General features: G+C 32.5%; 5 protein-coding genes across 5 annotated transcripts in view; 3 read left to right on the plus strand and 2 right to left on the minus strand.

Moving 5' to 3' along the window:
• Nucleotides 1–19,589: 19,589 nt before the first annotated feature.
• Nucleotides 19,590–20,723, minus strand: LOC139481092 (uncharacterized). The gene is made up of 2 exons (XM_071264183.1): nucleotides 20,642–20,723; nucleotides 19,590–20,371 (listed from the first exon to the last, which is right to left on the minus strand). The coding sequence occupies exons 1-2, from the start codon at nucleotides 20,709–20,711 to the stop codon at nucleotides 19,668–19,670; spliced, it is 774 nt and encodes a 257-aa protein (XP_071120284.1). The 5' UTR covers nucleotides 20,712–20,723; the 3' UTR covers nucleotides 19,590–19,667.
• A 6,388-nt stretch (nucleotides 20,724–27,111) lies between these two features.
• On the plus strand, nucleotides 27,112–43,041 carry LOC139483027 (mucin-21-like). The gene is made up of 3 exons (XM_071267056.1): nucleotides 27,112–27,125; nucleotides 27,492–27,615; nucleotides 41,305–43,041. The coding sequence occupies exons 1-3, from the start codon at nucleotides 27,112–27,114 to the stop codon at nucleotides 43,039–43,041; spliced, it is 1,875 nt and encodes a 624-aa protein (XP_071123157.1).
• Nucleotides 43,042–45,509: 2,468 nt separating this feature from the next.
• On the plus strand, nucleotides 45,510–91,391 carry LOC139483028 (uncharacterized). The gene is made up of 6 exons (XM_071267057.1): nucleotides 45,510–45,611; nucleotides 55,176–55,457; nucleotides 57,649–57,764; nucleotides 64,276–64,465; nucleotides 71,550–71,696; nucleotides 91,312–91,391. Exons 2-6 carry the CDS (start codon nucleotides 55,181–55,183, stop codon nucleotides 91,389–91,391), a joined length of 810 nt encoding a protein of 269 aa, XP_071123158.1. The 5' UTR covers nucleotides 45,510–45,611; nucleotides 55,176–55,180.
• Nucleotides 91,392–104,269: 12,878 nt separating this feature from the next.
• Nucleotides 104,270–107,217, minus strand: LOC139482820 (uncharacterized). Its single transcript, XM_071266866.1, has 4 exons — nucleotides 106,891–107,217; nucleotides 105,721–105,852; nucleotides 104,936–105,036; nucleotides 104,270–104,444 (listed from the first exon to the last, which is right to left on the minus strand). The coding sequence occupies exons 1-4, from the start codon at nucleotides 107,159–107,161 to the stop codon at nucleotides 104,406–104,408; spliced, it is 543 nt and encodes a 180-aa protein (XP_071122967.1). The 5' UTR covers nucleotides 107,162–107,217; the 3' UTR covers nucleotides 104,270–104,405.
• Nucleotides 107,218–137,273: 30,056 nt separating this feature from the next.
• Nucleotides 137,274–144,179, plus strand: part of LOC139483030 (uncharacterized) — a 12,761-nt gene continuing 5,855 nt past the window's right edge. The window contains exon 1 of the mRNA XM_071267058.1: nucleotides 137,274–137,377. Coding sequence (XP_071123159.1) covers nucleotides 137,335–137,377 — 43 coding nt within the window. The 5' untranslated portion in view covers nucleotides 137,274–137,334. The remainder of the gene's footprint in view (nucleotides 137,378–144,179) is intronic.

Genomic DNA, 144,179 nt, shown 5'->3' on the forward strand with positions numbered 1-144,179 from the left:
CAAAAAACAAAATCGGGGTAACAAACTAAAACCGAGGGAAACGCATTAAATATAAGAGGAGAGCAACGACATAACACCGAAACGTAACACACACAGAAACTGACCAAGCATCAGACAAAACACCACGAGAATAACAAATATAACATGAAAACCAAATACATGAATTTGGGATAGACAAGTACCGTGCCACGTCTTATCTCAATATCTCAAAAATAAGAGAAAACACAAACGACTCAACGTTAAAATGCAACACACACAGAAACGAACAATAATATAACAATGGCCATCTTCCTGACTTGGTACAGGACACTTTTAAAGGGGAATAAAAGTGGTGGGTTGAACCTGGTTTTGTGGCATGCCAAACCTCGCACTTTGGTGTGTAGGCTGCTATAAAAGTATTTAAGTCTATTAATTGTATGTGTTTGCTCGCCCTCTACCATATATATTCAGGATTATCATTCAGTTTTCAGCCGCGTAAAAAATGCACAGCCATTATGTAAAGGTAGGTATAATAAAGCACCTTTCGCCAAACACTATTAGTTGTCAATTGCGTACAATGGGAGGCAACTCTCATTGTACATATTGATAACACCTTGTAAGAATTGCTTCCCTTTGATACTTCATCCGGGTTTATATTACCATGTGGTTTTAAGCAAAAGAGCATGTTCAAGGCCACTTTTATTATGTAATTGATATAAAACATTTTTTTTTCTTTTTCTTTTTATTGTTAATTTTTTCTAATTACTTTTATTATTACCCACATTGGGGTTCAGGTGCTTCATATTCACATTTTGTTCATTGTAGCTTATTGATACCATGCTTGGTATAACTATATATGAGGGGGGGTAGGAGGGGTCTTGATCCCGAAATCCCGAGGTCCCGAATTTAAATAAAGCAAATCCCGACATCCCGAAATCCGAAAAAAAGGATTCCCGGATCCCGAAAGGGTCAATGCCGAAATCCCGAGCTTAAAAAACACCCGATCCCGGAGTCCCGATAAAGGTCCTATCCCCCTCATATATGCATTACTATAATAAAGCACCTTTCGCCAAACACTATTAGTTGTCAATTTCTCTCCTTTTAAATTTTTTTCTAATATTTCAAGAAAAAATATCTCAAAAGGAGATGTTTTATTCTAATGAGAGAAAGGATAACGGGGGTAGGAGAAAGGAGAAGAGGGGTGGGAGAAGGGAGAAGGGTACCCCCTGTCCTCCCCCTCATAAGTAACAGGCTAACAGTCGAGCGCTAAAATGGGAACATATACGCGCTGATATAAATAGGGTTAAATCACCCCTTAGAACCCAAATTTACCACCAGTGACAAGACTCCTGTCCTGCCTATTTTTTTCAAATTTCACCCTAGCCCCCCCCCCCCCCCCCCCCTAAAAATCAAATAGTAGCTCCCTAAGCATGTGACATAAACTACGTCAAATCATTGAGAAAAGCAGAAAATAATAGGGGCGATAAGGTACCAGTCTTGTATTACAACTCCAGTTTCCGGTGCATGTCAAAACATGGAGGGAAACAAAATAGTGCATTTTTTTCTGAATTTTTTTCTGAACTCAATTTTTTCTGTTTGATTATAGGTTTATGCTGAATTGAAACATATATATAAACTTTAAAAAAAATCTTGCATCTTTTGGGGATATCAATCCAGGAAAGTGGAAGGATATCATGTTTACTGGAAGTGGTGCGGCCTAGTAAAAATAGCAAACAGAAAGTAGAAAAAAAATGTTTTGACTTCAGGATTGTGTAACTTTTTATTCTTCGTGGCAAGATCCCCTTTTTTTCGATTAAATCACAATTTCACATAAGTACATACATGATATGAACATGAAATTTTTTTTCTATGTAGCATTTTTTATATTTCTATTTTCAAAGATCAGCTGTTTAGCATGTAAGCCTATGGAGCAGTCAATAATTTACAAGACTGCAACCATAACGGAATCTTGAAACAACAGAAGTTGTCGTTCTTTTGATGACTAAGGCTCTAGAGGAAAGGAAGTAGACTGGTAGGTTGAAACACCATATAAATTAAAACGAAATTTCTGATTAAGATAGGTTATACGATGTCCTGTTTAGATTTACATTGATAAGCTGTCTGCATTAGGGTAATCTGTTGTAAGTGAAGTGAATGTCTAAAATACGGAAGTGATTGCGGAAAATTAAGTTTTAATATCAATTTATGTCAACAGGTTCTTCCTCCAAAAGTTATACTGCCCACACTCAACATGATGAGTATTCTGGCAAGGTTGGGGCAAACCCACGAAATGGGAAACTAATTAACTATTCCACAAAAGAGTCACAAATTTCCCCTCATTCATGTCATTTGAGTACACAGGCACTTGTCTCAGAAATCCTTTTTTTCTGAGACAAGTGCATGTGTTTGAGTTATCACAGTTGTCTGAAGATTTCATAATTATAGCGAAAAAATGGTGGAAATAAGATATTTTTAATTCTACATAATACTACTAAAAATATTTTATTTCCCCCATTTTTCCCCTATAATTATGAAATCTTCAGGCGACTGTGGAGTAATCAATTCATTTGATAGTGCTAAAAAAATGTAAAATTGAGAAAGGAAATGGGAAATGTGTCAAAGCGACAACAACCCGACCATAGAGCAGACAACAGCCGAAGGCCACCAATGGTTCTTCAATGTAGCGAGAATTCCGGCACCCGCAGGTGTCCTTCAGTTGGCCCCTAAAAACATGTATACTAGTACAGTGATAATGGACGTCATACTAAACTCCGAATTATACACAAGAAACTAAAATTACAAATCATACAAGACTAACAAAGGCCAGAGGCTCCTGACCTTGGACAGGCGCAAAATTGCGGCGGGGTTAAACATGTTTATGAGATCTCAACCATCTTTTTACTTTAAGGCGCTGGCCAAGGTTACATGGAAAATTGTAACAATATTAAAAAAAATAGGTATCAGGTTTGTTCACACCCAATACACATGATACACTTCAACACACAAATAAAAATTTTGCCAGAATCTCTTTATTATGTTTTTTTATGAAAACAGAAACACCATTTTAAGCATCTTTTCTCATGTTATTTATGCTTAAATTAAGAAAAGATTGTTTATTACGCACTTTGCATGCTAAGAACCCTTGCAACAACTCTTTGATGGGTCTGTAGGTGGCCTGTTGCAAGCCAAAATTTCTGTCCCTATCCAATATACCCCCATTTTCCAGTGGACAAATGGTGGAAGTCCAAATTTTCCTGACGACCATCCTGAATGGCCTTTATTATGACAAGACCTACCTATTGTATTTATTGTTAAGCTTGTTCTCGTCCTGAACATGCATGAATTATTTGCCACTGGACATTAAGCAACCAACCATCATCATTAACCTTTTAATTTAGATATACATTTGCATATCGTTCCTTTGTAAATCAAAATTTATAATGATTTACAATTGATGAATTAATTTAATAAAGTATTTGTACATCAATTGAATCAGTGGAATTTTGAAAGTATTATATTTGAATCTTATGCATGTGTAAGTTTTTATTCAATGAAATTTAGGTCAACATGTGTATTAATATGTATGATATATCTTGGTTGATTCCCACATTTTTATATTACTGTGAAAATTTTGCAGTTGTATATTGGTATCAAGTCGTCATCTTAGTTGTAGTTGGTTTTCAATTTCCGTATGCAGTAAAATCAGTGTGATCTTTCCCGTAAAAATATGGTGATAACAATATGTATGGATCTGTCATTGAAATAAACTATTATCTTATCATGCTTATTTTACATGTTATGCACTTGCTCACTAGCCTTGCTTCTTTGTTCATTTTTTTCTAAGGTGACAATCGGTAAACTATGGCTTTAAAACAGGACTATTGGTTAGCTGCCATATATTCACATCATAACAGACTGAGAGAATTTATTTTTGGACAAAGTTATGATATTGACTAAAAATTACAAAATTGTGCACAGAAGATTAAGTTTATGCAATGATTTGTATAGTCTTACTATACAAATCCTTGGTTAATGATACATGTTTATACATGTATGAATTGGTTCAAGAAATGGATAAACATTATTTTTTAACAGTCACTCATTTCATATGACTTTAATTAGGTTAGTGTAGTGTAAATGGGCAATGTCACAGATTTTGGAACATTTTGTATATATCTTTGGGGCGCTGAACTATAAAGTTTGAAAATCAAAAATAATTCATTAAAAAGCTATGTTGGTGGGAAATAAAATTGATGAATTTCTGTTTTAAAGATGTAAAATAAATCATTTGGTAAGTGACTTTATTTTTATACGACCGCAAAAATTGAAAATTTTATTGGTCGTATATTGGTATGACGTTGGCGTTGTCGTCTGTCGTCGTCGTCCGAAGACATTTGGTTTTCACACTCTAACTTTAGTAAAAGTAAATAGAAATCTATGAAATTTAAATGCAAGGTTAATGACCATAAAAGAAAGGTTGGGATTGTTTTTGGGTGTTTTGGTTCCAACAGTTTAGGAATTAGGGATCAAAAAGGGCCCAAATAAGCATTTTTCTTGGTTTTCGCACAATAACTTTAGTATGAGTAAACAGAAATCTATGAAATTTTAACATAAGGTCTATGACCACAAAAGGAAGGTTGGGATTGATTTTGGGAGTTTTGGTCCCAACGAATTAGGGGCCAAAAGGGTCCAAAATTAAACTTTGTTTGATTTCATCAAAAAATTAATTATTGGGGTTCTTTGATATGCCAAATCTAACTGTGTTTTCAGATTCTTAATTTTTGGTCCTGTTTTCAAATTGGTCTACATTAAGGTCCAAAGGGTCCAAAATTAAACTTAGCTTGATCTTAACAAAAATTGAATTCTAGGGGTTCTTTGATATGCTGAATCTTAACATGTACTTAGATTTTTGATTATGGGCCAAGTTTTCAAGTTGGTCGAAATCGGGGTCCAACATTATTATATTAAGTATTGTGCAATAGCAAGAGATTTTCAATTGCACAGTATTGCGAATAGCAAGAAATCTTCAATTGCACAGTATTGTGCAATAGCAAGAATTTTTCAATTGCACAGTATTGCCCAATAGCAAGAAATCTTCAATTGTACAGTATTGTGCAATAGCAAGAAATCTTCAATTGCACAATAGCAAGAAATATCTAATTGCACAATATTGCGCAATAGCAAGAAATTTTCATTTGCTCAGTTTTTATGAAATATTCTTTGAATATTGGAGTTATCTTTCTTTGTCCAGAATAGTAATTGAATCAACTGAAATCATTGTTTTATACAATATACAATGTATATTCACTTTTACTACCAACTAATAAATTAAAACAATCTTTACCATTCAGTGACTACAAGCACTTTTTTTTACATTTTAATATTTTATGATGTATTTAAAAGAAAAAACAAATTTTTAAGTTCATTAGACCACATTCATTCTGTATCAGAAACCTATGCTGTGTCAATTTCTTAATCGCAATCCAAATTCAGAGCTGTATCCAGCTTGAATGTTGTGTCCATACTTGTCCCAACCGTCCAGGGTTTCGACCTCTGCGGTCGTATAAAGCTGTGCCATGCGGAGCATCTAGTTGGTTATTATCTTGAATATTATTGAAGATAAAGATAAATTGTAAATAACAAAATGTTCAGCAAAGTAAGATCTACAAAAAGTTTATATGACCAACATTGTCAATTGACACCTTAAGGATTTATTGCCCTTTAAGGACAATTTTTCATTTTGGTTATGTTTTTTAACTTTAAAAATCTTCTCAAATGACTTTAGTATTTTATTTCTTTGTACATCAAGAAACATAGACACTTTAGCTGAAATGGAACACATGGTTAAAATGCATTCATTTGCTCTTGAAGAAAATATGACAGATACAATGAACATTTAAATGGCATTTTTAAGCCACTCATTATTATATATTGAAAACCAAAAGTAATCATTGATGAAAGATTTAAGCCATAAAATAACAGGTGAGCCATTCAGGCTCTTGAGAGCCTCTACTTGTTAGATTCCTTATTTATTATTTTTGTGCATTTTTTTTTATATCATTTATATATATGTCATTGAAGTCACCATCAATCAATACATGTAACTTTTACTTAAAATTAATTTACCTTTGATTTTATTTTAGATTTTATTCTAAGGTACATCAATTAGCATGATTAGTAAAATGAGTATAAATGTTATACATTACATTTTTGTTAATTAGCCCATGAAATTATTCTGCTTCTTTTTTCAGAGTTTTGTAAACCATTGGTATTTACAGTGCAGACATGGATGCAGTTTTCATGTATCATATTTTACAAATTTTAAGAAGGTGAGCTAATATTAATCAAGGATTGAAAATTTAAATGTTCCTGTTTTTTAAAATGAATATTGTGTAAATTTTACAATTCATACACTATGCTCATGTCTAGTTTGATGTTTTGGATTTCAAAGAATGTATATTTAAAAATGGAAACAGGGTGTGTGTCAAATCGACAACAACTCAACCAAAAGTGCAGAAAACAGCATAGGGCAACTAATGTGTCTTCAACAGCGAGACAATTCTGCACCCTGAGGTGGGCTTCAACCTGATCCTTAAGAAAATGTTAAATATGTTTTGTTAGATCTCAACCCTTCCTGCTATACCTATATCCAATGTGAGAAAAAAATATACAGCAATACACACAGTAAAACTAAGTTCAAAAGAAGTCAAAGGGTATGTAAGAGAAAGTGACTGAAGAAAGTAAGCAAAATAACAATGATGAACAAAGGACTACTAGCAGTTGCTGTTATCTATGTATTACTGGTTAATTATTAAGTAAGGAACTTCGATACCACAAATTTCTTCAAGCCTTTACTTAATTTTACAAAAATACAAAGATTTGGTTTGAAAGTTTGGTTCTACCTGTAGAATACTTATTTCAAAACGGATAGCACATCCTAATTTTTAATTGTTTACAGTGCCCTGAAATTTAGATACGAACTGGGTAAACTAATCAATATTTTGAAGAAAAAAACTTTTCTGAAAGTTCACCAATTCAACATTGTAATTATTATATATATATAGGTAAAAACTTAATTTTTTTTAATCAGTAATTGACAACCAAACCAAATACTATTAATATATAATATGCACATTCATCAGGGTTCTACAATATTCAATACTTTGTTTTTAGCATTTCACAAGGTCATGGGTCATGGTTTTTATCTGACTTGTAATGACATATAAATGTATTTAATCTAAATCCATTGGATGTTGGATATGTACTGTATTAATAATTTAGCCTTAGATTCATGTTTGTTTTATTTTTTTTGGCTTTGAACTAGCTGTTAGTAATAATGAGTAATTGCAGATCTGTATTTTAAGTGTCTTTTTTGTTGCGGGGATGTACATGATGTACAAATTCCTTGCCATGTTCATGTCCTGTAGGTGCTTTAAATATAATTTGTTACTTGTTTTTCTGCTTTGTATCAGTATAAAGAGTTAAGGGCATCCGATACAGTTTCTCGATATAATGTCATTTTTATAATTTTGAAATATGTTGTAGGCCTTGGCGAGTTATAAAATAGTCCAATTTTGTAAAAAAAGTTAGGCAATGTTATAAAAGATTTGGAGCAGATATTCTTCGTCGTAAATTATTAAGATTGGGTTCAATCTGAAGCTGTGATAAGTGACAATAAGGAAAAAATAAATTCCTACACGAATGACTATGCAATTATTCAATCCTTGCTTGACATTGCGGACCAGATGCTCAAAGTGGTATTTTTATAACCTAAAAATATGGAAATAAAGTGTTTTTGAAAATGTAATTTTTATCATTTTTATACGACCGCAAAATTTGAAAAATTTTTCGTCGTATATTGCTATCACGTTGGCGTCGTTGTCGTCGTCATCGTCCGAATACTTTTAGTTTTCGCACTCTAACTTTAGTAAAAGTGAATGGAAATCTATGAAATTTTAACACAAGGTTTATGACCACAAAAGAAAGGTTGGTATTGATTTTGGGAGTTTTGGTCCCAACATTTTAGGAATTAGGGGCCAAAAAGGGCCCAAATAAGCATTTTCTTGGTTTTCGCACTATAACTTTAGTTTAAGTTAATAGAAATCTATGAAATTTTGACACAAGGTTTATGACCACAAAAAAACAGTTGGGATTGATTTTGGGAGTTTTGGTTTCAACAGTTTAGGAATTAGGGGCCAAAAAAGGGTCCAAATAAGTATTATTCTTGGTTTTCGCACAATAACTTTAGTTTAAGTAAATAGAAATCAATGAAATTTAAACACAATGTTAATGACTACAAAAGGAAGGTTGGTATTGATTTTGGGAGTTTAGGTCCCAACAGTTTAGGAATTAGGGGCCAAAAAGGGACTCAAATAAGCATTTTTCTTGGTTTTTGCACCATTACGTTAGTATAAGTAAATAGAAATCTATGAAATTTAAACACAAGGTTTATGACCATAAAAGGAAGGTTGGTATTGATTTTGGGAGTTTTGGTCCCAACAGAATAAGGGGCCCAAAGGGTCCAAAATTAAACTTCGTTTGATTTCATCAAAATTGAATAATTGGGGTTCTTTGATATGCCGAATCTAACTGTCATGACTTTGTATGTAGATTCTTAACTTTTGGTCCCGTTTTCAAATTGGTCTACATTAAGGTCCAAAGGGTCCAAAATTAAACTTAGTTTGATTTTGACAAAAAATGAATCAGTTAGGTTCTTTGATATGCTGAATCTAAAAATGTACTTAGATTCTTGATTATTGGCCCAGTTTTCAAGTTGGTCCAAATCGGGGTCCAAAATTAAACTTTGTTTGATTTCATCAAAAATTGAATAAATGGGGTTCTTTGATATACCAAATCTAACTGTGTATGTAGATTCTTCATTTTTGGTCCTGTTTTCAAATTGGTCTACACTAAACACTGGTTCTCCGTTAAAGCGCCCAACGTCAGAGTAAAAAATGATAAAAATATAAATTGCAGCAAAACTTTTTAATAAGATACATATAACATCCTCATAGTGTATTCTACCAACCCTATAAATTTCAGCATGTAATATTTTACCGTTAATTTGTAATGATCGAGACAGTATTGATGACAGAAAATTAAAAAAAGATATATTTAACGTCATTTTATTTCCTTTGACGTCGTGATTTTCAATACCAAAATGCTTAACAATTTGTTTTTAGCTCACCTGGCCCGAAGGGCCAAGTGAGCTTTTCTCATCACTTTGCGTCCGGCGTCTGTCGTCGTACGTCGTCGTCGTCGTCCGTCGTCGTCCTGCGTTAACTTTTACAAAAATCTTCTCCTCTGAAACTACTAGGCCAAATTAAACCAAACTTGGCCACAATCATCATTGGGGTATCTAGTTTAAAAATTGTGTCCGGTGACCCGGTCAACCAACCAAGATGGCCGCCATGGCTAAAAATAGAACATAGGGGTAAAATGCAGTTTTTGGCTTATAACTCAAAAACCAAAGCATTTAGAGCAATTCTGACATGCGGTAAAATTGTTTATCAGGTCAAGATCTATCTGCCCTGAAAATTTCAGATGAATCGAACAACCTGTTGTAGGGTTGCTACCCCTAAATTGGTAATTTTAAGGAAATTTTGCTGTTTTTGGTTATTGTCTTGAAAAATATTATAGATAGAGATAAACTGTAAACAGCAATAATGTTCAGCAAAATAAGATTTACAAATAAGTCAACATTACCGAAATGGTCAAATGACCCCTTTAGGAGTTATTGCCCTTTATAGTCAATTTTTAACCATTTTTCGTAAATCTTAGTTATCTTTTACAAAAATCTTCTCCTCTGAAACTACTGCGCCATATTAAACCAAACTTGGCCACAATCATCATTGGGGTATCTAGTTTAAAAATTGTGTCCGTCGACCTGGTCAACCTACCAAGATGGCTGCCATGGCTAAAAATAGAACATGGGATAAAATGCAGTTTTTGGCTTATAACTCAAAAACAAAAGCATTAAGAGCAAAACTGGCATGGGTTAAATAGTTTATCAGGTCAAGATCTATCTGCCCTGAAAATTTCAGACGAATCGATAGTCAATTTTTAACAATTTTCATAAAATTTGTAAATTTTTACTAACACTTTTAACTGAAACTACTGGGACAATCATTATAGATGGGGATATATGTACGCAGCAAGAATGTTCAGTAAAGTTAGATCTACAAACATATCACCATCACCAAAACACAATTTTGTCACGAATCCATCTGTGTCCTTTGTTGAATATTCACATATACAAATGTACCAAGGTGAGCGACACAGGCTCTTTAGAGCCTCTAGTTATTAGTTCACGTAAACTTTTATTTCTTGTTTTTCGTTTTTCTTGTTAGCTTAAATTAAGATTAATATTCAGTCATGTCGGCATTATTATATAAGTCCTTTTTATCTCTATTACACAAATTTAGGTGATAAATCTGCCTTTCGGCTTTTTCCGTGTGAACAAGTATGCTAAACAATCCAGTCAGGATGTCCGATCTGTACAAGCAGGATAAATATTGATATCGTATTAACATGCTTTCAACCCGAATATGTATATAATTCGCCAATGAATCCTCCTCTTTTTCATCATTTATATCTTATTTTCCAATCTGTGTTACCATGACTTATCACTGATGTTGTCATAGTTATACCATAAACAAATATATAACTTTTAAACTGTTTCAATTTCAGAATGCACAAGAATGGCGTATAACGCTTGAATCCCTTGCTCTGGTCTAGTACTGTTTTGAAAATTTCTTTCGAAGCCAAAATTCAACTCTTGTATCTTTGATGGGTTCAATGTGTCGGAAATTAAAAAAAAAATAAGAAGAGAGACAAGAAGTGTCTATTAGTTTTTTGTGCAGACCAATGGGAGTATGTCCTTAGAATTGAACACTCTAATATAACAATTAGAAGATGTGGTATGATTTTAAATGAGACAACTCCAGTGTACATTTAACAAATCAAGATAGTCGGTAGGGTAAATTCGTTACATGGTGTTTTAGTGACCTAAAACGATATATACAGGGTCAGTAAATTCCATATGAGGTCTTTTTATTGGCTCAAACTCCATTATGGAATTTACTGACCCCGTATATATCGTATTACATGTAGGTCACTAACACACTATGTTACTGACAATATCTGACCAGAGTTTAAACGAATCACTTATTTGATAATGTTTATAGTTTTTATAATTCTACAATTTACAAATATAGGATATAAGATTTATTGGTATATGTTTTTCTGAACGCTCAGTGGCAAATATTCCATGTAGATTTATGACCGTGAGAAGAATATTTTAAAAAATTCAAAAAGGTTCAATATAAATATATAAAAAAAAAACAATGAGAGAGACACGACAAAAAATAATCCAGCAAAATATGAAAATATAAAATCATTTTCATAGATTATTTGTAAACCATCTCATATATCTTGAAGTATTTTTAAATAATTCAAGATATATGAGATGGTTTACAAATTAAAAAATAAAGACAACATCCCCCCCCATCCCAACCCCTAAAAAAGGAATAAAGAAAACGGCAATAAAGAATAAAAATAACATTATTTGGTTGAAAGGTAAAAAACACAGGAAAATTGAAAAAAAGGTAAAATAAAAATAACAGAAATAAATGATTGGAAGAATAATGAAACTTTGCGTCTTCTGCATATTAAATTCACTATTGACAAGATTCTAGTAGATCATTCTGGATGAAATATTTTACTTTCAAATTGGTAGTAAACGCACCTGTTCAAATACAATTACGATGCATATTTCATACATTCATAGGCATCGGTGTTTTCCGCTAAACTCCCAATCTTGCACGATTTAACGTATCAATTCGTCTCCTATTGCAGGCAAATTTAACCTTACATCCTCCTCCTACATTGTGTCAACAATTATTTTTATAATTTTACACACTTTGAAAAAATAGTTTGTGACAGATGTCAGACCACGATAAGCATAAGCAACAAAAAGATCTGCAATAGTTGGTGAAAAACAAGATATAAATTCCATGCGTCCTAAGCGTTTTTTAATTTATCTTCATCATTTACGTCCAGCGACGAGTATTTGAAATATAAGGATGTCAAAGAAATGAATGAGTTGATGAGCTATATGACAAGAAGGACTGTGACAAAAAATAGTCAAATCAGTCGATTGTAACATTGATTGATTGAGGTTAAACCTTATGTATCTTTATAATTCTAAAACATATTAATGGACAATTGACTGGAATTGTAAGGATTTGCAAAATCAAAACATTATCATAATTATTGCGTCCTCAGTTTCATACTGATGCTTGAGGACGGATGACATTGTCTTCGATTTTTTTTGGGGGTATACTATTTTATTTAGTACCAAAAAACATTAGATAAATTTTAATATGCTCCAGAAACAATTGATTGATAAGCAATGTTTCTTTCTATATTGTGTTGGACAGATAAGTAATTAAGGATAACATTTATTTTTGATGATCAAATTGTTATTCTCTCCGATTTCAGGTATCTTTCATGTCGGTTAACTACAACGGTACTGTCTCTGAACGTTCATCTCCACATTACATTTTGTACTAGTAACTCAGATTACAAGGAAAATATGATCAAATATATCTCATGTCATCTTTACTTTTGTAATAAAATTAACGGTACCAATTATCTCAGCTTTCCAAATTATTTGAAATACTTGGTGTTTTTGTTCCCCAAGTTTTATTTTAATTCTAATTGATATATGGTATCATTTAAGCAGTACAGCGACAGAATAAAAAGGGGGTTATATGAAGTAGTGTCGTCATACGTGTGTTATTGATATCAAAATTTTATCGTATACAGAAGTTTTCAAATGTAGGAACTGAACATAAGAATTTTACTGAAAAGTGCATATATTTCTTACTGACTAGAGAAAAATGGCCAAACGAAGTTCAGAAATGTAGACCCCCTCATGATCACCTTTAACAGACCGTTACATATAAATAGTGTATCATTGTAACGGGTAGTTTTATTTAATGTATTTTCGAAAAGAATGTACAAGGTTTTGTTAATAATATATATAATGCCCTTTAGGCCGACGTCGTAATTTCATTTTATTAATGAAAGAAAGTACACTACAGCTCAGGTGGATTTTGCTTTGTCCACCCGTTCACAGTGGGGGTGGGCACCGGGTTGACAAAATGTCTAGCTTGCCCACTCTGCCCAACCATATGTACAGCAATGTCTGTTGTTTAATTAAAAGACTGGCAAGTACAGTCAATTGAAAAAAAACAGATAATATAAAAAAAAGATGTGGTATTATTGCCAATGAGACAACTGTCCACAAGAGACCAAAATGACACAGACATTAACAACTATAGGTCACCGTACGGCCTTCAACAATGAGCACAGCCTATACCGCATAGTCAGCTATAAAAGGCCCCGATAAAATATTTGTAATCACTATTTTTACAAAATATGATATTATAGCTAGGGTAGGCTGCCCACGGTGGGTCGGTGGAAAAAGCAAAATCCGACCGGGATGTTGTGTAATTTAAAGCTTCCCTCCTAGTGCAATAGGGAAACACTCATAAGAAAGAGCAATTTGTATGGCTACTTGCAGTTGCATAATTGCTAAATCTTGTTAAATTCAAAATCAAATTTACATTATTCATAGAAGTTTCATATCTTGAATATTGATAACCGGTTCCAATTATTTACTTGCTATAAAAACGTCCGGTTTTTTCTTCTGCTTCTAGATTTGAGAAATAAGCAACTATGGTTCACTCAAACAATTGATTAATAAAAATTGGTACATGGTATCTTCGTTTGTCTTTTGGTAACAATATATTATTGATATTTAAGTGATATATCCACCATCCGTTATAAATATCTAATATGTTTATTTGGCATTCCATACTCGATAAAAAGTGCGGACGTGATAGAAAGCATCCTTTACCAATACGTCAACGGAGATTACATTCCACGGAGGTTACATTTCGACGATTTCGTCATTTATGAACCATAATATGAGTATCTGAAGATAAAAGTTGTTCTAAATTAAATGTTGACACCGTTATCGATCTGTTGGATGTGGAGTTTATTTACAAAATTGGTGTTTGTTAAGAATTGACCATTCCACGGAGATTACATGCTTAACAAATCTCTGCAGTTTTCAACTTTGTTTAGTTTTTTAGACTGATGCAATTTGGAATAAATGACCATTGTTATAAATAAAACTATTTATGGTAACCTTATGATCAAATTTTTCTTATATCACACTCTGTATTGTACTAAATATTTTGTCCTGCTTGGTCTTTTATCCACCTACGGAAATTTCAGGTTTACGAAGAAAACATTATGGACGGCCGATACGATCATTATCGCTGTGAAAACTATACTAAACTTTATATAAATTAAAAATATAGATAATAAAGAAATCTAAAATTCTCAGATATAAGTATAACAAGCTACGGGTATATTACTCGAAGTCGTTAGGTTTTCTTTCTAATATGGTGGGACAAAATAACGTCATAAAATGGGCGCTTTAACGGAGAACCAAAGTAAAGTCCAAAGGGTCCAAAATTAAACTTAGTCTGATTTTAACAAAAATTGAAATCTTGGGGTTCTTTGATATGCTGAATCCAAAAATGTACTTAGATTTTTTATTATGGGCCCAGTTTTCAAGTTGGTCCAAATCAGGATCTAAAATTATTATATTAAGTATTGTGCAATAGCAAGTCTTTTCAATTGCACAGTATTGCGCAATGGCAAGAAATATCTAATTGCACAATATTGTGAAATAGCAAACTTTTTTTTAATTAGAGTTATCTTTCTTTGTCCAGAATAGTAAGCAAGAAATATCTAATTGCAAAATATTGTGCAATAGCAAGATTTTTTTTTAATTGGAGTTATCTTTTTTTGTCCAGAATCAACTTAAATCTTTGTTATATACAATATACAATGTATATTCACTTTTTACTACCAACTGATAAATTAAAATAATCTTTACCATTCAGTGATAACAAGCAGTTTTTTTACATCTTAATATTTTATGATGTATTTAAATGAGTAGTTATTGTTGCAAACTCCATAAGAAATTTTAATTGAGATTAGTTTTGGAATAAGGGAAAGGGGGATGTGATTAAAAAAATTGGGTTCAATTTTTCTCATTTGAAATTTCATAAATAAAAAAGAAAATTTCTTCAAACATTTTTTTGAGAGGATTAATATTCAACAGCATAGTGAATTGCTCTAAGAGAAAACAAAAATTTTAAGTTCATTAGAACACATTCATTCTATGTCAGAAACCTATGCTGTGTCAACCATTTAATCACAATCCAAATTTAGAGCTGAATCCAGCTTGAATGTTGTGTCCATACTTGCCCCAACCGTTCAGGGTTCAACCTCTGCGGTCGTATAAAGCTACGCCCTGTGGAGCATCTGGTTGTCCTTGTGGTTGAAATGTTGATATTTTTAGGTCTGACCTTTGACCTCAATTTCACAAAATTGTGACCACTCTGGATTTTTACGACCCAACTTTTCTCATTATACACATTTTCCTCTTTCCGTCGGTATATAATATAGGTGTGTGTTCTTCCGGACCATTAAAGTTTTAAAAAATGAACTCTGGTTGCAGTACTAATAGTTTGACCATCATAAAAAACAACTATGCTAAGTTGAAATTTGGATAATATACTGTACCATGTTTACGATAGACAGACGGACGCCGGGCATTTGTATACCATAATATGTCCCATCACAATTTTTACCAGCATATAGAAATATTGTTGGCTATTGCCTTTTGTTAGATAAAATACATGCAACGTGGAGGAAATAGGAACTTTGTTCTTTAATTAAGATTGTATCATTGTTAATATTATAGCGGTCTACCATTATAAATTTAACTTAAATAAATTGAATAAATTGTTCAGTTAGGAAATTTACTTTATTGTGTACCTAAATTTTTCGGTATTAGTTTTAAAATATCATTCAATTTGGTTTTTTGTGCTGTAATAATAACATTAGATGTATGTTTCATTATAATACGTGATTGGCTTTTCTGCAATCTAGCATTATTCCTTAAGCAACTTCATTACACAATAAAATTTACCATTTATGATGACACAAGGTACTAAAATAAAGTGTACAGGTAAATTGAATAAAAACTTGATAAAATTCATGTTTTCATGATCCTTGCTAAAAAATGTAGTTATAGGGTTGTAAAAGCGTTGACCGTGTGCACATTTTAGAATGAATTGCGGAATACAAAATGTACTTCAATCATGGCTTTTACACCCCAATGAAGTTACAAAAAGAAGCATTCAATTCTTAAATAAAATCAAAATCATGGATGATTCCCCATTTCCATTCTCAATTTTATGATGAAATGATAATTGACATGCATTATATTAGTAACACCAAAAGAGTCAGTCGTCTTGAGATTGCTCACTATACGATATTTTGTTGAAGATATCACAGAAACAGTAATGTGTTTTATTTCTTATGATTTTATGCCCCACCTACGATAGTAGAGGGGCATTATGTTTTCTGGTCTGTTATTAGACTGTTATCCTGTTAGAATCAAATACACCAATATAATTGGCGTAGAAGTTAGCATAAGGGAGAAACAGAAATTGGAGCATCAAAAATCCACATTACATTTCTTATTGAGGAAAATTACACTCATTACGTCCCGCAAAAAGTGACGTTTTGAAGGAATTCAAACGCTTAACATCGCGCCAAGAGTTAACTCCCTTGAAACTGTATCGGATGCCATTAAACCATTTATGCCCTTTTGAGCTGGTTTTTATAGTTTGTTCATTTATTATGCTATAACACCAATGTTGGAGTTAAGGGGGAAAGATTGGGTGCCCCAACTATGTTTAACCCTGGTTTTGCTCATTGTTGAAGGCTGTACGGTGACCAATAGATGTTTTAAAATTTTATGTCATCTGGTCCTTGGTGGAGAGTTGTTTCATATGTTCATTGGTAATCAAACCACATTCTTTTGATTTAATATGAACCTGTAAATCCACTAGATTTTAAATATAAGATGTTATCTTTATTTATCTTTAATTGTTTTAATAATTAGTTGCTTTCTAGCTCACCTGGCCCAAACTCATTTGTCAAGTAACAAAATATCTAGTTTTGACCCCTGGATATAGGTCATTGTTTTCGTCAACGATGTGACTTGAAATACCAACTCAACAATGTAAAAAAAAATAATCTATACACCAAAAAAATAATGGAAAAAATTACAGGATTGGGGACAACAAGATAAACAATAAAATAAATGTTTAACTGTGTACTGTGAAAACACATACAGAAGTACTTTTTACATGATATTTACAGTCGGCCAGTTTGTTCATGACAGGGCCTTATAAGTTTGACAAATATCTTACAGCATGCAGCCAGACAGATCAACACCTATGATATGAACCAATCCTCACTGAATTAAGTGACTAGTTATTACCTAACTTTGGTACAATTTTATCAGGAATCTAGTATTTAAACAGGATAGGGCTGTAATTGAAGAGAGCATTTTGTTTGTGATCCATTTGTTATAACAAATGATTATATCTTTCATGTCTTTATTTACAGTCAATCAGACTTTGATTTCACTGCTATATATAGATGCCTTTTGGTGGTTGCTCAGATTTATAGATATGCATCAGTTTCAGCATTCATTGATTGTGCTGCTGATATCACATCTGCATCAGATTCAACAGGCAGAAAAAGGTATGATATCATTGTTAACATGATTCAAGAGGCCTTATACAAAATATCATCTTTTATAAGCCATTTTTTGAATATGTATTTTCTTCATTTTCAGTATTTTTCTGATAAATGGACTTAGTTTTTAATAGTTAACATTTACAGACAAATTGAATTTTGTTCACATGATAAATGTCTAAACCTTTATGGGTTGTTATGAAACTTGAATAGATGTTACTTTTCAAGATAAAAGTGAAGAATAACCATAAGCTGGAAATTTTTCATTCATGTGATGTCATTTTTTAATTGCCATGGTTGAGGTTGATGCACCATGATCATTCATGAAATATTGCAAAATTTTGTTTTGAATTAAGTTTATACATTTATCATTTTTGTTGTGCATTAGAAAAGGAAATTCTTTCATTTTCTTTGTTTAATATTTTTTTGTTAAATATTATTTTTTTGAAACCGTTATCCCTAATATCTTATGAATGCTTATCACACAGGAATATATAACACTGAAATTGACAAAGTGTTCACATAGGTCACAAATGTAGTTTTCGCAACATGGTCTTTCAAAGTGTAAACCAAAGGGTGAACAGATTTATAATATTCAAGTACATGTAGTTGCATATATGCAAAAATCATATGATAATTATTTCTTAACAACTGTCAGAATAGTTATTAATCTGTTTGACTTCAGTTATAAAGCCAGTGAAAAAAGACTATTAGTGAATGTATACTCACCCATTTGATCATAGCTATGATGAGTTTATTCACAACCACTGGGTCGATGCCACTGCTTGGAGAGTTTTAATTCCACGAGGGTATCACCTGCCCAGTAGTCAGCACTTCTGTGCTGACATGATATATCATTGATATGGTCATATTTATAAATGAACTGTTTACAAATCTTTTGAATTTTTGAAATACTAAGGCTTTTCTACTTCAGGAATAGATTACTTTAGCTGTATTTGGCAAAACTTTTAGGAATTTTGGTCCTCAGTGCTCTTCAACTTCGTACTTTATTGGGCCTTTTAAACTTTTTTGGATCTAGCATCACTGATGAGTCTTTTGTAGACGAAATGCGCATCTGGCGTAAATACAAAATTTAATCCTGGTATCTATGATGAGTTTATTGTTAGTTGGTCATAAATCTCTCAAATCCCACTACTAATCATTATTATGATTGGCAGTGTCACAAATAAAATAAGTTCTACGACAATATATATGTTGATCTTTACATTAAAACATTTAAGTTCATGTTCATGTACACCCATGGAATCCATGAAAATTGGTATGCCATGAATAATAATTAATGAATCCACAAGAACAAAAAGCACAATGAGTTCAAACATCATATATCAGATATAGGAAGATGTAGTATGAGAACTAGTGCCAATAGGACAACTTTCCATCCAAGTCACAATGTGTAAAAAGTAAACCATGCATTTTTCTCTTAAAATTTATATTTTATAAAGGATCAGCTGTGTGAGACATAATGATAAATGGTGAAATTTTCAGTTTTTGTAAAAATGGATAATTACCACGTGAATCACTGTTTACATTTACTCGGAAGAAATTGTTCTGAGTTTTCCTTATTTTGATTGGTTAATTTGTTACCTGGATACAGGACGCTCTTATATATTTCTTTGTTTCAGGATTTGTGGTACATTTGAAATTTTCTGTTGAAATTATTTACCCTCCCACCCGCCGCATACAACTGTGTTAATTAGTATAGATTATAACATGCCCTTTTCCATATTGAAAAAATTTAAATGATGCATATGATTTAAAATTATGCAACAATGTGCTTCGAGCCTCGAGGCCGATATGGGAGTCTCGGGGTGATACCAGGGCCAATATGGAAAAGGGCATGTTATAATCTATTTATCACATATTTAAGTATTGCAGGAAAGAGGAAAAAGGTTCAATTATAACAATTTAATGAAACAAACAGGTAAATCTTTAAAAAATATCACAAAAGTTTTATCACATTTTCAAATTTAGTTTTTATCATTTACTCCATCGAAATTTATTGTCACATTTCCACTTATTTTAGAATATGGCAATACACAAACGCGTGAATTTGGCATAATTGGGGCTAAATCTATAACTGTTGGTTGTGCACTGTTGCTAGTTGCCATTGTAGCAGAATTCTCCTCATAACTTTCAATACAAGCAACCATTGCATCGACATCGACATTTGTTAAATCATCATCTGTTAATTGTTCAATATTGTGAGTGGATGTACTTGGCTGATTAGAGACATTTCCAGGTTTATTAGCTATAGATCCTCGGTTACCAGAAGAGATGTCACTCAAAATGTTTGACATTTTTTCTTGCTGCTCTAGAGAAGAAGAGCTATATTGGTTTATAGATTGAACATTACGGTGTCCAGTCAACTGCATTATCTGGGTAGCTTCAACGTTAGAATGTAATAATGAAGTAACTGTTGTTTTTCTGGCACTGTGGTTAACTTTACGGCCTGTGAGACCAGCTTTAAGAGACATAGTTTTTGCCAGGTCACCAAGCTTGTTCTTTCCAAGTGGTTGTTTACTAAACCACAGTGCTCTAATAGGTGGAAAAGTGCTGTCAGGGGTAATATTGTGGAGTGTTGACAGATACATCCTACTGTCTGGTGTCAAAGTATCAACAGGCCGTCTTTTCATGAACTCTTTAAATGCATTTACAGGACATCTTGGGTCACCTACAAAGAAGACCAATGATTAAACTTACAAAATAAAGAAGAACCTTTTTTTTCAAAACAAACAACACTTTTTATAAATATTCTTAAATGTAAATCGCAGAGAATATATGTTATGTTGTGTTATGTATTAAGAATTCGATTTCGGCTTTTTTGTGTTCTGTTCCTATTGCTGCAAAGTAGTTTTATTGTGAGTTTATATATGAATTGATATTACAAATATGTGTTTTTGTAAGATTAAAATGTCACGATATAATTCTATACGGTATTTACCTGGGTTTTCAAACATTTTAGGTGCAAACGACCTTGTATTTCCAGACTCCCCTTGTCTTGTTTTTGTCATTCTTTCTGAATATTCATGATAGTGCTTTCCTTCAGATGTTGCTTTCATTGTTACATCACCAAATAACATATCTGTATGCTCTTGTCTACTTCTCATTCCAAAATGGAGACTGTTATTTAACCATACTGTGTTTGTTAAGGCTTCAGGGTTACCTAAAATAACATAAATTGAATATGAAACAATGCAAAATTACATGTATATTATATACGAATACAAATGCAACTACCTTTTTTATACGACCGCAAAATTTGAAAAATTTTTCGTCGTATATTGCTATCACGTTGGCGTCGTCGTCTGCGTCGTCGTCCGAATACTTTTAGTTTTCGCACTCTAACTTTAGTAAAAGTGAATGGAAATCTATGAAATTTTAACACAAGGTTTATGACCACAAAAGGAAGGTTGGTATTGATTTTGGGAGTTTTGGTCCCATGATTTTAGGAATAAGGGGCCAAAAAGGGCCCAAATAAGCATTTTCTTGGTTTTCGCACTATAACTTTAGTTTAAGTTAATAGAAATCTATGAAATTTTGACACAAGGTTTATGACCACAAAAGAACGGTTGGGATTGATTTTGGTAGTTTTGGTTTCAACAGTTTAGGAATTAGGGGCCAAAAAAGGGCCCAAATAAGCATTATTCTTGGTTTTCGCACAATAACTTTAGTTTAAGTAAATATAAATCAATGAAATTTAAACACAATGTTAATGACTACAAAAGGAAGGTTGGTATTGATTTTGGGAGTTTAGGTCCCAACAGTTTAGGAATTAGGGGCCAAAAAGGGACCCAAATAAGCATTTTTCTTGGTTTTCGCACCATAACGTTAGTATAAGTAAATAGAAATCTATGAAATTTAAACACAAGGTTTATGACCATAAAAGGAAGGTTAGTATTGATTTTGGGAGTTTTGGTCCCAACATAATAAGGGGCCCAAAGGGTCCAAAATTATACTTTGTTTGATTTCATCAAAATTGAATAATTGGGGTTCTTTGATATGCCGAATCTAACTGTCATGACTGTGTATGTAGATTCTTAACTTTTGGTCCCGTTTTCAAATAGGTCTACATTAAGGTCCAAAGGGTCCAAAATTAAACTTAGTTTGATTTTGACAAAAAATGAATCAGTTAGGTTCTTTGATATGCTGAATCTAAAAATGTACTTAGATTCTTGATTATTGGCCCAGTTTTCAAGTTGGTCCAAACCGGGGTCCAAAATTAAACTTTGTTTGATTTCATCAAAAATTGAATAAATGGGGTTCTTTGATATACCAAATCTAACTGTGTATGTAGATTCTTCATTTTTATAAGACCGCAAATTTTGAAAAAATTTTCGTCGTATATTGCTATCACGTTGGCGTCGACGTCGTCGTCGTCGTCGTCGTCGTCGTCCGGCGTCCGAATACTTTTAGTTTTCGCACTCTAACTTTAGTAAAAGTGAATGGAAATCTATGAAATTTTAACACAAGGTTTATGACCACAAAAGGAAGGTTGGTATTGATTTTGGGAGTTTTGGTCCCAACATTTCAGGAATTAGGGGCCAAAAAGGGCCCAAATAAGCATTTTCTTGGTTTTCGCACTATAACTTTAGTTTAAGTTAATAGAAATCTATGAAATTTTGACACAAGGTTTATGACCACAAAAGAACGGTTGGGATTGATTTTGGGAGTTTTGGTCTCAACAGTTTAGGAATTAGGGGCCAAAAAAGGGCCCAAATAAGCATTATTCTTGGTTTTCGCACAATAACATTAGTTTAAGTAAATAGAAATCTATGAAATTTAAACACAAGGTTTATGACCATAAAAGAAAGGTTGGGTTTGATTTTGGGAGTTTTGGTCCCAACATAATAAGGGGCCCAAAGGGTCCAAAATTAAACTTTTGTTTGATTTCATCAAAATTGAATAATTGGGGTTCTTTGATATGCTGAATCTAACTGTCATGACTGTGTATGTAGATTCTTAACTTTTGGTCCCGTTTTCAAATTGGTCTACATTAAGGTCCAAAGGGTCCAAAATTAAACTTAGTTTGATTTTGACAAAAAATGAATCAGTTAGGTTCTTTGATATGCTGAATCTAAAAATGTACTTAGATTCTTGATTATTGGCCCAGTTTTCAAGTTGGTCCAAATAGGGGTCCAAAATTAAACTTTGTTTGATTTCATCAAAAATTGAATAAATGGGGGGGGTTCTTTGATATACCAAATCTAACTGTGTATGTAGATTCTTCATTTTTGGTCCTGTTTTCAAATTGGTCTACACTAAAGTCCAAAGGGTCCAAAATTAAACTTAGTCTGATTTTAACAAAAATTGAAATCTTGAAGTTCTTTGATATGCTGAATCCAAAAATGTACTTAGATTTTTTATTATGGGCCCAGTTTTCAAGTTGGTCCAAATCAGGATCTAAAATTATTATATTAAGTATTGTGCAATAGCAAGTCTTTTCAATTGCACAGTATTGCGCAATGGCAAGAAATATCTAATAGCACAATATTGTGAAATAGCAAATTTTTTTTTAATTAGAGTTATCTTTCTTTGTCCAGAATAGTAAGCAAGAAATATCTAATTGCAAAATATTGTGCAATAGCAAGATTTTTTTTTAATTGGAGTTATCTTTCTTTGTCCAGAATCAACTTAAATCTTTGTTATATACAATATACAATGTATATTCACTTTTTACTACCAACTGATAAATTAAAATAATCTTTACCATTCAGTGATAACAAGCAGTTTTTTTTACATCTTAATATTTTATGATGTATTTAAATGAGTAGTTATTGTTGCAAACTACATTAGAAATTTTAATTGAGATTAGTTTTGGAATAAGGGAAAGGGGGATGTGATTAAAAAAAATGGGTTCAATTTTTCTCATTTGAAATTTCATAAATAAAAATGAAAATTTCTTCAAACATTTTTTTGAGAGGATTAATATTCAACAGCATAGTGAATTGCTCTAAGAGAAACAAAAATTTTAAGTTCATTAGAACACATTCATTCTGTGTCAGAAACCTATGCTGTGTCAACTATTTAATCACAATCCAAATTTAGAGCTGAATCCAGCTTGAATGTTGTGTCCATACTTGCCCTAACCGTTCAGGGTTCAACCTCTGCGGTCGTATAAAGCTACGCCCTGCGGAGCATCTGGTTGGTCCTGTTTTCAAATTGGTCTACACTAAAGTCCAAAGGGTCCAAAATTAAACTTAGTCTGATTTTAACAAAAATTTAAATCTCGGGGTTCTTTGATATGCTGAATCCAAAAATGTACTTAGATTTTTTATTATGGGCCCAGTTTTCAAGTTGGTCCAAATCAGGATCTAAAATTATTATATTAAGTATTGTGCAATAGCAAGTCTTTTCAATTGCACAGTATTGCTCAATGGCAAGAAATATCTAATTGCTTTTTTGGTCCCATGATTTTAGGAATTAGGGGCCAAAAAGGGCCCAAATAAGCATTTTCTTGGTTTTCGCACTATAACTTTAGTTTAAGTTAATAGAAATCTATGAAATTTTGACACAAGGTTTATGACCACAAAAGAACGGTTGGGATTGATTTTGGGAGTTTTGGTTTCAACAGTTTAGGAATTAGGGGCCAAAAAAGGGCCCAAATAAGCATTATTCTTGGTTTTCGCACAATAACTTTAGTTTAAGTAAATATAAATCAATGAAATTTAAACACAATGTTAATGACTACAAAAGGAAGGTTGGTATTGATTTTGGGAGTTTAGGTCCCAACAGTTTAGGAATTAGGGGCCAAAAAGGGACCCAAATAAGCATTTTTCTTGGTTTTCGCACCATAACGTTAGTATAAGTAAATAGAAATCTATGAAATTTAAACACAAGGTTTATGACCACAAAAGAACGGTTGGGATTGATTTTGGGAGTTTTGGTTTCAACAGTTTAGGAATTAGGGGCCAAAAAAGGGCCCAAATAAGCATTATTCTTGGTTTTCGCACAATAACTTTAGTTTAAGTAAATAGAAATCAATGAAATTTAAACACAATGTTAATGACTACAAAAGGAAGGTTGGTATTGATTTTGGGAGTTTAGGTCCCAACAGTTTAGGAATTAGGGGCCAAAAAGGGACCCAAATAAGCATTTTTCTTGGTTTTCGCACCATAACGTTAGTATAAGTAAATAGAAATCTATGAAATTTAAACACAAGGTTTATGACCATAAAAGGAAGGTTGGTATTGATTTTGGGAGTTTTGGTCCCAACAGAATAAGGGGCCCAAAGGGTCCAAAATTAAACTTTGTTTGATTTCATCAAAATTGAATAATTGGGGTTCTTTGATATGCCGAATCTAACTGTCATGACTGTGTATGTAGATTCTTAACTTTTGGTCCCGTTTTCAAATTGGTCTACATTAAGGTCCAAAGGGTCCAAAATTAAACTTAGTTTGATTTTGACAAAAAATGAATCAGTTAGGTTCTTTGATATGCTGAATCTAAAAATGTACTTAGATTCTTGATTATTGGCCCAGTTTTCAAGTTGGTCCAAATCGGGTTCCAAAATTAAACTTTGTTTGATTTCATCAAAAATTGAATAAATGGGGTTCTTTGATATACCAAATCTAACTGTGTATGTAGATTCTTCATTTTTGGTCCTGTTTTCAAATTGGTCTACACTAAAGTCCAAAGGGTCCAAAATTAAACTTAGTCTGATTTTAACAAAAATTGAAATTTCGGGGTTTTTTGATATGCTGAATTCAAAAATGTACTTAGATTTTTTATTATGGGCCCAGTTTTCAAGTTGGTCCAAATCAGGATCTAAAATTATTATATTAAGTATTGTGCAATAGAAAGTCTTTTCAATTGCACAGTATTGCGCAATGGCAAGAAATATCTAATTGCACAATATTGTGAAATAGCAATTTTTTTTTTAATTAGAGTTATCTTTCTTTGTCCAGAATAGTAAGCAAGAAATATCTAATTGCAAAATATTGTGCAATAGCAAGATTTTTTTTTAATTGGAGTTATCTTTCTTTGTCCAGAATCAACTTAAATCTTTGTTATATACAATATACAATGTATATTCACTTTTTACTACCAACTGATAAATTAAAATAATCTTTACCATTCAGTGATAACAAGCAGTTTTTTTACATCTTAATATTTTATGATGTATTTAAATGAGTAGTTATTGTTGCAAACTCCATTAGAAATTTTAATTGAGATTAGTTTTGGAATAAGGGAAAGGGGGATGTGATTAAAAAAATTGGGTTCAATTTTTCTCATTTGAAATTTCATAAATAAAAAAGAAAATTTCTTCAAACATTTTTTTGAGAGGATTAATATTCAACAGCATAGTGAATTGCTCTAAGAGAAAACAAAAATTTTAAGTTCATTAGAACATATTCATTCTGTGTCAGAAACCTATGCTGTGTCAACTATTTAATCACAATCCAAATTTAGAGCTGAATCCAGCTTGAATGTTGTGTCCATACTTGCCCCAACCGTTCAGGGTTCAACCTCTGCGGTCGTATAAAGCTACGCCCTGCGGAGCATCTGGTTTTACATCTTAATATTTTATGATGTATTTAAATGAGTAGTTATTGTTGCAAACTCCATTAGAAATTTTAATTGAGATTAGTTTTGGAATAAGGAAAAGGGGGATGTGATTAAAAAAATTGGGTTCAATTTTTCTCATTTGAAATTTCATAAATAAAAAAGAAAATTTCTTCAAACATTTTTTTGAGAGGATTAATATTCAACAGCATAGTGAATTGCTCTAAGAGAAAACAAAAATTTTAAGTTCATTAGAACACATTCATTCTGTGTCAGAAACCTATGCTGTGTCAACTATTTAATCACAATCCAAATTTAGAGCTGAATCCAGCTTGAATGTTGTGTCCATACTTGCCCCAACCGTTCAGGGTTCAACCTCTGCGGTCGTATAAACCTACGCCCTGCAGAGCATCTGGTTTCTTTTATTGAAAGAAATTCTATAAATTGAGAGGAGAGTCTCTCGAAATTAGTTTTTTAGTTATAGAAAAAAAAAATACAACCATAGTTTATTGTATAACTGAAACTTTTGACGAATTTTAATTACTATCCTATTAATAAACGGGAACTGTGTTTTAACTATAAAATAAATTTTGATTAAAACTTACTTATTCCTAGCAGATTTTTGTTGAACAAGGAATCAATTTCATCAGAAGTGAAGGGGTCTGCACGTCTTTTTTTGTTTCCAAGTCCTTTCCCTTTTAATGCTTTACGCTTCGCTCCTAGAACAGTATTGGCGTTTTTCATTAGTTCCACAAAGTCTCCCGTTTCGCCATCTCCCACTGCGACGAAAAGAGCACCGTCACCGTCATTGTTCGCCATTGCCGTTAAGGACGCAATGACGTCACGTCATTTAGAGGGCACAATATGAATATCTCTTTTTTGCCCTGGGCAATTTTAAGGTTATTGCATATGCAAAACCTAAGGTATTCATAACAAATATGTGATAATGAATTTTATTGTATTTTATGTACTTATTTATAAGATGTGCTTGTGTATACTGTGGCTAGCTCATATGTTTATTTGATCTGTTTGGATGATTATATTTATTATTTCTAATGGCTAGATGCTATATTTGCTCATTAACATTAACTTTACATGTGACTGTCAATGGTATAGTCAAGTGTTTATCCTGTGCTGTAAAATATATTTGTTTGTCATGTGTATATATTGTGCCGTAATAAAATTGAGTAACTTTGATTTCTTTTGTGAGAAGCCAGGTAATTTTCTAGTAATTTTACTCTTATTGAAATAGTTTTAATTTAGAATGTCTTAAATAAATGTAATTACAGAAAATTATCCAGTCCAAACACTAGGCTTAGTGAAGACCAATGTATTAGTAAAGAGGATTTATTAGAGACTGCAGACTCAGAACCAGCTACAGACTCTTGTATTTGTCATATAAGTAGATTAGAGGTAATTTATATCTCTTGTTCATAATTTAACACATTTTAGTTACTTTATTACACAATTATTGCACAATAATAACTGGGGACTTGGTGACCAAGTTGTGAAACTACTGGATCACTAGCCTATCAACACTATTAAAGGTTTTGAGTGCAAATCTCGCACATGGAATCTTTATGGTCTAGGATTGTCAGTCTTCCTGACAAAGGTCATGGTTCGCCATCGACAACCAATTCAACATCCCTATCTATTCAATCAAATTTAGCAATTTTTACAGCTTCCTTAAGTTTAACTTCATAAAAACCAGGTACATATATATCCTGAATTGTACATGTATCACCTTTTTTGTAACATACCAATTTTCAACCCATGTTTAAAGACTTCCAAGAAAGAACTGCCTTTTTTAAGAGAAGTACTACTAAAAATAACCCCTGGATTACTGGAAATCTTAAATTAGTATAATATGGAGCGCATTAGTCCTCAATTTTTGGGATACGATTGCTTTCAAGCGATCTGTAGACTTATACCGGTGGCTCAGAGCATTGCCCTCACGTCAATCGTTTTATTCTAAACATTAAGGAACATCTCAGATTCTTATGATTGTCTTGCTTTAAAAGGTAAAAACAAACAAAGGGATTGAACTTTAACAACTTTCCTATAATGTTCTTTTCATAATCTTCATGTTTGATAATTCCCTTGACTTATATGCATGTTTTTAACAACACGGAAAATAAGAATTAAGCAGTATATCACAAACTAGTCAAAACATTTACTAAATTTTATCATCGATATAAAGACATCATTCGTAAATATAGCTCAACATGCAGACTTCTAATACGTTCAGGTATTTCACATCCAATTTTTTATGAAAATATTCTTTATAAAGCACAAAGGTGTAAGTATTCACCTCAGAAACTTACAAAACCTTTGAATAGACTTATTAAGAAGGGATATAATTACGATACTGTTGTCAAGTCATTAAAGATTGCATATTTTGGCGTTAATATTGAGTCACTGATAAGGTCTTTGCATCGGTACTAAACACATTTATTCTAAAAACAGTTATTGGCATGACACGGGTTATGTTCTTCTCATATATGTTATGATGGTATGATACTAAATCCCTAATGGGAAGAATTGTGCCTGATGTTCATATGATGAAATCATAATCTTTTAGTCAGTTAAATTGAAGTCTGGAGCTGGCATGTCAGTTAACTGCTAGTAGTCTGTTGTTATTTATGTATTATTGTCATTTTGTTTATTTTCTTTGGTTACATCTTCTGACATCAGACTCAGACTTCTCTTGAACTGAATTTTAATGTGCGTATTGTTATGCGTTTACTTTTCTACATTGGTTAGAGGTATAGGGGGAGGGTTGAGATCTCACAAACATGTTTAACCCCGCCGCATTTTTGCGCCTGTCCCAAGTCAGGAGCCTCTGGCCTTTGTTAGTCTTGTATTATTTTAATTTTAGTTTCTTGTGTACAATTTGGAAATTAGTATGGCGTTCATTATCACTGGACTAGTATATATTTGTTTAGGGGCCAGCTGAGGGACGCCTCCGGGTGTGGGAATTTCTCGCTACATTGAAGACCTGTTGGTGACCCTCTGCTGTTGTTTTTTTATTTGGTTGGGTTGTTGTCTCTTTGACACATTCCCCATTTCCATTCTCAATTTTATTTATATTTAGTGTTTTTATAAATTTAGAAACACATCAGAGGGAATTCCCAGTTTTGATAAAATGCAAGAGTTCTCTGAATTCCGATAAATCTATTTCTGTCATATAAGAACTGAAGTGGAGTTTTTCTTATATTTTACCGTTATGAAACTGATATTTGAGATTGTACTTCCATAAAGAAATAGAGAACCATGTAGGTCGTTTAATAAACATTTAATATACGTTCTTGCTCCAGGGTTTGTTTTGGAAATTATGCGCATGCGTATAGTTTTCTTAACTTCAAGGGGTTTTTGATTGAATGGTTGCTCAGGATTCCCCACTCAATTAATTAATTTTTAACTCCTGGGATCTTTTCTATGTATGTCTGCTATTGAAGGTTATTGTTGTTGCATAATTTTAAATCATATGCATCATTTAAATTAAAATAAATATAGTCCACATCGTAGAACACCCCTTCAGGCAAAATGGAGTCTTCCATATTATCGTTTTGAGTTGTCTCCCTTCGGGAAGTAACTTCCGTGAATTCTGAATCAAAACAAAATGTCGAGTATTAGCTCGTTCTGGCAATAAAGTGTATTATATTAAAAACTATCGCAATTTAAACGGATAAATGTGTACGGAAAGGAGTCATGATCACTGACCCGAAGGAAATTAAATATTTAAAGAGTTAGGAATGGGGTTCTGCCTAGAATTAACGTAGGAAAATAGGTGATAAGATACGAAGTGAAATACCTTCTCTCACTCTGAGTCTCAGTGACTGCTGTGGAAAGTAAACTTGGAATTGATAGTACAAAAATAAAACACAATAGGCCTAATTGCATTGTTCATACACTTTTATCCAGGATTGGCTATTTTGTAACTATTTTACATGTGAAGTTGAATTAGTTTTGAAAATAATATTATCCAGCTACATGTTTACATGTGTCAATGAAACAACGGCAATCGTATCCCTCAGAGCAATCTGCTCTTTGATTTTGAAATGCCAACTTATAGACAAGTAAAATTTGACTCGAAATGTTCTAAGTATATCTATCTTTAACAAAAGTTTCATTTCTGCAAATTTGTTGATTAGTTGAGGTAAACAATGACACTATTTTGTGTCAGAGTAGGGCTACTTTTACATATGTTTTAAAGTGGAGGGAGTGAATTGGTGGTCTGACACCTTCTCTTCAGTCTCTCTGGCTTTCTCCAGCAATAAAAAAAATGATAAAGAATCATTAAGATTTTTTTTCAAAAGAGAAAAGAGAAATTTCAAGCAGGGTCCATTTAATTTGTAAAATTAGTGTCATAATCAGGGCTTTCAAAAGAGTCATATTTTCCAGACAAGTCCGTTGAATTATATAAATGACTTGTTGTAACATGGCTGAAACATTTACTTATTTTAATATAGCTCAGAAAAAAAGCTGACATCAAAACAAACCCTACTATAATAGCCTCTCATTACCAACAACATTAATTAATTCTCTCGGTCTGACAGCTGATTTTACCTGTTCAGTCGACAGGTAAACTATTTTGTACCTGATGTTGATCTGTCAAGTTATAAAAGTTATTTTCTTAAATTTCAGCAGTTTGCATCTAATCATACCCCACGCAAAGAAGTTGCGGAGGGTATAATGTTTTTGACCCGTCCGTCCGTCCGTCAGTCCTCTTTCTTGTCATCCCAACTCCTCTCAAACCACACAACAGAATTTCACGAAACCTTTTCAGATAATAAGTACATACTATGTAGTTGTGCATATCGACGGGAAATTGCGATTCAATTTTTTTTCTAGGAGTTACGCCCCTTTGAACTTATTTACTTTAATGTACCACTGCAACAGTTTGTCATCACAACTCCTCTCAAACCACACAACAGAATTTCACGAAACCTTTTCAGATAATAAGGACATACTATGTAGTTGTGCATATCGACGGGAAATTACGATTCAATTTTTGGGATACGATTGCTGTCAAGCAATCTGTAGACTTTTACCATTGACCCTATGATACACTCCCTCACGTCATTCGTTTTATTCTAAACATTCAGCAACATCTCAGATTCTTATGATTGTCTTGCTTTAAAAGGTAAAAACAAGCAAAACAATTGAACATAAACAACTTTCCTGTAATGTTTTACTCATAATCTTCATGTGTGATATTTTCCTTGACTTATATGCGTGTTTTTAACAATACGGAAAATCAGAATTAAACAGTATTTATATTTAGTGTTTTTATAAATTTAGAAACACGTCAGAGGGAATTCCCAAATTTTGATAACTTGCGAGAGTTCTCTGAAAGCCGATCGATAATTCTATTTCTGTCACAAGAACTGAAGTGGAGTATTTCTATATTTTACCGTTATGAAACTGATATTTGATACTGTACTCTCATAAAGAAATGGAGAACCATTCATCATATCATTTAATAAACGTTCTTGTTCCAAATCGCAAGTCGCGGTTTGTTTATGTATTAATGCCCATGCGTGGTCTCACTAATTAGAGACAAAAAGAATTGTAGAGACAAAAAGCGTCAAGAAGCGACAAGAAGAATAATATTAGCAACAAGAAACTATTTAGCGACAAGAAAACATTTTTTTATTTATATTTATACTTATTCGAAATAAATATTAAAAAGATATGCAAAAGAAAACAATTTCAACGACAGGAAAATTAATTTTGATAGGGAAAAAATTAAACTTGTAAATCTAATTCAGTTGCTACATTTATTTACATGATATTTTATATAAGGTATCACAGGAAGTATTACCTTTACCCTGTCGTTTTATGGTATTACTTTTACTTGTGTTTTAGAACAATAATATATTTTGATTTTTATTTGTTTTTAAAACTATTTTTGTACAATATATAATTAACTTGCAAAATGCATTATTTGTGCATAATTGTCCAGAAAATACATACACAAATTGTGAAATACAAATTAAGAACTGAAATCAAACAAGAGGAAAACATAACTAAAACGTGAATATTTTTCATCATTTTATTTAGTGTATTGTCTCATTTAACGATATTTATCATGTTTATGCAAATAGATTGAAGATTAAAGGAAACTGATGACAATCTTGAGTTTTCAACAGTCAGGTGTTCACTATTCGGTACAATAATTGTATATTCTGGTGCATGTAATAGATGAAGGTGTTAATGGATGTTATTGTAGCAATTATACAAAGGACACGCACCTAGTTAATCTCATTTGATGCTCTGAATTGTGTATTACTTTAGAGTGAAGCCACAGCTAATGTTGGTCCTATCAGGAAAAATTAATTGTACAGTTAGGAAGGAAATAATATTTCATGTTTTTTTTTTTTATTAAATCCGTCAAAAGGAAGGTGACAAATCTTTGTTTTTATTTTCATTTTATAGCGTTTACATTTCCTTTGCTCTTACACATGTTTAATTTCTTCATATAAAAAGTACACAATCTCTTCCTCGAAATTTTTTTATTTCTTCATCTTTCAATATAATCCTAAAAAAATATTTTGATGTATGTGATAACAAAATGTATTCTTGTCGCTAAATAGCTTCTTGTTGCTTTTTGTCACTAATTTTTTTTCTTCTTGTCGCTTCTTGACGATTTTTGTCGCTAATTAGTGAGACCCCACATGCGTGTAGTTTTCCTGATTTCAAGGGGTATCAGATTGAGTGATTCCCCGCTTCATTGATTAATTTGAAACTCATGGGATTCTTTCTATGTCTGTCTGCATATGGAGGGTTATTGTTGTTGCACAATTTTAAATCATATGCATAATTTAAATTAAAATAAATGTTTCATCGTAAAAATTTCCTATAACACCCCTTCAGCAGAAATGGAATCTTCCATATTATCGTTTCGAGTTGTCTCCCTTTTCGAAGTATTGGTCAAGAAGAATTAACTCGTTAATGCCGATAAACGTCGTATTATATTAAGAACGATCTCAATGTAAACAGAGGAGTGTATACGGAAAGGAGTCATGCCATCTGACCCAAAGGAACTTCAATAACTAAAGAGTAAGAAATGGGGTTCCTCCTAAACTGGTCCGCCGTTCTATATATAGCTTCGCACCGAAGGTCAGTGTAACGATAAGTGAACACAACAGGGGTCCAGTTTAGGGTTCCTCCTAGAATTACGGTGATAAGATACGGAAGCAAGTTAACTCGTACCGCGGCATTGGAACCAAAAAAGTTAACTTGTACTACTGGGAAGTCGTACCATTCAGAAAAATATATTAAAAAATATGTTTTATGGGTTTCTGTTTGTAAACTTAATAGAAATAAAGTTGAATTACTTGAATTTTACACAGGAGTTAAATGAAAACTTAGACAAAAATAAAGAATGTGTTAAAGCATTAATGTTTTAACTGATCTTTCAAACTGGAACATAGGCGGATCCAGGCCCCCCCCCCCTTTTTTCGTGGAAAAAAATTGGTTGATTATAAAGGGAATCATTGAAGCATGACTGGAGCGAGCCCCCTCTTAGGTCAGTCAGCGGGCTCCCCCTTAGGAAAAGTTCTGGATCCGCCACTGTAGAACTTAATCCAGAGGAAAGTTAAAACATTGCTTTAACTGTACTTTATTAAAATTGAACATGTTGAATATATATATATCCAATTTAAGTTAATTAAAGCTGTAATCCATGATCACAAATTGAATGCTATGTTTACAATTGTTGAAAGCCATGTGCTTTTTTTGCGGGGAAAATACGGACCCCCTTAACAGGAATCAGTTACATTTCATTGTTATTTATAGACAGTAAAAATAATTTTGGCAATCATTTTGACTAACTGCTAAGATTTAATTATTCATGAAAAATTTTCTTCGGGTGAAACTGTTAATACTTTAATTATCTACATCTGCCACAGTATTTTCTATCCAATAAAAAAGGAACATTAGCTACAAATTGGTCATTGTACTTTCAAATTATATACATTTTACAGACTTAAGAGGTATTGGGTGAAAGTAACGTATATTATGTATATTCATCATTTAACACCATTTGAATGCATTTAAATAAGTTGGTACGAGTTAGCAATGGTACGAGTTTGCATTGGTACAAGTTTTTTTTTTAGTGGTACGAGTTTACAATGGTACAGGATAACTATAATTCGATAAAACACAATAAGTACATGGCTCATACACTTGTAACGGGGATTGGCTATTCTTTAAGTTGAGTGACTATTCAGATTGTTACATTTTGCATGTGCAGTTGAATTAGTTTAGAGATTAATACTATCTAGCTGTACCAGGGTTACTGGCCAAAAATGCTTGAGACTCCCGCATGTTCATATTATTGATCTATTTTTTTCCTCTTTGATCTTTTCAATTTTGGCCAAATCTCATGCATTTGTTTAATGAAAATTTGGCAGAACTGCTATACATGTGTCAATGAAAACTATGGCAATCGTATCCCTCAGAGCATTCTGCTCTTTGATTTTTCTAGGAGTTACGCCCCTTTGAACTTATTTACTTTAATGTACTACTGCAACAGTTTGTCATCTCAACTCCTCTGAAAACACACAACAGAATTTCATGAAATTTTGTAGATAATAAGGACATACTATGTAGATGTGTATATTGACAGGAAATTATTATTCAGTATTTTTTCTTATACAATTTTTTTTTCTTATACTTGTTTAATTTCTCCAATGACAATGTGGTGACGTGGGGTATGTGAGCATGCTCACTAAGGTTCTTTAATTAATTTAGTCAACAAAATTCAGATTACTAGGAAATGTATTTAAATTTGATGAAAATTTAAAAAGGTAGTAATAAAGTTTTTCAGTGATAAATTGTCAGAACCACGTTGGTTGAACTAATACACTCGTACGCATGTGCTCAGGTGTAAGATGAAATAGGCATCTGTATTTTTCAAAAAGGCTAAAAATATCATTGATACCTATAACTTATGTTCTTGTTGAGTCTTTTCCTGTAGAAAAAAACGTGGAAAGTGCTATTTAAACTAAATCGTGCTTTGTAAACGTACACTGATTTTATGTATCTGTCTCTGGTGCGTGTTATACCATTGTCAAATCAAAATCTTGTTATAGGAAAAGTACTTTTAAAAATGAAAGTGTATTTATTGAGAGCGTAATTTTGCACAAATAAAGAGTCTGTGACAGATATTAAAATGCTGATGTTGCACACTGCGAATGGTGCACTCTCAATTTAACAGTTAGCGCCAGAACATTAAATAATTTTAAAAATCAAGTCAAATACTATTTTTGTATCAATCATATTTCATATGATGCCCAACTGATTACTATGGTTGCCTTTTGTTACTAAGTCTTATGGGACTAAAATCAGGATAAGACAAAAATGTCTGGCTGGCTCAAATATTTTTTGGAAACCCTGGTCATAATCATCTGATATTAGTCAATAACATAGGTTAATTTTAGTTACAGTTATTAGTACAGTTGAAACTCATTGTATCGAAGTCAAAGCTAGAGACCGGACCAAATAATTTTACGCATCCGAGGTTTCGACTCTTCTGAGGTCGAGTGTGTCGTCATAAATTGAGAGTGCATAAATTTTGGTATGAGATATACGTCAACTTGATAATTTGAACAGTGTGCCTTCTCTCTATATGACACTATATGATCATGATGATTGCATAATCAGTCTCCATTTCTTGCCCTTTATTATAATTAAACACACAAGTACAGATGCACAAATATAATCAATATTCTACATAAATATTTAGTCACTATAAATTATGAAATTACTTGCGAAACTAAATAAGTTCTGAACAGTCTCTGATGAGGTTGTCTGCTTTACAATAAAGTATCATTAAATTGATAATAATTGCTTTCATAGATATAGGAAGATGTGGTGTGAGTGCCAATGAGACAACTCTCCATCCAAATAACAATTTATAAAAGTAAACAATTAAAAGTCAATGTACGGCCTTCAACACAGAGCCTTGGCTCACACCGAACAAAAAGCTATAAAGGGCCTCAAAATTATTAGTGTAAAACCATTCAAACGAGAAAACCAACGGTCTAATCTATATAAAAAACGAGAAACGAGAAACACGTATAAATTACATAAACAAAAGACAACTACTGTACATCAGATTCCTGACTTAGGAGTCAGGACAGGTTCAAACATTTGCAGCGGGATTAAACGTTTTAATGGTACCAAACCTTCTCCCTTTTTCTGAAACAATAGCATAACATCACAACATAGAAAACCACACAATAAAATATCAATTGGAAGGCTTAACTCAATCAAAAAACATAAAATTAACACACTATGAACGAATAAATTTGATCTGCAATACCTGAATGCAAATGCACTGTGACAGTTAATAAAATATTAGGGACAAACATTAAAGGCCAAAAAGCAAACAAAAAGGTCCAAACAAAGCCATGGCAAGACACCACCGCGAAATATTTAACCCTTCGAAAATAGCATGGTTTTAATAATATCTACAGGTAAATGAAAAATAACTTTGTCGTTTAAGGTATACTACATATGTGTATAAAATTCTTCCAATAATTAGGAATACCAAGAAAATTCTGTCACATAAATACATAATTTAACACTATATACAAATTTGGGTGAATATCAACAATAAATCTATACAATTAGAGCTAGTTAAAACTTCCCTTTACAGATTTAAGGAGAATAATCTTGATGTTCATACAAATGTAGTACGAAGAAGTGAAAATTAGTAGATATTCCAAATAATCAAAGCTGGTATATAGACAAGATCCATATTAATATAAAATAACAAAAAAACCATTATAAACAATATCAACAGGTCGAATTAACAAGAAAATACGATTTGAGAGTACTCACAGTTACTGACAGCTAGTTAAAAGCCAAAAACAATTTATAATAAAAAATCATGCATCAGAGACTAAAATCAACTAAAACACATCCCAGGGATTTAGTATTTTAACGTCATGAACAGTCAGAGAAGACATGACTTGTGCAATGCCAAAAATAAATGTATCAACAGGTAGTAGGATAGCGAGGAGCGACTTCTTTAGAGATAAAAATTAACGTGTGTGTGTCTCTATATATCCCGCCTCAAAAGATACAATTTAGTTATGTTTTTATTACTTTTATTTATTGTAATTAATGTGTTTTTATTTAAACGATTCATTTAAGATCATTTAATCTTGGCTTGTGTCATTTAAATTTGTTTTGTTTTTATCTCATGTGAAATATGTTCAACACACTAAAGTAATGCTCAAACGATCAACATTCAACAAAGGTGCTATTATTAGCAGCCACCATAAACATGTCACTACTTTTTATACGAACGCAAAAATTGAAAATTTTTGGTCGTATATTGGTATCACGCTGGCGTCCTCGTCTGCGTCGTCGTCCTCCTCATCGTCCGAATACTTTTAGTTTTCGCACTCTAACTTTAGTAAAAGTGAATAGACATCTATGAAATTTTAACGCAAGGTTTATGACCACAAAAGGCAGGTTGGGATTGATTTTGGAAGTTTTGGTCCCAATATTTTAGAAATTAGGGGCCAAAAAGAGCCCAAATAAGCATTTTCTTGGTTTTCGCACTATAACTTTAGTTTTAGTAAATAGAAATCTATGAAATTTTAACACAAGGTTTATGACCACAAATGAAAGGTTGGGATTGATTTTGGGAGTTTTGGTTATAACAGTTTAGGAATTAGGGGCCAAAAAAGGGCCCAAATAAGCATTATTCTTGGTTTTTGCACAATAACTTTAGTATAAATCTAGAGAAATCAATGAAATTTAAACACAAGGTTTATGACCACAAAAGGAAGGTTGGGATTGATTTTGGGAGTTGAGATCCAAACAGTTTAGGAATTAGGGGCCAAAAAGGGCCCAAATAAGGATTTTTCTTGGTTTTCGCACCATACATTAGTATAAGTAAATAGAAATCTATGAAATTTAAACACAAGGTTTATGACCATAAAAGGAAGGTTGGAATTGATTTTGGAAGTTTTGGTCCCAACAGTTAAGAAATAAGGGGCCCAAAGGGTTCAAAATTAAACTTTGTTTGATTTCATTAAAAATTGAATAATTGGGGTTCTTTGATATGCCAAATCTAACTGTGTATGTAGATCCTTAAATTTTGGTCCCGTTTTCAAATTGGTCTACATTAAGGTCCAAAGGGTCCAAAATTAAACTTAGTTTGATTTTAACAAAAATTGAAAACTTGGGGTTCTTTGATATGCTGAATCTAAAAATGTACTTAGATTTTTGATTATTGGCCCAGTTTTCAAGTTGGTCCAAATCGGTGTCCAAAATTAAACTTTATTTGATTTCATCAAAAATTGAATAATTGGGGTTCTTTGATATGCCAAATCTAACTGTGTATTCTTAATTTTTGGTCCCGTTTTCAAATTGGTTGACATTAAAGTCCAAAGGGTCCAAAATTAAACTTAGTTTGATTTTAACCAAAAATTGAATCCTTGGGGTTCTTTGATATGCTGAATCTAAAAATGTACTTAGATTTTTAATTATTGGCCCAGTTTTCAAGTTGGTCCAAATCAGGATCCAAAATTATTATATTAAGTATTGTGCAATACAATAAATTTTCAATTGCACAGTATTCAGCAATAGCAAGAAATCTTCAATTGCACAGGATTGTGCAATAGCAAGAAATTTTCTTGCACAGTATTGCGCAATAGCAAAAAATCTTCAATTGCACAGTATTGTGCAATAGCAAATATTTTCAATTGCACAGTATTGCACAATAGCAAGAAATATCTAATTGCACAATATTGTGCAATAGCAAGAAATTTTCAATTGGAGTTATCTTTCTTTGTCCAGAATAGTAGTTGAATCAACTTAAATCATTGTTTTATACAATATACAATGTATATTCACTTTTACTGCCAACTGATAAATTAAAACAATCTTTACCATTCAGTGATAACAAGCACTTTTTTACATTTTAATATGTATTTAAATGAGAAGTTATTGTTGCAAACTCCAATAGAAATTTGAATTGAGATCAGTTTTGGAATAAGGGAAAGGGGGATGTGAAAAAAAAATTAGTGGGCTGGGGGGGGGGGGGGGGGGTCAATTTTTTTTCATTTCAGATTTCATAAATAAAAAGAAATTTCTTCAAACATTTTTTGAGAGGATTAATATTCAACAGCATAGTGAATTGCTCAAAAACACATTCATTCTGTGTCAGAAACCTATGCTGTGTCAACTATTTAATCACAATCCAAATTTAGAGCTGAATCCAGCTTGAATGTTGTGTCCATACTTGCCCCAACCGTTCAGGGTTCAACCTCTGCAGTCGTATATAGCTGCGCCCTGCGGAGCATCTGGTTTCTTTTATTGAAAGAAATTCTATAAATTGAGAGGAGAGTCTCTCGAAATTAGTTTTTTAGTTATAGAAAAAAAAAATACAACCATAGTTTATTGTATAACTGAAACTTTTGACGAATTTTAATTACTATCCTATTATTAAACGGGAACTGTGTTTTAACTATAAAATAAATTTTGATCAAAACTTACTTATTCCTAGCAGATTTTTGTTGAACAAGGAATCAATTTCATCAGAAGTGAAGGGGTCTGCACGTCTTTTTTTGTTTCCAAGTCCTTTCCCTTTTAATGCTTTACGCTTCGCTCCTAGAACAGTAATTGAGTTAAGGTATTCCAATTGACATTTTATGGTGTGATTTTCTATGTTTGATGTTATAGTATTGTTTCAGAAAAGGGAGAAGGTTTGGTACCATTAAAACGTTTTTAAATCCCTCTGCAATTGTTTGAACCTATCCTAAGTCAGGAATCTGATGTTCATGCAGTGGTTGTCTTCTGTTTATGTGGTTCATCGTATTTTGTTTTTATATAGATTAGACCATTGGTTTTCCCGTTTGAATGGTTTTACACTAGTAATTTTTGGGGCCATTTATAGCTTGCTGTTCGGTGTGAGCCAAAGCTCTGTGTTGAAGGCTGTACCTTGACCTATAATGGTTTACTTTTATACATTGTTACTTGGATGGAGAGTTGTCTCATTGACACTCATACCACATCTTCCTATATCTATTTTAACTGTTATACAAACAAGTATGTTTACTCAGCTTTAATCTCTTTTGAAAATAAATAGCTATAGGTTACATAAGAAGTACATCTGATTTGAACTCAAATTCATTAGGTCTTCATCTTTTAAAGATCATCGCTTTCTAGCTTCGATACATCAGGGTCAAGTTTCATGAAATTTATATTGACAAGACTATAAAATTACTCGACTTAACAGAGTATTGGTATCAAACGAGTTCAACTCATCAGTGGAAGTTATGCATTGATCATACAGGAATTGTACTTGGACCGGGAAATTAATTCGACTCATTGTGGTTTTCGACAACTTAGTTCGACAAAACAGGGTTCGATTGTAATTTGCTAAAACAATATATATACAATGACGAATGTGCATATATTGCTTTTATCCTGAAATTTACACCCTACACTTAAAACTTTCATTGTTAAAATTAATTCATTGTCTCTAATTTTCAATGAAATCTACAGTTTAAACGGGGACCGCGGAGAGTACCCCAAAAATGAACTGGTTTGCAAAAAGAAAAATCAACACTACCTCATGCTCAACATGGAAGCGGGGGTAGCAGGAGACTTTATTCGTACATGTACAAATAAAGCAAAAAATTATTTGTAGACCTGTTATTTGTACAATAGATGGCTGATTGCAGGATAAACAAAATTGCATCACTCCAACCTGAGAATTTTCTGCAATAGAATTTATTTTTTTATTGTCCTTCATGCAAACTGTTATGGAAATCATACAACAATTGCTGCTTTTAAGACATTGTCATTGATGTTGCATCAAAAAAAATTGACAATGTGTTATCAAAGTATAGTTCCTTGTATTTGTTACTTCATTTCAATTAAAATGTCCATTGTCAATTTCATAAAAAGAATAACTAACTAAAGAATTCATATATCAAAAAACAAATAACACTGGCAAATATACATGGGCACCACACATTTCTGAATTAATGTGTTGTTTGGTTAATCTTTGAATTTTTTTCTACGTTTGAATTCTTCTACTAGTTATTCAATGATAATTATCTTTTATAGGCAATACTACCAAGAGGATCAAAAGAAGAGAATAAAGAAAGTGAACCAACAGTGGATTTACTGGAAGCCAGAAAAAAAGTGAACAGCAAAATTGAAATGAAATCACTGATTTGTTCTGATTCTCCTGGCAGATATTTCAAGTCTGGGTTGAAAGATATCAAAAGTAGCACTACTAATTATTCAGTCAAGAGTGATGATACAAATTCCACATCATCCGAGTTCATTGATATCAAAGATCACACTGTTATCTATTCAGCCCAGAGTGTTGGTAAATATTCCACATCAGAGTTCATAGAGATCAGAAGAGGCAGTACTGCTATCAATTCAGACCAAAGTGAAGACACAAATTCTACATCAGAGTTGAAAGATATAGCTATAGAAAATAACACTGCTATTTTCTCAGCCCAGAGTTTTGGCACAAATTCAACATTAGAGTTCAAAGATATAAAAAATAACACTGCTGTCTGCTCAGAACAAAGTGTTGACACAAATTCTGTATCAAAGTTTTGCTCAGACCATAGTGTTGACACAAATTCTGTATCAAAGTTTTGTTCAAACCAGAGTGTTGACACAAATTCTGTATCAAAGTTTTACTCAGACCAGTGTGTTGACACAAATTCAGAATCAAAATTTTGCTCAGACCAGAGTGTTGGCACAAATTCCACATCAGAGCTCTGCTCAGCCCAGAGTGTTGACTCAAATTCCACATCAGGGTTGAAAGATAGCACTGTTATTTGCTCGCGTGAGAGTGTTGACATGAATTCCACATCAGAGTTCAACGTTGAAGAACGTAACATTGCTATCTGCTCAGTCCAGAGTGTTGGCACTTTTTCCAATTCAGACTTCATAGAGATTAGAAGTAGCCCTGTTGGTTGCTCACCAAAGAGTGATGGCACAAATTCCACATCAGAGTTCTGCACAGACAAGAGTATTGACACACATTCCACATCAGAATTCAAAGACTCAGAAAGTAACACTGCTATCTCAGCCCAGAGTATTGGCACTTTTTCCAATTCAGACTTCATAGAGATTAGAAGTAGCCCTGTTGGTTGCTCACCAAAGAGTGATGGCACAAATTCCACATTAGAATTCAAAGACTCAGAGAGTGACACTGCTATCTCAGCCCAGAGTATTGGCACTATTTCAAATTCAGACTTCATAGAGATTGGAGATAGCACTGCTGGTTGCTCACCAGAGAGTGATGGCACAAATTCCACATCAGAGTTCTGCACAGACAAGAGTATTGACACACATTCCACATCAGAATTCAAAGACTCAGAAAGTAACACTGCTATCTCAGCCCAGAGTATTGGCACTTTTTCCAATTCAGACTTCATAGAGATCAGAGATAGCATTGCTGTCTGTTCAGCCCAGTGTGTTGACACAAATTCCACATCAGAGTTTTCCTTGGCCCTGAGTGTTCATGGTGTTGACACAAACTCCACATCAGGGTTCAAAGATAATGAAAGTTGCATTGTTATTTGCTCATCTGAGAGTGTTGGCACAAATTCCACATCAGAGCTCTGTTCAGCCCAAGGTGTTGATTCACATCCCACATCAGGGTTGAAAGATGTTGAAAGGAATGCTGCTATCAAAATTATCACCCCCAGCAGTTCAGGCCTTAATTTGAAACTTGACACTGATGTCAGTGTTAGGCTTAATAGCATTTTGACTAATCCAGGAAAAGAAGTGGAAGACACCAAAATGAAAAACTCTTCACATCCAGTTAAATGGTAAGCTGCAGCTGGTTACTGTAAATTCAGAAATTATTGTGATGTATATATTATAAATGTGAACAACGATCGGAATAAGTTACGCAATCATAAGAATTAGCATTCTAATAACTGATACATATACCTGCATGCTGATGTTTTTGAAATCTCAACAATAAAACTTGCATTTCAGTCCATTTGTCTAGAATTGAACAATAAATGCACACAATAATTTCTGGTCATTAAATAGTTGCTGTAAACATGGTAAATGTTTTATGTAATATATATGTTAAGCATATACATGATATATACATGCATGTATTCTCTCAATATGACACACAGAGATATAGGCTATATTTTTTAAATTTCAAAATGACCACATTTTGTTTAACATGATTGGATTTTAGGTACTTATTTAAAAACATACTGTGGAATGTTACACATATATATGGTCAGAAAAAAAGTAAAATTTGTACAATTTTCCACCCTTCTGTCTGGTTATAAGTAAGCTCTCATACCTGATAGGATTGTTTTTCATCAAAAGAAGTTGGCCATTTTTTAAATGTTGCAATAGAATATTTCTGTTATAACTGTAGAAATATTTGAATCATAAAGTCTTTCAAAATAAGATTCAATCATAATCAATGTAACAAGCCTGACAATTCAGCATGAACATCTTCTCATATTGTTTACTTTAATTTCAGCTCATCCTTGTATTGTCAAGAAAATCAATGTATGAGGAGAGAGATGATGGGAAAGACTTTTTTGTCAGGTAAACTTTTAAGATTTACCCATTTAAATGTAATATCAGATTTGATTAAATGATATGAGCAAATCAGCCCTAATATGGATAAATCAGCCAGTGATATTGTTGGCTTTTTTCAAAACTACCTCTACCCTTTTTTATTGGGAAAATATGCGTCATTTTCATCAAATTGGGAAATTTAAAATTATCCATGAATTTGACTGAAACTTCAATTTACAGAGCCATTTTCAAGATTCAAACCCTGCTTTAAATTAAATTTTGTCAGTGATGATACATAAATAACCCTCAAATCTGCAAATATAGTCATTTTAGCACTGTTTGGGAAAAAAATTGTCTTTTTGGGAATAATTTTAAGCCATTTTATTTTCAAATTGGGATTCTTCTCCAGGGGAAAAAGCCTTTATTCTCCACTAATTTAAGGCAAACAATATCACTGTCAGCATGTGCAATACTGATGACGTTCCACTGTCAATATAAATAAAGAGTTAATATTGCTTTTTGAACAGGGCCAATACGGAACAAAACTTGGCCATTACAGAAAAAAAGCTGTATTGGCACATGGGCTAATACTGGACGTTCACTCTCAGTTTCAATTTTCTTACACTGTACTTTACTTTAGACATATTGTTATTCATAAAAAGATTTATTCTATATTTTTAATACTTTAAATCATAGAATAAAAAGTTTTGAAGTCTTGGAATGGATATTTTTAACAGCCTTTTTGAGGACAACTTTCTATTTAAAATTATATTGTTTCATTTCTGTTGATCAATCACCAGAACGTAGACGATCCAAGAGTACAAATAGTTAAACTGTTTGATTTATTCTGCCTAGCTACTTTATATTTGCTAGATTAAATGAATTGCAATAGCAAAATATTGAGCACTTGGACAAGAAATCAGTAATTACATCTGATAATGTTGACAAAAAATTCATGGACGTGAAATATGCAAACAGACAAGTTTTCCCAAGTTCAGATCCGTTGTCGTCGTCTGTTGTTGTCGCTGTACGTCGTCATTAACCTTTACAAAAATCTTCTCTGAAACTACTGGTGATCCCACCTACCAACCAGAAGACATGTCTAAAAATAGAACATAGGTGTTAAATGCAGACTGTACTACTATACATATTTTTTATGGGGCCAACTGAAGGACGCCTCCTGGTGCGGGAGTTTCTCGCTACATTGAAGACCCATTGGTGGCCTTCGGCTGTTGTCTACTTTATTGTCGGGTTGTTGTCGCTTTGACACATTCCCCTTTTCCTTTCTCAATTTTATTTGTCTTATATCTCTGAAAGTACAGCTTTTCAAGAAAATCTGACATGAGGTAAAAAAAAATATCAGATTGAGATCTATATACGCCCTGAAATTTTCAGAAGAATCAGAAAACTTGTTGTTCAGTTGCTGCCCCTGATTTGTTAATTTTAATGAAATTTTGCAGTTTTGGGTTATTATCTTAAATATTATAATGGTATCTAATACTATAAAGTATGATTTAAACTTATTTTACATAATTTCCAAAACAAACTGTAGATAAATGTGAGCAAAAGGAGGCTCTTCAGAGCCTCTAGTTTTTCTTTTTTACTATTTTGGGGGTCTTTAATAATTTGTCATCTGATAAAGAATACTAGAGCTCATTGTTGTGAAATTTAGATTGAAATACCTTTTACATTTATGATGTCTGATTTTAAGAGAAGCAACTACTTTGTATTAACATTTCTAATTATTTTTTCAGGTTTTTTTAAGAGTGAATGGCTATCATGGTTACTATTATTTTTCCAGTTTTCTTTGTTGGTAAACCAAGTATCCAGTGATACATCAAACTGTACAAGTAAGTTTTTTGCATCATGGTAATTGTTTCTATATAGTATTATAACCTAGCAGTTTTTTAGGAGTCACTCAAATTTTGCAGCCACTAGCTGTTTTGCAGGAATGTCATTCATAGGAAAACTGGAAGTAATAGATGATTTAGTCATAGATTCTCAAAGTTTTGTTTAATGCAGGAAGGAGTTCTGACAACACAACTTTTCTGTTTGAAATTGGTTTTTAGTTTTCATGGTTTTATATAAAAAAAACCTCAGTTTTTCTGTGTATTCATGTACGTAGACTGCTTTAATATCTTCACACTAAATTAGTTGAAAATTACATAATACTCAAAATATCGATCTGTTAAAGATTTTGCAGATCTTTTCTCCAAGCTAATTTAAAGCTCTTTTTTTTAGCTCACTTGGAAGAAAGTTATCTGTTTTTGGGGAAAGACGGCTTCAAGCCGTCAATCCCCTATGGGGTTGACCAGAGTGACACTCCCTCACATCATTCATTTTGTTTTTATACATGTTATAGTGTGGGAAAACCCCCAACAAATCTTACTTAGATTGAAGAGAAGGAGACCCAGAAATGAATAGTTTGACTTTAAACACTTTTTTACACATTTCCCTTCTGTTTCCCACGAAATTATCGTATCTTGAACTCTCCTTTACACTATTTACGTTTATTTAACAATCCGGAAAAATTAGTATGACGAGATATTCTAAATATATCCAACCTACATTGTATTTTATAGTGACGTCATTCTTGGAAGAAGCAGGGATATCCTTCACCAGTTCACTGGTTATTTAAATCATTCTTAGAGATCGTGCACTAATCACAAATTTGTATTTGTTAAATCTAAACATAATATTGTTTACTGTAGATGATTTAAACATCAACATGCAATACTTTAATTTGTAGGTCAACAACTTTCAAAATAAACAAAGATCGTGGGGTTACATGACACAGGGGAAAGAAACGATTTTATTACTTTTTTCGGGTCTCACTAATTAGAGACAAGAAGCGTCAAAAAGCGACAAGAAGCGTCAAGAAGACTATTTAGCGACAAGAAAAACATATTCTTCTTGTCGCTTCTTGTCGCTAAAATTCTTTTTGTTGTTAATTAGTGAGACCACTTGTTTCTGTAAAAATTCTGAGAATCTTCCTCCAATCAGGAGCACCTCAATTGATGAATAATTATCCACTAAAATAAAAGTTAAAGTATTTAAACACTTCAAATGTGACATTTCATTGGATTAGTAGTCTTCTATTAAAACTAAATTTTTGTGTACCTACATAATCATTGTAATGGTAAAAAAAAAAAAAAAAAAAATTTGCATTTTTATAGTTTTAACATATTTATATTTACAAATATTTCAAAATTATGATTTGGAAACAAGCTTCACACAGTTTACATCACTCATATTGTTTTTTTTTATTAGTACCTGTTTCCCTGTGATGAGAGTTGTAACTAAGAACTTTAACAATGGAAATTTAAAACTGAATAGATTTTTCAGTCCACACTTTCTAAAGAAAAAACTTTAAAATCCAAGAGTACTGTCACAAAAAATGGAAAATGGCCCTAGCCTGCAGTTCAGTGGTACACAATCAAGATTTCAAAAAATATTGTAGTTGTTGTGAAATGACAGAATTCAGTTGAGTTTTAGATAATTAGCTATCAACTTTAATCAAATGTTTAGATTTAGAAGATGCAGATCACTTCCATTGGTCCAAATTGAATCCTAAACTAAGGAAATGAAATTACATAAACAACAATTGATTTCAATATTGTCAACCTTTCTACATGTTCTAGCGGTTCTCTTTTTCATTCTTCATATGTAAACTATCAAAAGATACCCCCCCCCTTTCCAAAAACATAATAAAATAGAAACAAGGGCCGTCTTTCCCCTCAGAGCTATTCAGCTCTTTGATTATTACATTGGTTGCAATATATTACATTGATTTCCCAGTTAAATAAAAACCGATAATTTCACATGTGAAATAAACGTGGTTATTTCACTCTCTGACGTCATACAACAATAGGCGTTGTCAAGACGTCGATAACGTCGGATCAAAACAAATTGTCAATGCGTAGGAAAAAGATATAGTTCCTTACATTTTCTACATTAATTTCATATAAAAAAGCCATTTGCCAATGTAATAAAAAGAATAACTAATCGCTGTATTTGAATATCAAAAATAAGACAACTTGTGACCGAACGCCGCTATGGATTAAACTCGTGCTGCGCACTCATTTAATCCATGCGTCGTTCGGTCACGCGTTGTCTTATTTTTGATATTCAAATAGGGCGATTAGTTATACTATAATTATTGGACTTTTGAATTTTGATTGCCCCTTGGTGTCTTCTCTCTCTCTTTCTTAAATAGAAATTGTGTCTGAACAAAGTTACAGGCCTAAATCAGTTTTCTTAAGTTTTGATGACTGTCTTGATATGTTTTTAAAATAATGATTTTTTTTTAATTGAAAATAGGGTGAATAAAAATGTCTGATTAGCTTAAACATTAAACATTAGACTGGATTAATGACAATAGTTTGAGATTTGGAAGTCTTGATGTAGTACAATAAGATGTTAAAAGTTTTGTATTACACTTTTGATAATAACATCAATTTATGTACCTATTAAGATGTGCCTGTTTCAAGAAAGGAATTCATTTCCCATATCCAAAACTTGAAGTTGATGTCAGATATTTGGTTGAATTTATTAATAACTGTACTTAAATTTCTTTACATTTTTATAGCTTTTTAATATTGTAATATTAGTCCAACTAGTTTTCTTGGTGGATTTATTTTTGTCACTTTCACCAGTAGAAAAATTAAGTAAATGTAAATCATTGTGAATTAGTAAAAACTCTATTTAAGTACAACATGTACAACAACAAAATAAGAAAATCTAAATTGGCTTAGTGAGTATTAAAAAGTCTTCACAAATATAGTTTGGTTTACAGTAGTTGGAATCTGTATATTGACCTAAAGGTATGAGAAAGAAGGAGATGAACTGATGTAGTGGTATTGCCAATGAGACAACTATTTATGTTTATATTCTTATTCGCCAGCTCAAACAAAAATAAATTATTTAATAAATAAAACAACACATTAATAGAATAAGTGTGCCTACAGCTGTAGCAGCCTTTAATATTAATTTTACATTCTATATGATTCTCAAACTAAAGTCCTTCACTTTAAATTCAGGCACACTACCAATCCAATCATACAGTAACAATAGCACAGTTATATACGGTAATTATATAACACAATCAAAAACTATCTACAAAAAAGGAAAAAATCATATTAATATAATGTAATATATTCATATACTCCTATTAACGATAACCATCTCATAAAAGAGGGGGTGGGTGGGTAAACATAATAACGAATGCTGCTACGTTGAACTATAGGCAAACTTCAAATATTTTGATTTTCTCAAACTAACCCCTTAAGTAATACTTAATCATGCTTTTCACGAAAATCATGCGGGCATATACCCGTAAAACCGGCAATACGGGTATATGCCATCCAATCAAATTGAACGTAAACACACACTATGTGCTTGATATAAACTCACACACGTGTTTATAGTAAACAATCACTTGACCGTTACAACGTCATGTGACTTGATACCTTTAATAAATATATTTATATTCTAATTTGCAGCTCAAACGAATATAAATTATTTAATAAATAAAACAACACATAAATAAGTGTGCCTACAGCTGTAGCAGCCTTTAGAAAGACAAAGAATACCAAGTAGATCTGAACAAAGAGTAATACATATATAAAGTATATTTATGAAAATTATATTCCCAAACTTTTAGATACTGTCAGTTTTTCTTTAATATTTTCTCTTACATAGCCATCTTTTGCTTTATCAGAAGCCCATCTACCATGCTTCTTGAATAATCTATCATGAATGCCAGCTGATGCAGCTGCAGTAGCTCCACCTGATCTCAAGCTATGTAATCCAAATTTGGACTTATCTAAACCGATAGATTCAAGAGCTGATAATATAATTTCTCTTACTCTAGTATATGATAAAGGTTTAAGACCTCTCAGTTTATAAGACTTAGATTTTTTACATAAATACATGGATCTAAATATATAATCTGAAGATGATACGTCAATATTGGATAATAATAAACATTTCTCCAACATACTAACAGGACATGTTTGTGTATCTGTTCTAGCAATTAAAACCTGTGTGCCTTCTCTATAATGATCAGTTTTGCTTTTCTGTATGAGCAAAGAAACATGTGTGTCAGTAAAATTTTAGTCAGATCTTTTTATACGACCACAAAAATTGGAAAATTTTTTGGTTGTATATTGGTATCACGTTGGCGTCGTTGTCGTCATCGTCCGAAGACATTTAGTTTTCGCACTATAACTTTAGTATAAGTAAATAGAAATCTATGAAATTTAAACACAAGGTTTATAACCATAAAAGGAAGGTTGGGATTGATTTTGGGAGTTTTGGTTCCAACAGTTTAGGAATTAGGGGCCAAAAAGGGCACAAATAAGCATTTTCTTGGTTTTGCACTATAACTTTAGTTTAAGTAAATAGAAATCTATGAAATTTTAACACAATGTTTATGACCACTAAAGAAAGGTTGGGATTGATTTTGGGAGTTTTGGTCCTAACAATTAAGGAATTAGGGGCCAAAAAAGGGCCCAAATAAGCATTATTCTTGGTTTTCACACAATAACTTTAGTATATGTAAATAGAAATCTATGAAATTTAAACACAAGGTTTATGAACACAAAAGGAAGGTTGGGATTGATTTTGGGAGTTTGGGTCCCAACAGTTTAGGAATTGGGGGCCAAAAAGGGGCCCAATTAAGCATTTTTCTTGGTTTTCGCACAATAACTTTAGTATAAGTAAATAGAAATCTATGAAATTTAAACACAAGGTTTATGACAGTAAAAGGAAGGTTGGTCCCAACAGAAAAAGGGGCCAAAAGGGGCCAAATAAAACTTTGTTTGATTTCATCAAAAATTGAATAATTGGGGTTCTTTGATATGCTGAATCTAACTGTGTATGTAGATTCAATTTTTGGTCCCGTTTTCAAATTGGTCTACGTTAAGGTCCAAAGGGTCGAAAATTAAACTAAGTTTGATTTTCACAAAAATTAAATTCTTGGGGTTCTTTGATATGTTGAATCTAGACATGTATTTAGATTTTTGATTATTGGCCCAGTTTTCAAGTTGGTCAAAATCGGAGTCCAAAATTAAACTTTATTTGATTTCAACAAATATTAAATTCTTGGGGTTCTTTGATATGCTGAATCTCAACATGTCCTTAGATTTTTTGTTATGGGCCCAGTTTTCAAGTTGGTCCAAATCGGGGTCCAAAATTAAACTTTGTTTGATTTCAACAAGAATTGAATCCTTGGGGTTCTTTGATATGCTGAATCTAAATATGTATTACGATTTTTGCTTATTGGGCCCGTTTTCAAGTTGGTCTAAATCGTGGTCCAAAATTAAACTTTGTTTGATATCAACAAAAATTGAACCCTTGGGGTTCTTTGATATGCTGAGTCTAAACATGTATTTAGATTTTTTATTATAGGCCCAGTTTTCAAGTTGGTCCAAATTGGGGTCCAAAATTAAACTTTGATTTCAACAAAAATTGAATATATGGGGTTCTTTAATATATGGTGAATCTAACGGTTCTAACCATGTATTTAGATTTTTGATATTTGGGCCCGGTTATCAAATTGGTCCACATTGAGGTCTAAAGGGTCCAAAATTGAAATTAATTTGATTTCATCAAAAATTGAATTATTGGATTTCTTTGATATGCTGAATCTAACCATGTATTTAGATTTTGGATATTGGACCATCATAGGTAATGTCCAATTTAAAATTTAAAGTTTTTAAGTTTAAGTTATTAGACAACAATCATTCTGTGTCAGAAACCTGTGTTGTGTCAACACCTGGATTCCACAATTTAGAATTAAACCTGGGTAATTTTTTATTTAAATTACTGGCAAACTAGTCCACAGTATGCAGACCCCACATATCATCTATAAATTAAAAAAATTCTATGCTTGATCCCCAGTCTTCTATATCAATCATTTTTGAAATATAATCATCTTCAGTATTTTCAGATCTCGGGATCCAAACAACATCTAACGTAATATTCAATTCAGAACACAACTTATAAAATATTTATAGCTATCTCTTGTAAATGTACTTTTGTACTTCCTTTCTGAACAATGAAAACACAGTTATTATTATCTGTATGCCATTTAACACATTTATTTCTTAAACAGTTTTTAAAAGACATCAATGCCAACAAAATAGCTTGAAGTTCTCTCCATGTAGAACTCTGTATGGACTCTTGTAAAGTCCACATCTGATGAAAAATATTAGAGTCAATACCTATCGAGTAAGCACCAGCAGCTACATTACTAGCATCAGAATATACAACCATGTGAGGAAAAGAATAACCTGCTAAATATTTTCTGTTCAATCTTTGAATGTTATTCAGCCAAAATGTGAGCTCATAATCATTGAATACACAATCAGGACATTCCAATATTAACTTTAAATCCCACTTTAGTCTGCTTTCAATAGCCCAGTGTAAATAACGGGTCAATAAACTAGTTATGTTACCCATGACTGGACACATAGAAATTACCTTTCCCGTTACCTGAGCCAATTTACATGCTGTGAAATTTGGAAAGTTATTCAAAACATCAACCAATGATGTAAGGGTATTTTCAATCCGTCTATCTGATATACTAAACTAAACCTAACCACTCTAAACATTGGACTGGTTCAAAAATAGATTTGTCCAGAAACCCTGCTTCTAACAAAGATGTTTTCACAAAAGATGAACATTCAGAAGCTTCTTGTTTATTTTTACCCATTCCAAGTCCATCATTTAATTATAAGTAAAGTACAGTACGCCACTTTCTCACCAGTATTTTACGATTGGACGTAAACATTTAGTGAATAGATATGGAGCAGATGAAAGACCAAAGGCTAACACTGTAAAACAGTAAAATTTATTGTTCCAGCAAAATCCTAAATACGTTTGTTGTTTAGTACATACGTCATAATGAAAATAACCAGACTTAAGATCAAACTTAAATTGATAGCAATCTTTTGTGAAATAGTTTAAAGCCACTTTAAAGTCTATAAATTTTATTCTTTCTTTTTTAATAAAAACATTCAGTTCACTTAAATCCAAAATCAGACTTTTTTTGCCCGAACTTTGAACTGCAACACTAAGCGGATTTACAACAAATGGTTGAAATGGAGTTTCAATAACACACCCGGTATTAAGTAATTCTGAAATTGCTTCATTTACAAATTTAGAATGGACATTAGCAGATTTGTTATTCTTAAATGACATAGATGTAGGAGTCTGCAAAAAAGGAATAACGTGACCATTTTTAACCGGATTTTTGTGACAAAAATGTCGGTTATTGATTCAGGGATGTATGGCGGGCGGCCGGGGGGTTGGGCAGCCGGGCGGGCGGGCGGCAACCAAATGTTGTACGTGCATTTACTCATGAACCGTTCAACCAAAGCTTTTCAAATTTTACAGACAACAAAATGAAGGTCAAGTCCAATAATGATGATTTTGACTTTTACCGTTCAGGAGTTATGGTTCTTGAAAGATTGAAAAATGCCATTTCTAGTCGTGTCCGTGCATTTAGGCATGAACTGTTCAACCAAAGCTTCACAAATTTTAATATGTTGTTACTGATGACAAAATGGAGGTCAAGTTCATTAATGACGATTTTGACTTTTACCGTTCAGGAGTTATCGTTCTTGAAAGATCGAAAAATGGTGTTTCCATTCATGTTGTTGCATTTACTCATGCACCATTCAACCTAGCTTTTCAAATTTTAATATGTTGATACTGATGAAAAAATGGAGGTCAAATTTGATATTGACAATTTTCACTTTCACCGTTCATCAGTTATGGTTCTTGTGATATTGGCAGGACACAAATAAATGTTAATAAATCCGGTTTGCTGTCGTTGTGACAGCCTCTTGTTGATAGTATTTATTACAAATTCATTAGCACCTATATGTTTCCAAAATGGTATATGCTTGCATAAACTATATTTCACCCCTTTTGCAACAGATGAAATATCTATATTATCAAAATATTTTGCATGTGACATAAACAGTTTAAACTGTCCGTAAAGATTACTTTCATCTAAAAAAGTAATATAAAAATACTTATCATTAATTCTGTTGCCTTGTTGTCCCTGGGACACCTGGTTTTGTAGTGAATAGGAGGGGGCACTGAGTTCGCCAGTGACCAAGCTGGTTGCAGTTATAACAGATGTCATGAGATGTGGGTTCCCTCTGCTGCCAGTCTGAAAGGGCGGCTGTTGGTAGTTGTTTTGTCTAACGTTATGTTGATTAGGCATAGGAACAGGTGGAGCAGAAACAGTAGCTGTAGCGGTTCTATAAGGATGAGGCCTTTTCGTTTCCTTGATACTCCTGATGGCACGGGTTTCTGCAGAACGAATGCGCTTCTCATCTTCAGAGTTGGAGGCAAGGTCGTCGCTTTCATATTCATGGACGGTTTTCCATCCTGCGGGAGATTTGTCTGCAATGCGGTTGAGTTTATTTCACTTCTTAATCTTAAAGATAGCTCCAAATACCAATTTAAGACATGCTGCATCTTCATCAGGAATACGCTTCTGGAGCTTAACATGGTCGGCCATGATTTTACAATTAAAGTTGAATTGTATCTGGTTGTCCTCACCTTTGAGTTTAACTGAAACTTCCTGCTTGAGTTTGGTAGCAAAATTCTTGTTGCCAACTGCCAAGTCTTTGTGTAGAGTAGCGATCTTCCCGTCAAGATAGGTTTTAAACAGCGAGAAAGTATCCACCAAGTCGTTATTCCCAGGATGATGTGCAGAAATACCATCACGCAACGAATGTACACTAGTACCAGCTGGCAAAGATTCATGGTCGGAATCTAGAAGTTTCTCTGAATCAGACATACCACAATAAAGAATGCTGCTACGTTGAACTATAGGCAAATTACTTCGAATAACGGAATTTTCTCAAACTAACCCATTAAGCATGTTAGGTAATACTTAATCATGCTTTTCACGAAAATCATGCGGGCATATACCCGTAAAACCGGCAATACGGGTATATGCCATCCAATCAAATTGAACGTAAACACGCACTATGTGCTTGATATAAACACACACCATACCTGTCAACCTGTGACGATGAAAATGCAGGTCATGACCTTCAAAGGAATATTACTTATGAAATCGATCTCTAGGCTAAGAAATACGGGTGACATCGGGTCATTTTCGGAATTCCGGGGTTATTTCAATGACCCGGCGGGTGTCCAGGGTGATCCCTCAGAATTGTGAAAATCTCGGGTCACACCCGCAGAATACGGGTCAGTTGACAGGTATGACACACACGTCATGTGACTTAATACCTTTAATAAATATATTTATAATACATCTCCTTATATTTACACTTGAACATGTTTGGTCATAAGCTTCATATCTGACAAAATGTAATGTTCTTATAGCTATATATGATAAATACTAAACATTTTTTTTTATCTTATAGTAACTATGCAAGGAAGGATAGAAGGTTCTGATCTTTTTATGTACCCAGAGCATTCAGGCTGTTTACTAGATGGAGTCACAAAGTGGGAAGGAGGACCTGAGAATAAGCATTTAACTTCAAACGAAGGAAGATTACCTAATACTGATATAAGATATGTTCCAGTAAAAATGAATGGAACTTATGGGTTAAGGATAAAGAACTTCACAGCTAAAGATTATAATTGTTCTTACGTTTACTGGCTGAAATTTGAAACAATAAAAGTGTTTCCGCCATACTTAGGGAGTAAGTATTTTATACATATGCTGTAAATAACTACCTTTTATATGCCTGTTTACGGGACAAGATATGGTATACCATTGTCTGTCTGTCCATTGTTAGTCCGTCCATCTCTCAATCCCAAAATTAGTTTCTGTTCTCTAACTTTAGTTTGTCTCAACTAAAGGTTATGAAGCTTATGCACAATGATAATTAACACAAAATACAGATTAAGTTTGAATTTTTATGGCACCATTTTTACCGTTCTAGAGTTATGCCTCTTTACAATTGGAAATATTGCTTAATTTTTCATTTCTGTTCTCAATCTTTAGTTAACATCAATTAATTGTTCTGAAATGACACTATACACAATGCTTTTTATAAAAAAAACTCAGATCAAGTACAAAGTAAAATCAGTCTACCTAACCATAACACTGACACATTTCTTCATCCTCATTTAGAATTTGTAGTTGAAAAAGCTAACTACATATATGTAAACATTAAAGTCAAAAAGATGACAATCAAAATGAACAGTAATATAATCAATTTTTATCTTAAAGGATAACCTCTGTATTGGCTTCTATAGTATGTGACATAGTTTAATAAATTTACATCTGGCTCATTTGCTGACGTTGTCAATGGAATTTATGGTCTTCTAATTGGAGCAGTATGCTATAGTTTAAAGTTTTCAGTGATGGATTATTAATTTACATATCTTAAGGTTCTATTATCACCTTCATTTTATTGTTCTACCAATCTGGATCTACAAAAAATGCAATCATTGTTCAAAGTATTATTTTTGATAATGTTCAATGAACATGATGAAGTGTTACCATTCCAGAATGGTCGATGTAGTGTTACCATTCCAGAATGGTCAATGAAGTATTACATTTCCAGAATGATCAATGTAGTGTTACCATTCCAGAATGGTCGATGTAGTGTTACCATTCCAGAATGGTCGATGTAGTGTTACCATTCCAGAATGGTCGATGTAGTGTTACCATTCCAGAATGGTCGATGTAGTGTTTCTATTCCAGAATGGTCGACGTAGTGTTACCATTCCAGAATGGTTGATGTAGTGTTACCATTCCAGAATGGTCAATGTAGTGTTACCATTCCAGAATGGTCAATGTAGTGTTAATTATCATTTAATTGATCTTTCAAAAGTATCCTTAGATTGACTTATTCCAGAATGGTAACACAACATTGATAATTATAAAATGACAACAATAATTTAACTTTTCCAGAATGGTAACAGCACATTGACCATTACATAAACAAGTTTGAAAACCACAATGCTTGAGTGTTGTGACCATACATACATGATCACAGTGTTGTGACCATACATACATGATCACGGGTTTAACCACACATACATAACATGATCACAGTGGTGTGACCATACATACATGATCACAGGTGTGTAACCATACATACATGATCACAAAATAGTTTGTGGCCAATGGAAAGCTTTTTTTTAAGAAGAAAACTAATAACAACACTGGAGTAACATCCCATGGTCTAAACCTTTCCATTTTCTAGAATTCTTAATAAACTCTTAATCTAAATAATTTAATGTTTAATGTAAAACAGGATTAAACAGGCAAAGTAACCCCAAATTTCTTTGAAGTGTTTTCCATAACACAAAGGTTGAAGCAAAAGTCGTTAATTGTCCTTAATGAGTATACTATGTTTGTCAAGTGAAGCCATTTAAAAACACATATTCTGTGATTTACAGGTAGCAACAACCCTCATCAGTGACACAAAATCGTAATTAATGTTGACTTGTCAATCAAGGTTAAAGTATCCAAAGCGGTAGATTCTATACCCCCACATGGGAGGGTACCGGCAAGTGGAAGAATTTCACAATTTCACCATTTGAATTTCCAAATACTGCACGAAGGAGATATATGCCTTAATTCCAAATAATTTTTTAATTTATTTCATAAGAACAATATTCACATTTTCATATCAGTTGTACATGTGTATTTATGAGCTACTGGTCAGCTGATAACATGTTGGACTTACATTCCCTAGTTCAGCAATTTCAACCACAGCCCATTGTTTATAGATGGACTAACAGCTTATATATATATATATGAAATTATATATAATTCTGATTATATATATGAAATTATATATATATAATCAGAATTGTTAGGGTTATGTACACATTTTTATAGCTATACAGCTCAGCCTTGCTTTTCTTTTATTTCAGTTCAACCTGACAAAGAAGCAATTAACATATCTTGCAATGTTGCTGCCAACAAAGTGAAAATAGATTATTCTGTGATGGGGCTGTTTTTTAAGCTGGTTATTGAAGTAAAACTATCAGTAAGTGAACAAGATGAGTTTTGTTCCATATTCAAATAAGTTTTTCATAAATTGAAGAGTGAAGCAGTTAGAGTAGATTTGGTCCAGTGACTTTCAATTAATTTTCAATTACCTGGTATTCACTATGTTAGCAGAACATGCACATGGGGGTTTTACGTGCAAGATGGCTCTCATAGTCCTACAAAACCTTAAAGGGGGCCTTCAAATATATTTTAATGTTGATTTTTGACTTCTTCATACTTTTACAAGCCCAAAGCCATTGTAAAATTAATCGTTTTGTTTAAAATTGTGGACAAAATTGCTCTTTCAAAATTTCCATTTTGGAGCCTCCATGGGGGAAAGGTGTCTTCCCGATGGTCCCACTTTTTGAAATTACAGGTTAAAAGGTAATGAAATTTTGTGGGACAATCGGGAATATGTTTGTGGGACAATTGGGAAGTTTAAATGTGGGACAATTGGGAACTGTTTTTATAATGATTAATTTGTTTTTATAGCGTGTTGCAGTTAATCAAAGGTTACTAATCAATGTAACTTATAAAATATGAACAAAATAAGAACAAATAATAATATGTACATATTTTATTTTGCTCATAGTATGTACAATTGAAGTATCATATAATATAATATGAAGTCTTTTAAAAAATTTAAATTTTTTTAGTCTAAGATGCATATTTTTTTTAATTATTTTTTATTCGCTTTGAACTAGAAGTCAGTACTGCGAGTACTCTCAGATCTGTACTTAGTGTCTTTGTTGAGGTGATGTCCCAAGCCAGGAACCTGTAAGTCAGTGGTTGTCGTTTGCTGCCGTGTAACATATTTGTTTTTCGTTCATTATTTTGTACATGAATTATGCCATTAGTTTTCTCGTTTTACATTAGTCATTTTGTGGCCTTTTGTAGCTATGTGGTATGGGATTTGCTCATTGTTGAAGGCCGTATGGTGACCTATAGTTGTTAATTTCTGTGTCATTTGGTCTCTTTGGGAGAATTGTCTCATTGACAATCATACCACATCTTCTTATTTCTTATGGAAGTCTGGCTCTTCTTTATAATTGGTGAAGAGTCCTGTTGACTGCAAAAACAATGGGAAAATTGGAAAAACAACCTTTAATAGTGATTCTTGGAAAGGCTGATCTGGAAAAATTCTAGACAGCAGCAAATTTAGAGAAAATAGATGGGAGTACAAGAAATGATTTTACAAGAAGCATGTGCATTTTTTCTTTCAAATTTCTCAAATATGATTTGTGTTCTAAAAGAAGAGAAAATTCCAAAATTGACAAATTGACAGAATGGTCAATTTGACACAAAAAGCAATAAAATTTTATAAAACTTTCTTATATTAACACCTACTTCTATTTTTTTTTTTTAATTAGATCTATTCAGATTGGTCCACTCTATCTTTATTGAAAGTATGAAAAAAAATAAAGTTTAATTGTGAAACTGTGATTTTTTTAAATGATAATAGCCCAAAAATGGATAACATTTGATGAAAACTGAGAAAATCGTCAGAATTGGGTACTTTCAAATGACTTTAGCAAAAATAAGTGCACCACCATATGATTTTCGTCACCAATTATTTTTCTAGAGTCATATATAAACCCAAAAATCAGGTTCAGAAAAAAAGTTTAATTCAAGACCTTAAAAGATCTATTTCATGAATCAGAACTACATGTATCATATTTTTTTAATCAAAAGTGTATCAATCTAATGATTTAAAAACATTTTTTATACGACCGCAAAAATTTTAATTTTTCTTCGTATATTGCTATCACCTTGGCGTCGTCGTCCTGCATTGTCTTGCGTCTTGCGTCTTGCGTTGTCGTCGTCAGAATACTTTTAGTTTTCGCACTCTAACTTTAGTAAAGTAAATAGAAATCTATGAAATTTTAACACAAGGTTTATAACCACAAAAGGAAGGTTGGGATTGATTTTGGGAGTTGAGGTCTGAACAGTTTAGGAATTAGGGGCCAAAAAGGGGCCCAAGTAAGCATTATTCTTGGTTTTCGCACCATAACTTTAGTATAAGTAAATAGAAATCTTTGAAATTTAAACACAAGGTTTATGACCATAAAAGGAAGGTTGGGTTTGATTTTGGGAGTTTTGGTCCCAACAGGTTTTTAGGAATAAGGGGCCCATAGGGTCCAAAATTGAACTTTGTTTGATTTCATCAAAAATTGAATAATTGGGGTTCTTTGATATGCCGGATCTAACTGTGTATGTAGATTCTTAATTTTTGGTCCTGTTTTCCAATTGGTCTACATTAAGGTCCAAAGGGTCCAAAATTAAACTTAGTTTGATTTTAACAAAAATTGAATCCTTGGGGTTCTTTGATATGCTGAAATTAAAAATGTACTTAGATTTTTTATTATTGGCCCAGTTTTCAAGTTGGTCCAAATCGAGGTCCAAAATTAAACTTTGTTTGATTTCATCAAAAATTGAATAATTAGGGTTCTTTGATATGCCAAATCTAACTGTGTATGTAGATTCTTAATTTTTAGTCCCGTTTTCAAATTGGTCTACATTAAATACCAAAGGGTCCAAAATTAAACTAAGTTTGATTTTAATAAAAATTGAATTCTTTGGCTTTTTTGATATGCTGAATTTAATCATGTACTTAGATTTTTGATTATGGGCCCAGTTTTCAAGTTGGTTCAAATCAGGATCCAAAATTATTATATTAAGTATTGTGCAATAGCAAAAAATTTTCAATTGCACAGTATTAAGCAATAGCAAGAAATCTTCAATTGCACAGTATTGTGCAATAGCAAACAATGTTCAATTGCACAGTATTATGCAATAGCAAGAAATCTTCAATTGCACAGTATTGTGCAATAGCAAATATTTTCAATTGCACAGTATTGCGCAATAGCAAGAAATATCTAATTGCACAATAATGTGCAATAGCAAGAAATTTTCAATTGATTGGAGTTATCTTTCTTTGTCCAGAATAGTAGTTGAATCAACTTAAATCATTGTTTTATACAATGCACAATGTATATTCACTTTTACTATCAACTGATAAATTAAAACACTCTTTACCATTCAGTGATAACAAGCACTTTTTGTTACATTTTAATATTTTATGATGTATTTAAATGAGTAGTTATTGTTGCAAACTCCATAAGAAATTTGAATTGAGATCAGTTTTGAAAAAAGGGAAAGGGGGAAGTGAAAAAAAAATGGTGGGGGGGGGGGGGGGGGTTAATTTTTCTCATTTCAGATTTCATAAATAAAAAGAAAATTTCTTCAAACATTTTTTTGAGAGGATTAATATTCAACAGCATAGTGATTGCTCAAAGACAAAAAAATCATTTTAAGTTCATTAGACCACATTCATTCTGTGTCCAAAACCTATGCTGTGTCAACTATTTAATCACAATCCAAATTTAGAGCTGAATCCAGCTTGAATGTTGTGTCCATACTTGCCCCAACCGTTCAGGGTTCAACCTATGCGGTCGTATAAGGCTGCGCCCTGCGGAGCATCTGGTTTGATACTTTTATAAAATTAACATTAAATGTGCAATAATTAATTTTTGTTTATTTAGCAAAACAAACAACAATTACCTTGTTTATCTAAGAACATTTTACTACATAAAATAATGTGGGACAATCAGAACTTTTCATGTGGGACAATCAAAACTCTAAAATTTTAAAAAGTGGGACAATCGGGAATAAACCGAGGGAAAACCCCCACAAATAGTGACAGTTGGCAGGTATGGCAAACAGTCATATGGCATATAGCCTTAAGACATCAAGTTATAACACTTTGTTATTAACATATTTGTGATGTTATCAGTGAGTGATAACTTACAGAAGTTAATTTTGTTTAGTTACCTGTATATGTTGCATTTCTGTAAATATATATAGACAATGCAATTTTCCATAGGAACTTGTTTTACAGCTAAAACTGTAGAGTGGGGTGCTCATTTTCGCCATATCTTTCCATGTTTTCTACAGTTTATATTCAGGTCTATATGTTTTTGAAGTAAACTGATATTTCTATATGAAGATAACTTCAAATGCAAAATATTCTTAAGCTTGAAAACGTGTCTGTTTGAAAATAATCATCTGAAAAGTTAGATTAAAGGGTGTGTGAAATTGCCTGATGTTTTGTCAATGGGGGACTCATATTCGCCGTTTTTATACATCTATTTAAACCCAAATAACTGCAGCTTTAAACAATATTTTTCAAATCAATTTCATTATGGATGGCAATAGCGGACATTTGAAAGGTGCACAGATTTGAAATTTAGGGCAATCAGTCAAAGATTTACTAAGAAATACTTCTTTGAAATCGTGTTTTTTATTCAGGAAATTGGCCGAAAATCGCTGTCCGTTTTTCGGTCCTTTGCAGTAAGGGCAGCATTTTTGTTGTAGTTTAAAAATTAATCATATTTGTTATTAAAATCTAAGTTACCAGCATATTTCTTTCATTTCAGCCATCTTTTGAAGTATTCACACCTCAAAATTATAAAACAGCGAAATTGTGTCCCTGGCGAATATGCGCACCCCACTCTACCACTTTTACTATTAAGTTTTGAAAAAATTATGTCCTAGAATTGAAAGTTCATATGCACTACAATTTTTTTCCAAGGTCAAAATATAGGGATGTGCGTCATATTTTCAACATTTATATGCCCCGAAATTCTATGATTTTAAACCTACAGTAATATTATGTCCTACCCTTACTTTGACTTGAGGGTTCCCACAGATTTCAATTAGACCAAAATGCATATGTATACAGGCGCGGATCCAGAGGGGGGGTTCCGGGGGTTGGAACCCCCCCTTTTTTGGACGATCAATGCATTTGAATGGGGACATATAGTTGGAACCCCCCCTTTGTCCTGGGTTAGAAACCCCCCCTTTTTAAAATGGCTGGATCCGCCCCTGGTATATTCACTGGTAAAATACCTAAGTTATGTCTCTACGAGATGAAACATGGAGATCATATATGGGAAGCAGTGTGTTAACTGAATCGCTTTAAAAAAAAAGGGGGGTTATACTGTTTTTCTTCTGTCTGTCCATCCATCCATTTATCCATTTGTCAGTTTGTCCGTCCCATGAATATTTTTGTCGCAATTTTCTCAGGAACTCCAATACAAGGATTTCTGAAATTTGATTTCAGGGTTTATACAAGTCAGCTATACTATGATACTGTGTGATGTGTTTTCAGATTCATCCCTCAACAACTTCCTGTTTACTGAACACTAACATATTTGTACACTTTTAGAATTATCCACTTGCGGCGGGGGTATTTTAAGTAAGCAGTAGCTCACAGTTTTACTTGTTTTCTATGAATATTATATATCTCTCCAAAAGAGGCGTGGTTTGAGAAACAGCTGCATTTACAAAGTGCAACCTATAGGTAATTTTTTGTTTTTAGATATTATTAAATTACTCAATACTCAATAGAGTTATTTGAAATTTCAGTAGAAATATTGACTAAAAGAAGTTTTATGAATTTTTACAGGAAAGAATCTATTATATTGGAGAGAAGTATTGAGATAAAAAATACTTTAAAAATAATGACATAGAGTAGTTATTTATATTATGGAATAAACATTTCCCAACTCATTTGATATTCAAGAGCTTGTAGCTGCTACTCAGACTTTATAAAACATCAGAAAGTTGACGAAGTAGGGTTTATAATGTAAAAGAGAGTCTCCTCCTTTTTCTCATCTATGTTTTATTTTTTGCAGATTTGCACCTATACATCAAGGGGTATTGGGGTAAATAAATTGAGCAGCATTATATATTTCACTTTCTATTCTTTGACTGATATTATTTCATAATATACTCCATGTATAGAAATTTTCTTTAAATCTCCTCACTTTCTCTAAGAGGTGTCTTCATTGGCGGCATCTGCATTTGTTCAGTTGTCTGCATGAGTTATTGTGATAGGTAATACTTTTGATAAGATATTTCTATAAAGTAACATTACTATCAGTACATAATAGTTTGACAAATATTTCTAGGCCCTACCCCTGTAGGTAAATTTAAAGGCATTAATAGTCAGATGTTTTTAAACGAAGTGTTAAAATACAAAGAATTGTCTAAAGAATATTTGTTTGTTTGATCATAGTTTTGTCTTCAGTTTTTTTTTTTTATATGAAATATGTAGTGAAAGATATCTGTGCCCACTTATGTCCACATTCTGTATCCCTGTGTTTTTATGCCCCCATTTATGGGCATTATGTTTTCTGGTCTGTGTGTCCGTTCATTTGTCCGTTTGTCCGTCTGTTTGTTCCTCAGTCTGTCCCGCTTCAGGTTAAAGTTTTTGATGAAGTTGAAGTCCAATCAACTTGAAACTCAGTACACATGATTCCTATGATATGATCTTTTTAATCTAAATGCCAAATTAGAGTTTTGATCCAAATTTTACGGTCCATTGAACATAGAAAATGATAGTGAGAGTGGGTTATTCCTGTACTATGGACACATTTTTCTTTCATTATGAAGTAGTAATTCTTCTGCTGAATTTAATGCAAACTTTAAATTTATTCACATTACAGATTGGTAACCTAACAAGGGAGTTGAATAGAACATTTGTCCAGCAAACTGATGGAACATTCATGATGGAGTATTCGTTAAAAAATGATGTTTGCAATGGAACACTTGAAGTTTCTTATTTCTTCCAAGAATTTCCAGAGATAGAAGGGAATCTTTTAAACAAAAGGGGTATCACAGCAGAAGAATGTCCAGGTATATTTATTTTTTTATCTGAAATGAACTAAGGTGTTATTTTGTTTATTTCCCTTTCCAATTGCAATTTTCCATACTAATGACTAAATGTGTGGTAAACAAAAATGTGTGATCCCATATTTTGCAGCCAAAATTATTGTAAATTCAGAAATTATTGCGATGTTTTTATTATTGCGAAAATGTGATAGGTTTGTTTGTATTAGCAATAATTTAAACTTGCATTTTGAAATTTTGTATATGAGTTAAACAGGATTTTCTTAATATCCCAGTAATTAAAATAGCATTTTAGTCTAAAATGACAAAATCGCAATAAAAAATTCACACAATAATTTCTGAATTTACAGTATATTAAATTCTTCAGATATGGTTAACCTCCTGATTTATGGTGTTTACATCTTGAGTATATCAGTTGGCTTTTGTAGTTTAATGGTTGTAAGTGAAAAACCATGAAATTTCATCTTGTTTTAATTGTTTACTAAGCATGCACAAAAATACAGAACACAAATATATATCAGAATATATTTCGGGGGGAAAACTTTTATTTTTTCTGGATTTGACCAATTATAGATTCTCTGAAGGAATTGGTTAGACTGATTTTTGGTTGGTTAATTGATGTCTGTCTGACAGTATTTTGATGAAATTTAGGAAGACTGATAATAATTGTTCAAATTTAAGAATAAAACAGAAAGGAGATTTTTTTTTACTGCTCAAGATTTACATTTTTTTAGCTGATCACTATTTTGAAATCTTTATACACATGATATATATACACATAAATAAACAAAACAAGACTAATTAAAAACCAATTGTTCAGAGAACCATTGATGGCCTTTCCACCAGTAATGATTTTTTTTATATGAAAATATTAAAATTTGGTTTTAAATGTCAATTTCAGTGTCAAATGACAACTTATTGTACGCTGATTCCAAAAATATAAGGTTTCTATACAATAAGATATAAATAAGGGAGATCATTTTTTACTTCCGGTTCAAAATATGTTACTTCCGGTACTGTCTTATAGTTTACTTGACGCTGATTCCAAAAATATATGGTTTTACATACTTTTACAATAATTTATTACAAAAATTAGCTACTTCCGGTTTACAAAAGGTCACTCCCGGTTAGCTTTTTCAACGTCATTCTGCTTGCAACCTAATGCAAAAGGTCTAATAGCTTTAACATGAATACATATGAGGTAAAAGCAAAGGTCAAAATCTAGAACGTTAAATTAACAGATGACCTTGAGCTCAATTTCAAGGTCATGAACCAAGGACCTCAAATCAAAAGACTCTAGGTCTTTACTTTATATTGTTAATGAGTTATATTACCATACGACTGATATTAGATATAAAAGGGGGAAAAACTTGCATCAAATGTTTAAATACCCTTTCGACTAAAATTTATGTGTAACTACATGTCGCGACTAACAATTATGTGAAAATATTTTGTCGATATCTTATAAGATTTCTGAAAATAAGAGATAACAAGCCAAAATCAAAAATTTAATCATGACCTTGACCTTTGACCTTGACCTCATTTTCATTTTTTTGGACCAAGGACCTCAAATCAAAAGACCCTAGGCCTCTAACACTTATGGTTTTCCAGTTAAAAATGCATATCACTTATATCAAATATAAAAGGGGAAATAACTCTCATATGGAGTCTCCGGATAGCTTCGGTCTAAATAAATCAAATCATCCTGAGGATATAACGAGCAATTTGGTAAAATAAATTTGTCGGTTTCTTATGCGGTTGCGAATATTAAGCGATCACAAGAAAAACAGTGTTCGGGGAGATAAATCTTACATTGAAAAGATTTTGGTTACGCGGTGTCAGTTACAAAAGCGTAATAACTGTTCGATATCATATACCATATGTCTAAGCGACATCTTGCGAAACAAAAAAACTGCGAAGGAAAAAAAGTTGGCTGAAGAAAAAGAAAAAAATAATAATAATAATCAGAAGAAGAAATCAAATAGGTCTTTCCACGGAAAGGTGGAAAGACTAATTATTTATTTCTTGAGGTATAATACCACCAAATTATAGTACGTCACATCCGGTTGCATACAAAAAAGGGTTAAAAAAAAATCCCTTGAATTTGACAGTTGTAGGATATTTCATTGCAGTAAAAAAAATCTGTGTCCCAGACATATATCTTGGATGTTTCAAAACACAATTATTTTTTTATTTGGTTTTTCTATACAATATTTTGGAAACTTGAGGTTGCATGGTTACTGAAGCTTGTACACATGCCAATTATTTCTTTATTTGAAACAAAGATAAATTCTACACAATTTTTTGAAAGTGTAAATTTAACAAAGACTAATTAGGGAAAATCAATCATTGAATTCAAATGAATTCCAATAAAAATGAATGCAATATGGCAAAATCTCTATTTACTATATTACCATATCTAAGTAAATAAATGACCTGTAGGGTGTCAAGGTTGTTTCTGTATAAAGTTATCTACATCTTATCCCACTGACTGCTGCAATTCTTATTGCTGCCAAGTTTTAGCTTTCTAAAAAGCTATGGACTGCTTCGATATAGGATATACGCTAATGTAAGGTTATATGTGTGCATGTGGTTGTTAAATTAGTATTGGAAATGTGGTATTTTTTTTATATTGATTGATATAAAATGGATGTACTTAAAAGTGTGCGTTATACACCCTTGCTTTTAAAATAAATAAATTTCCTGTTGAAAATTAAAACAATTATTAATTTAGACACGAATCTTGAGGTGTACCTTTCTGGAGGTGTGCCTATATTAAATTGCAGAGTAACAAAGCAATTAAACCATACCTGTCAACCTGTGACGATGAAAATGCAGGTCATGACCTGCATTGAAGAATCAAATCTCAGGTCATAATGCGTATGAACTTTTTCGTGCTGAATTTCAGTATTTATGGTACATTTTCTTATAATGTATAACTAAGATACCAAAACATCAATGCATGTCCACTTTGTTAAGTCATTTTAAATCTTATTAAATATTATTTCATTGCACTTTTAAAGATTTTTTATAAATTTGTGTAACTCAGTCTTATATGTGCTTTACTTTTTGAGAAAAAATACTACAATCATCAAACACTAGAATTTAATGTAATTCTTAAATGTTTGAGACTATTGACTATGTAGCCTTTACCCATATTAATTTTCATTTATCAAGGAAATTAGACTATGATAAAATATAGTAATACAGTTAAAGGAAGTATAAATGTAAAAAATAATTTTCAACTTTTAAAAAAAAAAAGGTATAAAGGTATAAAAATAATGAAAAGTTATTTTTCAATATGTATTTGAATTTTATATTTTTATGATTTAATCTTTTTCACCCATAAAACGTAAATATAAGGAATAATTTTGAATGGTGACAAATAAGGGGAAGTAACTCTAGTTCAGTTTGTAAACCAATGGTGCACTTTATTTACAACCTAAAGCTAAAGTAATTGGTGTTAATTAACAGTGTGTTTGACACCAAAGCTGTCAAGTGAAGCCATGCACTTAATGGGTCACTTAATTTGACAGTTCACATAGCTAGATAAACTTCTTGTTCATGGAAGAATTACGAATTTGCTGGTACATTGTATTTCAAAGGAATATTACTTATGAAATCAATCTCAAGGCTAAGAAATACGGGTGAAATCAGGTCATTTTCGGAATTCCCGGGTTATTTCAATGACCCGGCGGGTGTTCCGGGTGATCCCTCAGAATTGTGAAAATCTCGGGTCACACCCGCAGAATACAGGTCAGTTGACAGGTATGATTAAACACGTATTAATAATTGATATTTCAATATTGAATTTATCTGTGAAATGTATGCATAATAAAACCAACATGAATTATTGACAGTTGATCAGAACTGAAATACACATAGTTAATTTTCCGGCATTTGATGTCTTATCCTGGACCAGAAAAGTCTGTAATTCTTTATCTCATTTAAGCCAATAGCGATGATACAGCAGCCTCATTATAATGCAACCAATCAGAATCTATACGTGATAAGTAATTTATTCAAGATGGCGTGTATTTCATCTATACTATTAAACGAGAAGACCTCATTTTTGGTGTCGGTTCTCTCCTTTCCACAATAAATTAATCAACACGCCTCTGTGTCCTATAGGTACAGTGCATAGTCGCATTTGTCATCCATTCATATGATTATTCAGATTGAGTTATTTTGGGAGAAAAGCGAGAAAAAAGGCATCCGGATATTGTCCCGTCATTGGACAAAATTTTAAGTCAGATTACACTTCTGGTTTGCGTTTTTCTGTATACTTTGAACATACATAATATACAAAGAATAAAGTGTATTTTCAGAATTCTATCTGCTATCATTTTCAAGTTTACTATCCACGGCGGTCACAGAGTTAATTAAATAGAGAGGGTCTGTATACTATATCCATGACCACCATGGATCGATTAGTAAACTTAGAATTGAAAGTAAATACACTATATTTATATAGTAATGAATGTTCATAATATACAGATAAGCGCAAAAAATATTCATGTGAACTTTTGATACCTTTTCTGAAATTCTCCAGTCATTAAATCTTTTACAAAATTCATTGATTACAAAAAAAAGAAGATGTGGTATGATTGCCATGTTGAGACAACTCTCCACAAGATACCAATATGACACAGAAATTAACATCTACAGGTCACCGTACGACCTTCAACAACGAGCAAAGCCCATACCGCATACTCAGCTTCAAAAGGCCCCGAACTGACAATGTAAAACAATTCAAACCAGAAAACTAGCGGCCTTATTTATGTACAAAAAGTAAACGAAAAACAAATAACACATAAACAAACGACAACCACTGAATTACAGGCTCCTTACTTAAATGTTCATAACATACTAAATGAAAACTATGCTCATATTGAAATTGATAGAAAACCAAAAATTGGGAATTTTGGAAATAAAGGAGGAGGGATTAAAAAAAAAAAGAAGCATTTTTCTGTCCCAAATAACCTATACTTATATAGATATATGACTTATGATACTTTTGCTGAAATTCTCCAGTCATTCAATATTTTACAAAATTCTTCCAACAACACTTTACATACTTTAAACTACGCTCTGAATGCCCGCGATTTCGCGGGTGTGTTCTAGTTAATACTAAAACTAATAGCTCTGCACCGTGATGCGAAGCAAAAAGGGTCCTACAAGAAAACATGTGAATTCAGTTTCCTGCCACATTAGCTAGTAAGCACCATATAAGTAATATATTAACAAGATCCCTGGTTAGATGACCAATTTCACCACATATATACCTAAGTTAAATTATGGTCTCCAGCTAAGCCAAATGCTGCAGTAACTATAACCAGAAAGTAAAACCCAACACGACTAGATTTGTACTTATCAGTACAATTAAAATTAAAAACCAATTCTTCAGAGAACAATTGAAGGTCTTTCCACCTCGATAATAAGAATGAATTTAGAAAACGATGTTAGAAAATGTCACTCCTTGTTGATGTAATTTGGTTCTTCAAATTGATATAAAAAATAAGATTAATAGGTATATGCAGAAGACTTAATTGTTTTATTATGAACAGAAAATAATTTTTAGCAAAGGTCAAAATCTAGAACGTCAAATTGATGTTTGACCTTGACCTCATTTTCAAGGTCATAGGTCAGTGATCTCAAATATAAAGACCCCAGGTAAATCATTTGTATGGTTGTGGAGAAATACTGATTTCAAATACATAAAGGGAGAAAACTCATATAAGGGTTAACCAAAACACTTCGACTGATATAGGTTGAAGTTGCGCCTTTTTGTAAACAGTAATTTGGCAAACAAATCATATCATTAACTGTAACAGTTTGTTTTGAATAACGATAACGAGCAAAATTCACAAATTTATAACATGACCTTGACCTTCGACCTTGATCTAAATTTCAAGGTCATAGGTCAGTGAACTCAAAACGGAAGACCGGAAGTCAATCACTTGTATGGTTGTGGAGAAATACTGATTTGAAATACATAAGGGGAGAAAACTATAAGGGTTAACCAAAACACTTTGACTGAAATAGGTTGAAGTTGCGCCTTATTGTAAACAGTTATTTGGAAAAAACATCATATCATTTACTGTCACAGTTTCTTTGGAATAAAAATAACAAGCAAAATTCAAAATTTATTACATGACCTTGACCTCAATTTCCTTCAAATGGGACAAGGACTTCATATCGAAAGACTGTAGGCCTCTACGACTTATAACGTATGAATTTATCCGACAAATCGCCTATCTTAAATTTTCAAAGGGAAATAACTCCCATAGGATGTGTTCCAATCACTCAGGTTGAAATAAACCAAACCATTCTCAAGAGTAGACGAACAATTTGGTGAAAACAGTTTGCTAAAATCTTTTACGGTTTTAGAGATATAGCGATAACAAGAAAAAGGGGACGCGGGGAGATAACTCCTATAAGAATAAGTGTTCGGTCACACAGGGTGAAGAAGAAAAAAAAAAAAAAATAATCAGAAGAAAAACAAAAGGTCTTTCCACGAAAAGTGGAAAGACCTAATAATCCATAGGTGTCCTATACATGCTATACACTATGAACTGACTACCTCTCTACCTGTGCAAAGAAAAATCCATCTTATCTCCAGCTATCTGTTAAGTAGCAATGTAATCTAATCAGAACAATATCCATAGCTTCTTAAATATTGACCAGTTCTGTCCTAACAGCGTCTTCCTCTGCAATTGTGGCTTACTGATGCCTAACCGTTAAAATAACAAAAATATTCAAAGTCAGCACTGCCCATTAAGTTTCCCTGGGAATAACTTTGATATCATGTCCAAAAGTTGGGTAACAACCATCCAATTAAAATAAAGGACTTAAAACAAACAACAATCCTATCAACTCACATATATATCTATCTTTTTCTGTTTTCTATTTACATTATTTCCTATTAACAAAAACAACCTCAGTAAAATTAGTATTCAATATGAAGAATGTTAAATAATTTCCTCTGTTAACCTTGTACAAACAGTGAGGTGTTTGATGTGAACCTTTTGTTGCTTATTATTTCATGTTATTTAAAGAAGATTTTACTATATAACTCTTCATTTGTCAGGAAATAAAGACTCTGGTTCTGGAGACCATACCACTGCATTTGCCTTAGGTTTTGTGATTGTTGCTGTTGCAGTTGGTTTTTTACTGTGCTATTTTTACATGTTTTACAAGAAAAAGAAGTTTTGTTGGAAACCAGCCAATTTAGGAGGTGAGAATATTTACATCCATAAAAAAAATATGTTTTCCTTAATAACTTCCATAATAAATGTGTATTAGCAAGGATGATTACAAGCCAGATTTTCAGAAATTAATTAATCTTGCATAAAATATGTACTTTTTTAGTTTACCTCTTAAAAGCTTAATATTTCAGAAGATATAAGACATGGATCCTGCTTAACAAAAAATTCAGATTTTTAGTTTTCTTAATTTCTCTTTTATTATCACAGGGTACTATGGCCACTTGGTCTTTGTAAATAGGGCGTTGAATATGTGACGAAATATAATGTTGCAAACCATTTATTTCACACTGAAAGTACATAATTATAATAAAGATTTATTTCAAATGTTAACTTGAAGTTTCCTTTTAAATTGAACTATGAATTGGATAAAAGTACATGCATGATAAGGCCTAAAAGAAAATGTGCTTACCTGAAAGTAGGGAAAAGGTTATTTGTCCCTTATGCAAAGTGCGTGCTAAAGTGTGAAACTCATTAGTACGAGTTTACCATATATATAGTGCTAGAAAAAGTGGCCGGTTGCATGCATCATAAATACGTGCAGAGTAGTATAAAGAATAAAGTCTTTTTCTAACTGTCCGTCAATGAATGAATGAATGAATTAATGAATAAATGTATGAATGAACGTAGTAAATATATAGTACACACAACATATAGTGTAGTACTAGTATATAACTGTACTCTAATAAATAGCTACGGTGACAAATAGGATAACTTTTATTTGGTATGTTCATCATCATGCCTGTCAGATAGTATTCACTTGAACTCAACCTCATTTCATGAATGAGTGAACAAGGTTAAGTTTTGATGGTTCAAGTCATATGAAACATCAAATTAAAAAAAGTTTATTTTAATTTTAGTTTCTTGTGTACAATTTGGAAATTAGTATGGCGTTCATTATCACTGGACTAGTATATATTTGTTTAGGGGCCAGCTGAGGGACGCCTCCGGGTGCGGGAATTTCTCGCTACATTGAAGACCTGTTGGTGACCCTCTGCTGTTGTTTTTTATTGTCAGGTTGTTGTCTCTTTGACACATTCCCCATTTCCATTCTCAATTTTATGCATATGTTTTTTATAACTAAATGGCTAGTTTTTATTATAAAACTCATGTACATATACTTATTTCTCTAGAAAATTATATAATTTGTCCAAATGTAGAAGAATTTTACTTTTTATTTAATTGCTTGCTTCCAGCAAACACTTTGCATTCATGTTTTCCATATGCAGCGTGACCTTCCTCATAAAAATCCATCTTATCTCCAGCTATCTGTTAAGTAGCAATGTAATCTAATCAGAACAATATCCATAGCTTCTTAAATATTGACCAGTTCTGTCCTAACAGCGTCTTCCTCTGCAATTGTGGCTTACTGATGCCTAACCGTAAAAATAACAAAAATAAGAGAGCCGTGGTGTAGTGGTTAGTGCATCGGACTACTAACACAAAGGTTCCTGGTTCGATTCCCGTTTGGGATGAAAATTTCAGGAACTCAATTTTCGGCTCTCCCTTGACACCATCTGCGAGTATGGTCTTGAGGAAACGATGATAGTCCGTCGGAAGGGGACGATAAATGGTTGACCCGTGTTAAGAGAGAGCCATATCTCTTGCACGTTAAAGACACCCTTGTAGATTTCGAAAAAGAGTAGGCTAATGCCGCTACAAGGCAGCACTCGCATCCGCAAAGTGGAAAGGGATTAATATAAGTTGCAAAACTTGTTTCCCAATCCACTATAAATAAATATGTTTAAGCTAAAACTCCGGTGATCGCAAGTGGGAATGGAAAACCAAATGTAAACATTTCTCTGTCATCAAGATAAACTATATCTTATTGTACCTGTTATACACATGCTTATCTGAATTTTTTTTGGACAATTATACAAAATTTATGCGAAAAAAAAATGGCAAAATTGTGCACAGAAAACTTAGTTTATGATATATGTATGCATTGGTTCAAGAATTGTATTAACATTTTTCACCGGTCACTCATTTCATATCACTAGAAGTCCATACCTCAGATACTGTAAGAAATAGGTCTACTATATTTGGTGTATGGAATGATTGTTAGGTGTACATATCCAACTGACAGGTGTCATCTGACCTTGACCTCTTTTTCATGATTCAGTGGTTATAGTTTAGTTTCTGTGTTTTGGAATGTTTTTCTTATACTGTATGCAATAGGTCTACTATATTTGATGTATGGAAGGATTTTAATGCGTACATGTCCATCTGGTGGGTGTCATCTGACCTTGACCACATTTTCATGGTTCAGTGGTTTAAGTTAAGTTTTTATAAGACTGCAAAATTTGAAAAAATTTTCGTCGTATATTGCTATCACGTTGGCGTCGTCGTCGTCGTCGTCCGAATACTTTTAGTTTTCGCACTCTAACTTTAGTAAAAATGAATGGAAATCTATGAAATTTTAACACAAGGTTTATGACCACAAAAGGAAGGTTGGTATTGATTTTTTGGAGTTTTGGTCCCAACATTTTAGGAATTAGGGGCCAAAAAGGGCCCAAATAAGCATTTTCTTGGTTTTCGCACTTTAACTTTAGTTTAAGTGAATAGAAATCTATGAAATTTTGACACAAGGTTTATGAACACAAAAGGAAGGTTGGAATTGATTTTGGGAGTTTTGGTTTCAACAGTTTAGGAATTAGGGGCCAAAAAAGGGCCCAAATAAGCATTATTCTTGGGTTTCGCACAATAACTTTAGTATAAGTAAATAGAAATCAATGAAATTTTAACACAAGGTTTATGACCACAAAAGGAAGGTTGGAATTGATTTTTGGAGTTGAGGTCACAATAGTTTAGGAATTAGGGGCCAAAAAGGGGCCCAAATAAGCATTATTTTTGGGTTTCGCACAATAACTTTAGTATAAGTAAATAGAAATCTATGAAATTTAAACACAAGGTTTATGACCATAAAAGGAAGGTTGGGTTTGATTTTGGGAGTTTTGGTCCTAACAGTTTAGGAATAAGGGGCCCAAAGGGTCCAAAATTGAACTTTGTGTGATTTCATCAAAAATTGAATAATTGGGGTTCTTTGATATGCCGAATCTAACTATGTATGTAGATTCTTAATTTTTGGTCCCGTTTTCAAATTGGTCTACATTAAGGTCCAAAGGGTCCAAAATTAAACTTAGTTTGATTTTAACAAAAATTGAATCCTTGGGGTTCTTTGATATGCTGAATTTAAAAATGTACTTAGATTTTTAATTATTGGCCTAGTTTTCAAGTTGGTCCAAATGGGGGGCCAAAATTAAACTTTGTTTGATTTCATCAAAAATTGAATAAATGGGTTCTTTGATATGCCAAATCTAACTGTGTATGTAGATTCTTAATTTTTGGTCCAGTTTTCAAATTGGTTTACATTAAGGTCCAAAGGGTCCAAAATTAAACTAAGTTTGATTTTAAGAAAAATTAAATTCTTGGGCTTATTTGATATGCTTTATCTAAATATGTACTTTGATTTTTGATTATGGGCCCAGTTTTTAAGTTGGTCCAAATCAGGATTCCATATCAAGTATTGTGCAATAGCAAGAAATTTTCAATTGCACAGTATTGCACAATAGCAAGAAATATCTAATTGCACAATATTGTGCAATAGCAATTAATTTTCAATTGGAGTTATCTTTCTTTGTATATAATAGTAGTTGATAATATATGTTGGAAATTTGCCAGGCATGACTATGATGTAATTTTCTATTTTTATTTGCCAATAACTTTATGTAAATAACTTCATTGGAAATTTGCCAATATCAAATGTTGCTGATGAAGCTTTTTTTCCTTATCTTATCTAAAATGTTTTTAGATAATGTATGTTAAACATTTGCCAGACATGACTATGATGTCATTTTCTATTTTTATTTGCCAATAACTTTATGTAAATAACTTCATTGGAAATTTGCCAATATAAAATGTTGCTGATGAAGTTTTTTTTATTGTTTTATACAATAAACAATGTATATTCACTTTTACTACCAACCAATCTTTACCATTCAGTGATAACAAGCACTTTATTTTACATTTTAATATTTTATGATGTATTTAAAAGGGTAGTTATTGTTGCAAACTCCATTAGAAATTTGAATTGATATCAGTTTTGGAAAAAGGGAAACGGGGATGTGAAAAAAAAGGGGGGGGGGTTTAAATTAATTTAACATTTTTTTGAGAGGATTAATATTCAACAGCATAGTGAATTGCTCAAAGGCAAAAAAAAATTTTTAAGTTCATTTAGACCACATTCGTTCTGTGTCAGAAACCTATGCTGTGTCATGATCAACTATTTAATTTTAGATTTAAAAAGTTTGAAGAAGAAATCTTTAATTGATTTGTAAAATCTTGACATTTGTTTTGTGTAAAAAAAAAACCATGTAATGTCAAAAATTTGATCACAATCCAAATTCAGAGCTGTATCACACTTGAATGTTTTGTCCATACTTGCCCCAACTGTTCAGGGTTCGACCTCTGCGGTCGTATAAAGCTGCGCCCTGCGGAGCACCTGGTTGTGTTTTGGTCTGTTGTTCTAATACTTTATGTAATAGGTCACCTATATTTTGTGATGTACATGTCATTCTGGCATGTTTTATTTAACCTTGACCTCATATTTATGGTTGTTCAATGCTAAATTTTTGTTTTTTGGTCTGTTTTTCAAATACTATTAGTAATAAGTCAACTATATTTATTCTATGGAATGATTGTCAGGTGTACATGCCTGTCTGGCAATAACCATCATCCTCATTTCTGTGGTTCATTGGTCAATTTAAGCTTTACTGGTTTTGTTTCTTTCTTAGATACTATATGCAAAAGGTTAACTATACTTTAAGCATGTAATGATTGTAAGGTGTACATGTCTGTCTGGCTGGGTTAATCTGAGCTTGGCCTCATTATCATGGTTCAGATTGATCAATGTTATGTTTTCATGGTTTAGTTTGTTTCCTGGATGTGCAAAAGGTCAACCATATGTAAAACATATTTGGAAGGATTGTTATATGTACATGTATTTCCAGTTTGGTTTATCTGAGCTTGGCCTCATTTTTTGGATCATGTTGAATTGATGGGATAGTTGTAGTAAAGCTTTATCTTTAAGACTATCAACCTAATATCACATTTCAGCATGGGAACTAAGTACTAAGTACATGGTTAATCAACTGTGAGGCAAACATCAATAAACGTTGTAAAAACTAAGGTTAAAACTTTAAAAAATATGTATAAATGTTATATGTGCTGTTACTAATAGATAGTTTGTCAAAAGTGAAAGTCTTACTCACAAGCACAATCTCAAAATAAAAAGATTAAGGGATGTAACTCAAACTACAGAAAACAGGAAATATTATTGAAATATATGTACCTATACAAAATATTCAAAATTAATAGAATATACAAGTTCAAAAGACAGCGTAAATACTTTTTTGTTTTCTCTTTGTTTTTATTTGTCTATTCAATGTATACATGGTATAGTTGATACCTTTGGTCAGGTCATAATTGTAAACTCACATACCCCAAATGCCAGTGTGAGCTTGTTACCATTATTTGGCATTAGATCAGGATTCACCCATCTCAACAAATTGAGCAGACTGATGATTTGTCTTCACTCCTACAGGATATCAGTCAAAATCCCTGATTCTTTAAGCGATTTAAAAGTATAATATTACAATTCAGGCCCTCCCAAGTAAAGCAAGTTCAGGGGATGGACTGTAAATTATTCATGATACATTCCACTGTCGATAGAAATTAAACCTGTTCATGAGTAGCTTTATAGAAAATAGAGTGTGTAATTTCAGATTTGTCACTGCTATTTTTATGCCCCACCTACTATAGTAGAGGGGCATTATGTTTCTGGTGTGTGCGTCCGTCCGTCCTTTTGTCCCACTTCAGGTTAAAGTTTTTGGTCAAGGTAGTTTTTGATGAAGTTGAAGTCCAATCAACTTTAAACTAAGTACACATGTTCCCCATGATAAGATCTTTCTAATTTTAATGCCAAATTAAAGTTTTGACCCCAATTTCATGGTCCACTGAACATAGAAAATGATAGTGCAAAGTTCAGGTTAAAGTTTTGGTCAAGGTAGTTTTTGATGAAGTTGAAGTTCAATCAACTTGAAACTTAGTACACATGTTCCCTATGATATGATCTTTCTAATTTCAATGCCAATTAAAGTTTTGACCCTAATTTCACGGTCCACTGAACATGGAAAATGATAGTGCAAGTTGGGCATCTGTGTACTATGGACACATTCTTCTTTGCTAATCATTCAACATGGCTGTCTTAACTTAAAAGAAAGCTTATCACTCTAATGGATGTATTGCATACTGTTCTGGATAAAGAAAATCTTAGTGGATACAAAAAGTTAAAATGTCAAGTAACTACTTCCAGTTTCCAACAAAAATTAAATGACAACTTCTTGCACAAGTTATTCACTGTTATTATCAAATATGAACAATTTTAGTGTTTTGCTACATTATAATGATCACAGTAGAAACTAGTAAAAAGAAGACTAGTTACAGCAAAATTCATTATGAATTAAAGATCTACAAAATTTAAGTATACTTGAACCATCTAAGAAATTACTCATATATATATATGGATTGAAAAAAAGCATTCGGTCTGTCTATCAATACTATCTTGAAAAGTTATTACAATAGTTAGAAATTGTAAGCAATTAAATGTAGTACAATTTTTCTTGGGTATGATTTAAAGCCTGTATGTGATTCATCAATTTAAAACAATATAATTTGCAGCAACTGAGAATCAAGAATGTGCATGTGGATTTAAAACTAGCCTTGTGATTATTTGGAGTTTAAATTCTCTTCACATTATTTTGACTAATAACTATTTCTAAACACATCAACTGGTAGTATATGTTTCACTTGTTTGTGTTGATTGCTTGTACTATTTGTTGGTAGAATGATAATTTTGTTGTATTGTTTGTTTTTGTAAGGTTGAAAGTATGTAAATCCATCACATCTGATATCAATTATAATGTCTTGATTTTTTCAGAAAACCTTCCTAATGACACAGCTATGAAACTTTTATAGAACAGAAGCTGCAGCCTATGGAGCTACAAAATCATGTAGTCAGTTTGATTCTTTTATGTATTAGCAGAATGAAAATTTAAAGCATTTCTGGTTCAAGTAAATATCCAACAGACATTTTAAATTAAATAAAACACAGATGTTTTAAATTTTAGTTTCAATTTGATGTAACAAAAATAAGAATAAGAATATTTATTAATTCAATCAAGGGTCCTTTATGGGCAGCATGACATTTATACACACAAAACAGTACATTGTGATTTGTAACAGAAAAAAATATTGTTTACATTACATTGAAATTAAATATTAAAAGTTCTGAAATGTGCTATTATTGTAGAGGTACATATAATTATTCATTTTATATAAGTCATATAATTTAATTCCTAGCAGAACAAGAACCATAAAATCTTTACAATTATCATTGTTATTACATGTACCAGTATTCATTCACATTTCATCTAACATCTAGACATGTAATATGAGGCAGGTGTTACTTTTGGATACACGTGGTGCAGTATCTGCTATCCTTTGCAAGCACCTGAGATCACCCCCCAGTTTTTGATTGGGTTCTTGTTGGTTAGTCTTTAGTTTTCTATGTTGTGTCTTGTTCACTAGTATTTTTTTTAGCCATGTCTTTGTCAGTTTATTTTTGATCTATAAGTTTGAATGTCCCTCTGGTATCTTTCGCCCCTCTTTTATGTTATTAGATATACAAATTTACAAAAATACTGCTGCAAACAGATTTAGATTGAAGTATGTTGATTTTGATATTAATTTGCGCCATTTATGGCCTTTATGTTTTCTGGTCTGTTCGTTTTTTCGTTCGTTGGTTTGTTCATCTGTTCGTCTGTCCGGCTTCAGGTTAAAGTTTTTGGTTGAGGTAGTTTTTGATGAAGTTGAAGTCCAATCAACTTGAAAGTTAATTAACATGTCCCCTATGATATGATCTTTTTAATTTTAATGCCAAATTAGAGATTTTATTCCATGTTCACGGTCCACTGAACATAGAAAATGATAGTGTAGATGGGGCATCCGTGTACTTTGGACACATTCTTGTTTTCTTACTGTTATTGAGGACTTCATCCTGTTATATTTAATTTAAAACTATAGCATGAAATCTAGGGCCTGTTCAAACAATTATTCCTCCTCAAATGAAAAAAAAAAACCCAGAAAAAATGCTTATTGATTGGCAAAGCTATTGCATTTTTGTCGGATAGTAAACCAATTTCTTGTATTTCTTTTGTGTGTTTTCATCAACAAACATGAATGAATAATCAGACTTTACTTTTATTTTGGTTCTTTGGAGGTTTATGTGAAAAAATTAACAAGTTTGAAACTAAGATTTTCCTTATAAGGTTGATAAATGAGTTTGTTTTGATTAATTTGTCATGCTTCAAAAAAAAAATGAATATTAGCAGTGCACAATTCTAGTGCAAATTCCTTTTGCTTGAATCTGAACATTTTGAGAGAGAGAATGGCAATTTATGTGTAAGATTGTATATTTAGCATGTTTAGATTTAAAAAAAAAAATGAATATTTATTCTTGATTTATGAAATTTTTTAACTGCATTGACACTATTTTACTCTTTTTTTTTCTAAAAGAATATTAATCAACCTAGCTTCTCATATTTTATTATAAATATGTGGTTTTTTTTTAAATAACCTATACATAATTGTTTTTTTTATTCCTAACAAATGCACAACTGACGTCAAATAACATCACCTAAACTCAAACAATTTTGATAGAAAGATAATGATTGGAATCAAGTTTATTGGTGTGTATACTAAATTTGAACAGACAATTCATTTGAAATTTAGGAGTAAATTGTCTAGCAAAATGATAAAAATACAAAGAAATGAAAAAGTTATCAGGGTTCAAAGAAATATAAGAATTCAATTACCATTCAACAACTCCTTGCTTTAATTGTAAAGATCTAACTTTCCTTGTTAAAAATTAACATTTGGTACACGTAGGTTATATCTTTCGGAAGACAAATAATATTAGGTACTTTTGATGAGTAAATGGTTGAAAACATTGAATTTTATTTTTATTTACTTACATAAAGCGTACAGTATAAAAATTCTATGAACTTTTAGGCCTTTTGTAAAATCTGGTCGTAAGAGACAAAAATCAAAAACCTTAAGATATTTAAAACAGAATGAAATGTAGATCAGTAACAAATATTTTTTATGTATTTATTTATGTGAATATATGATATTTGTCCCGGTGCATTACGTTTGTGCGCATTACCATTACATTTGTGCGCAAAAATCATTACATTTGCGTGCAGCTTTTGATTACAATTGCGCGCATTTTTTTGGCAGGTAAACCCAGGTGAAATACAGGTAATAATACTTATTTAATTATAACTTGTTCAATTATTAACATGTATAAGTTCTTAGTTATACGAGTTTATAATGATCACTTTATAATTTGTTTTATAATTTTATATGAAAATATATAATTTGAATTAAGAAATATTTTCAAAATTGATAATTGATAGTCATATTTATTATGAAAATAAAAAAAAAATATAGTCACTTATAATTAATTTAATTTTTATTTATATTTTTACCTGAGTTTACCTGTAAAATGATTGCGCGCAAATGTAATCAAAAGCTGCGAGCAAACGTAAAATATTTTAATCCCCAAATGCGCGCAAATGTAGTGCGCCCATTTGTCCGCAGATTTTATAGTTAGAAATAAGGTGATGAATTACAAGGATATTTATATGATTTGTGAGGCTCAATTACTTTTTGCTCAGTTGAGTTAGGACCAGGGTTCCTTAAGCAATCATATGCTCTTTATATTTATAATAGATTGCTCAATGTGATAGTCCCGCTTAAGGGGAAATCTTGCAGTAAGTGCCATGATTCCTTCATTTTATGTGCAATTCATTTTATTTTAACAACTATTTAAAATTGTGGAACAAATGAATATTTATCAATTTGTATGAATGTGAAACTAAAAACTAATTTAATTTATTTAATATATTGTAATTGTTCTGACCATAGTTTTATAGAGTTTATTACAATAAAAATAAGCAAAGCAGTGATGCAATGTTTTACAGCATAATCAAGTTATTATACATTTTTATGATAAGACTGTATTATTTTCAAGAATAATTGTATTTCTCGCATGCAAACTCATTGTTAGAAATATGGTTTTTTTTTGCAGCCAATGAACTTTTGTTTGAAAAGAATGGGCACTATATTTTCCACGATTTTTGCATTCATAAGGCATAGAATTAAAGTTTGGTTATATCTGTCTCAAGTTGGATAGAATATTTTGATATAGACTATAGATTTTTTGGTATATAGGATAAGAATAATTTTATGGTATTGAATGAATACTCAGACTGAAAATTTTATCCAAATAGTAAGCATTATAAATGGTGATTAATTAGCATTTGATTGCTTAAGTTAAGCGTATACTCTGAGTTTGCCACGAGTATATAGTAAATGTATTTCTTACTGTTAATTAAAGTTGACAAATTAACTATGAAGATAATGTCAAATGTAAGATCATGTAAACTTTGCAGTTCCTCTGTATGGCACATGCTAAGATCATTAGGAAATCAATATTTTTTGTGACTAATCACAGGTTTTTCTTGTGACAGAAAGTTACTAATTAATACATCTCCAGGAAATGATATATTCATTTGTCATGTTAAAATAGATAAAACATAACCCTTGAAATTGGTTGACTGGTTTGATTGAATTTTTCTAAAGTCTGAGGGAACTTTCCTCATATTTATCTTAAGAACTACAAATCAGAGCTTTCTTAAATTTGATGACAAGCTTCATGTGAAATATTGTATGGTATGATAGGTTATAAGATCTCATAGCTTCATGTTATAACTGATAAATGATAGGGAGTAACATAATGATTTTAATTTTTCCTGTAAGGATGGTTATTTTATAGCAACAGAATCCTAGAAGTGTTATGATTTTATTGTAAGGAAGACAAATCTTAGATATTGTATTTTTTAGTACATTTTGAGTGAAAAACAACAATGATGTATAATTAGAAGAAATGAAAAATAATAATACTTGACTATTTATTTAATAATTTATAAATATTTGCATAGCTTTTGTTTTTAACTATTAGTACATTGCTTATTATTAACATTTTGAATGGTAATAAAATGATTTTGAACAAAAAAGTTATATTTTAACTCATTGATATTGTAAGCCAGAGACTCATTTTTCTCTTGCTTATCTGTTTAGTATGATGTCTTTTGTTTTTTTCTCTCAATATTTTTTGTTGTATTTGATCAAGAACAGAGTAAAATAACAAAAATACCCAACTTTGAGAATAATTCTAACGGAAAGTCTCTTAGCCAATGGCAAAATCAAAAGCTCAAACACATCAAGAGAATGAATAACAACTGCTAATTCCTGACTTGGTACAGGCATTTTTGTTTTGTAGAAAATGGTGAATTAAACCTGGTTTAATAGCTAGGTAAACCGCATACTTTTAAGACAGTCACATACAATACCATTATATTGACAATGATGTGTGAACATGTAAATTTGTGAAAAATAGTGGTACAGAAGTCATCATTGTATTATAATCTTAATCACTTTAAAAACAAACAAATACATCATCAAAGAAAAACAAAAAGGCATATAGACAAAGCACATGCACAAAAACGAGACAAGAATACAAAAATTTACCATAGCACAATAACACAATAACAGGATGTATAAGTACAGAGCTACGTAAAATAGATATTACCAAAAATTTACCAAAAAGTAAAAGTAATATCTAACAAAGACAAATATAAGAATACCATAACACATTATTAAGATGATAAACAAAGATTAAACCTAGAATCCATACTTCATTGTGTATTATTTGGGAAGTTGATACAGAATATTTATCAACAAAGTCTTGGTTTCTTCCAATGCAATTTGGAAAAAGGACGAGAAGTATATAAATCCTGAATATCTATTTTGTATGTAAAACATTTAATATTAGTAGCAAAATTTATTAAATGCATGACATACATTAAATCTAATTTGCTTTAATTTGAATAACTCATGGCTACATTGTACTTAGAGCATTAACAAGCTCAAATATACTGCATTGTTCCAATATGAAGTGTTACATATTTGTCCTTAACTGTTTTTGTACGACTGCAAACATTTTTTTGGATCGTATAATGATATGATGTTGTCGTCGTCCGAAGACACATTTGGTGTCCAGACAATAACTTTGGTTTAAGTGAATGGATCTCTATAAAATTTATTGATAAGGTACAATACCACAAAAGGAAAGTTGTGATTGATTTTGGGGATGATGGTCCCAACCGTTTTGGAATTAGGGGCCCACAACAAGCATTTTTCTACTTTCAGGGTATGAACTTGTGTATAAGTATTTCAATTGCTCTTAAATTGTACCACAATGTTTAATACCATAAGTAGAAGGTTTGGATTCATTTTAGGGGTTAAGGTGCCAATAGTTGAGGTATTAAGGGCCAAAAACTAGCATTTTTGTAGTTTCTTGACAATAACTTGTGTGTTAGTGTATGGATCTCTCTTATATTGTAACACAAGGTTCCATATCACAAAAGGAAGACTGGGATTGAGTTTGAGGATAATTGCCTTATTCATGCGGGAATTATGGGCCAAAACGCATTTTTCTAGTTTCCAGACAATAATTCTTGTTTAAAAATATGGATCTCTCTGAAGTCTTACTTCAAGGTTCCATACTATAAAGAAAAGGCTGGGTTTGATTGTGGGGGTAATTGCACCAATGGGGGATTCAAAAAGTTTGGGGGTTTCCAATTTTTATACGACCGCAAATTTTGAAAAAATTTTCGTCGTATATTGCTATCACGTTGGCGTCGTCGTCGTCGTCGTCGTCGTCGTCGTCGTCGTCGTCGTCGGCGTCGTCGTCGTCGTCGTCGTCGTCGTCGTCGTCCGGCGTCCGAATACTTTTAGTTTTCGCACTCTAACTTTAGTAAAAGTGAATAGAAATCTATGAAATTTTAACACAAGGTTTATGACCATAAAAGGAAGGTTGGTATTGATTTTGGGAGTTTTGGTCCCAACATTTTAGGAATAAGGGGCCAAAAAGGGCCCAAATAAGCTTTTTCTTGGTTTTCGCACCATAACTTTAGTTTAAGTTAATAGAAATCTATGAAATTTTGACACAAGGTTTATGACCACAAAAGAAAGATTGGGATTGATTTTGGGAGTTTTGGTTTCAATAGTTTAGGAATAAGGGGCCAATAAAGGGCCCAAATAAGCATTTTTCTTGGTTTTTGCACAATAACCTTAGGTTAAGTAAATGGAAATCTATGAAATTTAAACACAATGTTTATGACCACAAAAGGAAGGTTGGTATTGATTTTGGGAGTTTAGGACCCAACAGATTAGGAATTAGGGGCCAAAAAGGGACCCAAATAAGCATTTTTCTTGGTTTTCGCACTATAATGTTAGTATAAGTAAATACAAATCTATGAAATTTAAACACAAGGCTTATGACCATAAAAGGAAGGTTGATATTGATTTTGGGAGTTTTGGTCCCAACAGTTTAGGAAAAAGGGGCCCAAAGGGTCCAAAATTAAACTTTGTTTGATTTCATCAAAATTGAATAATTGGGGTTCTTTGATATGCCGAATCTAACTGTATATGTAGATTCTCAACTTTTGGTCCCGTTTTCAAATTGGTCTACATTAAGGTCCAAAGGGTCCAAAATTAAACTTAGTTTGATTTTGACAAAAAATGAATCGGTTGGGTTCTTTGATATGTTGAATCTAAAAATGTACTTAGATTCTTGATTATTGAAGTTTTTTTGGTCCAGTTTTCAAATTGGTCTACATTAAGGTCCAAAGGGTCCAAAATTAAACTTTGTTTGATTTCATCAAAAATTGAATCCTTGGGGTTCTTTGATATGCCAAATCTAACTGTGTATGTAGATTCTTCATTTTTGGTCCTGTTTTCAAATTTCAAATTCTACATTAAAGTCCAAAGGGTCCAAAATTAAACTAAGTTTGATTTTAACAAAAATTGAATTCTTGGGCCTCTTTGATATGCTGAATCTAAACATGTACTTAGATTTTTAATTATGGGCCCAGTTTTCAAGTTGGTCCAAATCAGGATCTAAAATTATTATATTAAGTATTGTGCAATAGCAAGTCTTTTCAATTGCACAGTATTGTGCAATGGCAAGAAATATCTGATTGCACAATATTGTGAAATAGCAAATTTTTTTTTAATTAGAGTTATCTTTCTTTGTCCAGAATAGTAAGCAAGAAATATCCTATTTGTGCAATAGCAAGAATTTTTTTTAATTGGAGTTATCTTTCTTTGTCCAGAATCAACTTAAATCTTTGTTATATACAATATACAATGTATATACACTTTTTACTACCAACTGATAAATTTAAATAATCTTTACCATTCAGTGATAACAAGCAGTTTTTTTACATCTTAATATTTTATGATGTATTTAAATGAGTAGTTATTGTTGCAAACTCCATTAGAAATTTGAATTGATATCAGTTTTGAAAAAGGGAAACGGGGATGTGAAAAAAAGGGGGGGGGGGTTAAATTTTTCTCATTTCAGATTTCATAAATAAAAAGAAAATTTCTTCAAACATTTTTTTGAGAGGATTAATATTCAACAGCATAGTGATTTGCTCAAAGGCAAAAAAAACCTTTTAAGTTCATTAGACCACATTCATTCTGTGTCAGAAACCTATGCTGTGTCAACTATTTAATTTTAGATTTAAAAAGTTTGAAGAAGAAATCTTTAATTGATTTGTAAAATCTTGGCATTTGTTTTGTGTAAAAAAAAACCATGTAATGTCAAAAATTTGATCACAATCCAAATTCAGAGCTGTATCATGCTTGAATGTTTTGTCCATACTTGCCCCAACTGTTCAGGGTTCGACCTCTGCGGTCGTATAAAGCTGCGCCCTGCGGAGCACCTGGTTTTTAAAGGGTTCAATTTTTTTTCTTCAAATTTTCAAGAAGAATGTTTAATTGCACAGTATTCTGCAATAGATTTGTAAGATCTTGACATTTATTTTGTGTCAGAAACCTATACTGTGTAAAAAAATTGATCACAATCCAAATTCAGACAGAATCAAGCTTGAATGTTGTGTCCAAATTTTCCACAACTGTTCAAGGTTCAACCTCTGCGGTCGTATCAGGCTGCGCTCAGCGAATCATTTGATTTAGAAATCAAATTCGAATAGTCACAAGGCAATAAGAAATAAAATAGATAGGCTTCAATAGTTAACGGTGATCAGATGGCAGACATCGATTTCAAAGTCAAGGTAACAAACAAAAAGTAATGTATAAACTCCATTGTGCGTTTAAAAGGGTATGCATCTTCTGAGATACATTCATTCGGGGACTACTATAACTGTTAGTCTCAGATTTATTCAAATTCAACCCAAAAGTTTGTCAAAATGTCACAATTGGAACTAGGACATAATCGGTAGAATTACAGATTAGACTACAATTTCTCATGGAAATATATTTCTTATTAAGGTATAAGGATAACTCCAATATTTTAAGTGATTAAGTAACTATTGTAATAAGCTTAACTGATTTTTTCCCTAATTTGATTTTTTGTTTATTGAAGTAGGAGTTATAGGGCTACTGATGCAGTGTAAGGTGACTTAAAGGGGCACTAGCTGCCAAATTCATGTTCACCGATTTGACTCAAATTCTCATAATTTATTTATAACCATGTAAAACATTCTTCCAAACTATCAAAAGATAAAATAAACAATTTACAGGAAATGGTCTCAATAAGATGTAGCTTCGTTTCGTGTGAATTTTAGCCAAGACGCCATCTAATTAACTATCGAGTTGACCTTCCATGACTATATAAGCTTCTTCTTCTCTGGATCTTTACACCCTTTATAGGGTAACCATACGTAATTGTATGTCGAACAGTTCCACCACCAAAAAAATAATTGAAAGATAAATTAACAATCGTAACTCAACAACATTATATACACTATATACATTTTTTTTAAGTCTTTATGTGGTTTTATAAAGGAGGTTTACAGGTTTTATTTTGACTTTTACATGGGAAGTTTACAGTTTTTAAGACTTTTAACATGCAATTAAAGGAAAAATTATGATTTTTACTTTTAGCAGTTATTTTTCATATATTTTTTTTTTTTTTTTTACTGATCAATATTTAATATGATAACATTTACAGATTAGGTATTCACTTTTTCACTTTTTATTCACTTTTTAGATAATTCACTTTTTAGATAATTTACAAATTGAAAAAAGACAAGATTTTGGTCTTTGACCTTTAGGAATTCGCCTTTATATCTTTAAAGATAATTTGACATTAATTTATTCACTGTGTATTATGAGAACAATTAGAAAGATGATGTTTTTACAACTATTTAAAGTTAATTCATAGAATATTTATGAACTGAAACTCTTTATGTGTTTTTATAAAGGAGGTTTACAGGTTTTATTTTGACTTTTACATAGGAAGTTTACAGTTTAAGTCTTTTAACATACAATTAAAGGAAAAATTATGATTTTTACTTTTTAGCAGTTATTTTTCATATATTTTTATTTTTGGTTTACTGATCAATATTTAATATAATATTTACAGATTAGGTCACTTATTCACTTTTTAGATAATTCATTTTTAGGCAGTTAAGCTGCCTTATGTGAGCACCCTTGATTTGTGTGCTACCCAATAAATGCTGAAATACGTGCCATTGTTATCATCTAGCTGGCTACTATATTATTTGTAACTTATTGGACAGTTTTTTTATACTTTTCATTCTGGATTATAAAAAATTTGACCAGAAAAACCTTAAATGATTGTCGATTTCCCCAAAAGTTTTGAAGTTGCACATAGGAAGTAGAACACATCAGGAATCCTTATGTAGTTTATTATCCCCTGAGCTTTTGGCTAAGATGTCAAAGAACAAATGTATGAAATATCTAATCGCCGAAAATCTCTAAAGACAAGTAGTTTAGATTTCCCAAATTGCAAAAGTCGTAGGAATATTAGTTGTCGTCAATACGTAGTCAACTACGTATATAAGTTCAACTGATCACGCTGTTGGCGGCAATTTTGAATTTAAAAGAAGACGAAATTTTCGTATATTTTCAATTTAGACGAAGGGGTTCAAATTAGCGGTGGTCCGAGGTCTGCGACCTTCCACTTTTGCAGTCGGACTTTCTACTTGGTTACTAGCTACGCACGACATGCCCGACGGACTTGAAAGAATATATAACAAAACAACTTTGCAAACTTTTTTTCCAAAGTTTCCTAATAAACGATCTCAAACTTATTTTCATCATTACTATTCATGACAGCGATGTTCAATTTGTTCAACCGCTAGCTTTATACATGAAATCGCCGATAAATAGTGTGTAAATCCGAGTAAAATCGTATCTCACTCTCTGTCAAAAACAACATTGAAACCATAATGGCTGCCGCGAGATTACAATATCGGATCCGATTCCGGAAGCGGATAACGGTAATCCCGGATTTGGCTACTAAAAAAATCCAGACAGGTGACAAAATACATCTATGCATCTATGCATGGTTAATAAATATAAACACTAGAATTGAAAACCAAAAGACCTGTAAAAGAAAGAAAAAGCAGAAAATACTTTGTACACCAATTTTAATGTGAAAATCCAATACATTGTGACAGCTGGGAACAGTTTATCTTACAATATATATGTTCCTGGTAACAGTATAATTTTTTTTATCAGTGATAAATGTTGGTAATGCATGTTAAATGCTTTTCAAGTTGAACATATTACTGCAATTTCAAGGGGTATTTTTTTCTTCTCAATTTTGATAGGTCAGTTTAAATACTACTCTGAAACCAGAGGTGTGCCTTTCAAAGGCAGGATATTCATAAAAGACAAGACAATAGCTGGAAGTTAGGACTTTCTTATATAAAAAAAAAAGATGTGGTATGATTGCCAATGAGACAAATATCCACAAGAGACAAAAATGGCCAAAACTTGGTAACGGTCAAGATCCCCACCCCTAAACCATATATATTCATGTATTGGAAAATATAACAAATCATATGAAATATAGGTGGAGTTCGTGGGGCCACTCTATCCCTTTCTGTTTGAGAATTTATAATGGTCGAGATCCACAATCTTAAACAATATATATATATTTATGTAAGGGACAATATTACAAATCAAATGAATTATAAGGGGGTCCCTATGGTCACTGTACACCCTCCTGTTTGAGAACTTGGAAACATTCGAGATCATCACCCCTTAACCATATATACTCATGTATAAGAAAATATAACAAATCAAATGAAATATAGGGGAAGTCCCTGTTGTCACCCGACCCCTCATGTTGAAGAACTTTGAAACAGTTGGGATCACCAACTCTAAATTAAACCATATATATTCATGTATGAGAACGAATCAAATGAAATATAGGGAGAGTCCTTAGGGTCACCCTACCCACTCCTGTTTGATAACTTAGAAACAGATGAGATCCCCACACCTCAACCATATATATTCATGTATTGGACAATATAACAAATGGAATGAAATATAGGGGAAGTCACTGGGGTCCCCACCCCCTCCTGTTTGAAAACTTGATAACGGCCATTATCCCCACCCATAAACCATATATCTTCATATATGGGACAATATTAAAAATCAAATGAAAAATAGGGGTAGTCCCTAGGGCCACCCAACACCCTCTTGTGTGTTTTGAGAACTTGTAAAAGATTGAGATACCAACGCCTAAACCATATTCATTCCTGTTTGTCATTTCAAAAAAGATTGAATGACATATAAGGTCAATCTCATATGCGTCACATATGCATATCACTTTGCTAGACCCTAACACCTGTCATTTTATTCCAAACTTAGACATCATGGACTTGGGGTGAAGGTGGGAGTCATTTACATTTACTATGGACAGGTCAGTCAGACCTCACCATTGATCCCTGTAGTAGTAAACATTTGTCTGATTTGTGTCTCATAACTTTTGTACTGCACAACACAAACTCAGTTTTCTTTTCATGGAAGCAAGGCCATTCATACTTTTACAAGCTCGTACTTAAGTCATCTTGAACTACTAACAGTCACAACTAATACAGTTGTACGAACAATTACGATCAACTAGAAGAACTGCAATCATTGAAAATTTGTACCACTGCTGACTCATGAAAGACTCATGACCATTCATGGTCATGTGCGTTACTATTGAAAACCTTGATAAAATATGAATTATTTGCCTTAATGATTAATTCATTAAATGAACATAAATGTACAATTATATATGAATGTTTAATGTTTGTTCTTTTAAATCTTTAAAAAAAGTTGAAGCAACATTGCCACAGTTTTCATAATTATGTTTGCCTTGGTTTTTGGTTAACTGCCTACAGTGCTTACAGCGCTTTGATTTAGATAATTTACAAAATGAGAAAAGACAAGATTTTGGTCTTTGATCTTTAGGAATTCGCCTTTATATCTTTAAAGATAATTTGACCTTAATTTATTCACTGTGTATTATGAGAACAATTAGAAAGATGATGTTTTTACAACTATTTACAGTTAATTCACAGAACATTTATGAACTTAAACTCTTAAGATTTAATGAGAATGATTATACTGTTAATAATAGTATTAAGTAGACTAGATTTTCAAAATGTTTTGTTTAAATTTTACATTGCTGTCCTCCCATCCTTGCCCCACTCTTAGGCAGCCTTTTTCTTTGCTTGGTCTTTCATCACCAGTTGATATCGTGCGTTGTGTATGAGAAACACTAGTCTTCTTGATTGGAATTCTATTTGAGATATCAGGTCAGATGTGATTCTGTATATCTTTTGTATTTTTGTAATGTCCATTAATACTTGAATTGTCATTTCAAATGTGAGATCTTCTACTCGCACATTCCCGTTTGTGGTTAGTAGGTACTTAATTGTTTGTAATATTGGATCTCGCAGGTAATTCCACGCTTCACATTCTATAAGCAAATGTTCTAATGTCTCTTCTTTACACTCACAGGCTATACAATGATCTTCAGTTCCTTCTTTGTATATCTTATATCTTAGAGGTTGTAGAATATAAGTTCCAGTTAATAGTTTGATCTTGGTAGGTACTCTCTTGCTGTCTCTTGGAGATTGGTGCTTGATTCGCAATATTGGATGTATTTTTCCTGGCATGAATATATCACTGTTAAGGTATCGAAGGCCGGTATAGAGCTTAGCTAGAGATGTTGTTCGTTCAATCCAGTAGGCATTGATACCTTTTTTAGCTTTATTTAACAGTTCATCCTTTTTCATCTGAATATCTAGCCACTCACTTGCATTTCCTAGGTCGTATTTTAGCATGATTGTTTTTACTTGAATAAACCAGCTGTTACTATTCATTGACTTGATGCACAATTGCCTCCTTGCTAGTTGTTTTTCTAAACTTTCGTTGGGTTGGGTACATACATTTATGAATAGGGTCATGACCTTTAAGTGTATTTGCGCTTCTACTGGTAGTATTCCCGTCAAGATGTTAATTGCCGGATCTGGTGTATTAGTTGGTAGTGACATCAGTTGTTTGAGCATTTTCTTTTGAAATTTTTCCAATTTCTCTAGATCCAGAGATTGTGGTGTTAGTAGATCCATTCCATATAATAACACCGGCAAGATGTAGATTTTAAACAGGTGTATTATAGTTTCCATATCCAGTCCATTTTCACCATGGAAGCCACTGCCAAGTAGAGCATAAGCACTTCTTCTTGATTTTTTTATATTCTCCTCAATATTTGCTATGATATTTTGCTTCATAGAGTTCGTTCGGATTATTCCTAAATGCATAGCTGAGTCAACTCTTGGCATAATAGCTTCATTCAATGTATATTCTTCCAGTAGCGTTTCTTTCTTTGTTGGCTTAGGTTTGATGTTAATAGCGACGCTTTTTTTTGGCTGTAGTTTATATCCTTCCATGCCAGCAAAGGTGTTTGCCATATTGATTTGTACTTGCATATCGGTTGTCTTTTTGCTAATGAGTGCTACATCATCTGCACATGCGCTAGTATTGCAGAGTATATTTCCAATTCTACATCCTAAATTTGATGTTTCCAGCATGTTAAGTAGAGGATTGATGTAAAGCTTGTATAGATCTGTACTTAGGATCCCTCCCTGGCGTACTCCTTGTAGTACATTAAATAGCTCTGAAGTTTTGCCATTCCATTTAACTGCACTTGTTGCATTTGTGTGCATACTCTGAATGATTGTCCAGTGTTTATCATCAATTCCAGCATGATAGAGTCGCTTCATTAGATGGGAATGTATAACTACATCAAAGGCTGATTTTGCGTCCAGCAGTACAAGTTCATATTCTTGATTGTTGTCTTTGGCTTCACGGTATATTTCTTCGACTGGTAATGCTGCATTTGCCGGTCCTGAGCCTGCTGTAAATCCTCGTTGAGTTACATTTTGTGTTATAAGTACTGCTGGGTTGATCCTTAATTTCACAATTGTTTCTATCACTTTGTTTAGTACCGGTAATACAGTGATTCCTCTGTAATTTGTTGCCATGTTTTTCTCGCCTTTGTTCTTAAACACGGGGGTGAGTAATCCCTCCTTTAGCATGTCTGGCACCTTGCCTTCTTTGAATATTATGTTTATGAGGTTCAGTAGCAACATTTCCAAATTTTTTCCTGCATGCAATATATGTTCGACAGTGATTCCATAGATATCAGCTGATTTTCCTTTATTAATTGATTTGATGGCCTTTTGTAGTTCTTCTAGTGTGGCCGGTGGTATATTCTTATCTTTCACCATCTCTGTGATTAATCCTATTTCATATTCTACTTGCTGGTGATATTGTCTATTCTCTAAGACTGTAGATTCCTCTGGAGTTTCTAAAGTGCTGTTTGAAGCCTTCCATAACATTTTGCTCACCAGACATACATATGTCTCCTACGTGCAGATCCATGATAGCATTACCCCTGTTCTTTCTATTGATCTTTACAAGTTGATGGAATAGTTTTGTATCCTTTGTTCTTGTTTCCATTATGCGTTGTTTCTCAGTATCTTTGACTTTAGCATTTTCAATTCGCACCTGTCGCCTAAATTCCTTTTTAGTTCTTAATCTTTGTTGGTATATATTATTTTCAGGGTCCTTTATTTTTCCTTGCTTGACCCACTGCGCATAATATTTACGCATCTCGTCTAGGGCTAACTTTATATCTGGAGACCATACATTCAATTTAGGTTTTGCGTTGTACCTAGGCTTGTTTGCGGCACATGTAGCGGCAGCATCATTTAGAAATCCATGTACCTGCTCTAAGACGGATGTAGCTTGTTCTAATGTTTCTAGCGGCATGTTCAGTATAGAATCTGACTGTTCATTTGTAATGGCTACATATAGGTCAATATCAACTTTATCCCATTTGACAGCTCGGTTTGTACAGTCCTTAGTTAGATTTTTGCAATCAGCATCATTCGAGATTCCATATAATATTTTCATTTTTATAGGATGATGGTCCGACGTGTTGTTCATAACGCTGTTCAGCACTTGCTTGTGTGTTGGCTTGATTTTTCCAAGTTTATGTAGGAAGTAGTCCAATTCTGAGCATTCTTCTCCATTGACCTTTACGAATGTCTTTCCTTCATTGTCGTATTTAAGTCCAGTCTCTTTTACAAATTTTTCCAGATAGTCCTTTCTCTTATTTATTCTATCGATGTTTCCTAAGTCTTCGTTTAGATCTCCTCCAATTATTATGTAATGTGTATCTTGATATTTTAGCACTATTTCATTAAGTTGGTCTATAGTGTCTTTAAATTCCTCATAATGATCTCGACTTCCAGTTGATGGCAAATAAATAGATATTAATATCAGATTGTTATTATCTTTTCCTAAGACTTCCACGCATTGTATACGCTCTCTTCCGTCATCTAATGTTTTAATTATACTATCCAAATTCATTTTCCATATTATAGCTACTCCTCCATAACCTCTTGGCAAATATATCGGTGGGAGTGGATCATACTTATCCACACCTTTAGCGGCATAGTTCACATTTGCATTGATTTCTCCTATCAGATTTAATTGTCCTTCAAATAGCCAATGTTCTTGAATAAGTACAAAGTCATTTTGTCTAATCAGATCCCTAACCGTTGCACTGCATGATTTAATACTTTTACAGTTGAATGATACTATTTGCAGTGTAGTATTTGAGGCTTCTGTTGATTGTGCTACCTGATCTGCCATTGGAGGCTTTGTTGGCCTAAAAAATGCTGTTGGTGATTTGGAATTAACGGGTTGGCAACTAAGACTTGTTGATTGAGATTAGTTGACTCTATGTCAGAAACATCGGTTCTAGCACTATTGTTTCTGCTTTGCTCGTTACGTCTCCGGTCTTGTACCGTAACATGTTTTCTATTATTCGGTTGTATGTACTGAGGCCTGTTGATTGAAGTTAATTTTTGCGGCAATGATGGTATAGTGGGTCTTTCCTGTGGGGCAGTATTATGTACGAATGGCATCTGGGTTATGATGATAGGTGTCATTTGTCCTGTATTCTGGTGAGCATTATACATAGGCGGCGGAAAGTTGTACCGAACAGTATCGTTGTTGTTGATAACATCAGGGCCTAAGACTTGTTCTCTATGGCCTTCATTTACATTATATCCTGATGTCATTATATTGCACCCTGGTTTTAAGCTTGTAGACTCTATTCTTGGCGGGTAATTCATATTTACTTGTGCTACGCCGTTGCAAACTTTGAGAGGGTTCTGGATGACCTCAGGGTTTGTAGGTACGCTCGGGCTTACTGTTGAGGCTATATTCATTGCAGCTCTACCATTTTCTTGATTACTTTCATAGCTTGGGTTATTGACCCTATTTTCATGATGTATGTCTAGTCTTTCATCAGTGATGTTAAGGCTCTCTGCTACTTTCTGTAGCTGATTTTCTACCTGATCCATAACGAGATTTGTTAATTTTTCATGGAAGGCTAGTATTCTGTTGTTAATTTTTCCTTGCATTTGTTCATTTAATGGTGTTGAATGCCCCATACCTTGCGGATTACTGATATTAGTACTAGTGTCTACGTTTCATTGTATTGACTAATGATTCCAATTCACAATTCTTGGATTCTAGGTACTGGCAACGAGTTTCCAGGAGCACTATTTTAGACTGTTCTTCTTTGAATATTTTTTCTTTCATTTTCAGATGTTCTTCTGCCTTTCGCAATTTAAGTTCTCTCTCACGGATCTCTCTTAGTTTTACAATTGCAACCTCATCTTGCTCAATACGCTCTGATGTTGATTGTTCATGAGTTGGGAATGGATCAAGGTTTGTCCTTTGTGTTGTTTTTTTCCCATTTCTCTGGTTTGTCTTTTTCTCTTGTGCATATTGTTGGTTGTTATTTGCTATTTCATGATTGTTATGTAATTCCTGCCTTTTAGGCCTATTTGTTCTTATAGTAGCCGTCTCCTGGGATTGCTCTGGGTTGTTTTCTTCATTTTCAGGCAATTCACAAGACTTTATAAATGTTTGGCTAGTATCAATCTGTTCATTTTCATCTTGAGTTGGTTCCAGTCTTTCGATTGTGTTGCAGCAGGAGTGGCATGTGAGACTGTTACCACTGATTGTCATGCACTCAGGATGAGCTATATCATTACAAATATCACAGATTTCATATTTATCTTCCATTATGATTGTGTCACATATATTGCATGTTTCAGGACTTTTTTCAGTTGAGTCATCATTACGGCTACTGCTTATTTCTTGGGTGATTGCTGGTACGTCATTGTGATGGTAAGACGGTTTACTGTTTGCACCTTTTTTTACTGGAGACAATACTTTTTCTAATATTTTCAGGTTGACATCTTGGCATATTCGACATGTGTAGTCTTCAAGTTCTTCCTTTTCTAACAATTCGATCTCCTTTGTTGAGAGGCGTTGGCAGTTGTAGTGTACCCAATGTCGGCCTGAGTTACAGAATGTGCTTTTTGTTCTACAATTCTTGGTACATTTGAAACATTGAATGCTGACTTTTTCATCTTTATCTGCATATTTTGGTTGTACTCTTTTTCCTTGTAGAGCTTGTTCAAGTTTGCTTTTCATGATCTCATTTAATTTAGTGATGGTTTTGTTCTTATCTCCATTATTCACATTTTCTATAAGCTTATGTATTTCCTTTATGTCTCTGTCGCCAAAATTTTCAGGATTTTTCCCATTTACCATTAATGTACAGGTAGTAAGGTACAGGTTGACTGTGTAGGTTTTGCCACATTTTTCTTTCATCTTTATAGTTATTTGCACCGTGGCATTTTTCGAACAGTCAGTTTCTCTTTGGATAGTGGCTTTGCCTATATTGCATGGCAATTCCTCGAAATAAGCAACAGTTGCATGTTTCAGAAGTTCAAATGTTGCTGCATCTGCTTTAATGACTAGTCCTCCATTTGTTTGCTTGTATTCCATGCTTGTGGAGCGCTGAGTTGCTTCTAGCTTTTTTAGCAGTGCTTTATCTACATTAAGGGAATAATTCTTTATGATCTCTCTGTGTATTTTTGCATCCTCTTTCCTTCTTACGACTTGCATTTCAGAATTGCTCGCCATTTTTATATTTGTTGTCTGACTTGGAGAAAAAACCTCTTACTACTGATCAGCAAAAAGGTACGTCGTGGATAATCCCACTATCGACTGCAATTCACTGACCAGCCGTCTTTATTCAAAATATAATATGGGAGAGTCTATACGTACAAAGAGAATGTTTAAGTCAAGATTATTTCCTTTTTGATTGTTGATTTATGGTTCCCAGCTGTTTTGTATTCACTATTTTTATATGGTATTATGTCAGTATAATGGATGGCACTTTTTAACTCTTTAAGCTATGGTTTTGTTATATCCTTGTTTCTTCGGGTTGGAATATATGGGTCCAATGCACTAGATTACGATTGATCAGCAATAAGGTACGTCGTGGATAATCCCACTGTCGACTGCAAATTACTAATCAAACGCACTCTGTGTCTACTCGTGGCCTGAAGTTGTTATGGAAACAGCAAGTTAATAATAATATAGTTGGTATTGCTTTAAAGTTCTTGTTGGTATTGGTTTAAAGTATTTGTTGATATTGCTTTGAAGTTCTTGTTGATATTGGTTTTTAGAGTTGTATTCTTTATTTAAATTTAGGTGAAACAGTCGGTTTGCATAAGTTTGCCAATTTTACGCATCCAAACTTGAGCCAGGAGGGGATCTGGATGTACTCCGTCCTTGTATAGAGTAAAGTTGTACTTGTCTGCTAGCCTTTTGTGGCGATTTTTTGAGTTTTTGCTTTGGCAGTGGCTTAGGTCAACGGATAGTGAAGGTGATACAACTCCAAGTTCCTGATTTATAGTCCTAATGTTTTGATTTAGTTGGTAGATGTATCTGCTTAAGGCACTGTCTTGATTAATGAATTGGTTGGTATCAGGATGTTTCTGTTTAATATTCCACTGTTGAATTGAGTATGGAGGAGTTTCAATGAAGGTTAATTTACAGTTGGCATATGGACGTAGAAGTTCTGCAATATTTCGAAAATTTTGAGTGGCGGTTTCGACAGCTTCTTCAGGTTTAGGATGTAGTGTGACGTATCTTGTCTTTGGATCGAATGCTGTCAAATCGCATGTACCCAACCATATATATATTGATATATTATCCAGGTGGCCAATTTTATGGGCTAAATTTTGCTGTAGCCAGTGAAGTCCTTTAGATGTTGTTCTGGACTTTGCACACCAAAATTTAATGTGGTGGTCAATGCCTGGTTTGATTTGCTTTTCAAGGTAGTTGCCTTTACTGTCTGAAAAGAGTACAGGTGTTAGTTTCTTCTTTCCAGTTATTAGAGTGGTTGGCTGACGTAAGTATTTATTGAGTTTTGTTGTTGACATACCAGTTATCTTCACTTCTGGGGAAGGGGAAGGGGAGGGGGGACAGCGTTCTCTGCCAGACTTTACTCAAATTTAAATTTTAATTGAATTTACTAGAGAATAATTAGTTATACAGTATTTAGTTATATTTTTACAATAAAATTTAAGAAACAATATAGGGGAAAAGAGTTTGCCCTTAAGTAAAAATGTTACCTTGACAGATATTAACCCGGTAGTTCTACCGGCCCGTAACAATGGATATCCGAAAAATCGGTTATTTACAGAAATTTATGGTAATTTATGGAAATATTTATATCATAAGATGTACTGTGGATTCATTTATTTTCGTGGGTACCAATTTTCGTGGATTGTGGAAAAATAATGCTTTCGTGAATATTTAATTTCGTGGTTTTTCAAATGTCTGCATATCAACGTATAGAAAATTTCTATTTCGTTGAATATCTTAATTCGTGGTTAACATTAACCCACGAATTCCACGAAAATTGGTATCCCACGAATATTAATGAATCCATAGTATTTCAATTAATTTATATGTTTTTAAATAATGTGTGTTGTCACAATTGCTTTGTTTCTACTTATATCACAAAATTTTCTTCTCAGTTTCAAGATGTCGTCTTCTTGCTTCGACCTCGTTTTCAAGCTACTGCAATTATAAGCGATGTAAACATAACCATAGATATAAATAGATTAAGCAACTCGTGCAATTGGATTTTAAAAGGTCTGTTAAATTTTGTAATTATAGATTAAAAAATTATGTATAACGTCGTTTTTACCTTTATAAGTCAGAATGATTTTTGTGGATCGAATCAGTCATTCAAATTATTTACCTTTGTTTCACTTTTAATGTTGACATTATTTTCATTAAAAAAAACGTGCACAGACAAAGCATGCGTTATTCTATCTGTTTCTACGTGGTTAAATTGGAGTTCACATGAATACGGATATAAGAGGTCGAATTATTCACTTGCAAGTGCATAATTCATTATCAATGTTTATGAGCTTAATTTGACAAATTGAACCATTTTAGCTGACAAAAGCAAATGATTATTTCACTATTTCACATTCATTAAAGATTGAACAAAAAAAAATTCATACTTTAGATTTTTTATATATCTAGTAGCTAGTGTCCCTTTAAGAGACGTACCAAATAAGATGTGCATATTAATTTAGAATGAACAATAGGATGCTGAGTAACCAATTGTCACAGTAACATTGATATTTTGGTGGCTCATGAATTGTTTTTAGATTTTAGTATATGACACAGTGCATAAACTTTTACAGTACTATACATATATTAGTGCATTATTTTCGTAATAACATGTGTGCCATAAATGGAGTACAATTGTATATAGTATGATGATGCAACAGTTCCTCGCACGTGTATAATAGTGAATTAGATTTTAAATAACTATGAAGCTACTAGCTGGGATAGCATCCTTAGCTAGTATTGGATGAGACCAACTGCGGTTAAGTTTTAACTTGGTGTTGGGTACGCCAGGCAGTGTTGATATCCTTTATACCTGTATCTTGAACAGTTGATTATAGGCGAAATTATTCTGGTTTGTGAACCGATGATATTCACTGTAAATTATTCCTGCACATGCACACAGTTGCTTACAGTAACAGTTGCTTATCCGTGCTACACTACAAAAGTAGTGGTACTCTAAACAGTGGAGTAAAAAAATAAAGAAGAAGAGCATGGTAACAATGTAACTTGTGCAGTGTCGTTTCCAGCTGCTCTTTCTCGTCACCCAAATAACGCATTAATGAACGAATATCATGTATATACTCCACGTTTTTCCTCTTAGCTCACCCGTCGGTTGTCGTAAAGATTAAAACAATTCTTTCCCGTTTTAGATTAACTAACAAATGTTCCCAAACTTTACCCGAATGTTACTAAAATAAAGGATTATAGGAAAATAATTGTATCGGGCGATTTGATCCATTTGAATAATGAATCTCTAGACAGATTAGCTTGTATCTCAAAAAGAGAAATGAAACAGTTAAGACATGGCTAAATGACCAACAGGTCAAGGTCTCTGCTAAGGAATTTGCATAAAAATCCGACAACCTGTTTGGAGTTATAATTTTCGAATGTTAATTGATTGAAAATGTTGAAGTTTTTGATTATATAAAATAAAAACAAAGGAATTTAAAACAGAAAAAGGACCAGAACAAATAAATCGGTAAATGCCTTCACTTAATAGAAAGCGTCTATTGACCCCTCGTTGGAAAAAAACCTTATGAAATATATACCAGACGTATAACTTAGTACGCCAAACGTGTGTTTCTACTTTTGTTTTGTATAAACAATGCCTGTACCAAGTCAGAAATATGAAAGTTGTTATCCATTCGTTTGATGGGTTTCATCTTATGATTTTGCCATTTGTTTACGGAATTTCCGTTTGGAATTTTCCTCGGAGTCCTTTATTTTGTTGTTTAACTTTTCATCTACAAAAGATTTACCGGTGACGCTTGAATAAAAAAGGACCAAATCAAAAACGACATTGTAGGGTATTAATGACCGAAACTCCTGCAGTTTTCCCCAATTACATCTAAGGTAATCTATTGCTGGGGGAGAACATTCGCAGTTTTTCGAACAATTCAAAGATACGTAAGCAGTAAATTTATAATTGGAATTATTGACTTAGAATAATAATATTTGTCTTTTTTCTTTTCTTTAGAAAACCACAATAGAATATTTGAATTTAAAAAAAATGTGTCAATTGTCATTTGACCCCTTAGAGGAGTTAATGCCCGTGAAAGATGTGATTTTCTCTTTTGCTTTTTTGCAGACATTATAATTTGTTGGAGTTAATGCCCGTGAAAGATGTGTTTTTCTCTTTTGCGTTTTTGCAGACATTATAATATATTGAGAGAAATTGTTAAAAGTAAAAATGTTCAGAACAAATCATGATCTTTAACTCCTATGTTGTCCATAAAAAAAGTTTCTATAGTTATAGTGTTCATTTCTATAATAGCTATAATTGGGTGAAAATCAATGAAGTGAGTTGAAATACATTGAATATGTTTAATTTAACTGTTCAGTTGCTTGAAGAAGTGATAAGGTCACATTCAAAAAGGTAATATTTTTTTATAGTTTGTATGTGTATTGGCAAAATAAAGTTGCGGAGGGTATAATTTTTTAGACCCGTCCGTCTGTCTGTCTGTCCGTCAGTCCGTCCGTCCTGTTTCTTGTCATCGCAACTTCTCTCAAACTACACAACAGAATTTCATGAAACCTTTTTAGATAATAAGGACATACTATGTAGATATGCATATAGACAGGAAATTACGATTCAATAGTTTATCTAGGAGTTACGCCCCTTCGAACTTATTTGCTTCAATATACTACTGCAACAGTTTGTCATCGCAACTCCTCTGAAACCACACAACAGAATTTCAGGAAACTGTTTTTTTAGAAAATAAGGACATACTATGTAGATGTGCATATAGACAGGAAATTACGATTCAATTATTTTTTCTAGGAGTTACGCCCTTTTGAACTTATTTGCTTCAATATACAACTGCAACAGTTTGTCATCGCAACTCCTCTGAAACCACCCAACAGAATTTCATGAAACTGTAGATAATAAGGACAAACTATGTAGATGTGCATATCAACAGGAAATTATGATTTTTTTTTCTTAAACCAAGTTTTTTTCTTACAGTTATTTCATTTCTCCAGTGACAATGTGGGGACGTGGGGTATGTGATCACGCTCACTAAGGTTCTTTAATTTATTCACAAGTTAACTCATGATCGGGATCTTAATCCTACGGAGCATAATCCACCACTGTAATTAAACCCATATTTCAGTTTCCATCATATTAAACTTAGTAAGACATTTCGCCACTTTGATGACGTAACAATCAACCACCTTTAGTAAATTTGTCCAATAGCAGTGGCATAGGCCCTTCAATAAACTTGAATGTTTCTGTAATCCTACCTGTTTTCTTACTTTTGCTGCATTTTTATTTGTCTTTGAATGTACTTATTTCTTAAAATGTAAATGTTGACCCTGACAGTATCAATTTTGATCAAATTATACGTTCCTGATCAATTAATTATAAATATTGCTGTTTTCTTCTTCTCTGTTCGTTAACTCTATTACAAAACCAACAAATCATCGTCGAAATCTTATATGCATTTTTGCGTGACTGTATGCTTTGTTTTTATGTCATTTTGTGTTTCTTTGGTTTATATATAAACAGTTATTTATTTTCATAGTGAAAAAGATAAGATTACAATGTTGACTGATGTACGCCAATTTTTGACGTTTTTACCTAGCATTATGTCTTCTTGTTTTGCGCTCACAGTGGTGTCAATATGATGGACTTCTATGCGACTGTCATACAGGTGAGTGGGTTTAACTAACTATAAAACCATTTTCTAAATAAGGAAATGTCTGTACCAAGTCGGGAATATGACAGTTGTTATCCTTACTTTAGATGTATTTGAGCTTTTGCTTTTGCTATTGGATAAGACACTTTCTTATTTGAGATTCCCATGTAGTTCTGTATTTTTGTTATTTTACCTTTATACATAAATTTCACAAATCCATTTCAAGAAAGAAGTATAACTTTGCTGCTATACTATAATATCTGCAACATTATTCTAGCGCTATATCATATTTTTACAGTTTAATTCGTTTACGTTTGGCCAACTACAATTTGAAATCATGAATTTTTCGACGATGTCATTTTGGTTGCGTAATTATCGTGTTCATACCGCATGTCAACAAATATAATAATAGTCCCAAAGTAACAAACCATTGAGATACACTTTCATGACAGATTACGTAAACAAAGAAAAAAAGGTTTTCCTTTATTAAATACCTGCAAGGTCTCGTTAATGTTTTAGAATTCACATTTACGTACGGATGATCAAACTAACTATAAAACCATGCATATTGCATAATGATGAAAGCTTTGTCAGAATTACTTTTGCTTATATATATATATTTTCCTCTCACAGAAAATCTTGGCACAACTTTTTGGAATTTTGGATCCTCAATTCTCTTCAACTTTTTACTTGTTTGCTTAATAAATATTTTGATATGAGCGTCACTGATGAGTCTTATGTAGACGAAACGTGCGTCGGCGTACTTATCCTGGTACCTTTGATAACTATTCAAGTCGACATTTTCAACAATCGAATCAACAAAGTGTCAGTATATAAAAATAACACTGTATAAATATTGTTCGCCCTTATCGCATTTCTTGATTTACGTCCATCGCCTAATATTTTGAAAGCCACAAATGTGTAAAAAAAGAAGAGCTATATCATATGAGCAAAAGAAAAGGGACACATAAAGAATATCAAAATTCATCTTAGGTCAAACTTGCTTAAAGGATTTCAACCTTAATTAATAATAATTATTTAATTCATCAGACAGGAATTTTTGAAAAAGACATGTCATTAAGTAAGCTAGTATCAAATAATTGACTTCCTAGCTGATGTCAACCTCTTAGACTAGCACTCCATTAGTAACAGTTAAGATATCAAGTTTAGTAGAGCTGTGTTGCAGAAAGTTATTCATGATATTTATACAACGAATGCAGTATGACCATTTGGTATTATCGAACATGAGACACTTTCATACCATACAGTATTTGCCTATTATTTTATTGAGAATATTAAAAAAACCACTGTGACATAAGTCTGAATTGTACATCGTATATGTCGTTAAAGTTAAAACAAAAGGAAAACACTTTTTTTCTAATCGTAGCCTTATAGCTCGAACGTATTCCTTGAGAAATGCCAGTAACTGATCTAAAATTCTATTTCCATGTAGTGAGCTGTGTTTATTTCCTGAAATTACAAAGATTTGATAAATAAAATTCTACTGTAGAAATTTCCATCCACCACGCATCTCCATCAGCATTGAAGTATATTTCTTGAAAACAAATAAAAAATAAAAAAATTATGCTCCTTACTTTCGTAGTGAACATGGAAATGCGATAGCGCGAGCAGGGTATTGTTTCCAATGAACACATATTTCTGTCTGTTAACAATAACACAAAATAAAACACGACTTCTAAAAAATTTTAAGTTTTTTTAGCCATACGTAAGCTTTTTTAAAATTTGGTTAATAACATGTCAAGAAATACGATATAGTATTGTGACACTTTGACAGTCAACACACGAAGCTGTGATCCTGTAAATTTTTTTAACACTTTGAAAGAACTATATGTGAAAAGTAATTCTGATAAAAATTGGCATTTACATCTTTCCATTTCTTTCGAACTTGAAACAGAAACGACTAGCGAAGACAATCACACTTTGACAAAAAAATATCTTACCGATACGTTTTCAACTGTATTAAAACTATCTAAATGAACAGTTTCTCCAGAAGTAACCGTTTGGAACGTTCTAGTTTTACTGAAAATCCTTCTCAATTTACCTGAAAATAAAATTACTACGGTAAATTAAAGGCTTATGATAATTCAATATTTTGTCCTTAGTTGAGTTTGAATGACCAGTTCTCTCAAGCTTAGAAGTTATACGGATTGCTATCTAATAATTTGATATCATTTTAGAATTTTTTACTGTAAGTGAGATTAATAATGCTTCTTTACGGATTGCTGTGTCCTAAGTGTATTAGAAAAATAAACAATTTGTGTTTGGCTTGGATAACATAAGGACGGGGTTACGACACGTATGATATATCATAGTAATTTTCCCAGCCTGGGATATACGAGTGATCGATTTGCCATTTGGTATCTTTTAGGTAATGTTGTTGCCTTTTATAAAAAAAGTATACGATTTTCCACAAATTGTTGTCATTGGTAAATGTCAGAATGGGCATGCGCTTTTAGATTTGATAGTATAGAAATTTGTTAATACTTTTACCTGAAATTATTTAATATGGCTTTTGTTTTGGCTTGTTCCAATAATTGTTACCGTTTTACATCTGAGTTTTTATTTATAACCCGCTTTGTGAATTTGCGTAAAAAGTTCGGTATTTTTGTTGTACTTTTTTAAAATAAAAAGAGTTTCACTATTTTTTAAGAAAAATACCGATTTGCGATCTACTGAATGAATTCAAACAAGTGTATATGCTATAGGCAGCTATAAAGATACGAACCCGATTTCCAACAAGTATATAGTTGAGCACTTGAGACGAAAATTATAACTCCAAAGCAGCATACCACCATATATATTAAAATTGCAGGGATTTTGTACATATCTACCGTTATTTCTTTTTCACTGTAAATATCTGTAACAAAAATCTATTTGCAATTAAGAAAAAAAAAACCCATAACGTATAGTACAATCATAAAACATAAAAATATAGTATATATACCAATACACATAATTAACAGCGCCTGGTGATGTTTTATAGCCTGATTCTCGTTCTGTTTTGTATACGACCCTTCGGGTCGTGCACTATTGTCTCTCACCCTGGCTACTATTTTCGCATAGTCAATGTTAAACACAACATTATTATATAAATAATAATATCCAACCTATGAGGAATACTCTAAACACTAGTATACGTTAAGAGCATTTCCTTATATTCTGTTTGAACATGTTGGTTTCATACTGATTAAGTTTTATTGTTTTGTGGTCAAGTGCTGTAGATTTAAAGGCAAGTGCTGGAGATGCAAAGTATATAACATCTTCAGCACTGCTATGCAAAGTCTACTTTACACATCCAGCGCCGGACTTTAAATTTATCACGCTTTACTTTACAACTTCAGCAAAAGACTATTTATATATCTACAACACTAGCTTTTTCAGTGGTGACAGCTAGACTTTATATCGCTTGACTTTGGTGCTACAGTGCTGGACATTTTATCTCAAGCGCTTGACTAAACATCTCTTGACTTTGAATAAACACAACCCGTCATCTGTATGGGACCAACAATTATTATGTTGATATCGACTAAAACAAACAATGTATTTTATTATTGATTTTGTCATTACATTAAAAAGTAAAATCACAAAAATACTGAACTTAGAGGAAAATCAATTCGGAAAGTCCATAATCACATGGCAAAATCAAATAACAAAACGCATCAAAAACAAATGGACAAGAACTGTCATATTCCTGACTTGGTACAAGCATTTTCAAATGTAGAAAATGGTGGATTAAACCTGGTTTTATAACGCTAACCCTCTTACTTTGTGACAAATATTTTTTAAGAGTAACCTATTTATCGTTATCGAATATACCAATGATGGCACTATTTAATCACTTGATCAGTTTATATATCATGCAAAGAAAAACAGGAGTGATGATCATTATAATTACCTTGTACAACTAAATACATAGTTTCACTTGTCGATCCCTCAGTATTAGTTACATTACACGTGTATTCTCCTTCATCTGATTTTGTTACATTTGTTAACATGATAGCAGTTATACCATGAACATCTTCTGTTATCAGCTCTAAACCTGTCAAGTTTCTGTCACTTTTCGCCACCTTTTTTGTGACAATGGTAAGGCTTTTATTGATATTTCGACCATTTTTTGTCCATGAAATTTCAGCATCTAAAGGGTTGCTATAATAAGAACAGGACATATTCACGTGCTGTCCTACTGAAACGGATCCCTTTGGCCACACAAATTGAACACGAGGATAATCTAGAAAGATATGTAAGTCATGATGATAAATTGTAGTATTACATAAGTGAAATTTTATATCATGGATAATTACAAGGAAGAATGCCGAAATCTTCGCGCTGTGAATTTTACAGTCTCAATCACAAATTGGTAGACGAAAAGAATATACGCAATCTGATATCAAAACAAATTAATTAATTTGTTTCGATGAAGTTTTCGTTTATTTACTGTACACAATTGCAGTGCAAAGTACAGATGCATTGTACGTTTTTGAAAGGACAAATCAGGTCTTAGACCAAATGTTATTACAATTAATATGTTTTTTTTGCAAAATAGTTATCAAAGGTACCAGGATTATAATTTAATACGCCAGACGCGCGTTTCGTCTACATAAGACTCATCAGTGACGCTCATATCAAAATAGTTAAAAATCCAAACACGTTGGATTGATGTTTTTCTCTTTATTTGCATTCTTAAGTTTTGAGGGTCTCCTTGGTATATTCCACTCCTTTTGCTTAAGACATGAAAATGAACATCTGGATCATTTTGCTTGTTCAACTTGTTTACTTGGTTACTAGTGAGTATGTATTGATCGATTTCCTACAATTCACCAGAAAAAGAACTGTTCATGAAAAATTCATCTCCGCGCCGAAAAACTAGGTATTACGTGATTATGTTAAGTGTTATCTTATTCCGATATTCCTTTCTTCTTTAATTCAAATTATAGAAGAGGTAAACTTAAACTTAGCATCGATGTGAATTGTTAAACTTTTGTTTAATGCATGTTCAATCATATTTAACCCCATAATCTTCCACACGTGCCTACCCATATTGAATTTTTCTAAATTGTTTTGTATACTAGCTATAAATTATTTATTTGTTTACTAGTTTCAATAGCTGCCTATATGGAATGGCTGTTTCTCATTAGTGAAGACTGCACGCAGAACTACAACTGCTTATATCCACGTCTTGAAAACTGGTTGATATTTGTCTCAATGGCAATCTGCATCTAATAATATAGTGTTATCAACTGTCTGTTTCTGTATTGACACGGTTATAGATTCAAGGTTTGATGTATTGGCCTCAAGACCCGTAGGGTCGAAGACCAATACAGCTGACCGAGAATCTATACCAGTGCCAACACAGAAACAGTCAGTTCATAACATTTCTATCAAATAATCCAACTTTTCCAATACAGGCTTGTTCTGAATGCTGTATTACATACATCAAATGTGAATATAGGGCCAATATTTCCAAACGAATGAATACGGACTAGCAATTATGTGAATATGAGCCAATATTTCCAATACGGACTGTAAATGAATCTTCTTCAGAATTGGACCCGGCCGAAAAGCAATATAGTTCACGAGATTTATATGACCAGGTAACGTCACCAGCATGACCCATGCCTTTTTGGTAGTATTAGGGCTGTTTTAATCGTATTGTTTAAAACTTCGTTTTATGGAAATTGAACTGTATGAGATGGAGATTTAAAATAAACACAAGTACTTAGATTTAATCGACAAAGTGAAAAAAGGCATAAAGACGATCAGGGTAAAATATTCAGGTCTGTGTTTCCCATAACACCTTTGTCACGTATAAAGCACCGATCCAAGGCTTTGTGTACGTAAATAATGGATCACTATCATTGCTATAACCTTTAAAAAATATCATCTTTTATGGAAATGTATTTCTCTTTTGAATGATATGTTATTATCCCGTGGTCTACTTTAACTTTCTATACAGTTATGGTTAGACTCGTTGTTAGATGCCGCATGATGACCAGTAATTGTATCTATCCTTATCAGAATCTTATCATTTCACTTACTAGTTATTGTTGTTTTCTTTAAGATTAATATTAGGTTCTTATACTCACATAAGATATCTAGTTTTATGGATTGGTTTAATAGAATCCTCAACAAATCGTGTTCTGCTATACATGTGTATATTTGTTCATTGTGATTTCTATTAAGTATAAACGAATAATTAGCCCACTCGCTGTCATCTTGATTCATCGTTAGCTTCGTCTTTCCATGATACCAAATTGTTTTACCACGTGGGATCCCTCCTAAGGTATTACATTTCAGTGTAAGAGTTTTGTTTTCCTTTCCCACAATTGTCTTATTTTCGGTCATATTTATCACTGTCACCTTAGACGGGGGTGCTGAAAGGAAAATATGATAATGTCAAATAGGTCACTGAAATTAAATTAGGGTACGGCACAATTAATTTTCAGATAAAATATTCCTAAAAGGAAATTTGATGTAGTTGAAAGGCATGAAAATAAGAAGTTAATATCTTTAAGAACAAGAATTTGTCCTTAGTACACGGATGCCCCACTCGCACTATCATTTTCTGTGTTTAGTGGACCGTGAAATTGGGGTAAAAACTCTAATTTGGCATTACAATTAGAAAGATCATATCATAGGACACATGTGTACTGAGTTTCAAGTTTATTGTACTTTAACCTGAAGCGGGACGAACGGACAGAAGGACAGCCGACGGAAGGACGAACGAACGGACGCACAGACCAGAAAACATAATGCCCCTCTACTATCGTAGGTGGGGCATAAAAGTGCGTCACATTATATATTCTTGTATTTGGTTAGGATCCCAAACAAACACTGTTCGGCAAAGTTCTGATAGCTCTATAATGTGAGCGTTTTACAGTTTCATATTGGTCAGCTTCACATACCACATTGGCTTTCAATAACCCCAATGATCTAATACCTGCACTAACGATTTAACTAACAGAGACATGATAATCCATGTGTTCGGATAATGTTAGTCTCAAATAGCGGTATTTAGTTACTCATTCAGCGATATCCCCTAGTTGAAATGTCTGTCCTTTGTGATCTTCGAATATGTATATTTCTTGTCTTTTCTGTTTAAAGGTTCATCAATTATTTCTTTGTCCAATCGTTCAGAGCATTAAGCTGATTTTGTAATCCATCAACAGTGTACGAATAGAAACTAGTTCACACGAGTATAGCAAATAGCTACGAAGATTCAGAGAGTAATGCGTGACTTTTTTTCTTTGCCATTTTTGAAGAAAATATAACAAATTGCGACTTCAGAAAAGCCTGTACACAGATATATGTATAATCTATTTAAATGTGAATTCATATCATTGTGATACTCACCCAGTCGCAACATTTGTACTTATAAAAATATCGCAATAATTCCTAAATTTACAGTAATCATATATTTACCGACAGTTGTCATCGATCTTTTACTTCAGTCATCCATTTAAATGATGAAATCTTTGTCTTTTTTACCCGTAGCGGACATATAATGATTCGACAACAAGGATCTGGAGCAATTCCATAACTAAAGCATACTTTGAGAGGTTCGTGAAGGCTTTTTGTCAGTATATTGCTTTTCAATATTTCTTTATGTAAATTGCCTATTCCTACTTTTTTGCCATTTTTTCTAACTTATCAACACACGTTTCATTTCACCAAGAGAAATATGTTTATTTTCCATTCAGATTTGCTCGTGTAGTCAATATATATTTGATCATTTAAAGTTATGTTTTCATTGTGAATTAAGGTTTTACAATCGCTTAATAAATTCAGAATCTTTTGTATTGTCACTGGAAAACAGTTTGGAAAACTTCTCTTTAAATCGTTGTTTAAATTCGGAGGGGTCATGAATCCCTGGATCATTGTCCATATTGACACTATCAATATTTGTCGAGGTTTTTCACGGACCTTGACGACAGAATTATTTTGGATTGACCCGATTAATTGATTTTATTCGATTCAGTCTTTAAACTGTATATTTCCGTCCTTTCTGTGGCAGGCATTTACAAATTGTCTGTTCTTTATTTTAAATATCTCCCTGGGTTTTGTTTTTGGTGGACAATAACTCAAATATTCCTTTTCGGTACAAGTTATATCACGAAACATTTTGGTAATGGTGTGGTTTTAACGCATTTGTGGCTTCAAAATCTATTAAATAATCTTTGTAGTAAAAAATAATGCTAATTTCGTCATGAACTGCATTTCGTAGCATTTCATAGATTGAATTACACTTATATAATCCTTTAATATTATGGCGATCGAGTAGTTAATCGACAACTTTGTCTTAACAGCGCAGACATCGTTCGCCCTTACATGTATCATTCGGGATATTTGTAACGTCATGTTTTCGCATCACATATTTTACCCAGATCTGTCCATTATATTGACGTTCTAGTTACCGGCAAAATCGTATAATATTCATATTTCGAATAATTTAAGGTACACTGTAACACTGAGCGATATGGAACTCTTGAGTTGGGATGTATATATTATTAAATATTGTGACCGATCACTAAGTCAGTCATGAGTCGGTAAAAAACAGAAATACACCAAACGGATTCTTTATAGAATCAATATAGCATCGTTCTGGTAGCGTACCGATATAGTCAGTAAAGATTGTGAGTTTCCTATGTGCCCATTGAAATCATCACAAATTATGACTCGATTATAGCTACTGTAAAGATACACTTGCGATATAATATGGCCGTAAATTCCTGAGCAATGTTGTCCATACTGGCCGCTCCAATTGCAGGTAACACAAACACATAGATTAAGCGTTTTTTGGGGTCATACTTGCATTTCAAAATTTCAGACTCGTTTGAAATGGTTAAGTACTGGTAAAGTATATGTCGAATATAAAATCAGACTTTTAAGTATGGTTCAGACTACAGTCGAGTATTATCAAGAAATTATAGGTCGAATACCAAAAATCAGTACAGCCGAGCACAGATATAGGCCATTTAAGACTTTTACTGGTTTATAGTGTGTCAATATCATACAGATATCTTTTATACATAAACATTTCCTTAAAAAAAGTATGTCGAAAGGAGATCAATTCAATGAAAGGCATAATTGTCAAAATAACAACAACGTAGAAACCCTGCCACCCTTATTTATCTGTTGTAGTATATCAAAGTTAGTCTTAAACAGGCTTCAATAAATACTTATCCAATAAAACATTATTAGTTACATTATGTAGTTGTTACCTAATACGATATATATGAGGCCAGTAAATTCCATATTGGATGAAAACGAAGCTCGACTCCTCATTTGGAATTTATTCACCCCATATATATCGTATTAGGTCACTTTGTAACGAATTTATCTTACCGACTATCTTATGATGAGCTATTTAGACCAGTGGTCTACCAAAGTAATCAAGTTCGCAATGCCGTTAGTTTGAAGAACCTAATTCAATTGGCCTACTAACACTAATGTCAACAATAGCAACTTGCTAGCTTTAAATGTGCACGTTTATTTAAGTTGTTCATCATAAATTTTCGTGTGTTGAAACTTTAAAGATTTCCCCTAAATACCGCATTGTTTAAATAGGGGGACGTAGCACCACTTCTAATCGCGTATTGAAATAAGACCCACCTACTAACCTAATATGGAATATACACGGTCTCCACGCGGTTGCCTTTAACCAGTGATGTTCCTAGAAATGTATAGGATGTAAGGTAAAATAATTTGTCCTCTTATTTTTGAATAACACATACTATTATGAAACAAAGGAATAAAATATATCCAGTTTCCGAACACAACTATTAAAAATTCTAAATGGATTTTATTGAAAATCAGTAATTCAATAAAATACCACACACAAACAAAACAAAAACGCCTATCGCACCACTAGATATTATCTGGAAATATACATCAAATTCATTTAAAATTAGTTCTTCGGTTAAAGAAAAATTGATATTATCGATAAGACAAAATTGAAGTCATTGATAATGAAAAGTTAAAACAAAATTATTTATTATTCCTTATACTTGATTAGGATATGCATGTAAAAAAATGATATAAAATTGATATGTGATGTGTTGGTATCTTATTAATTTCTATGTTGAAGCTAAGGTTTTTGACAGCGGTATACTACTGTTGCCTTTATGTAGATAGATGCTTCAGTCATCATGTGGATAAATATTTTGAAACTAATTGTAAATCCATGGTAAAAACTTGAATTCATTTTTAACCTTCTTGTACCTACCCCTTGGGTAAGTGGCTTATGTTGTAAACAGGGACCCTTAGTCTGTTACCTTGATGATTAAGATAATTGTTCACAGAATTTTTATTGGAATAAAACGCTTATATGTGTTAAAAAAAGAAAGAAAGAAACTACCAAAACATGAATAAAACCACAGTAACAAATCGTAAACATATATTCGAATGTTAAAACTTCCCTTGATACTGGTTAATAATATATACTAGCCTTTTAATTGCACATCAAAATAATGAATATCAGATTGTGTTTCATTTTTTGCAAAACACCAGTATTCCCCTTCTGTAGACATTGTTGCATTGGTTATTTGCAAATTGTAGGTTTCACCGTCAGTTACTTTATATTGATTATAGTTTTTAGTACTTTTTTTGTTGATAGTTTTATTTTCTGATATTGTGGCATAATCTGATGTGTTTTCATTCCTAGGTTGAAATATCCATTGTGTATTCGGTCTGCTAAAGGAACAATTTAAAGTAACATTTCCTCCTGGCTCTGTGTATACGTCTTGTGTGTTTTCTACGGCAAAAACACCTTAAATCAATTAATAAGGATAAATATTATTTTTTTTATATCACTATGCGATGTTATATAATAACAATTATAACAAACCTAAAAATCACAAAATGTTATTAGTTACATAGTGTGCTAGTGACCTAATACGATGAACATGGGGTTTACTGAATCCATATATATCTTATTAGGTCACTAGCACACTATGTAACGAATTTATTATACCGACTATCTTAACGTGTGGTATTTAGACTGTTAGTTGGCATATAAAAGTGATAAAGTTCTTAATACCGTTATTTTTAGGTGTCACACCACCAATTACTCCCTCAAATTTAGAACGTATGTGAAAGTAGGCCTACTTGGACAAAGAATAGTGCATTTGATGTCATTGTTTACTTAAACTAACCAACAAATTGGCAGAAATGAAACTTTTGGTGAAAGTGAAATATATTAAGACCATTTTGAGCTAAAATTTACTTGTTTATGAGTTTGCATTCAAAATTGAGGATTAATGCACTCCATAGTATACTAATTTAAGATTTCCAGAAAACCAGGGGTTATTTTTAGTGGTACCTCTATTCGGAAGACCTTTTCTTCTTTATATGATTTTAAACATCTGTTGAAAATTGGCATGTAGAAAGCTGATACATGTACGATTCAGGATATACCTGGTTTCTATGAAGTTAAACTTAAGGTAAAATATTTAGACAGCTGTGAAAATTGTAAAATTTGGTTGAACAGATATGGACTTTTAATTGGTGGTATGACACCTATAAGAAACCTACTCCCATTTGTCTATACAAACACAAATGATTTCAATAACAAATTGATAGTTTTAATGTGTTTGATGATTTTATTTCAATGGTTTGTTAACACTTTTATCGTCTGTTGAAACCTTTGAGATTTTCCCCCAACACCCTGTTGTTTGTATTATACCTTTTCAACAACTCTCGACACCGACTAATGACACCTACAGTTTACAGGTAAAATGGAGGGGTCGTCTCAAAGACAAAAATATCATGATTATCATTACGTATTCATATTCGATTTGGTGGTTATCATATTATACTGTCTTGACAGTTGACTATATAAAGCTACAGAAGATATATCAAACAAAGAATTAAATAAATCTATTTCTCTGTCATATTATATTCCTAATACATGTATTTCACTTAATCGATTAAAAAAATACTGCAATAATTCTGCATTCTGGGCAGGTCTCATGCCAATAACGAATAATTTGTTTTTGTTAAGTTTTTTTTATGAACTTTTCGAAATTTATGAAACATTATTACTTGACTGACTGTCCTGTCCTTCCGTCCGTTACACACTTGTTAATACTGTTGAGTTGGTGTTTTTCAACCGATCTTCAGTAATTACCTTACATGATCATTTCAATTTCGGAAGGGGTAAAAGCACGTTGATTTTAAAGGTAGAAAGAAAGACCAACTAGGGACTAATCTGCTTCAAGATACCTTGTTAAAGTTGATGTATTTTCCTGATGATTGTAATTGACTTCTCGTTCCAATGTAACAATATTTAAGCAGTACTTACCTGCGTATGTAATTTATATTTCAACTATTTAGTTACTATAGAGCTTATTGTCATTGCAAAGTTTTTTTTTTGTAACAGTGCCAAGCAGGGGGGTCCAACGGATTAGGTAAAAATTAATCCTCATTTAATCATTTGGTCGTCTTCACGAACTAATTGACCTATATACATTTGTAATTGCCCGTGTTCCGAAAAACAACATATGCTGTCCCTTTGTCAGAGTCCGTCCCCCATTCCCGAAAATAACCTTTATATTTATATTTATATAAGCGGGAAGTGCTTAGCACTGGAGTTTAATCGGACACGAGTTGATCAAATATTGTGGTATATCGTACACTTCACTTACACTTTTATTGCTATATTTTGTTTTGTTGTCACCGGGTCAGAATTTGTTTCTCTATTTCCCTTTTCCTGGACATAACGTATTAGATTTAAGCGAGAGAAATTTATGTATTACTGAAAAATTATTACACCAGGGTTTTCGATGTTACAAAATGGTCAAAACATTTACTAAATTTTATCACCGGTATAAGCAAATAATTCTTAAATATAGCTCAGCATGCAGACATCTTATACGTTCAGGTATTTCACATCCAATCTTTTATGGTAATATTCTTTACAAAGCACAAAAATGTCAGTATTCACCTCAAAAGCTTACAAAACCTTTAAACAGACTTATTAAGAAGGGATATAGTTACGATACTGTTGTCAGGTCATTAAAGATTGCATATTTGGCTTTAATATTGATTCACTTATAGGGTCTTTGCATCGGAACTAAACACATTTTTTTTAAACAGTTAATTGCATGACACGGGTTATGTTCTTCTCATATATTTTATGATAGTATGATACTAAACTCCTAACGGGAGGTGCGCTTGAATTATATCGGTAATTTGTACGTTTTTGCCACGATAAAATTTTAGTAAATGATGTTATATTTTGAAATTATGCTTCGCAATCGTTTTTGACTTCTTAATAAATTAAAAAAAAATCCATGTCATATTGGATTCTGTTGTATCGTTGCCAATCAAAAACATTTCAAGCCATACAATCAATAGTGAGCAATACTATTATTTTCAATTTTTATTTTTGAGACGATCCCTCACATATTACCTGTCGTAGTCGTTCTCAACTGTAGGTGTAGACAAGTTTTTGAAAAGGTCTATTAAGGGAGATACCACCACTACTAACCATGTATTGAAATAATTCGCACCTACTAACCCTATTTAGAATATACACGGTCTCCGTGTGGTTGCTTTTAACCAATCATATCCCTAGAAATGTATAGGAGGTAATATAATACGTAATATTATTCCTATCGAAAGGTTAAACATGGATTTAAAGAAACACATTTCTCTCTCTCTCTCTCTCGATCGACGTAATACGAAAAAATATTTGATTAAATATAAATCATTTAGACATTTAAATATTTTAAAAACATTTTTAATTTGAAACCGTTTCAATACCGACTCTCGCGTGTTAATGATATGTATTTACCTCTTTTCAGTACATGTATAGCATACATCAAGTTAAACAGCAGAACCACCATATTGATGTTCATCTGGCAATGTAAATACAAAAAAGAAATCACAAACAGTTAATTAATGAATAACAAATGGTATCATTTGAAACATTGTGTGATTCTTTTAACCAGTTAAGATAAATAAAGTAAAGGTATATAATCAAACATTAGGAACAGGAGGATTTTTCTATCTGTTGATTCGTTTGCTTATTTCTTTCTGAAGCTTTGCCGCGCGCGAATTATTATTTTTTTTATCTAAAGAATTCATTTTTGCAGCAGCTGAAGTTCAGTTAATTATAACCATAAGCAACACCCTAACGAAAAGGTATGTTTTCGCTGTTTCCGAAATCTCCTAGCAAAAGGGGTTTTGTCTCGTTTTGTCAATTTTTCTGTTGCATACCATCACACAGTAGAAAAAGATATCTGCTTATTTGTTTTTATTTGTATTAAGTTGTAGAATGTAATTGTATATTTGACATTTTTCGACTATACTCTGTTAAATTTTTAACAATTGATAAATAAGTGAAAATGATCTGATGAACAATGATCACAGTGTCTCAACCTCGAATTTGGCTCTGATTTTTCTTTTGATTACACATTTTATCACATTATGGATAGACTTGTAGAGTATGAACGAAATACAAACGGAGACAACAACGAGTATCGGTTGTTTTGGATATTTTTGTTAAAAAAAAATCAGTTACTACATACATTTACAGTGACAAGATCAGACAATACTAAACCAACTAAGCTATATCTATGTATAGTCTAGTTGGTCAAGTGGTCTAGGGCGCTAGATACAGTGTGTAACCGGAGAGCATGTATCTACTCTACAAATTTATATCGTCACCACCGGGATTCGAACCCCGGTCGCCTGCGTGACAGTAAGTGCGTTAACCCACTGAGGCAAAGAATCGATTCCCTAGCTCAGTTGATTAAGACTGGCTTTATATGTTCTACCTGTACTAAGGAGGGGAAGCAACCCCGCTACACTATTCCCCCACCACAAGAGTCATCATATCTTTATATATGACTCTAAACAAAACAAACCCTGGCTTTACTCCAGATAACCACTATGGATTTTTTAGTTGGGTGCCAAAGTAACCGGAGAGCATGTATCACTCTTCAAATTTATATCGTCACCACCGGGATTCGAACCCCGGTCGCTTGCATGACAGTCAGTGCTGTTTACCCACTGAGCCAAAGAATCGATTCCCTAGCTCAGTTGATTAAGACTGGATTTATATGTTCTTCCTGTACTAAGGAGGGAAAGCAACCCCGCTGCAAGTGCATGTAGAGTTGTCACGGTGTTACAGAAGCAAGGATTCGAATCTCACTAAAGGAAGAACACAAATTTGAGAAAGCAATAACTTTGCCATACTTCATTGGGATTTATATTATAAAGCTGTGCGGTTTTGTTGATGTGTTTGAAATCAAGTAGCGGATCCAGAAATTTTCGTAAGGGCGGTCCACATACTGCCAAAGAGGGTACCCGATCCAGTCATGATTCAGTGATTCCCTATATAATCGACCAGATTATTCCCACAAAAGGGCCCCTCCTAAATCCGCCTTTGAGATCAGCCATACATTACATACTTCAAGTAAGGAAATTTAATAAGCACTGTAAGTATGGCTAGCAAATAAAAAAAAAGAAGCAAACAATCATATTTTACTTTATTGACTGATTCAATTTGTAAATCGACATCAGTAAATTAATCAATTAAAACAAAAGAAAATTACATGAATAGAGTGAACGATTAATTGTAATATGAATAGTTTGCGACAACTTTAACATGCTTAAGAAATGTTGCAAAAGAAACGGTACCACGATTAAGGTAGATAGGGTGTTTTCTTCCATCTTTAATTTGAAAATACCAGAAAACAATCTCTTATAAAATGTGCAAATTCGAGAGTAGTAGGAATTTCATGTGTAAGAACTTTCATTTCAATATAGAAAATGACATGTTTTATCATATTTATGGTTGTATTTTGCAAAAAACAGAAAACTTTTTTTTATTAAATATTTTCCAACCTTACCACATAAGGTGAGGCAACTCAAATGCAAGGGCAGATAATTCAGATAAAGGTACTTTTACAATAGAATGTGTTAGGAATTTACCTATTTTATTATGTAGCCCCATTTTTCTTTTTCTTAACTGAAAGCATACTATTAAAGCTATCTTCTCATATGTTATCTAAAAATTCTATGGTGATATTTTCGCTTTATTGTAGAAAATTGAGTTTTCCATGCATAATGATTATCTATACAAAATCTGTCAATTTTGAACACCGTTTAGCGTGAAAATAAGCCCCGTGACCCATTCTTTTTATTACTCTTTTTTAAAAAGCATGATACAAACTGCATTTTGGCAAATTATTAAAATCAACCATTCTACGGATTATAATTTAGACACCCATCTACCTTAATACAACGGTGTTCTTGACTGCAATTGTTTAGTTTTCTGCCTGACACAACTATTAGAACCAATCAATAAGCATTATACTCTACAACAAAAAGGAAAATCGATGGACTAAAACCCATATAACCATGTATGTAACACAAACCAAATCAATATGGAACAACCAGATGTTGCTACGTAGAGACAGTGATAAAGGTATTAACTGATAATTTATATTTAGAATTGAGTAAAAATTGTTACTTTAAGTGGTACTAAAAGGTCATGATTGTAAATATTTATTGCTGTTATCAGGAACTGGCTGTTAAGTCATGTTAGTGGTGTACGTTTGATTTTTTATATGTTTAACATGTTTAACTTGTCTTGTAAAGAAAACCAGCATTAATTCATCATGATGATGTATTAACAGTTTTCAAATACACGGTAAGAAAAAGAAATGATGATACGACAAAAGATATGTTCAACCTGAGACTTTTCCAGGATTTTATTGAATTCTGAAAGTCACACCCTATTTTTAGATACTATACTGGATAATCGATCACGCTCTATTTTTAGATATAGGTTTTTCCTGGAAGCAGCTGTCATTTTAAACATGCCAAACGAAATTAACTATTGATAAATTCAGATCAGTTTGTTTTTCAATGTGTTTTATACTATTTTTTTAGAGAAAATATAGCTATACTTTCTATGCTTTTAATGCATAACATTAATAAACAATTAACTCAGACTCTTAATCAAAATTGATTTGATTTAAAAACAGATTGGATTGAAATACATATCCATAATGTTTCTTCTCAATATCTTGATGTTTTGATAGCTCAATTTGTTTTTATCCAAAAGGAAAATAAAAATACTTTTTTACTGATATGCTTGGTCTGTATATAGTTATCAAAGGTACCAGGATTATAATTATGTAAGCCAGACGCGCGTTTCGTCTACATAAGACTCATCAGTGACGCTCATATCAAAATATTTATAAAGCCAAACAAGTACAAAGTTGTAGAGCATTGAGGATCTAAAATTCCAAAAAGTTGTGCCAAATTCGGCTCAGGTAATCTATGCCTGGGATAAGAAAATCCTTAGTTTTTCGTAAAATTCAAAGTTTTGTTAACAGGAAATTTATAAAAATGACCACATTATTGATATTCATGTCAACACCGAAATGTTGACTACTGGGCTGGTGATACCATCGGGGACGAAACGTCCACCAGCAGTGGCATCGACCCAGTGATGTAAATAGTTATCAAAGGTACCAGGATTATAATTTAGTACGCCAGACGCGCGTTTCGTCGACATAAGACTCATCAGTGACGCTCATATCAAAATATTTTTAAAGCCAAACAAGTACAAAGTTGAAGAGCATTGAGGATCTAAAATTCCAAAAAGTTGTGCCAAATACGGCTTAGGTAATCTATGCCTGGGATAAGAAAATCCTTAGTTTTTCGTAAAATTCAAAGTTTTGTTAACAGGACATTTATAAAAATGACCACATTATTGATATTCATGTCAACACCGAAATGTTGACTACTGGGCTGGTGATAACATCGGGGACGAAACGTCCACCAGCAGTGGCATCGACCCAGTGGTGTGAATAGTGATCACAGGTACCAGGATTATAATTTAGTACGCCAGACGCGCGTTTCGTCTACATAAGACTCATCAGTGACGCTCATATCAAAATATTTATAAAACCAAACAAGTACAAAGTTGAAGAGCATTGAGGATATAAAATTCCAAAAAATTGTGCCAAATACGGCTAAGGTAATCTATGCCTGGGATAAGAAAATCCTTAGTTTTTCGTAAAATTCAGAGGTTTTGTTAACAGGAAATTCATAAAAATGACCACATTATTGATATTCATGTCAACACCGAAGTAATCTATGCCTGGGATAAGAAAGTCCTTAGTTTTTCGTAAAATTATGCCATTTTGTGCTTCTTTGTTACATGTCTGTATGTCTTTTTTTTTGTGATTAGGATTATAACACTATGTTGACTGCTGTATCTTCAGAGGGGACTTACTTTGTAATGAGTGGTATATGAAAAGGGTGAGAAATTCAGATTAATATATATCAATAAGTATTTGAAACTAATCAGATATTAGTATTTTTTTGGTGCGGTAAAACCACATTCGTAAATGCATCAGTTTTTGTCAAACCAATTAAACTCTATTTATTCCAATTGGTTTCTCCACTGATGCTAGTTATAAATGCTATAAATCCGATCATTTTGACATTTGCATCTAGTTAACATTCAAAGGTTTGTGTACATGAATAAGGGCAACAGTGGTATATCGCTGTTCGAAATTCATAAATCGATAGAGAAAAAACAAATCCGGGTACAAACATGATAACAATTAATCAAAGAAATCCCATAGTTACAGCGTTCTTTAAGAGGGAACGGCTATGTAACTTTTAATCAGTTTTTCATTTAAATTATGCAGTCAGTGAAAGTGTTACTTGCTGAGGGGTTACTGCAATTGTCTGACTAAACATATTTTATTGTCTGTTGAAATTGCAATTTTCTTCATACTGAAAGATATAAAAGTGAAGGGTCAAAAAGAGGAAAATAATTAAGATGTGACGAACTTATTGGAACAGTTTTAAGTGTGATGTATCGATTGTGACGTTCTTAACATAAACATGATGATAAGCGGGACCATATCTAACCTAAATATAGATATACTATACTAGTAAATAGATTAAGCAAACTCGTGCTGTTGGATTTTTCTAGGTCTATTTAATTTCATATCATAGATGAAAAATAAATGTTTATCATCGTTTGTTGCTCAGGCATAGATTACCTTAGCTGAGGGTGGTAAAGGGGGTGCTTGCACGAAAAAAAAACGTGAAATAAGACATAATTTCACGTTGAACGTAAAATAATTTCTGTAATGAACGTTGCACGAAAAATAAATACTTTTATTTGAACTTTTGTGACTGAGTCACTGTCTTCTTGTATATATCAACTCTTTGTTTTACTTGATATTTCCGATTTAGTATACACATTTATGATATAATTGGTTTAGGGCTTTTAAAAAATTATTTCTTGACGATCCCTGCAAAGTGTTTGAATTTTATTTGAAAAATCACGATGCACGTAAAATTCAATAAGCAGAACACGTTGAACGAGGCACCCGTCTTGCACGACTGAACGTGAAATAAAAAAATAAAAACACGGTGAACGTGAAATAAAAAAATAAAAACACGGTGAACGTGAAATAAAAAACGGCGATCCCGTTGCACGAAATAACCCTTTACCACCCTCTTAGCTGTATTTGGCAAAACTTTAAGAAATTTTGGTCCTCAATGCTCTTCAACTTCGTACTTTATTTGGCCTTTTTAACTTTTTTGGATTCGAGCGTCACTGATGAGTCTTTTGTAGACGAAACGCGCGTCTGGAGTATATACTAAATTTAGTCCTGGTATCTATGATGAGTTTAATTGTACCTGTATAAGACCCCGTTTACCCTGGCAACGAAATTGGATCGATCTTTATTTGAATCGATCTTAAAAAGACCAGTTCGCGTTTAAGCTAGGTTGACACTGCCGATCAGATTAACTTGATGATCCCGATTGTCAAAATTTCCACGACCAAGCGTGACCAAATTCTTGATTGGGCCTGTTTACAACTTCTACTCGACTGTACACGAACTTAACTCGAACATTCACGAACCCTTCATGACTCCATCAGGACTCCAATCCGACCACTAATTGAATACATATTCGATAATTCCGACCAATTCACGATCTAAACACGATCTTTACTCGTCTAGTTCGACCAAATCAACTATACTCGATCTCAGCCTAATCTCAGCCAGACCAGATTGACTTGATGGTATTGAGGTCGTAGGGATAGTCGGGCATTGGTCGGATATGTACAATTTCAGTATAAAAACATATAAAAAAAATTATATCACCCGCTGCAGCCGAGGAGGCATTAAAAGTTACCCTTGTCCGTCCGTAAGTACGTATATACGTATACGAAAGTCCCAACAAGTAGTTTCCGTTCTCTTATTTTATTTTCCATCATCTAAATTTTTTGAAACGTACTACCATAAAACACAGGTCAATTGCGAATTTGGGTGGTGTCACTTTTACCGTTCTTGGGCAATTACTCTTTATAACGTTATATGCAAGCTGGGGCATTATCTGTGTCAAATGGACACGTTCACCGTCTATTTGGTTAGATGCAGTAGTACTCAGAAGGTCTGAGTAAAATTATACATTTAAAACAAAATTATATATTTAAAATATCTGCATGAATATAAAGCAGTTGGATTGTTTGGCAAGGTGGCTAGAGCTCAGATAGACAGGTTAATATCTGTGACGGAGCTTGAAGATAGCATATGGACAAAACGGGGTATACATCAAAAAGTGCCGATAAATCTAGGTGATGCAGTGGCTCACAAGGCGACCACTGTGTGGCCAGTGTCATAAAAATACTGAACTACGAGGAACATCAAAACAAAAAGTCCTTAATCAAATGGCAAAATCAAAAGTATGAGAGACTTGCAGGAGCTGAACAAAAATCAGGACCCCAATGGTTTTAAAAACTTCCTGAAAGTCAATTCGGACGCTCATTTGTTATGAGAGTTTTACCTCTCTTTTCTTCAGAATGAAATTTGTCTCTGGATTAGTACTGATGTTAGATAGCAATATACATACATTGTACCATCCCCTTTTGCTTGCTTTCTTACAATTTGAGTGTACTGTGTGTGTCATATTTGTGCATATGTAAGTCATCAGTATTTTCCATAGATCTGATAGTAGTTGAATGGTTCAAGATATTTCTTTGGTGTATCCATGGCAACAATCTGTTTGGTTTTACTTATAATATTGGTTAAAGATGTCACATATTTCCCAAAATTTAGCTAAAAATAGAATTTCAATCCCCTGGAGGATACCTTTTCTGAAACTATTTACACATATCTATCACGAATTCAAATAAAAATCATTTGTCTTTCGTCTCATTTCTTTTTTAAAATTGTGTCAAAAAGCGTATGAGAAAAAGTGTTTTTAAACATTCGACAGTACGGTTACATATAGTTCATTTCTGTGTCTCATTGGCAATTATACCAAATCTTTTTATTTTTATACTACAATATTTTCTGGACATATGGAAAATACGTACAGTCAAACAAAATAAGCCCATTAAGCAGGTATAATATAATATTGATAATCATAAAAACTAACTTTGAAGGCTAAATTAGTCATCAGCTGTCTAATAATGAATTGCAATGCACAATTACTTTTCGCGTTTGAAAAATCCTCTCGGGCCAAATGCAGGATCTACTTCATTACTCCGACCAAACTCGACCCCTACACGATCCTTTCCCGATCAATTCGACCGCTACTCGACGAATTATCGATCTCTTCTCGATTCACTGGCTTCTCGATCCTTACTCGAAGAAGAGATCGAAAATTCGTCGTCGAGTAGCGGTCAAATTGATATTGAAAGGATCGTGTAGAGATCGAGTTTGCTCGGAATACAAATAGTTTACCGAACAGTACTCGATCATTTCGATCTTTGCTCGACAAATATCCGATCTATTTCCGATCAACGATAACCTGTATGATATGTGGTCAAGATTACCGCGACCAATGCCCGATCGCTTCATGATCACTGCGACGTCTACATTTTTTTCATCCCAGACCAACTCGACCAATACCCGATCTCTATGCGACCAAATTCGACCACTCGTCGATCTCTACCCGGCCATACACGAGTATACACGACTGCTACACGATTCTTTAAAAATGTGTGCAGCTCTGATTAACTCTTATAACTTTGCTTCTGCAAAAATATATTATCACTATTTATTTTTAACTGTACTCAAATTTCTCCATCTACAGTAAGCGTTTGTACTTTTGCAAGGAGGGGTAACATTTTAAAAGAGAGAACATATATACCCAAGGAAAAATCAAACTCAAAGGTCAAACCGTCACAGCCATAGCGATAAACGAAAGCCGACAAGAAGACAAAAAGAAATCTTCAATACACAGCATAATAAAACTAAAAACTTAGTAACACGAAAACCAATAAAACCTGGGATGATCTCATGTGTTTCGGAAGGGAAGTAGATTCTGCATTTTGGCCCCAGAGAATTAAAATTTATTATTAGACAGCTGGTGACTTATTTAGCCTTCAAGGTTAGTTTTTTAGTTTATCAATATTATATTTTAGCTATTTAATGGGCTATTTTTGTTTGACTGTCCCTATTTTCCGTAAGTCCAGAATTTTTTGTAGTATAAAAATAAGAAGATGTAGTAAAATTGCCAATGAGACAACTCTTCACAGGACAGCAAATGACACAGAAATTAACAACTATATGACACCGTACGATCGAATGTTTACAAACACTTTTTTTCATACGCTTTTTGATACAATTTTATTAAAAAAAATGAGACGAAAGACAAATGATTTTTATTTGAATTCGTGATACAGTAGATATATGTAAACAGTTTCAGAAAAGGTATCATCAAGGGTATTGAAATTTTATTGTTGGTCAAATTTTTGAAAATATGTGACATCTTTACTCCCTTTTTGCAATAGTAAAAAAGAAAAAAAAGCAGGTTGTTGCCATTGATACACCAAGAAGAAATATCTTGAACCATTCAACTACTGGGTATCAGATCTATGGCAAATACTGATTATACACATATGCACATATATGACACAAACAGTAGGCTTAATTTGTAAGAAAACAAGGAAAAGGGGATGGACATATTTATGTTTATTGCTGTCTAATATCACTACTTATTCAGTGACAAATCAAGTCGATCTGGTCTGGCCGAGATCAGGCTGAGTATAGTTGATTTGGTCTAGCTGGTCGAGTAAAGATCGTGTAGAGATCGTGAATTGGTCGGAATTATCGAATATGTATTCAATTAGTGGTCGGATTTGTATCGTATTGCAGATGTGAATGTTCGGGTTAAGGTCGTCTAGCAGTCGGGTAGAAGTCGTAAACAGGCCCGATCAAGAATTTTGTCACGCTTGGTCGTGAAAATTTGGACAATCGGGATCATCGAGTTGATCTGATTGGCAGTGTGAACCTAGCTTTAAATTTATATTGCACAAGCAAGATCGATCAAAATCGATCTTATTTAATCCAGTGCGTTTACACTACAAAATAAAAAGAACCGGTCAGACCTTTATTTTCCTAAGTAAATATAACAAACACCTGGAAAAAGATCGTCGCGGTCGATCTAAGCGTTTAAACAAAAAAAAGATCGATTCAAATAAGATCGATCTTTTTAAAACCACCTCTAGAGGTAGACTTTTTAAGTCCGACTGAAGATTGATCTTACCCGTTTACACTGGACCATCAATCTTTGTAAAGATCGATCTTTTTTGTCAGCGTAAACGGGGTCTATTAATACTAAGAAACATTTTTTTGTTGATCGAATCAGTAAATCAAATAATTTTCCTTTGTTTCACTTTCCATGTTGAAATTCTTTTCCACTTAATAACTTTACACAAACAATTCACGTGTTATCCATCTCAAGCTATGGGGTTACATTGAAGTACACATGAATACGGGATCAATAAGGTCGAATTATTCACTTGCAAGCAAATAATTCATAATCAATATTTTTTAGCTCATTTTGACAAAATTAAACCATACTAGCTGCTAAAAGCGAATTATTATTTCACTATTTGCATTTCATTAAAGATTAAGCCAAAAAATAGTATATGAGATTTTTCATATATCTCGTAGCTAGTGCCCCCTTTTTTCAAAGTATAAGATTTCGCTGAATGAATGAACTTTATAATATCCCTAATAGAAAAATGAAATAAACAATGGGGTAACCGTTCATTTAAACTCACAATATGCCTCCGAAAGAAGCATATATTTTTGTTAATATCCTTTTTTTTCTGTTGAACTAATAGGAGAAATACAGGTAATATCGAGAAAAAAAAGAATTAAATTACAGAAATCGCTAAAATTTTACAATTATTTAGTTTATGTACAGCTTATTTGAAATACAATAATAGAAAGTATAGGTCACCGATGAGTTAAAAAAGATATTTTAATTTTAAAGCAAAAAAATGGCATTTTTACACCAAAGGGAGATAATTTAGAGCTTTTTCAATGATATAAACATTTTAAAAGTCATCTGGGGCCAAACCAAATCGATTTTTCTGGTTGAATGTTGTACCATATCATAAAGTAATAACTAATAGTGTAATAAATAAAATTTATAATGAAAAAACAAATGTTTAATTTTTTGCCGAAACTTTTGTACCCGCGAGCCTCCTTAAGGGTAATAAATAATTTTGATATTAAAATTGTGCATTTAAACTCTAGGAAACAAAACAGAAGTAAAAAAATATAACTAAGTTTTATATAAGAATTGAACAAACTAATTGTAAATAGTTAAAATTAAATATATAATCGTGCATCTTTCATATAATTAATGATTACTTCTAATTTTACCAATGCATAACTACAGGGCCCATTTTTATTCTTAATATAAAAAAAGATGTGGTATGATTGCTAATTAGACAACTATCAACAAGAGACTGGAAATAAAATCACTTTTAAAATATGTTCAAATGTATTTATATTAAAACGCATCAAATAATAATTTAAAAATATGAAAACTTCATAGAAACTTGTGTTAAAATCCTTTTGTTATCACAGCTCGACTAGTGTACATTTACAAAAAAATATTATAACTATTCTACAGAATATTCCCCTTTTTTAATTGGATACAATCACTTTTTTTTTTAAATCGTTTTGATATTTTGTTATACTACAAAAACATGAAAAAAGTATAAGTTAATTTTGTTTTTTGCTGTTAAAATTACTAAATAGACTTACTTTTGAAGATCTGTCAATTGAATGTATATTTATACATGAAATATTAGAAATATAATTAAAAAACGACTTAATATAAATAATATATCAATAAATATGCATAAATTCAAGAATTTACTCATTGCCTAAAATTATGTTCGGCAATAGGATGAATAATCATCATCAGATTTCAGGAAATAAGCTTAATGCCTGAAAATTTCAGGAAATAAGCTTTCTGCCTGAAAATTTCAGGCAATAACTTAATGTCTAGGCGTTAGATTATTGCCTAGGATTTAAGCTAAATGCCTAATTTCACTTGTTGCGCTAACACATATATATAACAAGGTATATATTTTTGATAAACAAAATATATAAAAAAGGTGGGGTACACGATGTCTCAACTGCTCAACTCTACCAAATAAATATCCACTTTGTGCCTACTTCAGAATTCAGTTTTCACCGCAACAATATCTTTTTATACTGGCAATAGTACAGAGTTATGTCTCAATGAGATGACTCATAAAGAACATATTCGGGAAGCAGTACGTAAAAACATCAAGTTATCTATGAATATTAGATATCTCCCCAAAAGATGCGTGGTTTGAGAAACAGCTGTATTTACATAGTACAATCTATACTAACATTTTTTCAAATACGAAACTCTCAAAAACCACCCTTTTCACAAAAATACTTATTTATCAGAATTATAGCCTAAAACATTCACTGCATTTTTTTGGTTTGCAATACATTTTAGACCCACACCTCTGTTTTAATTTTCAAAGTTTTATAGGAATGACTGCAAACATCTGTTTTTTGCATAACTTCCAAACACATTCAACTTTACTTTCCGCTATATATAGATGATGTTCTTTCACTAATAATTCAAAACGTGGCGACTATGTTGAAATTGAGATAAAGGATACAACAGAACCGTTAAGTCTGCCTCATAGACTTACAACTAGAAATCGACAATGGTTGAAGAAAAAATGCGACAAAAGAGATGAGTTCGTTTCCCAATTGTGAACTTTTCATTTCCATGAAGCAACATTCCAGAATTTTCCCAAGCTTGTATTTCCTATCATGATTTTCTTAATAGAGGTTTGCTGCTCACAAGGAAACTATTAAACCAAATGTTGAAAATGGTGAAGCTGAAATCATCCCTTCGTAAATTTTACGTACGTCATCACGAGTGTGACCGTTATGGAATATCCGTTTCACAGATGATTTCGGTTATGCTCCTTATGTCCACAATCCCGTTCACTTTTCACGAATATGACCTAAAGAATTTTTTTTTACAGGGTTTGCTGTATCATGAGCCACCCGACGGGAGACACGTTGCTTAGTCTGAAGTTTTCTATGTTGTGTCTTGTAAACCATTAGTAGTCAGTTTATTTTTTTATTTTTAGCATTTGCGTTGTCAGTTTGTTTTCGATCTATGAGTTTGAATGTCCCTCTGGTATCTTTCGCCTCTCTTTTATAGTCTGGTCCCGAATTGAGAAATACACCATAAGATCTCAGAAACGAACAGTACCCATATATGAAGCTGTGACTGATACTATTTGTTTAAATCATATAGAAATTTTGAAAAAAAAATGTAAATATAAGTACATCTATTGGGAATATAAAATATAAATGACAGTTAATACTAGTAGTAATAAATACACCACTGTCCTTAAGACCCTCATGTTATGAAAGGAAGTGATGATTTAGTATGAGGAATATATTGTAGTACAGCTATTTGTTGGTAAGTCCATTTATAAAACATTATCGCTAAAGTATTTTGTATGGTTCATATGAGGTTTCTAAACGACTACAGTGAAAAAGTGTAGGAAGACATTGTTGGCGATTTTTTTAAGTAGTTTAGACAGCGCCTTTTACTAGGTCCCTGGACCATTACTCTGACATTTGTCCTTTGTCTTAAGTCGTACAGTAATAGTCTTAGCCGGTATATGTATTACTAATATTACGGGATTAACTTCACATAACCTCGGTCTGTTCACCAGAGCCTTTTGAAATAACTTAGCATAATAAACATATACAATTTTCATAAGATGCCTTTAACACAACGGACATTTAATGGAAATATAATAAAAGGCGTATCTGATTTTGACGAATAAATTCTGGAATCAGAATTGAGTAGGGTAACATAAGAGAAATTCCGAAGGTATATCCAGGTCATGTAAATACAATGTTATGTCGCGTATTACTTATGAGACATCAACAGGAAGACAGAAATGACAACTATGAAGTAGTCATCTAGTTTTTCTCCGTTGTTAGGTTCCGCGTAGTTATAACTAAATTGTCATTTAAAAAAAAAAGTTTGTAATAAATTAGTTGGATTGTTCAAAAGGACTAATAGTGGAGCGGCGAATGTGGGAAAAGTCGCTTAGTTACCGGGTTTAAATTACCTAAATACCTCATGGAATGTTAATGTCTTAAATTGTCTATCAATTATTCACCTTTAAAAAAATGTTTGTCGTAAATATCAAATGTGGTACAAATGACGTTAAAAACAGCCTAAACTGACGTTACCCAAATTGTAACGAATACCCCACTGCTGATTCAGTATACACATTTCATAACTAACACCTCCTTAAAATTATTTGTGAACGAAATTGGTAAATATAGTTACTCATGAACCTCATACACTATACGGACATTTTTAATTGGTCCTATATATAAAACACAATGCATTTGAAAATTGGTAAAAACAGCACCGAAATATCATCGTTTTTACCTAGTATTATTTGCACTTGCAGTATAGGTGTGTTTTAAAGGTACAACAGTAAAGCCGCCGTATAATACTTCAATCGACCCGATTTACTTTTTAAAGTTTATTCATAAGAAGATAAGTATCTGACTAAATATCTGCTTTTTATCAGGATTTCGAGTCCGGATATCTGTCACACATTAACCGACACTGTTGTGGTTTCTAGTTAAACGCGATTAAACGAAGGTCATTTGAAGTCATTATCAAGCTGATTTCTAGTTCATTTTATAATTTCTTAAGTCTTGTGATTTTTTTTATGTTGTTTGGTATTGTTATTTATCGTTTATGTTGAATTTAACCGAGAAAGTGATTATCATTGTAGGGTTCGTTTGGTTTTTGGGTGTGTTTGATTTGGTTTGTATTCAAGTAAATAGTAAATATCACTGTCTCGTTAAAACTGGCTTCGCACGATGCCTATAAAAGGCAACTTGTAGTTTATGTTTACACATGCATTATCTGCGATTCTGGGGTTAGTGAAATATTAATTATATCAACAGAATCTGGACGAAAAATTACCGAAAAATGCTGCAACAAAGGGACGTGATGATTTGTTCGTTTTTTAATTGAATTATGCAATGATACAGAAACTGGATCAACCTAATTAGTTTGAAAGGGGTCGCGTAATGAAGCTGCAACAGTAAGCTGAATTTAAAATCAGTAGCACATTCTTCGGCTAAAAATGAAGCAACAAATATAAAGCCTTATTTATCAAATTCTTCGCTGTTTGAAATTATTTCATCCTCTCAATACATCAAAGTGTATTATTTTCAAGAAACTATCGCATAAAAAGTTGGTAACATTACATACCATTGCATCTGTTGAAAGGTTAACAAATTTAATAGATGCTGCCGTTAGATCATGCAACACTGATATGATTTATCAACTAGAGCAAGATAATTTGCTCAGTGAATGCAATTTATAATGCGGCTTGTTTGAACGTACTTGGCATAAAGATCAAAAACCACTAATACATCTCCGTTTGATTTGGCTTTTGATAGAGAAGTTGAAACTAAAAACAGAGACCTTAGTCGTTACAAAAAGTCACTTGTAATGTCATCAATTTTGACAATGTACAAGTCTTTTTTACCAGATAAAATTAGTAAGACCTACTGCAATTCTTTAAACCTCAAAGTTTAAATGGCTGCAAATTTGGCCAACCAAAATATTGTCTCACCGTGGTCCTTTGGCAAAGCTGTATTGAAACAGTAATGTCTCACTTTTTATATCTATTATTATAACACGCTTGCACTCATTGCAGTAATGTCGAATGAACATTAATATGTCATCATCTGAAAAGTTATCATTTTATGAAAACTAAGGGACATATCGAATCCTGGAAAACTTATAATCGAAATTGTAATTTTTTTTCGATTTATCAACAAAGAATTTCGGATACTCATATATTCTAAAGCATTATAGAAATGTTTTTTTTTGTCAAACATCAAGGGAATTCTGTTTCTGATATTTAATAGGTTGTGAAAAGTTTCATTACACCTGTTTCCATAAAAAAATTCAAATAAAACGTTGTTATGACGTCATTTCCAAATATCGACAAACATCTAGTATGAACTGAAGTGTTGATACATAATACTACATATATAATTTATTTCATGGGTTATTAATTAGAAAAATATCAATGGTTTGTTTCTCCAGATGAAAATAGGAAATTTTTAAGTAATGACCTTTGACCCAAATTTACAGCAAGATCGTACCAGTTTTTTGTTTTACGACACATATTTTCAAAAATTACACGATTTCAGCTTTCAAATGAGCTTTTAAAATCCCATGAGGTATTTAGGTAATTTAAATTTCCAAAATTGTCCTCTCCGCCGCTCCAATATAATACTCTGTTCATTACTCTATTCTTACATTTATACAAATGGTAAAATATTTTTATAAATTTTCTCTTAAGGTGGTACCTAACACTACAGGGAGATAACTCTATAAAATCAGCAAAACGTTTTAATTACGTTGTGTTGTTAATGGAATATTAAGCTTCTCTATGATCAAAATTAGTGTTTGTCAAACTGCTATATAACCAGTGTAATTTTTCTGATAAAACGGTTGGTTCAAATTTTTTGAAATTTTTATATTTTTGTCAAAGGGTCAAAGTAAATATTTTGTAAAAATTTTATGAAAATTAAACGAGCCAAATAAATTTTAGTCAAGGTGTTGGGTACCACCTTAAATATACAATATTTAAATAATAAAATTGTCGTGTACGTGTGTCGAGTCCTTTTTACACATTTATATTACACTTGATATGTGAATTTATGGTGCTAACACAAGCTGTTGAATTAAATTAATGGGTAATAAAACAACAATTTATGAAATAAAATTAAGAAAAAAAACGAGGAAGAATTATTCTAATCGCTGAATTTGCTCTTCTCTATTATCTTCACATTTGTATCGGCCTTTGTACTTTCATATCACAATTGAACGTCATGCAAACTGATACGTGCACGATACTTTTTATAGGGATAAGGAAACAGAAACATTATTCATCAAGATAACACATTGAAAACAATAGAAAAAAAATTGAATACATCTTACCTGTACATACTCTAAAACTTGTAATGGTGTGTAACATCAAAAGAGGAAGCATAACTGAAATACTATTATATAACACATTACAATTTTCATTTATTCACACAAAGTCAGCGGGAAATATTGAATATTTTCCTTATTTATTGATTTCCTGGCGCTATGCCCATGATGTTTTGCATAAAATATCTCAATGGCAAATGTTTTGTATCACTGTAGACCAACCCCAAAAACATTTAGGTTTGACCATTGGAAAGAAAAGACAACATTTACATGAAAGAAAATCCTTTATAATCAAAGGTCTGTTCTATTATTGCTCCTTTTGAAATTTAACCAAAGATAAAGAACATGACCTTTCTATACATTTCCTGATTCCAAAATTACAAAAGTGTATTTTCATACGATCTTATATGGCTGGTTTTACCACAATACCATTGAACAGCTTTTCAAACCATTAAATCAATCAATATATCAGCAATAAGAGTCTGTATTTTGAAAAACTGAAAAACTATTTCAACGATCAGTTAGAGTACATACATCTATATATCTTTCCACTTGCAAAAGTATAAAGCAATTCACTCTACCCTTTAAAATTATTTTTCTCATTCTAAATTCGCAGACATAATATACAAATTGATTGATTTTCGTTAAAATTGCCAATGCCAAATTTAACAAAAACATGTAAACCTTGCAGTAGCCAGTTTTCAGAATTTTTGACTGTAAAATATCTATAGAGCTTTATGCTTAAAAAATCATTCTGTAAAATCTATGTTTTCGTAAATAAGTTAACATTTATAGGAGCAAGCCATACCTCCATTGTACATGTAGCTTTCTAACAGAACACAAAGCATAACATTTGGCTAATTGGATAACTGTGGATAAGTTTGTACATACGTGATGAAAAAAGAGACAATAATCCATAAAGCTGTTATCAATGGTAATACAAACAGTCTTTTCCGCAGACAAACAAGGCAAGCAAAACTCATAACTCCTGGTAGATCTTTCTCGGACTCTGGTCCTCTGTCAATATAAAATATAGAAACCAATTACAAAAACTATTAGGCTCTCAAGAATTTCCGTTTGACAAAAGACAAATTGTATGACAATTTAAACAAAGAAGTATACAAAAAAATAAATTTAGAGAGTAAAGTTTGTTTCCTTCGAAAAAAAAAGGTTGATGATATTTTTCGAGCCAAGCAATTCAGTTCAACTATTATGAATATATATGGAAAATGTTTGTGTCGGTGCAGATCTTCCGTAAACAATTCATTGAGAAGACATTGTTCCTTTTATTTTATCAACCCACGTACACAAAAATTCCCACGCAAAGGACTTGTGCACAAAAAAAACTACAAAGGTCCTTATGTCGAAAAGATTCTATTTTGTATATCAATTAATATCAATTAATATGCTGAAAATCAAACTAAAACAACATCACGTTATCTTGGTAACAACTGTCTCTGTTTGATTATAGAATTTGAACTTATCATCAGCACATTACATAAATCAAAGTATATATCATTTTAAATTATTTTTTTATCCAATGCATTATTAATTGAAAAGGTTAATTATTATAAATCATTCAAACACTTTAACATTTTAGAATAATCAAATACAGATGTTTATTTTTGTCATTCTGTCATCAGAGTAAAACATCAATTATTAGATATTGTTCACAAATATTAGAGATCGAATCATTTTTTTGTATTTGTAGTTCGAAATATAAATAGAAAGTCACAGTCCTTTATATTCAATATATGAACCCAGTGTCGTATCCAGCAATCCTATATGATTAAGGAAAACGTATTTGTTCACAAGAAAGATGGAATACACATAAAAAGTGGGATTTTTCATCAAAAATTCTTGAATGCAATTCACCTTTCCATTTAATGAATTCTCCTTTCCATTTAATGAATATGGAACTGAGTGAGGATTTATTCAGAAGATGATGTGATTAATAACTTTAAGCATGGAATTGCCATAAAAAGAACAAGTGAACAGTGTCTTCTATCGGACCACCACACAAATATCATAGTTTTTTCAATATTTACAATATAATTAGAAGAAACTATGTTGCATTGAAAACAAATTACCACCGTTGAATGTTGCAAATGAATATTGAATTTTAAATCGAATGTTGAATGCTGAAATCGAATGTTAAGAAATTAAAAAAAAGTTGAAAAAGGGAATTGAAAAAAAATTATGTTTTACAAAACAGAATTCTTTTTAATGTAATGTTGAATATTGAAATTGAATATTGAATGTTGAAAATGAATGCTGAACCAAATCAAATATATTGAATATTGAATATTGCAACATCTTGAAATCCGTATTTTGACTGCTGGTCCACAATTTTGACATTTATACCTATTATGTTATACAAGTGAGAGGTTTAACTATATATAAAACCAGGTTTAATTCTCAGTTTTCTATATAAGGAAATGGTTGTTCCAAGTCAGGAATAGAATATGGTTGTTGTATTCCATTCGTGTGGTGTATTTGAACATTAATTTTGATTTTGCCATTGATCAAGGACTTTTCAATTTGAATGATCCTTGAAGTTTTTTTAATGTATTTTTCTATCCTTCACCTCTCTTTGACTTAACGTATTTTTACTCTAATTAGAAACAAATTACTGACGGAAATAACATTAGAACTGTATTACCTTTATATTAGAAGATATAGTTCCCTTCTGGTACATGAGCTGCCTTTCAGCAGCTACACAGACTATGTGAAACGTCATCGGTTTTGTCCAAGAATTTCTCGTACATTTCCTAAAAAGTTCATTGGAAAGTACAAATACCTTATAGATACATATTAAGTGTCTAGTATACTAATAAAATATATGGTCTTGCATGATAGTTTCCATGTGCTGAAGGAATGCATCTTGTTAAATACTTTATAGTTTTCTCCTAATTCGTCGTTATGGTTTTTATGTTTTATGAAAGTTTCGATTGTACAACTCTGTACGTGAAGAACATACAGCTATCGGGTTTTCGGCTCGGATTTTATTTGTACACTGGGGTAAATATGTGCGATTCGTACGCATGAGGTTAAGACAATGTGTTTTTTATTTTGTTACCATATTTTAAATGATTTTCCTAATTTGTACTTTATCTTGAAGTTTATACGATACACGGTATATACATTTGTACTGTCAACTACAAACTTTCTCGTTGGCGTCTTTGTCAATTTGCAGTTACATAATTCTCACTAGTCTATCCTAACAGTAACAGTAACAAGTTACAAATTCATTTATCAACAATCATTCATACTTCTTCAGATACGTTCAAATCATGAAAAACCCATTCCGTAACAATATATTTGCACAGTAATTTGGTGATTGATAGAGGATAATTACATGCAGTGCTAGCAATAATTCCCTAAAAACAAGTTCATAAATTTAGATATTGGTTAAAAAAAAATAGAAATATGAACCAAATCAAGTACACCTTGTATGAGCCCCCCTTCTTGTAGGGTGCGTTCGACTTTAGTGACTCTAGTTTTTTTTCTAATTTAAAGGTTGTTTAACACTTTTTGTAAATATTAAAAGCTAGCACATCACAGGAAATCAAGTGAGTAATCAATGTTTCAAATTCTATAACAAAAATCTTTGGATTAAAGTCTGTGGATTTCCTACAAAAATCTTGTTTTTATTTGCTGATGTCTTTGAAAAATTTACTATAAAAACAACATATAATGTTTGTTGACATCTTTCCTACATTTATTTGCAGACTTGTTTGAAGTTTACAGTCAGTTGTGTTGTATGTCAATGATGTATTAATAGTTATTAAAGGTACCAGGCTTATCATTTTATCTTATTTTTAACAAATTTGAGTTCGTTGTATTTATCCATATGTTTATATTTAATTGCTTTACTGTTCCATCACGACAAAACAGTGAACATTTATCTTTTAGATAAGCGTCTAAAAGTTACCTAGAAAAGTTCGTCGCATGCAACTAAAAACCTGTGGACAAATCATCTTTCAAAATGACATGTGTTAATGGATGTAGCAAGTGTTATTTTATTAGAAGTAAGTGTATTTATGATTTAATAACACCTTATATAAGAAAGCCAGATTTTGATTGGTTGATAGCCAGTGTGTTTTTCACATATTCCAATATTTTTCCTCATTTCAAACGAATTTGCCTGTTTCTCACCACTGCCGGTGAATTTGCCTTAAATACCATGGTATTTGCTATTTTGGATATTCCTTTTTTACCCTCTCGAGTACCAAAATTTTGGATATGACGTTACATTAAAAAGCGAGCTAACGCGTATTAATATAATTATAATTCCCGCGGTTCTATGATAATATCCTCTTATCCTTAAAATCATGCATAAACATGTTAATGAATAACAGCTTTCAAGTAAAAATGAATTTTGTTCACCTGTACAGAGAGTTTCAATCCAAATCTATTCAGTGAAATTAAACAGATATCTCATGTTATGGAGGGGTATTTGCGAAAAATACCAGTCTTGTGAAAGAATTTCCCTCGCCTGACGGCTCGGGAAGTAATACAGTCCCTTTACTGGTATTTTTCGCAAATACCTCTCCATAACATGATATATCTGTTCAATATACGATATGTGACCTAGTTAAAGAAATTGTAGAATTAATCAAATCAAGTGAGTTGTCTGAACGATGTTTCAACGGGAACTATTAAATGGAATAGTCCTAAAAGTATGTCACCTTCTTTTACGTATTTGATAAGGTCGGGAATTTGCAATAAAAGAAGTTTTAAAACTAATCAAATTAAGTATAGCAGAATGCAGCTTAAGTGTATTTTGAACAATTTTTAATATATCATGTTATGGAGGCGTATTTGCGAAAAATGTCAGTCAAGGGACTGTACAATTTAGTCCCAAGACTAGTATTTTTCGCAAATACCCCTCCATAACAATATATATCTGTTTAATTACACCGAATAGATTTGGACTGAAACTCTCTATACTGGTGAAGATATTTATTTTATCTGAAAGCTGTAATGCATTAACATGTTTATGCATAATCTTAAGGATAAGAGGGAGTTATCATAAAACTGCGGGAATTATACATGTTCTAATACGCGTTAGTTCGCTTTTTTTTTGTAGCGTTATATCCGTAAACTTTTGGCGAAAAGATGCTTGAGATGGTGAAAAAGGAATATCCAAAATGGCAAATACCATGGTATTTGAGAAAAATTTACCGGCAGTGGTGAAAACAGGCATATTTGTTTGAAATGAGGGGAAACAAAATAGAATATTCGAAAAATATACTGGCTATCAACCAATCAAAATATGGCTTTTTTATGTAACCGGAGAGCACGTCTCTACTCTACAAATTCATATCGTCACCACCGGGATTCGAACCCCGGTCGTCTGCGTGACAGTCAGTGCGTTAACCCACTGAGCCAAGTAATCGATTTCCGAGCTCAGTTGATTAAGACTGGCTTTATATGTTCTACCTGTACTTAGATGAAGCAACCCCGCTACACTATCCCCCCACCACAAGAGTCATCATATCTTCATATAGTACTCTTAAAACACAAACCCTGGCTATACTCCAGATAACCATCGTGGATTTTTTAGTCTGGCGCCAAATGTAACCGGAGAGCACGTATCTACTCTACAAATTCATATCGTCACCACCGGGATTCGAACCCCGGTCGTCTGCGTGACAGTCAGTCAAAGAATCGATTTCCTAGCTCAGTTGATTAAGACTGGCTTTATATGTTCTACCTGTACTGTGGGGAAGCAATCCCGCTACACTTACATAAGGCGTAATTAATATATATATATACATGTATAAGTACGTCTAAAATAACAGCTCTACGACAGATCAATTTATTGGATTACCAGTGAAGATGATACGCGACTGAAAACACATATCATATTCATGATAACTCTTAATATCAGGACAAAATGTTAATTCGGCAAATTTGCGGAAGCAAATATTTGTTTTCCATCGATGTGATTCAAATTGATGCTATTATGATATCGAAACAACACTGCCTGCTTTTTCCAGCGCTCTATACCTCTCGGCCACCTAGACTGAACCAAAATTTCAGCTTTCGGTGACATGAGTTTCCTTTACTCGCCTATAGAATCTAGAGCTGTAACACAGTACGTGCAGCCGGACAGCAAATCTCTGATTTGTCTGTTTAAAACACGGAATTTTTTAATTCGTAAATCATGTGAAGATAATTTCGGAGAACGTTGTCAATAGATTTAGCTGAGCAGACAAATAATTCCCCGTGGAATAGGACCCGGTAGTAAATCGTAAATTTGTAAAATTATTATTTAAATCTTAAAAATTCTAAACTCCGAGGAAAATTCGAAACGGAAAGTCCATCATCAAATGGCAAAATCAAATGCACAAACACGTCAAACAAATGGACAACAAATGTCATATTCCTGACTTGGTACAGGCATTTTTGTAGAAATGATGGATTGAACCTGGTTTATAGCGCTTAAACACTCACTTGTATGACAGTCGCATCAAATTCCATTATATTGACAACGATGCGTGAATAAAACAAACATACATAATAGGTAAAAATGTCAAAACAGAGGAAGAGTAGTCAACACTGTGTCTCAATTTTAATTTTAATTTAACAAAAATATATTTACCAAAGAAGCACAAAAAAGCATATATCACATTTAACTACTTTGTTCAATGCCTACTTATTTTTCTAATTTATCTATGTATGCCATATCAACCCACTAAGGATCGAGGGATGATTTGAAGCACTGGGACCGAATCATAATTTTAAAGTTAACTTTGGCGTAGAATCGCGTTTTTTTAAAAGACAGAATGTCAACGTTACACAGGTAGTGATATAAAATAATTTGTCATTCAAATCAAGCAAAAAATATAATAGAACAATAACACGATGGTGGTATGTTATACTGTAACATAAAAGTAACACGGACAAAGCACACAATTTAAAACGACATACGTCAAATGTATATCTCTAAAAACAGACCAAACAATAAAAGTAATATTAATAAAAACAAATAAAAGAAGATTAAACGAAACGTATTACGAGCGGTATGCATGATATAAGTTTCACAATTATCAGAGATATAAGGAGTCATAGAAATGAATAAGAAATGCAGATCAATTATTTTCAGTCTTCGAAACCGCCATTTTTGAACATCGACTGTCAATGACAAATATTCAACTTGGGATAAGTTGACACACGCCTGTTTTACCTAGGAAAATTAATATGAGAAGTTTATATTGTTAACTGGAACATGGAGAACGAAACTGGAATAATTAAATGACGTTACCGACGAGCACACTTTCACTTCTCATCACGAAATGATAAGGCCCAGCGGAACTCCCTGTTGTTTTTTCTTGAAACTTCTCTGCTCTTGACCAAAACATCTTAGAAATATGACAAATTTACCACTAAGGACAAGAAAGTCAACATTTCTTTGAAATGATCATAATCTATTATTTTATAAGTGTGAGTTATCCCCATTTTTTAATGCCCCAATGATGTCTTTCAGTACACAATAATACAATACAATAGCAAAATGTGTTTTACTTTCTTATAAATCACACAAATATTATGAATTTGGCATATTATACATCTAAGAAAATGTACATAAACCTACCAATAACATTCCTTTAGCAGTGCATTATTATTTTGGATGTCCAGGTGTAAATTGTTGTGACACTTGTTAGGATTTGTCCTGAATGACATGAATTCATTGTAAACACCCAGAGATTTGATATATCATAGATTAAAGACAGAGGAAAATACAGTTTTAATAGAGTCAGATCCTTATTTTGTAGCTTTCAGATGAAATTTCAAAGGAATGAAGATGATATCACATCATGATATAATATTGTTTGTGCTTATTCCCTTTCATCTTCTAACAGTCATTCTTTAGCTGTTCCATAGATGATTGTCCAATCTGCTTCCAGCTTACCTAAACCAATCTCTATTAATGAGTTTTAGTTGATTCTCTAGTTTTACAAATGTTTAGCTTATCTGCATGTACAAGTACATGCATTTGATGAGGATTTAAAATATATTATTATTTTTGAACTATTTATTATTACATATATTTCAGCATATGTTACCAGAGATTGTTTTATATAATTTGTCTCTGGTGATACCATTTATACTTAGATAAAATGCTGTTGATAAATTAATCATTTTTAACACGCCAGGCCCTGTTTTATGTTGTGATGTGTTTTGTTTTCAATTTGAGTATATGCATTACAATTTCCTAAAATTATGTGCAATTTATAGTGAAAAGTTATTTTTCAGTTTACAGTTTATTGGCATTTTAATTTTAACATGTGTATAGCATGTTTTGCAATATTTCGTTATTTGTTATACATGATTGGGGATTTGGTTTTAAGTTGAAAAATACTGTGTAGCTGTCACACCCAGAAAATATCCTGATACTCTTGGCATTGTCCATAACTTTTATTGCATATATATGTACACATGTTCTTTAAAATAACTTGACATTTTTGTTAGAAATATAAAGTCCATTTTTTTTTATATTTCTGTACTCAGAAAAGCAAAGAATCTAATTTCCTTTATCATATCATTAACTCTTCCATCAAATGAAGGACTGGTGGTTCCATGAACTAATATGGGTTTGAAGTTTTTATTTGTTCTAGAATAATATAAAATTTACTTTATTTTGTTAAATACAACTCATGGGGACTGAATTGGAATCCATGTTTCAAGCCAAGCCTTATATCGCCTAAGTCATACTAAGTTCAGAATGATTTAGAAAAGAACAAAAAGTTCAAACTACTACATTTCATAATTGTTTTTTCTTTTTCAATATAACCCCTTTCCTAAAATGGGAGCCGGCAACAAAACACATGACAGGTTTGTAACCACTGTCAGACCAAATTCAAAATATAGTTAAAATGAAAAACCACTGCAGAGAACAAATTTCCTCAAAGATAAAATGTCCTTCTGACAATAATTTGTTTCGGAAAAAATATAATTTTTTCTCCGTCTTCAAATAAAAAATAAAATAAAGCCCTGACTTTGTTTTATTGTTTATTATTTTTTCTAAGTATTTATATTTTGTAATATTGCTACTTACAAACACATAGAAATTTCTTGTTTGATAAAGCCTCCTTTATATAGAACATGTAGAATAGATATATAAAACAAAAATGTACATTTTATACCAATAATCTTAATAAAATATATTTTCATGTACGTATAGATCTACTGGGGAAATTCTGTTTCTGCATCACTGAAAAGTGAATCAAAATGAAGTATTTATGTGTATTTAAGAATAATAATCGATTCTTCTAAGAAGATTTGTATGCCTTGAAACAATTTTTTCATTAAAGTATGACAAAATAGAGGTAAACAACCAATCAGGGAATGCTGAAACATTTCCCCTTTTTAATGTTGGAATTTTTGCACCAAAGCTTGGGGTTGGATTTTTTTCTACAAATTTTCTGTTCCAAAGCTGCTCGTTTCATCATCCAAGCAGCATATTAAAAAGGTTTGAATTCACCTTCATCACTTTCTGCATTACAAGGTTGACCGTTATGGAATGTCTGTTTCATAGATATCGACGGATATGTTTTGTTTGTCGTATACAAAATCCCATCCATTTCCCCAAAACAGATCTATACACATGGAAAAAAGTATTGCAACACCTTGATTTTTTTAAACTTGAAAAATCAGCCTCTTTTTGCGGATGAAATATAATAAAATATTTGTATAATATTATTGAAACATAGTTTATGATTGGCATTCAAACGAACAAAAAATGTTTGAAAAAAAAATGATTTATATAACCACAATTTTAATAACAAAATGAAGTGTTTTTTGTACAAAAAACTGCATTTTACAACTTTTACTGTAGTCGAACTTTACAATGTCAGACATTTCAAAATTAATCTTCAGATGACTGTTCACATCATGGTTGATCGTTATACGCCAAAGAATTAGCACTTTGTGCGCAGCCTCCATTCAAACGAATAACCGCGTCTAAACGTCTTCTGATTGCTGCCAGAAATCGACTAATTTGTTGCTAAGGTAGCAGCAACCATTTCTGATGAAGGGCATTGTTTATTTCATGATGTGTTTGAACTGGGTTGTCCTTTCGCGCACTTTCCGCCCAAAAGTGTCCCATATATGATCGACACTGTTCAAATCCGGGCTACGATCGGGCCAAGGAAGATGAAACGAATTCCATTGGAACAATGGATCTTCCTCCACGATGCTCATTTCCAACTTTTGCGAGCTCTGCACTACATTCGATACGGAAAACTGTGTGTCTGTTCGTAAGCAAAGGTCTCCGAAATGGTCTTATCGCACGATGACCAGTAGCGATGAGTCGATCTCGAACAGTTCTTGTTAAAATGCTCTTGTATGCCCACCACTCTCTTTTTAGGATTGTCTTGTATGCAATGGGTTTCCTTCTGACCAACCTTCATTATGCTTGATTTTCCCTAGCAAATGGTATAGGGGGTCTTCATTATCTCGGAAGGTCTTTAAAATCGTTTATTTCCTGATTTTTATTCTCAAAACGACTTATAGTGGAATGGTGATGACCAACAATACGTGCAGTTGTTACAGCGACATCCCTGCTTCTCTCATGCTGATAATCTGCCATCCTGCTGCAGTTAAGAGTTGTCAAGGACCCATTACAAGGTGTCAATCATATAACTTTAAAACTTGGTTATTTAAAGTGTTGAAAACAATGAGGTTAAAAACATCTGTTTTGCTGTGTACGGGTATAGTAGCTACATGTGCAGATAAAAACTTATCGAGTCGATATTTATTGATTAAACTCAGGTGATACTTAAATAATGTTTAACTAGTTCTATTTTACCAAATCATATCACA

Source organism: Mytilus edulis, chromosome 7, assembly GCF_963676685.1.
Source record: "Mytilus edulis chromosome 7, xbMytEdul2.2, whole genome shotgun sequence".
NCBI classification, from domain to species: Eukaryota; Metazoa; Mollusca; class Bivalvia; order Mytilida; family Mytilidae; genus Mytilus; species Mytilus edulis.

Bases quoted from the DNA above. Each gene is read 5' to 3' on its own strand.
- LOC139481092 (XM_071264183.1), bottom strand. From the start codon at position 20,711: ATGACAAAAACAAGACAAGGGGAGTCTGGAAATACAAGGTCGTTTGCA. The intron at 20,372-20,641 runs GTAAATACCGTA...TCTTCTTTGTAG, and splicing joins TAAAATGTTTGAAAACCCAG to GTGACCCAAGATGTCCTGTA.
- LOC139483027 (XM_071267056.1), top strand. The intron at 27,616-41,304 runs GTAATTTATATC...TATCTTTTATAG, and splicing joins GTCATATAAGTAGATTAGAG to GCAATACTACCAAGAGGATC.
- LOC139483028 (XM_071267057.1), top strand. From the start codon at position 55,181: ATGCAAGGAAGGATAGAAGGTTCTGATCTTTTTATGTACCCAGAGCAT. The intron at 55,458-57,648 runs GTAAGTATTTTA...CTTTTATTTCAG, and splicing joins GTTTCCGCCATACTTAGGGA to TTCAACCTGACAAAGAAGCA. The intron at 57,765-64,275 runs GTAAGTGAACAA...TTCACATTACAG, and splicing joins TTATTGAAGTAAAACTATCA to ATTGGTAACCTAACAAGGGA.
- LOC139482820 (XM_071266866.1), bottom strand. From the start codon at position 107,161: ATGTCCTGTTCTTATTATAGCAACCCTTTAGATGCTGAAATTTCATGG. The intron at 105,853-106,890 runs GTAATTATAATG...TTTTTGTTACAG, and splicing joins TATGTATTTAGTTGTACAAG to ATATTTACAGTGAAAAAGAA. The intron at 104,445-104,935 runs GTAAGATATTTT...TTGTAATTTCAG, and splicing joins ATACAGTTGAAAACGTATCG to GAAATAAACACAGCTCACTA.